Source organism: Rattus norvegicus, chromosome 3 (assembly GCF_021556685.1).
Source record: "Rattus norvegicus strain SHRSP/BbbUtx chromosome 3, alternate assembly SHRSP_T2T, whole genome shotgun sequence".
Lineage (NCBI taxonomy): Eukaryota > Metazoa > Chordata > Mammalia > Rodentia > Muridae > Rattus > Rattus norvegicus.
In genome coordinates, this window is record NC_141536.1 from 3826484 (window position 1) to 3970662 (window position 144179).

Consider the following 144179-nt stretch of genomic DNA (forward strand, 5'->3'; position numbering starts at 1 on the left):
GCCTTTGGTCCAATTCCAACTATCTTAATCCTATCTCTCACTCATCACCCCCCATGAACTCGACCCCACCTATTCTTATCCCACACTCCCTTAATTCACCCAAAAAACTGTCCTTTTTCCCCTGCCCAAGGAGATCCATGATTCCTATAGCCTATTTCTTTGTCTAACCTTTCTAGGTCTATGAAGTGTAACTTATTATTTACTTAGCAGTTAATATGCATGTATGGTTGAATACATATTATATTGTTCTTCTAGGTCTAGATTACCTGCCTCAAGATTTTTTTTCTGGTTACATACCTTTTTCCACAAATTTCATAATGCCATTGTTTATATCAGTTGAGTCAGACTTCACTATACAAATCTACCACACTTTATTAATTTTTGGTTGAGGAATATCCACATGGTTTCAAGTTTATGGATATTATGAGTAAAGCCACGATGAATATAATTTAACAGGTGTCCTTGTGGTAGAATGGAGCATCCTATGGGTATATGCCCAAGAATAGTATGGTTGGGTCTTTTAGAAGATTGATTCCTAACTTTCTGAGAAACTGCTATATTCATTTCCATTGGAGCTGTAGAAGTTTGCACTCCAACCAACAAGAAGTTTCCCCTTGCACCACATTCTCACTAGCATGAACTGTCACTTTTACTATTACTCTTAGTCATTCTGATAGTTATAGAATAGTATTTCATGGTAGTTTTCATTTCATTTCTTTGTTGGCTAAGGAGGTTGAACGTTTCTTTATGTGTTTCTCAGCAACTCAAGATTGCTTTGTTGTAAAGTCTCTTTAGATGTGCACCCCATTTTGTAATTGGAACATCTAGTTTCTTAAGTTCTTTATATATTATGAATATTAGCCCTCTGTCAGATGGGGAGTTGGTCAAAGTCTTTTCCAATTGTATAAACTTCCGTTTCCTCCTACTGACAGTGTTCGTTGCCTTACGGAAGATTTTCAGTTTCATGAGGTAACATTTTTTTCAATTATTGATCATATTGCTGGTCTTATTAGTATTCTGTTGAGGAAATTCTCTCCTGTGCTAATGCATTCAAGACTATTTCCCACTTTTTCTTCTATAAAGTTCAGTATGTTGGGTTTTATGTTGAGCTCTTTCATCAACTGGGACTTGAGTTGTGCACAGGATGATAGACACAGTTCTATTTCTTCTTCTACATGTAAAAATCCAGTTAGAACATAAATATTGTTGAAGATGCTTTCTTTTTCCACTGTGTATTTCTAGCTTCTTCATCAAAAATAATGTGTTCACAAGTATGTAGATTTATGTCTGGGTCTTAGACTGGATCTCATTGATCAAACTGTATGCTTTAATGCCCATAACCTGTGTCTTTTTAAAATTTATATTTATTTTTACACTCCATATTTTATTCAGCTCCCGATCCATCCTCTTGACTGTACCACATCCCATACCTCCTCCCTGCTCTCCCTGCCTCCAGGAAGATGTCCCCACCCCACCCATCCCACTAGATCTCTAATGTTCCTGGGTCTTCCAGTCTCTTGAGGGTTAGGTGCATCTTCTCTGATTGAACCCAGACCTGGTATTTCTGTGCTGTATATGTGTTGGGAGTCTCATATCAGCTGGTGTATGCTGCCTACTTGGTCATCCAGTGTGTGAGAGATCTCGGGGATCCAGGTTAATTGGGACAGCTGGTCTTCCTACAGGGTCACCTTCTTCCTCAACTTCTGGCTTTTCCCTAATTCAACCAGAGGGGTCAGAAGCTTCTGTTCATTGGTTGGGTACACATATCTGCATCTGACTCTTATTATTACAGCTCTGTAATAGATCTTGAAATCAGGGATTGTAATAGGGTTGGATTTTCTTTTATTGTACTGAATCATTTTAGCTATCTGGACATAATGCTTTTCCATATGAAATTACATATTGTTCTTTTAAGGTCTGTAAAGAATTATGTTGCAATTTTTATGGAGATTTCATTAAATCTGTAGATTCTTTTAAGTAGGATGGCTATTTTTGCTATATTAATCTTACTGGTAGTATAAGCCTAGGGCATCTTTCCATCTTCTAATATTTTCTTCAGTTTCTTTCTTCAAAGATTTTAAGTTTTATTATTTTTTATTATTTGTCTTAGTTAGGGTTCTATTGCTGTGAAGAGATACAGGGCCCATAGCAACTCTTTTAATGGGAAACATTTATTTAGGGCTGGCTTACAGTTCAGAAGTTTAATCCATTATCATTGAGGCTAAAAACTTGGGAGTGAGCTGGCTGGAGAGATAGCTTAGAATTCTATATCCAGATCCAAAGGCAGCAAAACATAAAAGTGACATTTGGCATGGCTTGTGCTTCTTAAACTTCAAAGCTCCTTACCCCTCTCTGCCAGAATAAAACACTTCTTGCAAAAGAGAGAGCCACACTTGCTCCAGCAAAACCAGACTTCCTCATTTTGACACTCCAGAGTAGCCTACAAGGACCGTTTTCATTCACACTCACACATTTTATTCTGTGGCCCCCATAGTCCAACTTCAAGGGTCTATCATAGTGTCTGCACTGTTCGAAAGTTCCAGGTCTCATCTGAGGCTCATGCAATCTCCTTACTGTAATCCTCTGTAAAATCTACATGAAACTGCGGATCGCTTACTTTCAACACACAGTGACACAAAATATACATTACCATTCCAAATGGGAGAAAAGGGGACATAATATGGAAATACTAGATGAAAGTAAGACTAAAACCCAGCTAGACAAACTCTAAATTCTGAACCTCCATGTTTAATTTCAAAGCATTCTTTGGATCTCCAACTCTTTTCAAATTTATTGACTACAAAACCCATCTTTCTTTTGAGCTGTGTTTATTCCCCATTAGCAGCATGCTTTGGCAAGCATACAAGACTACTTTGACATTAACAACATCTTAGAGACTCCAAGGCAATCTACGCTTCATCCTCGCAGCTTAATACAATGACCTCTATGGATCTTCGTTCAGGGTTACCTCTGCCATAACTTAGGGGTTATTTACTTGTTTAAGTCACAGAGGGAGATTCCATAACCCTATTCTTGCACATTTATCTCTAAAGTTATAAGCATATACCCAATGTTGTCAAGATTTGTTGGTTTCCAGTATTGGGACATGGATTATTGTTCAAGTACAGTTTTACCAGCCTTTTGCTTTTGATGGTTTCCTTCAATGTTTAATCTTGGCTGTACTTGAGTTGGCTCTGTAGACCAGGCTGGCCTTAAAATCACTCTGCTACCTCCTCAACTCAAGGGCTGTTATAAAATGCATGTAGCAATACAGCTATTTTAAAGTTTTTAAAAATTCTTTTTCAAAAATTGGAAGATGAACTGGGTGGCGTCTTGCCCTGAGGTTACCACACCCTTTCCATGAAATTTTTCAATTTTTCTCCTCCTTCTTCTCTTCTTCCTCTTCTTCCTCCTCCAATTCTTCCTCTTCCTCCTTCTCATTATTATTATTTACTATTATTGTTGTTGTTGATTTAGGCTTGTTTTATACAATCCAGTCATTATCCTCCTCCCAGTTCACTCTCCAATGGTTCCTCATCCAATTCCTCCTACTGTCTCCAAAAGAAGGCTTACAAACCCCTATCCACCAGAGCTTTTCTAGGGAACCTCCAGACTGATTTCCAGAGTGGGTGTACCATCTTACAATCCCACAAAAAATGGAAGAGTGTTCTACTATCTCTACATCCTTGCCAGCATCTGCCTTTAACTGAAATTTTTATCTTAAGCCATTCTAACTGGTGTTAGGTGGAATCTCAGGATTGTTCTGATTTGCATTTCCCGGATAACTTGAGATGTTGACCACTTCTTTAGGTAATTGTTTGCTATTCCATATTCCTCAGCTGAGAATTCTTTCTTTAGCTCTGTATCCCATTTTTAATAGGGTTATTTGATTTTTCTGGAGTCTAACTACTTGAGTTATTTGTATGTATTGGACATTAGTCTTCTATCAGATGTAGGATTGGTAAATATCTTCTCCCAATCTGTTGGTGGACATTTTGTCTTAAGGACAGTGTCCATTGCCTTACAGAAGCTTTGCAATTTTACGAGGTCCCATTTGTCGACTCTTGATCTTAGAACAGTCTTAAGAAATGATCTTGAAATTAGTCTGTCATTTCCTCAGAAAATTAGACAGTTCTATCTGAGGACCCAGCTATACAACTCCTTGGCGTATACCCAAAAGATGCTCCAACATATAACAAGGAAACATGCTCCACTATGCTCATATCAGCCTTATTCATAATATCCAGAAGCTGGGAAAAAACCTACATGTCACAGAACAAAGGAATGGATACAGAAACTGTGGTATATTTGGACAATGAATAATTACTCAGCTATTGAAAACAATGACTTCATGAAAGTTTTAGGAAAATGAATGGAAGTAAAAAATATGATCCTGAATGAGGTAACCCAATCAGAAAAGGACACACACGATATGTACTCACTGAGAAGTGGATATTAATTTTAAAACTTGGCATACCCAAGATGCAATTTACAGACTACATGAAGCTCAAGAAGAAAGACAAAAGTGTGGATGTTTCAGTTCTTCTTAGAAGGGGGAACAAAATAATCACAGAATAAAATACGGACACAAAGTGTGGAGCAGAGACTGAAGGGAAGGCCATCCAGAGACTGCTACACATGGTGATCCATCCTACATGCAGTCATCAAAACCTAATCACTATTGGGAATGCCAAGAGGTGCATGCTGACAGAAGCTGTCTCCAGATAGGGTCTGTCAGAGCCTGAGAAATTCAGAGGCAAATCCTTGCAGCCAAACACTGGACTGAGAATGGGGTCCCCATCGCAGGAGTTAGAGAAAGGACTGAGGTATGTGAGGGGATTTGCAACCTCATAGGAAGAATAGGATCAACCTACTAGATACCCCAAAGCTCCCAGGGACTAAACCACCAACCAAAGAATACACATGGAGTGACCCAAGTCTCCAGTCGCATATGTAACAGAGGACAGCCTTGTTGGGCAGTAATAGGAGGAGAGGTCCTTGCTCCTATGAAGGCTTGATCTTTCATTATAGTAGAATGCCTGTTTGGGGAGGTAGGAGGGAGTGGGTAGGTAGGTTGCGGGAGCACCCTCATGGAGGCAGGGGTGTGGGGATGGAATAGAGTTTTTTTGGGGAGGAGAAACCAGGAAAGGGGATAATATTTGAAATGTAGATAAAGAGAATGTCCAAGAAAAAAAAAGAAATGGTCATTCTACCAAAAGTATTCATTAGATTCAGTGTGAGGCCCCATCAAAATTCCAGTAGATCAACAGATCTTGAATGGACAAATCTCAACTTCAAATGAAAGTAAACACACACACACACACACACACACACACACACACAGAGAGAGAGAGAGAGAGAGAGAGAGAGAGAGAGAGAGAGGTAGATATCTAAAACACTGTGATATAATAAACGTATGGTATTGGCACAAAACAGACACAGTGATAAAAAGAATTGACCTGATAAGCCAGACGCAAATTTACATACCTATGGTAGATTTCATCAAATGTCTGCATGCAGGAGAATTAAAATAGGTTTATACTTACCACCCTGTATAAAACTCAACTACAAATGCAAGAAAACTACAACAATAAGCCAGATATACTCAATATGATAGGAGAGTACGTAATGAATAACCTTGAACTCACTGACAGAAGAGAATACTTTCTGAACAAGACTCTATTAGTGAAAGTGCTAACACCAAAATTTAATAAAAATGGGACCACCTTAAACCAAGAAGCTATACATGCCAAAAGACACTGTCATTAGGCAAATCAAGAGCCTACAGAATGGGAAAAGATATTTAATCAACAATACATTCTGTAGAGGACAAATATACTAAGTACATAAAAATAAAAAAATTGGTTTTCAATAAAAATATGCAAACTTTTTCATTCTCTATGAAAATCAGTATGGAGGTTCCTCAGAAAGTTGGAAATCAATTTATCTCAAGATCTAGCTATACCACACTTCAACATAAACCCAAAGCATATTTCATCATATCAGAGAGAGACTTTCCCTACTATATTTAATGCTGCTCTATTCCCAATTACCAGAAAGTGGAAATGAGCTAGATGCCTCTCTAAAGAAGAATGGATGAATAAAATTTGATAGTTTACATATTCCAATATTACACAGTTGTTAAAGAAAATGGCATCATGTAATTTGCAGGCAAATGATGGAACTGGAAAATTAACATCCCAAGTGAGGTATCCTCGACCCAGAAAGACAAGTATGTCCTATATCACCTACACATGGATATTAGCTGTTAAGCAAATTAGAACCAAGCTTTACTGAATGTATAGAATAGAAACAATTAGACTTTTAAAACATGGAATATTTCTATATGGGAAAATATGATTTATCTTTTGCAGGGCAGAGATTTTCCTACTTACTGAAAAAATTAGGTTAAATCTGGACTTTAATTAATGTTGTTTTGAAAGGGATTGATCTCTAAGAGGTAATCCAAAGCTTGATAGAAAAGAAAATATAGAATTAAACATAGGTTCTTACATTTAACCAGAAGCAGCATATCATGGAAGACATATTCCATTGAACTTCTCATACAAAATCAGATTAATATAAGCTGACTATATCACCACTTAACTGTTTTTTCTCTTGATATAATCATTATCAACACCATACTCCAGAATGTCCTTCTATATGACTGATGTGCCAGTTATGGCAGGATTACTGAATTTATGAAACTTTATAGTATTTTATTAAGTGAAGTTTCAGTTAATTACAAAAGTACAAAATTATAATTCATTTAAATTACTTTTAAGATGTGTTACCATATTCTATGACTAAGGGAGTGCTAATATTTTTATAAATTATTTTAATTTTTATATAAAAGTATGGCACACATGGAACTCTCTATGAAGACCAAAAGAGGATGCAGGGTGAGTTGAAGATAGGGTTATAAGATGTGTGAGCCACCAAAAGTCAACAATAGGAACCAAATCTAAGTCCTTTGGACAGGCAGAAAATGCCTAGACAAGATAACCTGTGGATGTTAATCTTTGGACACAAACTAGGAAAATCAAGTTTCCTGAGAATTTCAAAAGTGTATGCTGGTCTTATATTTCTTCTGTTTTTTTGTTTTGTTTTTTTTTTTACTGTGTTTTGTTTTAAAAACAAACTTCACTGACAAATTGGGTATAAGTTCAAATACTTTGAGTTATTTAGTAATAATAATTTAACTAATTTAATAGGTAATAATTTTAATTTACAAATTTATTAGATTAATCTAGGCTTTACTCTATAAAACTTACTATATATTGATAGCTGTGTGTCCTCCTCTGTATCCTTCAAAGATGTCTGGCTTCACAGAAGTGTGTGAAGGTTTCTGATTCTATGTCAGGAAAGCACAGTACAATTTAAAGTTCCTTGTGATTTTGTGTCTATTCAGTTCTAAGGTTCTCAGTGTTAAAGAAGTCTCCATGCTACCTTTTTCATAAGGAACCTTATGTTGAAAAAATAAAAATTGACAATTTTTGAAGATTCATATGCATTTCACAATATTTTAAACCAATATCTTCTTATACACATGTCTGTCTATCCATCTATCTGCCTGTCCATCTGTCCATCCATCCGTCCATCCATCCATCTCTCTCTATCTTTCTATCATTCTATCTATCTATCTATCTATCTATCTATCTATCTATCTATCCATCCATCCATGTATCTGTCTTCTATCTCATCTATATCTTATAAGTATATATACATCTATATGTATATTTATAGTTGTGAAAATGTTATTCATTACAAACACTTGTGGTTCCACCTGTGTACAAAAATTATGTTTTAAGGCCACAAGGTGAGTAAATTAAATGCACGTGTCACTTTGCCAGATGACATGTGCCTTAGAATATTCACATCACAATAGTCCTTCAGCCTGACAACTACAGAATCCTCAGACTTCAGTAGTTTTCTAGCCACTGTAGTCACCAGTTCAGTGTCTAGAGGCAGGAAGGCAAACGAAAATTTCACATTGTTTGATAAGTTCTTCATCGCAGGCTCTACTAAAAAGGTATATATTTATATATTTGATTCTCATGATAGACTTATGGTACCATGAAGTGTTCTGTCTTGATTATTCAAGATCATATGCGATAATTCAACTCATCAGTGGTTTCTTGATAGGGTAATCATTGTAGTAATATTCAGTACCAATCTTCTACAGAAACAAAGTTATCACATGGAGAGGGGTATATTTTGTGCTACACAGGAGAATAATTTCTGTAAAGTTTTAAAAAAATGTACAAGTTAGAAGTGAGGATTATTTTATGCTCAATCCAATTACTTTCCCCCCATGGCTGTAGATTTTTATTTTAAGAAACTGGTAAATCTAACCCACAATCTAACAATTCTCTGGTTTTTAAGACATCGTTATTGTTTCCGACACACATTGTGCCCTTTGGAATCTAATGCTCAGAATTTAACACTGACTCAGATGAGACATGCACAACTTTCATGACATGATCATTAACTTAAAATTTTGTTCATGAAGCTGAGGTACTACTATTTTTTAAACATATCTTTACAATACTGCTTGATGTGTGTGATGGCAACTATTGTCTGTTCTCCTTTTGATTCATGTGAGTCATAAGTCCTTTCTAAGTGAAAGCTATGACATTTCTGTACATATTCTTTGAAAGATGTAACATATATTGTGGGATGAATTATAGTCACTTGAGTGACTATATGTTATATATGTTAAATATCCAAACTGAAAGAGCAGGGCACAATAAAGAAACCACCAAAACAGAAGCCACTCCCTTATTATAGGAAACAATTTTGTTATGAATAAGAGAGAAAAATGTTCAGAGGCACATGGAAAATTTCAGAATATAGAAAACAGAAACAGGCTTGACCAAGTCTGGGAAAAGACAAAGAAGACTATCAGAAGAGAGAATGGAGATAGCTTGGTCACGGAAAAGGACTCACAAAGAGAGGAAGGGGATTATAGCACATGTTAGGAGTTAGTATAATGAAGAAGGGGATGAGGATGTTGGAAAATGTCTGTAACCTAGATGTGGGATTTTAAATTTATACCAAGTATGATTACCCCCTTCAAGAATAAAGAAGGTCAGAATGGAAATTGATATCCTAATATGAACAAGTCAATGGAGAGCCATATGTCCCTTTTGCCACAGTCAGGGGAAATGTCTACCTTTGCTAGACAAGACCAATTTCACAAATTTTTTGATGAATGCTTGTATTTTTTTTTTTAGAGTACAGATCTGAGTTTATTGCATAGCACATAAGCTTATATACAGTGTTTGAGCTAAACCCAAGCTCCTAAATCCTTGGCCAATCATATCTCACCACACAGTCATTGTGTACCCATGACAACTCTGTCTGATGAGTTAACTCAGAAAAAAGAGGGGGGAGGGGAGTATAATTACAGATGAGGATTTACATGAAGACAGGGGAAGCAGCCACCACCCTAGCCACAGTTCCTTTCGGCTGTCTCACCAGTGTGCTGGGAGCCATCTTAGATCTAATGCCGTGTAAAGCAGATCAGGATTCTTCTAGGAGTTGCAGAAGCCTGTGGTGCCTTGCTCTCCATCCCATCCTTTCCTTCACAAGGCTGACTTCCACATCTCCCACAGGGAGGCAGAGGCAGGCAGATCTCTGTGAGTTAGAAGTCAGCTTGATCTACAAAATGAGTTTCAGGACAGCCAGGCCATTAGACAGGAAAAAAGAACTGTCTCAAAGTGGGAAAAAGTACTTTTCTATCCTTAGTCACATCCCCACAAGTCTTGCCCTGGCTCACTTTGCTCCATGTGTGTCTTCATGGAAACTCCCTTGGCAACTTGCCAGGGCAATTCCTCATGGTCCATCATCTTCTTCATGGTGACTTCTTTTTCCTCTCCTTTCAGCTTTCTCTCATATCTCCCACCCCCATCTCTTTGAGATAATGCTTGTATTTTTTAATTTTTCCTTTTATTGTTCTTGTTGTTTTTTTGTTTGTAACTATCAGGAATCTTTCTTTCTTGTGTCTTGAACTGGACCAAGCCTGGCAATTGAGATAACCCGATTATTTTCAGCACATCTACTGTTGGGAGCGGCTAAAGATAGCACTGACATCTAGTGGTCGTTTGTGGTATACAACCATTAAGGCCGTGTCCCTGGCCTTCCTCTGGCATTTACAAGGCCAAGGTGATATACATGCTAATAAGGTATCTCATACTGCACCAATCCCCAGAGGATAAATTTACAGTCACTGTCTGTCTTGTATTTAAGGTGAGTGCCTTTGTTCCTCGGGGTCCCCATATCAACAATTAGGTGTTCCTCCAATAAAGGCTGCTGAGAAAAATCTGACGGTGTTGTTTGTTCCTTGCTGGTCAGGGTGGGCGCAACAATCTACAATGTTAGCTCACAAAGGTTTACTTATAGCATTTTCTCAGAGTATCATATCTGATATGTGACATAATATATATCTACATTAGGATTTATAAAAGTTTCAAAAAATCAGTTGTAAAGTAGCAATGCAATAATTTTATTGGAGGGTATCACTACAAGTTTAGGAACTGAATTAGTGTTGTAGCATTTAGAGTTTGAGAACCATTGCTCTATATCCTACCAACTACACTTCTTCAAACTATTCCCATGACACTTCTGAAAAGGGTCCCATTTCTGAAAAGATCCTACTTCTTCAATACGTTCCCAATAGTTCCCTTCATCCATGACATAGTTTCTGTTACATTTTAAAGCTGTCTATAGCTCAACAGAATCATGCTTGGAAAACTGAGTCTGCATTTTAACTCCGTTCACCCTTTGAAATACAGTATGAACATTGGTTTTTAACTTATCCACTGAACACTTGTTCTCTAGGTGGAGCTCTGCATCAGGAGAATTTTTTTTTCTCCAATATGGACACGACTAAGGAGGAAGATGTAGGAGAAGAAAATCAAACCGTGGTTTGCCAAGGTGCTGCGGTTATCTGAAGAGGCTGGAAAAGAAAGAAACGATATCTGACCTGTTCAATGACATTTTGGTGGTATCCAGTAAACTGTAAGTATACACATCATGCTTTGCTTACTATAAGAGGCTACTCAGTGGAAAGGCCTTAAGGCACAAAACTGTTTATAACTTCCTTTATTTTTGAGATTATAATTACGTTACATTCTCCTTCTTTTTCCTCGTCCATGTCCTTCCACATCCTTCCATATACCCCTCTTTGTTCTCTTTTGAAATCATGGCTTTCTGGTTTTTTTTATTACTCATTCTTACTCATTATTTTATATGTAAGCTAACATAAGATAAACATATATAATAGATATGCATGGATACATATATATGTACAGTTTCTAAGCAATTAAATATAACCTACTCAGTCAGTATAATATTGCTTGTATTTGTGTTTTCAGTAATGTGTATTTGGTATTAGATAGGCAATCTAATTGACAATCCTAGGGGAGATTTCTCTTACTCTCAAGCTTCCTTAGTGGCATATACTTCTTTGAGTAGGGTTGATGCTTACTGGACTATTCCTATATATTTCTCAGTTTGTTTTGACACATTCTTTGGACACATTTAAAAAATTAATTAATTAAGGTACTACTCTGCTGTTTGAATCTGGTGAAAGATTAGCGACAAACTTCAAAGGAGACAGTTATGCAGACATGTGCCCACATTTCTAGCATTTTTTAAAAACTAACTTAGGAGTATTACAACTGGTAATACTTTCCACCAGGAAAGAGAGCATTCTTCTTCAAAAGAAGGGAGGGCAAGGCCAGGCAGTTCCCCAGAAAGCAAGAGCGGATAACTCCCCACAAGGGAGAGGGCATGAGGACTAGCTTGACGGTTCTACTCCAAGGGAAACCCAGATAAACACTGGCAAATGCAGGATGCTGGGGTATTCTCAAGTTGTCCTCACTTCCTGTTTAGCATTCTAGGGTTTGGAAACCAGCAGGATATACAGAACCAGTACAGCACTGAACAGAATCTGATGGCAGCATGAAGAAGCCAAGAAAGGCGCTGCCTGGCAGTCCTCAGGCCTCCTTGACTCCCGCACAACAGGTTCTGTGTCCAGGTGTGCGTCCATGATCACACAGGTTATGCAGAAGGTTGCTAAGCATCAAAAGGAGAGCCATTTGCGTCACAGGACTGCAGAACAAGGTTCCCAAGAACAATATGACTAAAATACGAGGACCTGTTGTGCTCAAGCAGGTCCTAAGAGGCGGACCCCAAGGCCTGCAAGCTGTCTTGGACACCAGTGCTATCTTTGCCATTACTGCCACTGTCACCTCTAGCCAGGTTGTCCCGCTGATAGGCCTCTTCGGAACCAGGAAGTGTGCTACCCTGATTCTCCTTGGAACCAAAAACGACATATCCGCCTTTCTTCAGCTCCAGTTGCCTTCTCAGCTCATCTGCCATCTGTGAGAGATCTCGCTTCAGAGCATATGCATCTTCGCCATCTGCATAGTACTTGGGCTCCACCTCACTAACCTGGAAGTTCAGGGTGCTGGAACAGAGGTGCAAGGCTGCTCAGTTGCTCTTCCTGGCATGCAGGGAGACATACTTTGCACTGAAGTCCTCTATCATGGCCTGGGAGGCCTGGTCCATTAGCTTCTTGGCCAGGGCAAAGCTTAGGTGGCAGCGCTTCACAGCCAGTGGGGTGATGTGTCCATGAGGGACGTTATCAGGATCCTCTTTCATTTTGGCCAGAACATAACCCACAATCTTCCCAACCTCATCCTCAGCAATGTAGGAGAGCTGGGCCACGAGAGGCCATGATAGTAGTACTTCATCGGGTAGTTCTCGGGCAGGCAGAGCAGGTTGCAGTGTTGTATGTTTATCAGGTCATATGGCCGAGCCCAGCAGATGCTCATATTGGCGGCAGAAAAGCCTATCAGACTCGGGAGAATCAGAGAGGATGCCACAGAGCACAAGCGACACCAGCACCATTTGCTTTAAGACACCTGGGTTATCCAAACGGAACTCATACGAGATGAGGAAGATCTCTCACTATCTTCCATTTCGTTTCGGCGATGCTGTACAGAACTTTGTATATCTTCATGCAAGTGGGGTCCTAGTCGTGTCCGAAGTAAATGATGACCACGCAGTCCTCCTCTGAAAGGATTGGCCGGTCTACCTGCCAGCCATTGTGTAGATGCGGAAGCATGTACAACATTTTGGACGCACTTGCACAGCATGACCTCGCGAGCTACCTCTAACCTCGTGTGAGCCCACAGTGCCGGATCAATGGGCAAAGCACCAGTGTGCTTTATGTTTTCATCTGCGATGTTCAAGACTCCACAAGATCCATGGGGCAGGACAGAGGTGCATTGTCCTAGAAGAATGTGAACAAGACAAGATCTTATTTATCCTACACATTCTTCTTCCCAAAATGATCTGATTTTATCTGTGTCTTAAAAGTACACAGATCTATCTCTTCCCAATAATATTGTGTAGTATAATTAAATTTGAAAAATACTTTATATACTCCCACATTTTCTTAAAAATTAGTATTTAATTGAATGATGAAAAGTTACTCATGCAATACTCAAGTATTTGAATGTCTCTGCAGAAGAATATCACTGGTTTTTATAGTCAATTAAAAAGGACTGGTGTCATTAGACCATCAGAGTCAGGTATAATTTTCAGAGTTCAGGAAAATTTCAAATTTGCATTCTAATCTTTCATGAGAAGATGTGCTCATGGCATATTGATATTATATTGAGTGTAGTTGATGGAATCACAGGGATTGTGTAGCATGTGCCTTCTGCTCTAATCAAACATACACTAAAATTCGAATTTTTTTCCACATGAAAAGTTCATGCATACTCCATATTTGGGCTCTTTTCATTCTTCTATCCAAATTCTTAGTGTCATCACACAGTTGACTCAAATAACACAAACACAAGTTTTATGAGCATTCTAGGCTCTGTGACTTTGCTCTTTACATGGAAAAGCATTTGTCATAGACTCTGACAAAAGAGAAGATCACCTTTTGTTCTCTGAATGTTTTCTATTCCTCCGGTAAAATCTCAAAAGTTTGTTATTTAATACTTAGGGTTTCTCTCTTATCAAATATGAGAAATATTATATTTAGGGATGGTAAAGTGTCACATGACAGCACAGCAGTACAAAAATTAGGTCATTTAGAGGTGGAATCATGTAGAGACTGCCAAATATACCTATACCATAATTGATGACCACAGACGTAAGATATTTTTATGCATAATAACCTTAAAAATCTTACCATTTATCATGACTCTACTATTTTTCAATTTCACAGTTCCATGGGACAGACCATTTGGTGGTATTTCTTTCTACAAAGGTATTTTACTTTTGTTAATATTTTAATTCTTTGGTGATATAGGAATGGTAGTATGTGCTTCGATATATATATATATATATATGTATATATATATGTATATATATATATATACACATTTGATAATCTGTCTCGAAATCAGTTGTTAATTAGATGGTCAATGGAAAATGCTTTGCATTCTCCTGTCCATTCATTATTTTATTTAATTTGGTGGAAGTTCTGCATTTATTATTTCCTCTTCGTATTAGAGTAAACAGTACTCTCAAGTCTTATTTTAAGTTCCACTAAGTAGATGTCACTCTATCATACACATTCCAACCATCTGCTGCTTCCTCCTTTGAGGTCAAGCAAATTTCTATTCTTCTGTTTGTTTCAGGCACATCATTTTGAGGACTGGCTATACTACTTAGGTCAATGTGTTATTACCTGACTATATCTGTTTCTGAAACATTTTTCACTATTCACCAGTCAAATAATGAATATTGCTGAACTTATTTTCTTATATTGAAAGCTAAGATGATTCTGAAAAAATATTAGCAGGGATTAGCTTGAAATATGCTCCTAATTAATCTTGCTGTACTGTATATTTTTGTTGCATTTCACAGATCCATTCGTGAAGCCAAGAAACACAACAAAATGGAACTTCCCATGCGGATATTCACTGAGAACATTGCAGGCTGTGACACTGTATGTGAATACAAAACCAAAACTAATATTCCATGTTCATGACTAGGAGAGAGGCAGTTTGTAAAGTAATGGAAGATGGAGACATAAGAAGAGCATGGATGGGGAGAGCAGGACAGAGGGAGAGAGGACAGAGGGACAGAGAGACTGAGGGAGAGAATTTAGACAGTATTGTGTGGAACTAATTAAATTATTTTACATTAAATTATATTAAATTATATCTGTAGTCAATGCAGACATAGGACTCTCATATGTGATGTGTAGAGAGCAACATGAAACAAGACTGATTCATGTACTAGAGATCCAAAAAGAGGAAATACTTTTTGTTAAATCACTGAAAATTGAACCAAGTATTTCCAACAGCATATATTTCCAAGTGGAGTATTATTAGTACAATTAAACTGCTCCCTCCTGAATCCTTATTGCTTATATATAAACTTGTGTGTTGTTTCCTCTATTCCTTATTCATTTTAAAATATTTATGTCTAGAAAACAATTTTTATTATATAATATTATCATAAAGCATTATTGATATACCTAAGTGTTATAACCATAACACTCCATACCTAACTGTTCAATGATATATTAGCTCTTTATCTCCATTCCTAAGTGTTCAATGACATATTAGCTCTTTATCTCCATTCTGTGCTCTTTCTCTAAGTCTCTTACTATGCATCCTTATACCTTCCTCTGAATACCAGCTACAAAGTCATGGCTTTCATCCTCATGTTTATTTGAATAATCTAGTCATGAGGGTAGCTTTGCATGTGGTTCTGTTCAGAAATTACCTTTATAAATTTAACAGTGGTGTGTGTGTGTGTGTGTGTGTGTGTGTGTGTGTGTGTGTGTGTGTGTGTGTGTGTTCATCTTTGTGTATGGTGTTTAGGATAAAACTCACAACCTCACAATACTATACAGTAGTTCTATCATTGAGATAAACATAAATATCTATTGAATAATTGTCTACTTTTCTCAGGCTTATATTATTGTTCACTTCCCAGTATTGGGTTTAGTGCAGATCAAAAATTTAACTACTATGTAACATGTAGACATTTCCTACTGTAAAGCAGAATATACTGTGACTCAGGGATCACCACCTCTCTGCCTTTCATAAATGCTAATGGGTACACCTAGAGTCAGTGTTCTAACATGTCACTGTGGACACTGCACTCGACTTACAAAGGGCACTATAATGAAGATATTTTAGATCACCAAGCAATTTCTTACTCATACCAGGTCCACGTTACACAAAACAGTAACTAAAAATAGTATAAAATAGATTTTGAGTCAGTGACATAAATCAGGGAACACTCATTAGTTTGGCTGAACCATATATGTCCTCAGGACAGAGAAGAGCAGAAGAGCAGAATGTCCCATAGGGAAATGGTCTCTTGCCTCTGCTGTTTGACTTTAGCTGTGGCAAATGCTCAGCGTTGTACACTTTTGTGACTTAGATCCATTTGCTTCAACATGAACATTTTTACTAATTCTCTCCCATGACTCTAGTGCTTTAATATTTTATCCTACCATAATTATTAAAAACCTTTCATGTAGTTCAGAAGATTGGTAATAGATAATTATAACTTTTATTCATGTTATATGTTTATATCCTTTCTGTCTTTGAAGAGATATTATCAGATCATCAAAACATTCTTCTACCTTTCTTAGATATCTTCCCTTATTTTCTTTCTTCATATTCTCTAGTCAGTATTCAGAAATAATTCTTCATATATATTTTATATATATATCAATTTTTAGTAGTTTTCATTGATTTTTTTGTTTATACTTTAGCCTCTTCTTTTATCGTTTGAAAATTCTTTGAATCATCAATGTATTTCATTACACTTAAGATAAACCTGTAAAGTTTTTCTATGGATAAATTAGGAAAATGTTTTAATCCTATTTTTATATTAGGATTTTTCCGCCTAATTTTTGTTTTTTCTTTATTCTTAAGATTGAATGTAGATCTCTCAGATACTTCTTATATTTTAAAATAGATAGATGCAGATGATTTTAGAATTATCTTTATTCGATAATTTCGTGTAAGTATAGAAATGCCAAATCCCCCGCACAATCACACGATATCCCCAAACCTTTCCCTATATTCATGTTCTTTCCTTTTCTTGACTCTAATAATTACCAATGTATAAAATATTGACTTTTGGTCTTAGCATTGTATAGAAAACAACTGCACTGTCCTCATGAGTCAATGCTTATGCCATGGCTGGGGGACAGTATTTTACTACATGCCTCCATGATTTTAGTAATCTGTTTTAAAATTCATACCTTGTTACTGATAGTATCACCTCACTGTTGCACATTTAGTCTATTAATATGTAATTTCAATATTTACAGTTATTATTTCTATCTGAACATATAGGCAAATATATTTACGTTAAATTTTTTTTATTTGTCTTTGAAAAATTAAAACATTTTATTCCTCATAGAAGGAGCATGTGAACTATCCTAAGGTTGATCTTCTCTCTTAAGAATTGTTTACCTTTCTGTGGTTCATCATGAGTCAAGAAATACTTTAGCATATATAATAAAACTACCAGTTCTATTTTAGTTTTCATGCTTTACAAATGTTATTTGTAGAAATATTTTATTTAAAAAGTCTCTTTGTCTTGAAATCTGTTTTACAAACAAAATCACCATCAGAAAGAGATGTACACATCTTTGCAACCATTAATTAGACATTAATATGTTTCTAATGCTGTGAAAACAAAATGTTTACAATAATGTGAATTAAAGTCCCGTGTGAATTATTACTCTATCTCATGTGCAGAATTCTTCATAATAAAACTTTGTTATCTTAAAATTATACCAATGTTTTCAGACATTCATCAAAATATCAGAAGCTTTACTTTTCTTTAAATGTTCAATGCTTCCATGTGTGTGTGCGTCTGTCTCTATGTGTGTGTGTGTGTGTGTGTGTGTGTGTGTGTGTGTGTGTTCCTATGAGTATGTGGTTTATGAATATATGTACATATTTCAATGTGCCATATTGGTGTAAGAAGGAAACTTGCAGGTGATTATTTCCTTCTGGCATGTATGATTTCTGAGCCCTGATCTATATTTTCACCCATAGGTGATTAATTTTACATTCTGAACAAAAACTTAAATTTGTTCCTTTATTGTTACATTCCAACCACAAGATCAGAGCTGGTTTTTTTTTTCATATTCTAAGATGCTTTTGCATAATTGTTAGCCTCTGCATAAAAAGATACAAAGTCAGTTAGTGTAAGTTGTCCTTTTCATAAAATTCTACTAAGCTGACATGTAACATTGGGGTCTTGGATGAATCATCAGAAGCACTCAAACATACACACAAACACACACACACGCACACATACACACACACAGGCACACACACATGCAAACACACCACAGACACAGACACACTCACTCATATTATTTTCAAAGTAATAGATTATGCATAGCAGTTGATTAATAAAAAGTAAAAATTAAAAAGTAATGAATGAAACCTTTGTAAAAGAGATGGCTTGTGAAGTGGTTTTCTTAGGTTTGGGTTCATGGTTGTTATGGATAGGGAGAGAGCACATGTGCTGTGTTTCTCATTTAAGGGACTGAAACAGATACTTACAGATAGATACTTACAATCCTCATCAAAGATAACTGATAATATAGATACTAACTTCATAAAAATATACTTATGTACTCACTGTCTGGTTATTTATTAGATTTCCAGTACATCAGTGGTTTCTTGTCCGATTACTATGCTTTGATTTCATGCTATATTCTTGCTGCTGTCTTCCTTGGTCTCTGGAGCAGATCCTAAATGTGAGAGGCAGTAGAGAGCTAACAAGTACCTTGTTTTTTCCTGGGAGTGTTAAGAAATGGGGTCTTGTTTCTAATATATTCATTTTGGATCCCTAGATCTATCACCATAAAAGAATTCAACACTCTATATCTGTATGCCATCTAAGTATTTACAAACCCTGATATGATAAGAGTGCTCACTAATTTTAATTTTTATAAAAATAATTGTGCTGCTTCCCAACCTCATTTTCCTAGAACTGTGCATATGAAGCACATGGAAGTAAGGCTGTAATGATGGAAGTCCAGTTGGAGAGGAAGCAAACGTCTCTGCTCTCTTTTTAAGTGTCCTCCCTGACTACGTTCTGCCATAATGAAAGAGAAATCAGGATGCTGAGCTCTAGCACCCATGGCTTCTCAGTCCTTTATCATACACAACCTGTTACAGTTACGTTTGATTTTTCAGTACCCAAGAACTAAATTCTAATATAAATATGTTAGACTGAGTGTCTTCCAGACTTAGCCTATGGGAAGAAAATGAGTTCTACATTAGAGGAGTTGTTACAGATTATAAATTGTAAATAATGATTAGATCATATTAATGTTGTATTCATGAGCTTTCAGGTTATTTTATAGCATTTTTCTCTCTGTGCATTCAATACCCTCTGTATGTGACAGCAACAAACTTTGATATGGTGAATGACATAATAAGCAATGTACTACCAATGATAAGAAAGCATGTAAGTTACTTTCAATCTATTTTGAGTTAAAATTGAATTTTGCTTTTGAGATTCACATAAGTGGAAATGTGTAAATACAGATGAAATTAGATCATGATACATTTACAAATCATATTTTACAAAAGGCTCCTTTTTTATTTTATTTGTTAGGTATAAATTTCTTTCTATTTTTTTTTTATTAACTTGAGTATTTCTTATTTACATTTTGAGTGTTATTCCCTTTCCCGGTTTAAGGCCCAACATCCCCCTAACCCCTCCCTCTCCCCTTCTTTATGGGTGTTCCACTCCCCATCCTCCCCCCATTGCCACTCTCCCCGCAACAATCACGTTCACTGGGGGTTCAGTCTTAGCAAGACCCAGGGCTTCCCCTTACACTAGTGATCTTACTAGGATATTCAATGCTACCTATGAGGTCAGAGTCCAGGGTCAGTCCATGTATAGTCTTTAGGTAGTGGCTTAGTCCCTGGAAGCTCTGGTTGCTTGGCATTGTTGTTCATATGGGGTCTCGAGCCCCTTCAAGCTTTCCAGTTCTTTCTCTGATTCCTTCAACGGGGGTCCTGTTCTCAGTTCAGTGGTTTGCTGCTGGCAATCACCTATGTATATGCTGTATTCTGGCAGTGTCTCTCAGGAGAGATCTACATCCGGCTCCTGTCTGCCTGCACTTCATTGCTTCATCCATCTTATCTAATTGGGTGGCTATGTATGGGCCACATGTGGGGCAGGTTCTGAATGGGTGTTCCTTCTGTCTCTGTTTTAATCTTTGCCTCTCTATTCCCTGCCAAGGGTATTCTTGTTCCCCTTTTAAAGAAGGAGTGAAGATTTCACATTTTGATCATCCGTCTTGAGTTTCATGTGTTCTAGGCATCTAGGGTAATTCAAGCATTTGGGCTAATAGCCACTTATCAATGAGTGCATACCATGTGTGTCTTTCTGTGATTGGGTTACCTCACTCAGGATGATATTTTCCAGTTCCAACCATTTGCCTACGAATTTCATAAAGTCATTGTTTTTGATAGCTGAGTAATATTCCATTGTGTAGATGTACCACATTTTCTGTATTCATTCTTCTGTTGAAGGGCATCTGGGTTCTTTCCAGTTTCTGGCTCTTATAAATAAGGCTGATATGAACATAGTGGAGCACGTGTCTTTTTTATATGTTGGGGCATCTTTTGGGTATATGCCCAAGAAAGGTATAGCTGGATCCTCAGGCAGTTCAATGTCCAATTTTCCGAGGAACCTCCAGACTGATTTCCAGAATCATCGTACCAGTCTGCAATCCCACCAACAATGGAGGAGTGTTCCTCTTTCTCCACATCCTCGCCACCATTTGCTGTCACCTGAGTTTTTGTACTTAGCCATTCTCACTGGTGTGAGGTGAAATCTCAGGGTTGTTTTGATTTGCATTTCCCTTATGACTAAAGATGTTGAACATTTCTTTAGGTGTTTCTCAGCCATTCGTCATTCCTCAGCTGTGAATTCTTTGTTTAGCTCTGAACCCCATTTTTAATAGGGTTATTTGTCTCCCTGCGGTCTAACTTCTTGAGTTCTTTGTATATTTTGGATATAAGGCCTCTATCTGTTGTAGGATTGGTAAAGATCTTTTCCCTGTTGGTTGCCGTTTTGTCCAAACCACAGTGTCCTTTGCCTTTTAGAAGCTTTGCAGTTTTATGAGATCCCATTTGTCAATTCTTGATCTTAGAGCATAAGCCATTGGTGTTTTGTTCACGAAATTTTTTCCGGTGCTCATGTGTTTGAGATGCTGCCCTAGTATTTCTTCTTTTAGTTTGAGCGTATCTGGTTTGATGTGGAGGTCCTTGAAACACTTGGACTTAAACTTTGTACAGGGTGATAAGCATGGATCGATGTGCATTCTTCTACATGTTGACCTCCAGTTGAACCACCACCATTTGCTGAATATGCTATCTTTTTTCCATTGGATGGTTGTGTCTCCTTTGTCAAAAATCAAGTGCCCATAGGTGTGTGGGTTCATTTCTGGTTCTTCAATTCTGTTCCATTGGTCTATCTGTCTGTCTCTGTACCAATACCATCCAGTTTTTATCACTATTGCTTTGTAATACTGCTTGAGTTCATGGATAGTGATTCCCCCTGAAGTCCTTTTATTTTTGAGGATAGTTTTAGCTATTCTGGGTTTTTTGTTATTCCAGATAAATTTGCCAATTGTTCTGTCTAACTCTTCGAAGAATTGGATTGGTATTTTCATGGGGATTGCATTGAATCTGTAGATCGCTTTTGGTAAAATGGCCATTTTTTCTATATTAATCCTGCCGATCCATGAGCATGGGAGATCTTTCCATCTTCTGAGGTTTTCCTCAATTTCTTTCTTCAGAGTCTTGAAGTTCTTATTGTACAGATCTTTTACTTGCTTGGTTAAAGTCACACTGAGGTACTTTATATTATTTGAGTCTATTATGAAGAGTGTCATTTCCCTAATTTCTGTCTCGGTTTGTTTCTCTTTTGTATAGAGGAAGGCTACTGATTTATTTGAGTTAATTTTATACCCACCACTTTGCTGAGGTTGTTTATCAGCTTTAGTAGTTCTCTGGTGGATCTTTGGGATCACTTAAATATACTATCATATCATCTGCAAATAGTGATATTTTGACTTCTCCTTTTCCGATCTGTATCCCCTTGACCTCCTTTTGTTGTCTGATTGCTCTGGCTAGAACTTCAAGAACTATATTGAATAAGTAGGGAGAGAGTGGGCAGCCTTGTCTAGTCCCTGATTTCAGTGGGATTGCTTCAAGTTTCTCTCCATTTAGTTTAATGTTAGCAACTGGTTTGCTGTATATGGCTTTTACTATGTAGTTTAGGTATGGGCCTTGAATTCCTATTCTTTCCAGGACTTTTACAATGAAGGGGTGTTGAATTTTGTCAAATGCTTTCTCAGCATCTAATGAAATAATCATGGGGTTTTGTTCTTTCAGTTTGTTTATATAATGGATCACGTTGATGGTTTTCCGTATATTAAACCATCCCTGCATGCCTGGGATGAAGCCTACTTGATCATGGTGGGTGATTGTTTTGATGTGCTCTTGGATTCGGTTTGCCAGAATTTTATTGAGTATTTTTGCATCGATATTCATAAGGGAAATTGGTGTGAAGTTCTCTTTCTTTGTTGGGTCTTTGTGTGGTTTAGGTATAAGAGTAATTGTGGCTTCATAGAAGGAATTCGGTAGTGCTCCATCTGTTTCAATTTGGTGGAATAGTTTGGATAGTATTGGTATGAGGTCTTCTATGAAGGTCTGATAGAATTCTGCACTAAACCAGTCTGGACCCAGGCTCTTTTTGGTTGGAAGACCTTTAATGACTGCTTCTATTTCCTTAGGAGTTATGGGGTTGTTTAACTGGTTTATCTGTTCCTGATTTAACTTCGGTACCTGGTATCTGTCTAGTAAACTGTCCATTTCCTGCAGATTTTCAAGTTTTGTTGAATATAGGCTTTTGTAGTATGATCTGATGATTTTTTGAATTTCCTCTGAATCTGTAGTTATCTCTCCCTTTTCATTTCTGATTTTGTTAATTTGGACACACTCTCTGAGTCCTCTCGTTAGTCTGGCTAAGGGTTTATCTATCTTGTTGATTTTCTCAAAAACCAACTTTTGGTTCTGTTGATTCTTTCTATGGTCCTTTTTGTTTCTACTTGGTTGATTTCAGCTCTGAGTTTGATTATTTCCTGCCTTCTACTCCTCCTGGGTGTATTTGCTTCTTTTTGTTCTAGAGCTTTTAGGTGTGCTGTCAAGCTGCTGACATATGCTCTTTCCTGTTTCTTTCTGCAGGCCCTCAGCGCTATGAGTTTTCCTCTTAGCACAGCTTTCATTGTGTCCCATAAGTTTGGGTATGTTGTACCTTCATTTTCATTAAATTCTAAGAAGTCTTTCATGTCCTTCTTTATTTCTTCCTTGACCAGGTTATCATTGAGTAGAGCATTGTTCAATTTCCACTTGTATGTGGGCATTCTTCCCTTATTGTTATTGAAGACCAGTTTTAGGCCATGGTGATCTGATAGCACGCATGGGATTATTTCTATCTTTCTGTACCTGTTGAGGCCCGTTTTTTGACCAATTATATGGTCAGTTTTGGAGAAAGTACCATGAGGAGCTGAAAAGAAGGTATATCCTTTTGCTTTAGGATAGAATGTTCTATAAATATCTGTTAAGTCCATTTGGTTCATGACTTCTCTTAGACTGTCTACGTCTCTGTTTAATTACTGTTTCCATGATCTGTCCATTGATGAGAGTGGGGTGTTGAAATCTCCTACTATTATTGTGTGAGGTGCAATGTGTGTTTTGAGCTTTACAATGGTTTCTTTTACGTATATAGGTGCCCTTGTTTTTGGGGCATAAATATTTAGGATTGAGAGTTCATCTTGGTGGATTTTTCCTTTGATGAATATGAAGTGTCCTTCCTTATCTTTTTTGATGACTTTTAGTTGAAAATTGATTTTATTTGATATTAGAATGGCTACTCCAGCTTGCTTCTTCTGACCATTTGCTTGGAAAGTTGTTTTCCAGCCTTTCACTCTGAGGTAGTGTCTATCTTTGTCTCTGAGGTGTGTTTCCTGTAGGCAGCAGAATGCAGGGTCCTCGTTGCATATCCAGTTTGTTAATCTATGTCTTTTTATTGGGGAGTTGAGGCCATTGATGTTAAGAGATATTAAGGAATAGTGATTATTGCTTCCTGTTACATTCATATTTGGATGTGAGGTTATGTTTGTGTGCTTTCCTCTCTTTGTTTTGTTGTCAAGATGATTAGTTTCTTGCTTCTTCTAGGGTGTAGCTTGACTCCTTATGTTGGGCTTTGCCATTTATTATCCTTTGTAGTGCTGGATTTGTAGAAAGATATTGTGTAAATTTGGTTTTGCCATGGAATATCTTGGTTTCTCCATCTATGTTAATTGAGAGTTTTGTAGGATACAGTAACCTGGGCTGGCTTTTGTGTTCTCTTAGGGTCTGTATGACATCTGTCCAGTATCTTATGGCTTTCTTAGTTTCTGGCATAATGTCTGGTGTGATTCTGATAGGTCTGCCTTTATATGTTACTTGACCTTTTTCCCTTACTGCTTTTAATATTCTTTCTTTATTTTTTGCGTTTGGTGTTTTGACTATTATGTGACGGGAGTAGTTTCTTTTCTGGTCCAATCTATTTGGAGTTCTGTAGGCTTCTTATATGCTTATGGGTATCTCTTTCTTTACGTTACAGAAGTTTTCTTCTATGATTTTGTTGAAGATATTTACTGGTCCTTAGAGCTGGGAGTCTTCACTCTCTTCTATACCTATTATCCTTAGGTTTGATCTTCTCATTGAGTCCTGGATTTCCTGTATGTTTTGGACCAGTAGCTTTTTCTGCTTTACATTATCTTTGACAGTTGTGTTGATGATTTCTATGGAATCTTCTGCTCTTGAGATTCTCTCTTCTATCTCTTGTATTCTGTTGGTGAAGCTTATATCTATGGCTCCTTGTCTCTTCTTTTGGTTTTCTATATCCAGGATTATTTCCATGTGTTCTTTCTTGATTGCTTCTATTTCCATTTTTAATTCCTTCAACTGTTTGATTGTGTTTTCCTGGAATTCTTTCAGGGATTTTTGCGATTCCTCTCTGTAGGCTTCTACTTGTTTATTTATGTTTTCCTGTGTTTCTCTAAGGGAGTTTGTCACGTCTTTCTTGAAGCCCTCCAGCATCATGATCAAATATGATTTTGAAACTAGATCTTGCTTTTCTGGTGTGTTTGGATATTCCGTGTTTGCTTTGGTGGGAGAATTGGGCTCCGATGATGCCATGTAGTCTTGGTTTCTGTTGCTTGTGTTCCTGCGCTTGCCTCTCGCCATCAGATTATCTCTAGTGTTACTTGCTACTTATATCTGACAGTGGCTAGACTGTCCTATAAGCCTGTGTGTCACGGGTGCCGAAGACCTGTTTTCCTGTTTTCTTTCAGCCAGTTATGGGAACAGAGTGTTCTGCTTTCGGGCGTGTAGTTTTTCCTATCTACAGGTCTTCCTGTTTCTGTGGGCCTTTGTCCTGTGTTCATTAGTCAGGTCACTTGGAGTAGGAAATTTTTGTCTTACCTGTGGTTCCGAGGCTCAAGTTTGCTCGTGGGTTGTTGCTTATGAGCTCTCCGTGGGGTCAGCAACCAGGAAGATCTGCGCTGCCCTTTCCGGTAGCTTCCGTGCACCAGGGTTCCCGATGGCGTTTGGTGTTTTCCTCTGGAATCAGTAATGTGGGCAGAGTGTAGTCTCTTCTGGTTTCCCAGGTGTGTCTGCCTCTCTGAAGGTTTTGCTCTCCCTCCCACGGGATTTGGGTGCAGAGAACTTTTTAGCTGGTCGGTCTCTTCAGGTTCAGGTGGTGTCTCAGACGCAGGGGACCTGCTGCTGCTGTGGCCTTATCCAAGGGAACCCAGAGGCCATGTCCAGTTTCCACTTGGGCCAGGGATGTGGGCAGGTATGAGCAGTGTTGGTGGTCTCTTCCACTCTGCAGTCTCAGGAGTGCCCACCTGTCCAGGTGGTGAGGTCTCTCTCCCACGGGGTTTGGGAGCAGTGAGCTGCTGCGGGCAGGGATCCGCAGGTTTGGGAATCCCACTAAAACCAACTGGCATCTTTTTAATCAGAATTTATTGAAGACATAATAATAGTCCTTTGAGTAACAGTTTTTCTTGAATTCGTGTCTAGTTTTATGTGAAATGAAAGTCATAGCCCAATGGTTTGAGCTGTATGTGTAGTTTCACTAGATAATACATATCCACTGTAATAAACTGTGATTAATTTGTCATGTGCTCATACCTAATTTAAAGGATGCCAATGTTAGAGGGAATATTTTTCTTTCTTTCTTTTTTTTTTAATTAGACTATACTGCCTATTTGGTATGTAATTCTGTAGTCTTTCCCATTTCTTCCTGTTTTTATTTCTCTTGTGTGGATGTGTAAGTGTACATGTTCTAGTGTATTTATTTTTAACTTTTAATAAATCTTTAATGAATGAGTCTACATTTCTATGTCTTTTCTGCATACATATCTGTGTATATATTGTCTTTCTATTTTTAAATATGCATGTGTATCTCTTTGTAACTGTGTGTGTGTGTGTTTCTCTGTGTTTATGCATCCCTGTCTATCTCTTTCTGTAATTTTGTACAATGAGAATCCACATGTCAGTCTGCCTCTCTAACTTTATGCCCCTCTACCTCTGTCTGCCTCTCTCTTTCACTCTCTTTCTCTTTCTGTTTCATTATCACCTCTCCATGTATGTTTGTGTGTAAATGGGTATTTGGTGGTGTGTCTGCTTGAGTGCTTTTTGTCTGCAAGTTTAACACTGAAAAAATCTATGGGACGATGACATTGGTTTTAAATAGGAGTCTACAAGAAAATAAAATTAATAATAATTCCAGTTAGAGCCACTCCTGGAGGGTGCGCAATATTTCAACATTCTATTTAGATAATCATTTCAAATGGATCCATAACACTGTGTGCAGTAATTATGTTCTAGAACTTCTTTTCAGCATCAGGCCTATTTTCCAGGATAGACACATGTCCTTCATCTCCACAGACTGGACATCTCTGAATGAAAGCCAAGGGCTGTTTTCACTTCTAGGCACCCTCAAAGACTCTGTTTTTGACTCTTGTGTTCACTGTTCTCAAAGTTATCATATCTTTTGAATGTTAACTTTGCTAAACTCATCATAGCCACCATGAGTATATGCCTCTGTGGACATTAGGTTCTGTGCTCATGTTAAGTCGAAATTCAATATACCACACACAGTCTGCACAGATGTAAGAAATTTCATAATACTATTTGTCTTGGTTAGTGGTAATGGCTGAATGCAACTTCTTATTTTATTGTGGATCAGTAGATCAAGGTTCCCTCCAAGAGGAAAGGCAAGTACCCATAGATTTTCTCCTGAAATCAGTCCTGTTTCTCAAACCTGTGGTCAGAAGAAATACCATTAGTACTGGTTTAAATAATTTCCCTGCTAAAGAGCTAGAAATGGTAAGTAAAGGAAATTGCTAGACTCTTCAAGACTCTGATGTCAGTTTATTTGTGATGGTTGGTTCTTTTTGCCTCCCAGAACATTGAAGATTACCAACTGCGGTTCTGTACTGGCCCTGGGAAAGCTCCAAGAGTACTCCAAGGTAATAACAGGGAAATCTAAGGAGGGACGAGCTGAGTTTGGTGAATCCTCACTATTTTCATTATTTAGTCTTAAACTTGAATAAACACTAAAGCAAAATGACTTAAGTATAATTTCATTCATTTAAATCATAATTAATTAATAATATAACATTCAGAAACAATTTATTACCTCATAAGCAACAGCCTTAGAATGACAGGAATTTTTCTGTGCTTTCTGTTTCAGAAACAGAATTTTCCTGATAAGGCAAACAAAACAAAAATCTAGACATATTGTTTCTGGAGAAAACAATTTAAAAAAGTCATTTGGTGATCATTACAGAAACTCTTCCTAGCTATATATCTCAAGGGATTCCATCACTCACATGGTAGCTCACAACCATCTATAACTCCAGTTTCAGGGGTTCTAATTCCCACATCTGACCTGCCCAGACACCAAGTCTAACATGGTGATCGGGTATATATGTGAGTGAATGAGTTACACAGAGAAACAAGTTTAAATCTAAAATGTAAAATCTTCAGTTTTTTATTTATTCCAAATTATGTAGATTGTTTTGTAATGAATATTAGAAATATAGCCCTCTCTCCGAATCCATGTAAAATATTCAGTTCACATCTCCTATGACCAATAATTCTGCAACTGAATATGAAATCATATTCTCATTTCTGGAGACAATCTGACTTAATTACAGCTATACTGTTTGTTGCCTTCTTTTATTTCTCACCAGATTATTACCAAATAAATAATAGTAATAAAATTATCATTAAAGTTTGAATAAGAAATAAAATTTGAGATCACCAAGTATTCTTGCAAAGCTGATCTTTTAAAAGCTACTGAAAATTTGAAGCTCTAACCCATAAAGTTGACCTTCATACCAGTGGCATAAGTCTCTGCAGATTTAAGGGCACGCTCTCCCACTAATGCCAGATAAGAAAACTTTCTCGTACATAGGTGCCTGTGACCTCTGAACAGCCCTTGCTCTTTAGTTGGTGACTCAGTCTCTGATAGCTCCCAGGGGTCCAGGTTGATATTACTGGTCTTTCTATGATGTTTCCAATCCTTCCAGTTCTTTCAATTCTCCCAACTTTTCCATAAGGCTTGTTGACCTCAGTCCAATGGTTAGAGGTACTATCTATATCTGTTTTAGTCAGCTGCTTGCAGGGCCTCTCAGAGGACAGCCATGCTAGGCTACTGGCTGCAAGTACAACATTGCATCAGTAATAATATTTTGGATTGGTACCTAATAATGGGATGGATCCCAAGTTGAGCCTGTCACTGACTGGTCACTGCTTCAGACTCTATTCCATTTTTGTCCTGCATTTCTTTTAGACAGGAGCAACTTGAGGTTGAAAGTTTTGTAGGTGTGTTAGTGTCCCTATCCATCTACAGATGTCCTGTCTGATTTAAAAAGGTGGTCTCTTCAAATTTTACATCTGTGTGATTTTGTGTTTGGGCAAGATTTCCTACCTTGACTCTTTTTTTTTTTTAGTGTTTTTTTTTTAATTTTTTTATTAACTTGAGTATTTCTTATTTACATTTCGAATGTTATTCCCTTTCCCGGTTTCCGGGCAAACATCCCCCTAGTCCCTCCCCCTCCCCTTCTTCATGGGTGTTCCCCTCCCCACCCTCCCCCCATTGCCGCCCTCCCCCCAACAATCACGTTCACTTCTACCTTGACTCTTGGGAGCACCCCTATCCCATGACTCTGGGATATTCTAGGGGTTCCCACCAACCCCGAGAGCTGTATATTTCCATTCATTCTCTTGGGTCCCTTGTCCTCTCTCATGTTTCTCCCATACCTGATCCTGACCTGTTCTCTTCCCATTCCACTCTCACACATATCTCTCCTTCCCTCTGCCTCCCATGGTTATTTATTTCCCTTTGCTAAGTGGGATTGAAGCATCCTTACTTAGGCTTTCCTTATGGTTTAACTTTTAGTGTCATGGATATTCTGTATATTTTGTGTAGTGTCACAGATTAATGAATATATACTATTCATGTCCTTTGGAGTCTGGGTTAGCTCACCCAGAATATTTTCTAGATCCATGCAATTGCCTGCAAATTTCACGATGTCATTTGTTTTTAGTAGCTGAATAGTATTCCGTTGTGTAAATAAACCATATTTTCTGTATCCATTCTTTGGTTGAAGAACATCAGGGTTGCTTATAACAAATAAGGCTGCTATTAACATAGTGGAGCTTGCGTCTTTGTGGTACTGTGGAGCATATTTTGGCTATATGCCTAGGACCAGTATATCAGCGTCTTCAGGTACAACTATTTCCTGTTTGCTGAGGAACAGCCAGATTGATTTCCAGAGTGGTGGTAGTTTGCCATCCCACCAGCAATGGAGGAGCATTCCTGTTTCTCTACAATCTCACCAGCAAGTTCTGTAGTTCTGTTTCTCTTTTGAGAACAGTTTAAGGAGTTTTACTATTAGCTCTTATTTGAAAGTCTGGTAGAATTAGGCACTGAATTATGCATCATGCCCTAGTCTTTTTGTTACTGTTATTGTTGTTGGTTGTTTTTAATGAACTCTTCTAGTTCCTTAGGGGTTATGGGATTGATTAGTTTATCTGATCTTGATTTAACTTTGGTATGTGGTATCTGTCTAGAAAATCATTCATTTCATATAGATTTTCAAAGCTTTGTCAAGTTAGTCTTTTGTAGTAAAACCTGATGATTTTTTTTAATTTCTTCAATTTCCATTATGTCTCTCTTTTCATTTCTGATTTTGTTAATTTGCATACTTTTTCTGAGACTTTTAGTTAGTTTAGGTTTATGTGTCTTGTTGATTTTCTCAAAGAACAGGATCTTGGTTTTATGGATTCTGTTTCTAATTGATTTCAGACTTAATATTATTTCCTGTTGTCTGCTTCTCTTTAGTGTATTTTCTTATTTTTGATCTGGGTTTCTCATTGTGCTTTTAAGTTGCTAGTATAGGATATCACAATTATCTTTGTGAAGACAATTAGTGCTCATATTTTATTTTATGTATGCAGTGTGAAATATTTAAATTGCTTAATATGAAGCTAGAGGAGTGAAGTAGGATTCTTTTTTTTCTATTCTTTTTTTTTTTTTTTTGGAGCTGGGGACCGAACCCAGGGCCTTGTGCTTGCTAGGCAAGCACTCTACCACTGAGCTAAATCCCCAACCCCGGTGAAGTAGAATTCTTATGATGTAAAAATATTATAGGTATTAATACTCCAACAGGCCTGTCTTAAAAGGGTTAGAGAAGAATACAGCAAAAGTCCCCCTACACAGTGCATTCTTAGGTCTAAACAAAGTGATACACTGAAAATTTTCTCCTCATTATTTTTAGAGTTTTCAGCTTAATTTATTATAGTATCCCTGTAAGGGTTCTAATGTTCTAGTATGTACAGTCTACATTATCCTGAAAAAGGAGAAGGAGGAGGAGGGAGGGGCAGGGGGAAGGAAGGGGGAGGGGGAGGAGGAGGAGGAGGAGGAGAAAGAGGTGGAGTGGGAGGGGGAGGACAAGGAGAAGAAATGCAGCAAAGCATTCTAAATTGTATCAGAAGGGTTGCCTATATTCAGTTACAGTAGTTACAATTCATGTTTTTTTTTCTCATAAGGCATGAGTATCCGCATGACTTTAGAATGATAAATATTCAAAAGAACTTCAGTTCACGGGACTTAAGAAATTTTACAGCTTTTCCTTCCCTACCTGGGGTAATCATGAAATACCTAAATGCTGATGTACATGGGAAATTCATCTTGAAGCCCAGAAACTCAGCAAGAAACCAGCAGCAAAAGAGTGAGTCTGCCATCTTCCTTCAGGTGGCTTTTCTTAGTTCCTATTTTAATTTGTCATAAAATATCGTAGCATACTATAATTTTCTTGCTTAGGAATGGGGCACTGTAAAAACAAACAAACAAACAAACAAAACCACACTAAAGCAGTATGTTTCAGGTCCATATTAAGAGAACTCTAAATTCCGATGTAAAGACTAATCTTGGTATAGGGAGAATATTTCATTTTTCCCAGGCAGATATTTGCCATAAACTGGTATGTCAAAACGCTGTGTACACACATTTTTGTCCCATTAGAATAAGCACGTCTAAGACATGGATCATGATATGTTCCCATTAAGTGGTTTTGTGATTAGAGCACAAAATTACTCATGAACTATATTTTGACAATCTATTGCAATGAAATGTACATAGAAAAACAAGATTTATGGTATTGCAGATAATCTGTTGCAGGCTTGACTAGAAATCACCTTAGGCTTGTAGCCCAGTCTCTAATCTCATTTCAAATCATACAACAAATACCTTTTAGACTTCTATCTAGATTCGAAATGGCCCTAACAGTGATAGACTGGGGCTTTTTAATTATTTTTTCAAATGATAGAATACTATTATTATTTCTCCTTATTCTCCTTTCTTGAAAACCTCCCACTTATACCCCTGATTTCTTTTAAACTTTGCTTTTTTTATTTTTATTACTTTACTTACATTTGAAATGTCCCATTCCTGGTCCCCCTACCAAGAATACCCCACCACATCCCTCTTCCCCTTTGCCTGTAAGAGGGTGCTCCCCCACCAACCTACCTACTCCCACCTTACCCCTTTAGCACCCCGCTTCTTTGGGGCATCAAGCCTCCACAGGAACAAGAACATCCGCTCCCACTGAGGCTAGACAAGACAGCCATTACTTTACATATGTAGCAGGGACTGCAGACTGGCAATGTATGCTCTTGGGTTGTTGGCTAAGACCCTGAGAGCTCTGAGGGGTCAAGTTAATTAATATTATTGTTCTTCCTATGGGGTTGCTATCCCTCTCTCCTCCTTCATTTCTTCCCCTAACTTTTTCATTGGGGTCCCAGGACTCAGTCATGTGGTTGGCTGGAGTATCTGCATCTGTCTCAGTCAGAAGCTGGTAGACCCTCTCAGAGGACAACCCTGTCAGGTTCCTGTCTGCAAGCATATCATTTCATCATCAACACTGTCATGGTTTGGTGTCTATGGATGGGATAGATCAGATGTTGAGGCAATCTCTGGATGGCCTTTCGTTCAGTCTCTGCTCCAGTTTTTGTCCCTGCATTTTCTTTAAACATAAACAATTCCGAATCAAAAATTTTGATAGGTGTTTTGGTATACATATATATTAAAAAAACCACATACACACACACACACGCACGCACACACACTCAAACATCTTTGTCCATCTATCTAATATTACTTGTGATTTCAGCCCTCATAATTTTGCATTAGATAGCCAGGCAGGCAATATGTTTTTCAGTGAAGAAGACTATTTTATATTGTGTTATAAGACTCATTTGTTTACTTTTAATTTATTTGTTTTAAGTAACATGTTTAAAATTGTATTATAGTCCAATATTCTAAAAGAAAACTCAGAAGCGAAAAAGAAACTTAATTTCAGCTCTGAACTGACACTATAGTGTATAGTCATGTATATTTTCTCATGAGGGGGACATGCTGCTACTGAAATAAACTTAACAATCGTTCTTCAAAATGCTGAACAAGAAAAGTAAGGATGAAAAGAGCTTCACTGTGACATTTGAAAAAATAGAAAATTTTTAAATGAGAATAAAAGTAAGCGTGGCTATGAAAATGGATGTAATTATTGAAGCAACAGCCTATACATACTTCAGGGAGTTCGTTCAACCAATGTATCTAGTATTTCATGATACAGTATGGAGTTAGACATCATCATGTTGTGAGAATTCCCACTACAGAACACAAGACCATGTCTTAGAGACATCACTAAGATTAATAACAGTGTAAGGCATATGAGAAGAAGGTTACATAAGCACAACAAGATGATTAACCCATTATAATACGGACATTTTGCAATTGAAATTTGGTTTTGTAAAAGATCTTTATAAATTATATTATACCATGTAATGATCTCAACTCCTGCTCAGATATGAAGGAAAAAACTTTTAAGAAAAAAAGAACTTCTATAACATCGCAGTTGGACAGGGGCTCTGTACCCCACAGGACCAAGTATGCACCACCCCACCATTTAAAAAGGGAAGAAAACTGTTTGGAAGGGAACTCAGTTCCATTTGTCAGGATGGCATCCTGCCTGCAGCAATTGTGGTATGTCTCATATAGTGTTTCTCTGGCTATCCTAAGACAAAATCCTGCTTCTTAAATACCTGACCCCTTCACTTCTATCACCATGTGGAGCAAGAATTGTTTCTCAAATCATTGGCTTTCCAGTAGGAAGATGAGAGAGGGCTATTCAGAAACCATCTATTGGAAAAGTTGGATTTAATCCCTTAACTATTTTGGAAAATCTGATATAAAGAAACGTTGCCTGATCCTTAATGGATAATATTAGGGTGGGAAGTGTACAACAAAAGATTGAGGCACAAAACCAGCGTGAGGTCATCTGTGTCCAGGCCAGCACGTGCACTGCACCTGTGCACACCATTGGTCTGGTTCTTAAGGAACAAATAGTAGTCTGTGGTGTGTGAAGCCTGATAGGTATTTCTCTATCTTATTCTCAGGACATGCTGTACCTACTAAAAAAGAAAGGGCTCACAACCACGGGTGTCTTTTTAGAACCTCCGAGTATAACTTTGTGCCAAACAGTAAAGGACAAATTGGATTCGGAAGAGGAGGTGGATATAAACAAGCAATCAGTTAATGTAATGGCGTGGATCTTTAAGGTAGGGAATGTCTTTCCATCATCCACCTCAGGATTCCTCTGAGTCTATGAGAGTAGTTGTCTTCTTTTTGCATTCCCTTGAGTGACAGTAGATATGTATGAGAGAAATCTTATATGCTCAAAGTCTCCTCTGTTAGTGTTAATAACATGGATGATGTTTTGTTCAGAAATTGTTTAAGCAATGTGATTGTTGAACTATCAAAAGTGAACCCTCCCCTCATTTCTAGGAGACCAAATCTCAAAGCAAATGTCCCTATCCTCTGGTGTACAATTTTTCTGACTGTCTCAACCTATGCTCAGAGCCAACAGTTCAGGAGTTATTATGTATATATATAAACTGGCACTCAGAGTCACAGGATAGGTTGTTCTTTGTAACTTGACTAGCTGTGGTTTTCAGTAATGGTCTCCATCCATTTCAAAGAGAACCTTTTTTGATGGGTAAGGGTATGTTATCTGTGAGCATTAAGTTAAATATTTATAATAGAGTTCGGAGTTACACTTGTTTAGTGAAATAGGGGCAGGGCATTCTCTAAGAACTATGACCACATGTGCTTCCATGCTTCCAGTACCAGACGTGGCTTTCTGCTCCTGAGAAATCCGATAATAACTTGCTATGGTTGTCTTTATTGTGGGTATCATAATTGTATGTTTCTATCATTTAAAAATAGTATTCAAACTGTAGTATTAATCACTTATATGTGCTAGTTTGCTCAGCTGTCTGCTAGAGGCATGCTGAGCTAAGGAAAGATTTTTCTATAGTCCAAGTAAATCTGAAAATTTACTCTTTGGTCTCTAGCTTAAATAGATGAAACTTACTGAGCCCACATAGTATGGAACGTTCTAACTAGGGGAAATTTGGGGAACTGGGAAGTAAGTTGGAACTAAACTGAAATTTACACGTGAATGTACTTTGAATAATTTCCATGTTTAATTTTCTCCACAAAATATTTTTCCTCTCTTCATAAGGACTTCCTCCAAAACCTCAAGGGAAGTCTAATGGCTTCAAAACTATATGATGAGTGGATTGCTGTACCCGAAAAGGTCAATGATGAAGAGAAATTAGCTGCAGTGCAGAGGTAATCATTGGAAACTGTGAACAACCTCAACAAAATAGAAGTAACATTTGCTTACACACATTAGAAATTATATATCACAGAAACATTTACTAAGAACACTGACAGACAGCAAAAGCTTTCAATTGTTCACAAACATGGAGGACACTTTTAAAAGAGTATGAGTTACAGTGGGAATTACAGTAGCCCAGGCTTATAATCTTACTTTCATATTCCAATTAGATTTGTCTTTTTTTCTGAATTGGGTAAATATTTCAAGCAATAATTTGAGTACAAACTTTCATTTTATTTACAGTGCATCCTGCATACGATACGATTACTCCGTTCCTTTCCTTTATATTTACAAATTGAGTATACTTGTTTTAAAATAACTGTCTCTGTGTTCAGTCTTTTAGATAAAATGCCACCCTGAAAATGCAGCTCTTCTGAGGCCACTTTTTTGTACATTATATGGAATTAAAAGTAACTGTTCTGTTAATGAAATGTCTTCTTACAACCTATCTGTTGGGTTAACCCCATGTCTCTTATTTGTGCCCAGCTCCTGCAATAATGGAGTGACAAATGATATTGACAAAAGGGTAATTAGATAAGAACTTTGTGCCTAGCATTGATAAGCCTTTACAATGAGACAGGAAAACAAGATTACCCTGAGAATCTTGGTTATTTTGTTGTTGTTGTTGATGATGATGATGATGATTGTTTTGGTTTTTGTTTTGTTTCATTTTGTAAAGTAAGTACAGCTTTGAAAGGTGTTCTTCTGGAGGGAAGGAATCATTGGTGCATTCTAAGTAAAATATAAATGGGTATTTGAGCTCCGTGACTCAGTCTTTTGTCTTTGTCATTTAGAATATCCTTACACTAACCCATAGAGAACAAATGCTGTTAAATGATACAAAAAAAATCCTAGGTACTGGGTTCAGCAATCAAGACTTAATTCTGACATATTCAGTGTAGAATGTGTGAAATTCTACTTGTTTTCAAGGTGGTTTCCCCAACAAAAATGGCAATGCAATTTGGATTTTTTTTATCAGATATGCTCCTTAAGAATTCCTGATTAATGTGAGTAAAATACCATTGACCTCAGGATGCTGGTTATGATTGGTTTAGAGAAATTATTGTGTATACTTTTCTATGTTAGCCATCTTTCAAGTACTGTAATAAACTAACAAACCTTATGCAGTACAGTGATCAAATGGTTATTTTGACTCTAAGTATTTGAGTTTCTGATCCATTATTAATTGACCAATTGTCCTTGGACCTGTAAGGAACATACTGTAAAACAACTCAACTGAGAAACAATAATATTCCTCATATTGTGTAGAAGAATCAAAGATCAGGAGAAGACAGAGTTCCAAAGTACCGGCCATTGAAGATACATAATTATCCCATTTCCTCCCAGTAGATCTTATTTCAAATACCACCCAAATATAATGAATAATAAAATCAAGATGTTACCATTGCATCTGCACTGAGTCATCACTGTATTAAGATTAAGTAATTAACTAAATATGTGAAGAAATGGCACTTACACTGATATATTGATGCAGCTGTTACCATTGCACTGCACTGAGACACATGAATTTCACTGCTCAGATGGGTTTCCCTGTCTCTTACTTTTTAGACAGCCCATGTGAACTTTCAATAGGATTCAGATGCCATCTTCCCTCCTTAGCTCTGCCTTTCTATAAGCATCCTTATAATCATGCTCACACATATATTATAAAATGTAACCAAAGCTATTTCAGTGTACAGTATGTATCACATACTGGCCATCACAATGTAAAAACTGGAAATCATTCTCTTATGTAACAGTGCACTGTGATGATCACACTTGAACATCTGATCTCACAACCTTTTCAATTTCTGACAAAAGCCTGCCCCTACTTAGAACAGCTAAATTTTTCTCAGAATTTTGAATAGCATATTTTTAGCCTCCAAGACTCAGAAGTAAAATGTGATTTTGCAACCATGAAAAATGACAGAGACCCTCTGTGTCTGTCCTGTTTTTTCATAGATTTCTCTAGTAGAATTTATGATTGAAAATTCTCCAAAAGTTTTTGAGAGGCCTTGGCTGCAGTGCGGCATGGAACATCACTATACCATCCTCCTGGAGGAAAGTCCTCATGTTCCCAGAATAATGCAACAAATATTGGAAACATTAAGGAAACCGAACATGGACTCAGCAGCTGCCCCATTGGGAGGACATGCACTACTGGCTATAATACAATGCCGAACAGTCCAGCTGCTCCTCTTCCCTATGAGGGCCTTATAGGTTGTTCTACTCCCAGAACTTAAAGTTAAATCATTGAGCACTGAAAATATGATTTATAACAAACAGTAATGAAGGATTTACCATGTGAGAGAAAATTTCACCTGTGCATTATAGATATTATCCTATTGTTAGAATTTGCTTCCAAATTTTAGTACCTCTTTCCACTGGTCCTGAGTTTATGCTAGAGGTTAAACACAGAAATGAGATTAAGAAATTAAGAATATGTAAAGAAATGATACTTAAATGATATATTGATTCTTAACATTTTGTCCATGTTTATTAACTTGAGTATTTCTTATTTACATTTCTTTTTTATTTTATTAACTTGAGTGTTTCTTATTTACATTTCGGATGTTATTCCCTTTCCCGGCTTCCAGGCCAACATCCCCCTAACCCTTCCCACTCCCCTTCTATATGGGTGTCCCTCTCCCCATCCTCACCCCATTGCCGCCCTCCCCCCAACAATCATGTTCACTGGGGGTTCAGTCTTAGCAGGAACAAGGGCTTCCTCTTCCACTGGTGATCTTACTAGGATAATCATTGCTACCTATGAGGTCAGAGTCCAACGTCAGTCCATGTATAGTCTTCAGGTAGTGGCTTAGTCCCTGGAAGCTCTGGTTGCTTGGCATTGTTGTTCATATGGGGTCTCTAGCCCCTTCAAGCTCTTCCAGTTCTTTCTCTGATTCCTTCAACGGGGGTTCTATTCTCAGTTCAGTGGTTTGCTGCTGGCATTCGCCTCTGTATTTTCTGTATTCTGGCTGTGTCTCTCAGGAGAGATCTACATCCGGCTCCTGTTGGCCTGCCCTTCTTTGCTTCATTCATCTTATCTAATTGGGTGGCTGTATATATGGGCCACATGTGGGGCAGGCTCTGAATCGGTGTTCCTTCTGTCTCTGTTTTAATCTTTGCCTCCCTATTCCCTGCCAAGTGTATTCTTGTTCCCCTTTTAAAGAAGGAGTGAAGCATTCGCATTTTGGTCATCCATCTTGAGTTTCATGTGTTCTGTGTATCTAGTGTAATTCAAGCATTTGGGCTAATAGTCACTTATCAATGTGTTCATACCTTGTGTGTTTTTCTGTGATTGGGTTACCTCACTCAGGATGATATTTCCCAGTTCCTTCCATTTGCCTATGAATTTCATAAAGTCATTGTTTTTGATAGCTGAGTAATATTCCATTGTGTAGATGTACCATATTTTCTGTATCCATTCCTCTGTTGAAGGGCATCTGGGTTCTTCCAGCTCCTCGCTACTATAAATAAGGCTGCTATGAACATAGTGGAGCACGTGTCTTTGTTGTATGTTGGAGCATCTTTTTGATATATGCCTAAGAGAGGTATAGCTGAGTCCTTAGGTAGTTCAATGTCCAATTTTCTGAGGAACCTCCAGACCGATTTCCAGAATGGTTGTACCAGTCTGCAATCCCACCAACAATGGAGGAGTGTTCCTCTTTCTCCACATCCTCACCAGCATTTGCTGTCACCTGAGTTTTTGTTCTTAGCCATTCTTTCTAGTGTGAGATGGAATCTCACAGATTTATATAAGAAAGAAAATAGCAACTCAATAGCAAATTGGATCTTCTCTATGTAACAGCTCTGGCTGTCATGATCAGTGAACCAAACTGACATCAAATTTACAGAGATCCTCTTGGCTCTGCTTCCTGAGATCTAGAAATAAAGGCATGTGCCACCATCCTAGTCTCTTACAAAAATCTGTAAATGTAACATAATAAACCCATATGGTTGACATAGACACTACGATCTCAGATTTGAGCTCACAGATCAGTGGAGAAAATCAAGGAATATAACAAAAGTGCAGTTAGGCAAATTGTGTTGTGAAGTACAGATACTGCTGGTACTTTACTGTTGTCCACGGCAGTCAGAAAGTCAAACAATAGAATGAAAAGAGTGGTACTATATGACTATTTGATTCTAATACCTATAAGCATAGCTTTCAAGGCAAACACATTAACTTACTCTTTATACATGAAGAATGGGCCATATAGAACTATGTATCGAGTGCCTTATGAAGCAAGATCATTATAAATGTTATAATATTAATTAGTTATTTTCTGTGTGTTTGTGATATTGCATAAGACATGCAGGTGGCAAAAGGAAAAGGGCATGTATCCTAGGGCTAAATGAGGACTAAATGAGTTCAGTTACAGCAATGATTTCCCTTCTTTCTTAGATTCACAAAAACACAAAGGCAATGTATATACTAACCCAAGAGTAACATCTATTAATCCACGACAAGCAAAACAGAAATGTTTGTTTGGCAAATCTCTTTAGGGTCTTTTAGAAGACAAAAAGTTGCCTACTCCAAAACTTGTGAGTATCATTTTGGGTTTCTACAGCACCTTCGTTTTAAGGAATTATTTAATCAAACAGATTAATGTTTAGATAACCTATACATGAAGGTAAGATCATTGTAAAATAGAAATAATTTGCACTGAAGTTTGAGTCATGTAATTGAAAGAAATCAAAAATACAAAATAAAAAGAAATAATATTCCCACGTTTTACCCTGATTGTATCAAAGATCCTAACCCACCAGCTTCTTGGAGGAAATGGGTCTAGGGAAGTACACCGCTGATAACCCGACTGTAAAGTCCTCCAGCTTCTTTATGACTCCATATTATTCTGGAGTCGATCCCTTAACAGCATTGCCTCTGAGATTACTCAATCTTTTATAATTAATATCTATAGACTTTTACTTTACTTTATCAATGAATTAGATGTACACATTATTTTTTTGCTATATAGTAACATCTTTCATTATAGTGGACTAGATTTAAATGCTGTCTAATATGGCTTAATCTATTTTAAACTACTTACTAGACTTCTTTGGAAATATATATTTACTGTCCACATCTATTTTAGCACTATAGCTGAGCTAGGAATTTATGCTTTGTGTGAACCAATTTATCTCGTCAGACACATGAGCATTCCTGCCCATTTCTTAGGTATTTTAGAGCAGAGTTTTCTGGTAACCATGTTTTTAATCTGTAATCAATTGAAAATAGAGAAAATGTGGAATAAATGTGTGTATGGTAGTCATTTTTTACAGAATAAAATTATGGAAGAATAATTGACAAATACTTGGGTTCTTAAATGTGACAGCATCTTTAGACATAGTTAAAAATAAGAAGTCACAGAAAGGGTTGGGGATTTAGCTCAGTGGTAGAGGGCTTGCCTAGCAAGTGCAAGGCCCTGGGTTCGGTTCCCAGCTCCGGAAAAAAGAAAAAAGATAAAAAAAAAGAAGTCAGAGAAAAGGAAATTAAAGTCTTAGAAGTAGGGAAATAATATTTATAAAAATAAAAAACTTAGGATACATAATAGAGGCCAGGAGAGACAGGAAGTAAAATACTGATTTGATCTCTAGAAGGGAAATATCCCAATATTTACTTAGAATGCCATGCTTGAGAAAGATATTCATAGAAGGAAACAGAAAGTAATAAAGGACCATTCACCAAAATGCTTTGGGGAACAGGAGTCCAAACAAAACTGTGATGTTACAAATTGGGGGAAAATGGATTAGGGAAGAAAATGTATTTGGAAGCTAAAACAGAAAAAAGTTCAATGACTTCTTTATTCCTCTCAGTTATTGCTGTGCACGCAAAACTGTCCTTGCTCAGGATCACAATAAAAGATATATTTGTGCTTCAGATGTGGCTCTCTATTAATACAAGCTTATCCTTATCCCACACAGGATATGTTATCCATAATTGCAGAGAAAGGGCCAGAATCAGATCACATGTTCGAAATTCTACCTAAAGAATCACACTGGTCCCTGAGGTGTAGGCTTGACAGTGAACAACACAGTGACTGGAGTGAAGAATACATGCTTATAACAGCATCTGTCTTAAAGGTAAGGAAGGTTTTTACATCACCAACATTAACATCCCTCTAGAGATGCGTATGTCCTTTCTGTCCTTGAGATTACATGATGATGTCGGTTTCCTGGAGCTATGGACACATGACATCTTGATAAGAGGCATAACATTTAAAAGTCTGACAACCTCAAAGACTCATCACAAAGACACAGGTGAAGAGCTTCTGTTGGAAGTTAACATCCTCATATGTCAGATGGGCTTTAGTTTGGCGTTAAAAAAGTTCCTACTGATTTCACCTCTGACCATACCATGTGAAGTAATAGTGAAACAAGTTACAATAGTGGTAAAAGTGTGTTTCACAAAACACATGTTTCAATAACACTTACCAAAAAATGTCCTTCAGAAATAACAGCTCAAAATGGCTAGTCCACCACTGATCAAGAAACAGTAAACAGGCAAAGGCTGGGCAAGGTGGGAATGGGGTTCCTGCATCCGGCCAGGGGGACAGCACCGGAGGCAGCGGCTTCATCAGAGCAGATGACCCTCGGCTGCAGGCACTGGTGGAATGGATCGGTAACAGAAGACCACTTCCCTTCCTCCTCAGGGCTTCAGCTCCTTCCTGCCCCCCACCAGCAGCCCTAGTGAACACTGCCAGGCCAAGCAAGGCGGCAGGCTGACCCGGACTCCCAGCGCTCAGGAGATCAGCCCTACAAAATTTCCTGGATTTTACCGGACAGGTGAGCCTTCACCTCCCCATGACATCCTCCACGAGCCTCCTGATATCGTGTCAGATGATGAGAAAGACCATGGAAAGGAAAAAGGAAAATTTAAGAAAAAGGAGAAAAGGACTGAATGCTAAGCTGTCTTCTCGGAAGACAGCTCTGGAGATGAAGTTGAAAGTCCTTCCAAGATGAAGAGGTCCAAGGGAATCCATGTGTTCAAAAAGCCCAGCTTCTCTAAAAAGAAGGAAAAGGATTTTAAAATCAAAGAAAAGCCCAAAGAAGAAAAGCATAAAGAGGAAAAGCACAAATAGGAAAAACATAAAGAAAAGAAATGTAAAGACTTGACAGAAGCCAATGTTGTTAAAGAGTGGAAGGAAAAGAAGAAAAAGAAGAAGCCAACTCAGGAGTCAGAGGTGCCTCAGACGGACGTCCCAAGTCTCAGACTCATTTTCGGCGTTGCCTTGGCTGACGCAGTAGAGAGGACCATGATGTATGACGTCATCCGGCTGCCAGCTGTCTTCTGAGAGTGCGTGGACTACATGGAGCAGCATGGCATGAAGTGTGAAGGCATCTACCGAGGGTCAGGAGTCAAATCAAAGGTAGATTAGCAGCCTGTGACCGAGAGGAGACTCCAAACTTGGAAGAATATGAACCTAACACTGTAGCCAGCTTGCTGAAGCAGTATTTGCGAGACCTTCCAGAGAATTTGCTTACCAGAGAGCTTATGCTCCGATTTGAAGAGGCTTGTCAGCAGAGGACCACAGAGACAAAGAAAGTGCAGGAGTTCCCTAACTGCCGGAGTATAACCATCTTCTGCTTTCCTGGCTCATTGTGCACATGGACCACATCATTGCAAAGGCGATAGAAACCAAGATGAACATCCAAAACATCTCTCTAGTGCTGAGCCCAGCTGTCCAGATCAGCAATCGGGTCCTGTATGTGCTTTTCACACACGTGCAAGAGCTCTTTAGCACCGTGGTCCTGAAGCAAGTAACAAGACCTCTGCGTTGGTCCAACATGGCCACAATTCCTACACTGCCAGAAATCCAGACAGGCATCAAGGAAGAGATCAGGAGACAGGAGTTCCTTTTGAACTGTTTACATCGAGATCTGCAGCGCGGAATATAGGACTTATCTAAAGAAGAAAGATTATGGGAAGTATAGAGGATTCTGACTGCCCTCAAGAGAAAGCTGAGGGAAGCTAAAAGACAAGAGTGTGAGACCAAGATTTCCCAGGAGATAGCCAGCCTTTCGAACGAGGATGTTGCCAAAGAAGAAATGGATGAAAATGAGGAGGTCATAAATATCCTCCCTGCCCAGGAGAATGAGATCCTGACTGAGCAGGAGGAGGTCCTGGCCATGGAGCAGTTTCTGCACAGTCAGATCGCCTCGGAGAAAGAAAAGGTCCACTGTCTCTGAGCTGAGATTTCGGAGATCCAGTCACCAGCATGGCTGCAGCGAGACGGAGAAGCCCTCTTCTGACAGCGAGTGCGAAAGCAAGTATGAGGAGGAGCTGCAGATCATTCTGGAAGACTTAGAGAGGCAGAATGAAGAGTTAGAAATAAAGAACAATCAATCACTTGAACCAAGCAGTCAGTGAAGAACGGGAGGCCATCGTTGAGCTCTGAGTGCAGCTCCAGTTGTTCCAGATGCAGCGAGCCAAGTCTGAGCAACAGCTCCAGGAGGAGGAGGAGGAGCCTGAGAGGTGAGGGGGCACAGGCGACTGCCCTGTGAAGGTGTCCTTGAGGTGATAGCAGCCAAGGAGCAGGTGAAACCCTCGCCCAGCAAAGACCCGAAGGAGACGCATCTGAACTGCCCCGGCCCTGTGCATCATATTGTAACTGAGAGTCCACTGCCTGTCCTGCCCGGCAGCGTTCTGTAAAGGCTCTCAGAGACGCTCACTCTTGCACACGTCTGACTCCGTGTCAGGCTCAGGTCCTGGGAGGGTGAAGCGGTGGACACTCGGGGGTGGAGGGCTTGCAGGGAACACAGGCATTTCCAGATAGTGTCAGTTTATTTGAAAATTAATTGTCTTTGATAAAAATAAGTATTTTCACCCTTGAATGGCTTCTTTTTAAACCAAAAACCTTTTTGCTTTTGTTGTTGTTGTTGTTGTTGTTGTTGTTGTTGTTGTTGTTGTTGTTGTTGTTTAAATCACAGTAGAATCAGGATCTCTTTCTTATCAAAGGCTGGGAACCAAACCAGGTCACTTCTGCGCCTGCCTTGTGGACGCTCATGGTGTCACCAGCCCTGCAGGGTCCCTGGCCACTCTTGCTTGTGCCTTCCACACCTTTTGGTGCAGATTGTTCAATGGGGAGCTGCCTCATATTCTCTGACTGGCCAAAAAGGCTCTCGCTGGGGTTCCCTGTACCTGCCCTGTGTGTACTACTTTGCTTTTCCAGCTGGGGGTCTGTCAGTGTGAGTCAGGATAACCCAGTTTGTTTGCAGACGGAGGTTATCATGCAGCCTGCCACCAGCCTGGGCAGCGCAGGTCACCCACTCACTGCCAGGGAGCAGCAAGGGCCTCTTCTCAGAGGTGGCCCTGAGGTTGCACAGGACGCTTCTCACACCAGAGTCCTTTTCCACACTGACCTTCCAGGAAAGTCACCTTCCACAGTGACTTCAGTTGCTAGCTTGGGCTGGGATACCCACACCTCTGCCAGGAAAAGCAATGTAGATGCTCTCATGCACAACTTTCACCTGTCCATGTCATCTCAAGGGGCTGCTTAAGGACTCTGACAGAACTGAGCAGAAGGAAGGAAAGCATAACTGTAATTGACCCGACCTGGTGTTTGCCTCTAACCCAGACAACTGCTCCCAGCGGTCTGGGAGGCCTGACTCTTAGGCAACTGGATTTCACTGTCAGATCAGTGGCCCCAGGGAGGTCCCCTGTGGCTCTGAAGACAGACCCCACACTCTAAAGTGAGCAACAAACCCACAGGAGGGCTCCAGTCTACTCCTAGTTAGTATTTATTTCAGCACCTGTTTTGTGTGATTTTTCATTAGCCTCTACCTATTGCACTGTGGTGACTTGTTGGCCATTATTTGATTTTTGTATGAAAAAATAGCTTTGTTATAGAAATCAGCATACTATTTTTTTAAATCTGGAGAGAATGTGTTATGGAGACTGGAAACATGGTCAGGTGTCAAATGAAAATGTATAAATGCATTGCTGCACCTGTCAGATGTGCGACACTCATTCTATATTTGCTGGCAATATCAAAGAATTCTTTTTGTTTGTGTAAACTCTAATTTCTATCAAGGTATCATGGGTTTTTAAAATTTCATTACAAATGTCTCAGTGTTGGTTAACTAATTTTTGCCAGTACCATTATTGATTAAGGAAATAAATTCAGCAGACATTTGAGAAAAAAAAAAGAATTGGTGTTCGATGTTGGATATTGCCCTCCCTACATGGAATTGTTTTCATTCCCAATCAAAAAACTAACCCGCAATTTCACTTTATCTGAATATTCACACTGGTCCCTGAGGGATAAGATAGACACCTAACAATATATTAATTGGAATGAAGAACGAGAGCTTGCTATACCATCTCTCTTTCCTGGAACCATGGACTCATGATCTCTTGATAAGATGCATGGCAGGTAAAAGTCTGACAAAGATTAGAATGTCACAAGATTCATCCCAAAGACACAGGTGAACAGCTTCTGTTGGAAGGTAAAATAATCATATAGCAGATCGGCTTTAGTTTGGCATTACATATATTCCTATTGATTCACCTCGGGCTGTATATTGTAAAGTAATAGCAGGACAAGTAGTAATAGTGATAAAAGTGTGTTTTACAAAATTCATGTCTTAAATAATACTGACCAAAAATTATCCCTCACAAATAACAGTTCAAAATGGCTAGTCCACCACTGACCCACAATAGGCTGTCAATGTTTGATATTGCCCTCTGCCCAGTAGATAAACAATATTGTTTTCCTTGTCAATCAAAAAACAATCCAACATTTTCACTTTTGCCGGATATTGACATTCTAATTCCATGTCAAGTAGTCAAGAATTAACCTAAGCTACATTTAACCTGTCTAGCACTCTTAATTTGTCAGGGAGCTGCAGTGACTCTACAGCAAATATCCTTGTTTTATTTCTGTTTGGGCCTTGATCTGATTTCAAATCTCAGAAGACTCTGGACCTATGGCCCAGACATCAAGAGAAAACATAATGTTCTGCGATTAACTATGTTTAGTAACATTGGGCAAAGGTACCCAATGATTCCTCCTTGGCTCTTGAGCTTGCCAAGTGTGTCTGGTTAAAATTGCCAGAAACTTAGGACCACATCATGGGGAGAAAGTTAAGATCAGTGACTGAAGGTAGCCATGTGCATTCAAAGAAATTTACAGGTACAAGAGCACCTGGGATTCTTCCAATTTTATGATTTGCTACCCTTAGTACAACACGAAAGTTATTTGTGGTATTTTATGAACAAAGACAGTTTCTGTTCTTTAAACAAACTGATGCTTACAACTTAATTTATATTGTTGAATATTTACCAATTTTAAGAAAAAGATATGAAACTGAGATGTTCTCACTTGGAAAACATATAAGAAACTTCATCACTCCCATTCAGAGCCTGCCCCACATGTGGCCCATAGATATACAGCCACCCAATTAGACAAGATGGATGAAGCAAAGAAGTGCAGACCGACAGGAGCTGGATGTAGATCTCTCCTGAGAGACACAGCCAGAATAAAGCAAATACAGAGGCGAATGCCAGCAGCAAACCACTGAACTGAGAATAGGACCCCCGTTGAAGGAATCAGAGAAAGAACTGGAAGAGCTTGAAGGGGCTCGAGACCCCATATGTACAACAATGCCAAGCAACCAGAGCTTCCAGGGACTAAGCCACTACCTAAAGACTACACATGGACTGACCCTGGACTCTGACCTCATAGGTAGCAATGAATATCCTAGTAAGAGCACCAGTGGAAGGGGAAGCCCTGGGTCCTGCTAAAATTGAACGCCCAGTGAACTAGACTGTTGGGGGGAGGGCGGCAATGGGGGGAGGGTTGGGAGGGGAACACCCATAAGGAAGGGGAGGGGGGAGGGGGATGTTTGCCTGGAAACCAGGAAAGGGAATAACACTCAAAATGTATATAAGAAATACTCGGGTTGGGGATTTAGCTCAGTGGTAGAGCACTTGCCTAGCAAGCGCAAGGCCCTGGGTTCACACCCCAGCTCCGAAAAAACAGAAAAAAGAAAAAAAAGATACCCTATTGGGCTGGAGAGATGGCTCAGCAGTTAAGAGCACCCGACTGCTCTTCCAGAGGTCATGAGTTCAATTCCCAGCAACCACATGGTTGCCCACAACCGTCTGTAAAGAGATATGATGCCCTCTTCTGGTGTATCTGAAGACAGCTACAGTGTACTTATATATAATAAATAAAATAAATCTTTAAAAAAAAAGAAATACTCAAGTTAATAATAAAAAGAAAAAAGAAACTTCATCACTATTCCAGGTGGTGTGTATGTAGAGGTCTACATGTATATTACAGCTTTACTCTGTGTGTACTCTACACATTCACCAAATTATACAATTAGGATCAGGTAATTTCTGGTGCTGCCATTTTTTGACAGTTGCCTATTTCCAAGAAGAGGACTATGGTCTTTGTTTCTTTGTTTTGTTCATTTATTTTATTAGTTACTATCATCATCAATATTATAATCATTATTATTATTATTTTACATTTATTTATTTGTTAATTTTATGTCTCTTATGCTGACAACCTCCCTCCCCCCATTCTCTCCTCACAAAGTCTTTTTCCTTCTCTGAGCCAGTTTTGGAGCCCTGGTTTATCCTACTACATTGGCACCTCAACTCTGTTCAGGGTTAGACCATCTTCCTCCCTAAGGCCAGTTGAGGAGAAGTTTCAAGTCAAGAGCTTGCAGATAGCCCTGCTCCACATGTTGGGGGACACACATGGAGACTAAGCTTTACATTTGCTATAAATGTGCAGTAGGTCATGGTACAGCTTCTGTAGGCTTTTTAGATGGTAATTCAGCCTTTGGTAGCCCCTAGTGGTCCTGAGTAGTTGATTCTGTAGCTCTTCCTATGGAGTTCCTATCTCCTTTAGGGTGTGGAATCCTTCCCCCATTTCTTCCTTACAAGTCCCTGATTGATCCATAAAATCCAATGACTGACTATGGCTCTTCATATCCTATTCCAGTCAGCTGCTGGATGGAGCCTCTCAGAGGGCACTTACGATAGGTTCCTGTCTGGATATTCCATGTAGGAGCTGGTTTCCTTTAGGCAGAGAGAGCTTTGAGCTGGGAAGTGGAGTGGAGATCTATGATTGCAAGGAATGGTGTAGTCTAGAAGCCAGGAGAGGCAATTTGAACAGACAGTAGGTTTACTTCATTGCTATAGCAACTAGGACTCTGCTTCATTGATTCTAGTTTTAGGAAAGAAAAAAATAAGATGCTGCATATATAGGTTCCACTTTTGAGCCAAGATTCTGGAGCCAGGGCAGTTGGGGAATCTTTTGGGGAAGTACACTCTCAACCAATGATTCTCAGCCTCCCTAATCCTGTAACACTAATATATTGTCTCATGGCTTTGTGACTCTCAACCATTACTTCATTTTGCTTCTCTTCATAATTCAAAGTTTGCTCCTGATGTGATTATAAAGAAAAATGGATGGAATATCTGATATGGAAAATATATGTGACCCCGTAATGATTATGACCCACAAGTTGAGAATCACTGGTCTAAACTGCTAATTTTAAACAAAAAAGGTTTTCAAGTACTTTCTACAATGTACATTGACCATTTCTATTTTTGTTTTATTTTCAATAAAAAAAGGATTTTATTATTACCATCGATGGAAGCTTACTAACCTTGGATTTTTATGAAAATTGGCTTAGCATCCCAGATGAAGGAACTCTGGCTGGAAAAATTAATGCCATTCAAAGGTAATGATACAGTAAACACTTGGGGAACTGCACCAATATAGAAGCAATGCTTTTGTAAGGTACATAGGCTTGTGTTTATAGGATTATAAGCTGGAATGATGTTCTATGCCAAGAGGTTTCCTTAGGTCAGACATGTATTGTCACTTTTTAAACATTCCCATTTCTCAAGCTAGCGTGTTGAACCATGTCTGTAATCTTACCTTATAAATGTCATGATTTAGAAGACAGTCTATGTAACACCTCCTGTTCAGGTCAGTTTAGAGTATTGGTTTAGTTCCTGTGTGAGACAAATTAAAAGAAGTAAGTGTGGATAATACCTGTGGGTTACTTGCATCCTAGAATTGTTACCACGGTATTGTGAATATTTCACATGGTCAATATATGTCATTGATTAGAACAGGAATCTCTTACTGAATTCTTCTTTCTCAACTATAACTACCTAGAGAAGTCTAGATCAGGTATAGCTTTGACTTTTTTGTATCATTTTTCTGTGTGATACATAGAATGATTTCATACTTAACCAGAGCTTTGAGCTTCCATTGCAACCCAGGATCCCTGCATCTCTGTCTTGCTGTAGCGAAGCTTTTATAATTGCATTTTGTAGGGTCACTAATGCGCTTTCTGCTCCTTATGTTCTAGAGTGTCACAAGAGTGTTACATGGATTCATACTACATTAGATATTAAATGTGTCTCCACTCCATGATGGATGGAAAGATAGTTTGCTGTTTAATAACACTGGATGTTTTCATACACAGAACACACATGGTCTTCAAAAATCTTCATTCATTCTAATACCAGGGCATTGAGTAGAGTCATGAGTGTGATTTTGCTCCTTATGTTCTAGATTGTTATAAGGGTGTGTCATCGATTCATAATACATTAAATATTAAATGTGTCCCCATGGTGGCAAGAAAGATGGTTTGCTGTTTGATAACACTGAATGTTTTCACACACAGAACATACATGGTTTGCAACAATATTCACTCATTCTGTTACCAGGGATCCTGACATGTTCCTCTGGCTTCCGTAGGTAGCAGTCATACATCTACTACACTGAAATTCCTAAATAATTTGAAAAATGTTTTTTCCATGATTCTGTACAGAAAAGTGATTTGCAGAAAATATTTTATGTAATACTCTAGGTATATATTCTTACTTCTTTTGAATTCTGATTATACTATGAGTTGGTCTACAAAACATTTACCCTATTTGTTCTTTGTAGTTAGATTTCTAACTTACATTATTTTCAAGTTGGTCTAACGTAAAATTCTCCTTTTTCTTTGTTTAGCCTTTTGCAACAGATCCCAGAACCAAACTTTATACTATTAAAACATCTCATATGTGTATTAGTAATAATAAAAGATTCTTCCATGAATAATTTAGACAGTTACAGGTTGTCTCTGCGCATAGCTCTCCACATGTACTGTGGGGTCAGACTTCGAGAGATTCATTATGTAGGAGTCACGTCTTAAGAAAGGTAAGGGGATCTGAAATTTGCCTTTGGGAACAAAAGTCTAATTTTTATCATTCAGTAATTGGGAATACTTTACAAAGACGATTTCTCTAACAGGAAACCCTAGGATTGCATTCTTATGGAGTGAAGTAGAATATGTATTGATCTATTTCAGGAAGATTTGGGAAGGAAGATTTTTTAATGTAGTTTAAAGTAAGTTAATCATTTCTTTCTACTGTTCTTTCCTTCTTTCTTCTTAGATATTGATTTAGATATTGATGTTTTAGCCAACAATAATCTGTACATATAATGGCAATCCAAGAAGACTAGAGTGAAATTTTAAAAGATCCAGATTACCTAGGTTTTGTTTGTTTTTTCCATTGTAGCCCTACTTTTGGAGTATAGAACAGTTGTGTTTCACAGTGGTGAGACCATGATATTACTGAATATTCACATCATGTGAATTGCTGGTCATATTTAAGCATATTGCATATATATACATATATATATGTAGGTGTGTATACATATATGTGTGTGTGAGTGTGTGTCTGAGTGTGAGTTTGTGTGTGTACATATACGTGTAAAGTGTACTTGTATATGTGCATGTATTTGTATATGTATATGTATATACATATGTAATGATGAATAATTGGTGTATATTATTTTATATGCTTTCCATTATTTTAGCACTAACCTATTTCAGGTAGAGTTTTATGATCCTCAGGTATACTATAGCTGTTAATTTTATTATAAACACACATACATCAATATTCTTCACTAATTTATTTACTTTATATCCTGAATGCAGTCCCTGCCTCCAAGTCCCATCTTTGCAACCTGTTCTTCCCTCCATTCTTCTTTAACTCAGTAGTGTAGACCTTCCATTGACACCAACCCACTCTCATACATCAATTCACAACAGGAATAAGTGAATCACCTTCTCCTGAAGCCATACAAAGCAGCCCAGATAAAAGAAAGCAATCCAGTTGTAGACTACAGAGTCAGGGCCACTCTGCATACGAACTGGTAGGGGACCTAACTGAAGATCAAGCTGCATATCTGCTACATATATATAGGGGCCCTAGATCCTGCTGATGGAGTATATGATGGGGGAGATCCTGCAGATTCAAAGCTGAAGGATCACAATGACTAAAGGCTACAGCAAGATACCAGGATATAGAAGGAGAGGCATCTCCAGGAGATTCCAGTATTGAGAGTATAGAAAAACACAGAGAGCTTAAACCAGACTTATTTCATTATACATTTGCAAGAAAATCTGTTTGGACAAGAGGGTATAATGTGTGACCACTTATGGCACAACACATCTCACACACTGTATTTTTAATTTTTTTTAAATTTTAGTTTGATTTTTTAAATTAAATTTAAATTTTTATTTAATTTTAATTTTTGAAATTTAGTGAGGGGGGATTGTTTCCAAGGGATATATGGAAGGATTGAAAAATGAAATGAGAGTTACTTGGTAGCTTGATTAGAAATTTCAGAGAATTAATAAAGGACACATATTTTGAAAAGAAAAAAATAAAGAAAATATAAATATGACAGAAAGCAAGGTACATGTTAACTAGTAGCTCCCAGGTATTAGGTCCACTGGAAAGAAGATATCATGATGTTACTCACAATGGAGGTTGATAGCCCAAGGGATAGCTTGAATAAGATTCTTGCTCAGGACTGGACTTGGCTTGAACTAGAAACATAGCTTTTTTAGTTAATTTCTAATTACCAAGGTACTGGAAACCTAAAATCCAAGACTATATCAAACTGCATGTTTAGTCCAAATGAAACAATAAAATATATTTTTACTTTTAATAACTATTAAAGATTCTTCCTTTATGGACAGTTCTTTTCAAATATATTCTTTTGTATGGTCAGGTATGAAAACAAAGAAGCAAAACTATCCTGTACAATCTGCATATAAAATAAGACTATCCTGTGCAGGACTGCTCAAAAATAAACTTAGGTGCATGCTGAGAAGAAACATATGTGATGAATAGAGTTTGCTTAACCTAAGTCATCATCTCAGGAGAAAAGTAACTTACCAGTATTGTTCAATTTAGGAAGTGCCATAATTTTCTACAATTGCTGTGACAAAACACTGATGAAAAGCAACTAATGGAAGACAGGTTACACTCCACAATATACTTGCAGTTACCAGTTAAATACTGAGAAATGTCAAAGCCAAAAATAAAACAGGGAGGCAAGAAGTGAGGCAGAAGCCTAGTAGGAGCACTGCCTCCTGCCTTGTATCTCATATCTTTCTTTTTCTGACCAATAACTCAAGGGTGGCACCATCCTGGAGATCTGGACCCTACAAATTCCAAGGTTAATCAGGACAATATCCCTTAGGCTTCACTATACAATAGGTCCATCTGATGGAGGCATTTTCTCAATTAAGACTCCCTCTTCTCACCAACTTCTTTCAGTCACATTTCTATTGCCTTAATAAAACATCAGGATTTAAAAGACCAAGCAAAGAGTGCACATGGGGGAACCATGGCTCCAGCTGGATATGTAGCAGAGGATTGTCTTATTTGGCATCACTAGGAGGGGAGCTGCTTAGTCCTGAGGGGCTTGATGGCCTAGGGTAGGGAAATGCTAGGTTGTTGAGGCAGGAGTGTGTGGTCAAGTGAGAGAAAACTGCAATAGAGGCAGGGGAGGAGATGTAGGATTTGTGGAAGGGATCTGTGAAGGAGGATAACGTTTGAAATGTAAATGAATGAAATAAACAATAAAAAATAAAACAACATGACCAGGGAAACGTATTGAAGTAGGTGGTTATTTGGGACCTACAAATGCTGAGCGAGTATAGCACTTTGGTGTCATGACAGAGGAGCACGACTGTAGAAAACAAGAAAAAACAAACAGGAAGCTGAGACCTGATGGTTCTTATCTTGGGAAGCAAAAATGTAGCAGAGAAAGTACATTGAAAATGGGCACCTACCTTTTGTAACTACAAATTCTAAGCAGTGGCACTGTTTACCAGGCAGACCAAGGCACCAGAAAATTGTCAATGAGAGGGTATTGCGATGCCTAGAACTAGAGAGTCATCCCATTCAAAACATCACAATAAACAGCTACCCCCACCCGCACACAAAAAAATTAACACACAACAGTCATTAATTTGGTACACTCACAGTTTTTTCAGCATATCAGTTCTGAAATGTTGCTTTGGTTAAGTAGTTCTGTTCTTTGCAATATGCATGAAATTTTAACAAGTTGTGTAAAGATGCAAAAGACTTAGAGTCTCCATTTCAGAGACTTCATTTCATGGGTTCTTATCTGTAATTTTCCTCCTGGTATTTCTTTTCATTTTTAAATTTATTTTGTAAACTATGTGAAATGACAATCTTGTTTTTGCCTTGTGGTGTTATGGAAGTCTGTTATACATATCATGATTGACAACTATGGTCAAATATTTGGAAATGATGATATATTTAGTAAACACATTGACAAAAGGACTGAAGACTTAAAGACATACAAAGAATCAATCAAATATTCTGGAAAATCTCCTATTATGACAAAAGTCATAGCTGGACACAACTGGAAAACCAATGATATTGATGAAAAATTTAATATTTCATATGCTGCACTGCAAGAAGAAGGTCCTACAGGTAAGACAAGATTTATTTATTCATCAAATGAATGGAATCATTTGATCAAATCATTTCATGATGTCATAAATTTGTGTATATCAGAGAAGCTTTGGGACGCAAAATGATTATTAGAGTATGGGAAAAGTTTTTTAACATCATATATATATATGTATATATATTTATATACACACATATACATATACTCATATACTGAAATACATCTGGATTCATTCAGGTATGTATGACACATTCTTTATTTAGAGAATCCACCAATATTGTCTGCTATACTTTCCCCCCTTTCTTCCCATGGTCCTTAAGTTAGAGAATTCCTTGCATATGAAATTATTATTTTTGATAAGATCATTTAGAAACAATGATTTGATTAAAAAATTGATTAAACATTCTGCAAGATTAAGCCCTGCACCACTGTCAACATGCTTTGGTTTCCTAGCACGAAAATACTAGTGTTTGTTTAATTTCCTATGAGAAACAATATTTGTCAAAATCTTATCATTGTTAAAAATACTTGCACAGGATCCACTACAAAACCTATGAGAGGTATGATAAAGAGGTTAAACTCACGTGATTATCAGGTGGTAGCACACAAATTCAAATACATTTTTAACTGAACTAATTCTTTCTATAGAGTTAAGAAAATATACCCAAATATTACCCTTATTTTAAGTGATGTGAATCTATCATCTGAGAATATTTGTCTGATGATGACATTTTATGTTTCATTTAGCAGGACAAAACAGAGCAGCTACCACATATAAGTGGTATTGGATGAATTAAGAAGGTCTAAGGGCATCGTATTTTAATGTTCCCTTCTACCTCCCAGTTAATCATATTAGAAGAATTATTCCAAGATCCTTTGTTAGTTTTATATTTCACCGTATTAGTTACAAATAATTTTCACTCATTGTACTTATTTTATGCTGCATATTTCATATTGTTTGCTATTATAACAAATGTTATTAAATTGGGTTATTGCTTACACTCCAATGTGCCTTGTTCATGGTCCTACACAGTCTTTGGAAAAATTTTCAGTCTCTGCCTCTACAGCCCAGTTATAGTACTAGTTTTCCCACCTCAGTTACCAATGTGTGGCCAGAAGCTAATGACACTGAATAATCCCTCAGAATTCTGCATAGAATCACGTGCCATAGAAGGTTATAAATAAAATTCCATTAACAATCAAAATTAAATCATCACACATGATGAACTTAGAGGTGGATCATGGTTTTAAAATATAAAAAATGACCTGAAAAGATAATCCAGTGTCTAAAGCAATTGAGATTTAGACTTTGTAACATGAATTTGGGTCATCAAAACATACATTAAAAAGCAAACAAAACTAGGCATTGTAGCACAATCATCTCTAAACGAGAAGTTTCTACCTGAATAATCATGGCAGGCAGAGACAGTAACAGAAGCTTATTGGACAGATATCTCTGACATGTAGTTCAGTAATGATGAAAAGAGACCCCCCCCCCGAAAAAAAAGAGACAGAGAGAAAGACCAATACTAGAGGCTCCTCATATGTTAATAAGCTCAAAGCTCTAATTAAGCTCTAAATATATATCACCAGTGATGTGATCTGCACGTGCTTTACACACACACACACACACACACACACACACACACACGCATGCATTACGTACACTGATGAATGCACAGAAGCATATAGCATATTTGTTATATCTCTCTTCATCACCTGAGGCCTCAACATGAAATATTCTTTATTCATGGTTTGTCTATCTCAAAAGTGTCTGTAATACAAATTTGAGAAATGGAAATCTTAGAGAAAACCTCTAGTAAAGAAATTGATAATTTCCATATTTACTGTTCTTGGTCTTTCCTGAACTCCCATTACTATAAGTTTACAATGTTTTCATTTATTACTAGTATTTTAAATTTTTATCAAAAATTGAATTATAGCACTGTAGCCTGACTTTTCTCCCTTAAGTCCATCACAGTCACTGCACTTTCATACTCATTTAAATATTGTTTTGTACATATTTATATATATATGTTTATATCTTTACAAATATGAATATTACTTGAGATCATTTTGTTCTGTTTGTGAATATGGTTTCCATGATATACAGTGTGTATTAGACAATCCATATGCAGGTCATTTCTGGAAAAATTAATATTCTGTCAGTCATAATTAGCTGCCTGTAACTTTTGACAAGTGAAAATTTGACCATTGCTTTAACACTGCATTGACGTTGCTATTATTGTGATTTTGCACCTATTTTTATGAGAGGCAATTTCAAAACAGACTTTCAAGTATGCTGGGTCTTACAGTATTTGTAAACCCTTTTCTACAATGGTCCCTGAGCTACAGAGCATTTAGCTCTAATGTACATGTATTCACTGGTGCTGGATTTTTCATAATGCAATTATCTCTTCATTGTGTCCAAGTTTTTGTTTTTTGTAATGGTTTCCATTTTCTATACAAAGAGGCTTCTTCGATGTAGGATGATGGCCCCACTTGTTGGTACATATAAGACTAATATGTAAATGCTTTAAGAAACGTCGATAATTTATTAAATTAATGTCATCAATTTTAAAGTTTATGACCAAACTAGTTACATAAATCGGACTAGATTTCTAGCTCCAGCCATGATTTCAATCCTGGTGAGAGAAATTCTACCAATTGTTAAAGTATTTCCTGTGGCTTTCCCCCAAAATATGGATTTGTCAGGTAGCACTTGGATTTCTCTCAAGGTTGGTGGCTTGAGTGCCAGTTGCCAAATAAATCTTACAAGGAATTCAGCAATCTACCTGAATATGTCTTAGAAGCCTCTAGGTTTAAGTCAAAGTTCTAAGGTAGATAAAACAGTAGACAAGTTAACACGTTAGGCAAGCAATTGATAGTTGTACCCACCTGTAATATCTTTAAAGTACGATGATAACCAGTATGGCAAGATAGCAGAATGGGTTCAATAAGTGACACTAACAGCTCAATTCAAAACAACTGTTCTTTGATTAGACTTAAATGTATTTTCTTTACCATAGAATTGAACATGGTTCTGGGTCTTTCATTTGGTTTCTCAGAAAAAAAAAGTTATTCCTAAGTATGCTTTAAAGTTCAACATTTGGTATCTTGTTATTTCTCTTTAGGATCATCCGTGCAGGTCCTTTGACTTGTCCAAGTCACACATTTTCACTCCTCTCTGACAAGATAAATTCATTTTCCTAAAGTAATATGATATAAATGTTATATAAATATACAATTCCTTCTTTTTGATTACTTTAGTTTTCTTCTTTCCACATCTACAATTAGCCTTAATTGACAATAGTCTAAAACATCAAAAGTTGAAATTTCTAGCAATAAGAATGCTTACCATATTGAGTTAATTGAAGAATATTTAACAGTGAGTGCCTTATGTATGCAAGGATAATAATGATTCTATCACCTAGAATTTTTTATAGTGTGTGCTGCCCCTCATCAAGTTATTTATGAAATATTATGGTACCAATGGCTTCCTTTGCTGATCTTTGGTCATCCTCAATTTACGCTTGTTTCATACAGCATATGTAAACAATTAAGAGAATATTAAAACTGCATGTGACCAAGGGGACATATATTAGAAATGAAGAATTCAAAGTATGTCTTTCTGAAAATCATATGATAGTAAACATAAGTGAACCTAAATATAACATAAAAATAATCAGATATCTTGTAAATTCTTTCAAAAGTAGCAACATACAAAATTAACACACAAAGTGAGTACTCCTTCTTTGTAAAAATCACTGAATTACTAAAAAGTAAATCAATGAAAACATGTCATTAACAGTAACTTTTAAAAGTATTAAGTTTCTTGGGAAAATTCTAACCGAGAAATAAAAGGCTTTCATGATTAAAAAAACAAAGCCAAAAACAAAAGAAAAAAATGAAAAATAAATTCAACCCAAAACAAAACAAAATGTCTTATAAATTGAACAGATATCAGATAATGGAAAGATTCCCACATGTTCATGAATCAGTGAGATTTAAACAATAAAAATTCTAAATCATCCTGTAGTAACATTTTGATTCTATCCTTTGAAAGCTTGATAAAATTTATAACACTCTTGATGTTATTAGGAGAAACAATATTGTAGAAGTGATTTTTTTAAACTTCTTTCCTCCTAGTCTTCTGCCATGTTCCCTTGACTTCACCTGTAAAGCCTCACCAACATCACTTCCTAAACATTAACTGAACAAGGCAACACCAATGAACATGGAAAACTAAATGGGCCCTGAAACCTAGACAAAGAAATATAGGCAATTGCATCATAAACATGAGTAGGCGATTTTATCTAAAACAAGTGTATTTTTTGGATGCAGGAGATAGATGAAACCTGCTTTCTGACCCAAACTGATAGTCTGTATAGTATTGGTGTGAGACAGTTAATGCTTAGAGTTATTAATGAGCAGTATTTATTGGTCTTTGTTATTTTTTTGTTGACACATACTTTTCCCCCTCTTTTTTGAATGATTACAGGGTTATTTATCATTTCTGTCCTCTTGTGTATATGTACGTTATCTTCAGCCTGCTGTTTGCATTTTGTAGACCAAGATTGATGATGAGAAATGGCTTAGTGGTGCTTAAACTATGTAACGTTTCTCCTCTTTTGTTGATATGAATGATGCTTTTGCTCAGTAATAATGTCTAGGCTAGTATCTGTATTCTTTGAAAGCATGGAGAACGTTGATGCAGGCCCACTATATTTTAGAATATCCATTGAAAATTCAGGTATTAGTCTAATGTAGTTAACGTTGTGTGACTTTGTCTGTTTCATTCATAGCTTTTTGTATTTTTATTTCTATGTTCAGTTAGCCTTTGACTATTATGTGTCTACTTGATGTTTTCTATGCTTCTAGTACTTTAACACATATCTCTTTTTGATTTGGTGTGATAAATGCAAAGGATATACAAGGTTAAAGAGAGTTCAGTTTCAAAAATGATTTCCCTTCTTTCTTATATGCAGAGAAACAGAAAGGCTATATATATATATAGCTTTTTGTATTTTTATTTCTATGTTCAGTTAGCCTTTGACTATTATGTGTCTACTTGATGTTTTCCTAGAATTCTTCTTTTTTCCAGAGCTGGGGACCAAACCCAGGGCCTTGCGGTTCCTAGGCAAGCACTCTACCACTGAGCTAAATCCCCAACCCTACTTGATGTTTTCTATGCTTCTAGTACTTTAACACATATCTCTTTTTGATTTGGTGTGATAAATGCAAAGGATATACAAGGTTAAAGAGAGTTCAGTTTCAAAAATGATTTCCCTTCTTATATGCAGAAAAACAGAAAGGATATATATATATATATATATATATATATATATATATATATATATATATATACATGCCAAGCCACCAGTATATTCTGATCCAACACCACCAAGAAAGAAATGCTTATTTGGCAAAAATCTTACAAGCATTTATGTCAACAGAAAGCTGCCTGCTCCAATACGTGTGAGTATCATTTTGGTTTTCTGTAGCACCTTTGTTCTCAGTAAGCTATTTAATCAAACTGAGGAATGTTTAGATAACCAATCTATGAGAGTAAGATCATTTTAAAACACAAATAAGTTCTACCGTATTTTGAATAATGTAATTGAAAGAAAAAGAGAAGAAATACCATTCCCATGTTTTGCACTGACTGCATCAAAGATTCAAACCCACCAGCATGTTGGAGGAAATAATTCTATGGAAGTGCCCCACTAATTACCCAACTGTAAAGTCTTGCAGCTTCTTTATGACTCCACATTTCTCTGGAATCTCCCTTAATATCATTGCCCCTGAAATTACTCAATACTTAAAAATATCTGTAGGCTTTTCTTTTAAATTATCAATGAATTAGATGAGCACACTGTTTTTTATATATATTAACATCATTTCTCCTAGTGGACTATATTTAAATGCCATCTAATATGGCTTAATCTATTTTAAATGAGTTACTAAACTTCTTTGTAAACATATCTTTAGTATCCAACATCTCTTTTAGCACTATAGCTGTGATAGGAATTTATGCTGTTTGTGAACAAATCTATCCGGTCAGACACATGAGCATTACTGCCAATTTCTTAGGGATTTTAGAGCAGAATTTTCTGGTAACCTTGTTTGTATTCGTGTAATCAAATTAAAGTGGTGTAAACCTATGCATGGTAGTCATGTTTACAGAGTAAATTATGGAAGAATGATAGAAATATGCTTGGGTTTTTGTGAAAGCATCTGTAGACATAGTTGAAAATAAGAAGTCACAGAATAAGGATATAAAAGTCTCAGAAATATGGTGAAAAAATATTTCTTCAAAACACAAAAGTTAGGATTCATAATACAGGCCAGGACAAACAGTAAGTAAAATAGTGAGTTTATCTCTGGAAGGGAAATGTCCCAATATTTACTTAAGATGCCAGGCTTGAGAAAGATATTGATAGAAGGAAACACAAAGTAGTAGAGGACCATTCACCAAAAAGCTTTGGGGAACAGAAGTTCAACAAAACCATGATGTTACAAATTGGGGAAAAAATGGATTAGGGAAGAAAATGTATTTGGAAGCTAAAACAGAAAAAAGTTCAATGACTACTTTATTCCTCTCAGTTATAGCTGTGCAGCCAAAACTATCCTTGCTCAGGTTCACAATAAAAGACATATTTGTGCTTCAGGTGTGAATCTCTAATACTACATCCTTATCCCACACAGGACATATTATCCATAATTGCAGGGAAAGGACGAGAATCTGATCACATATTTGAAATTCTACGTGAAAATTCACACTGGGGCCTCAGAGAGAGGATTGACAGTGAACAACTCATTGAAAGGATTAAAGAATGCGTGCTTGTAATAGCATCTGTCTTGAAGGTAAGGAAGGTTTTCATGTCACCAACATTAATCATCCCTCTAGAGATGCATATGTGCTTTCTGTCCTTAAGATTACATGATGATGACTGTTTCCTAGAACTATGGACACGTGACCTCTTGATAAGAGGCATGGCAGGTAAAAGTCTGACAAACCCAAAGATTCATCATAAAGACACAGGTGAAGAGCTTCTGTTGGAAGTTAACATCCTCATATATGAGATGGACTTTAGTTGGGCATTACAAATATTCCCACTGATTTCACCTCTGAACATACCCTGTGAATTAATAGCTGAACAAGTTATAATGGTGGTAAAATGTGCTTTATCAAATGAATGTATTAAATAATACTTACCAAAAAAAATCCTTCACAAATAAAAGTTCAAATTGACAAGTCCAACACTCACCTACAATAGGCTATCCATGTTGAATATTACCCTCTGTCTTGTATATACAAGAAATCGTTTTCCTTCTCAATCAAAAAATGATCCAGCACTCTCACTTTCACCAGATATTGCCATTCTAATTCCATGTCAAATATTCAAGTATTAGCCTAACCTACTTTTAACTTGTCTAACACACTAACACTCCTAACTTGCCAGGGAGCTGCAGTGACTCTAGAGCAAATATCATTGTTTTATTTTTACTTGGGCCATGATCTGATTTCACCTTTCAGAAGTCTGTGCAGCTATGGCCCAGACATAAATAGTAAAAATAATGCTCTGGGATTAACTATGCTTACTAACATTAGGCAAAGGTACTGAATGATCCTTCCTTGGCCTTTGAGCTTGCCACGTGTGTCTGATTCTCATTGCCAGAAACTTAAGACCTTACTGAAGTTAGCCATGTGTATTCAAAGCAATTTACATGTACAAGGGCACCTATGATTCTTCCATTTTATGGCTTGCTATCCTTAGTACAACATCAAAGTTCATTGTTGCATTTCATGCAACAGACAGTTTCTGTTCGTCAAACAATCTGATGCTTACAACTAAATTTAAATAGTTGAATATTTACAAATTTTAAGAAAAAGACATGAAACTGTGAGATCTTCTCACATGGAAAATAAGTAAACTTCACCACTATTCCTGCTGGGTCTGTAAGCAAGGTCTGCGTGTATACAACAGGTTTATGCTGTGTGAGCCTAAAGTACAGATTCAACAATTATACAGTCAGGATGAGTTAATTTTGGGTGCTGTCATTTTTTGATAGTTGCCTATTCCAAGAAGAGGACTTTGGTTTTGGTTTGATTGTTTTGGTGGATTTTTAAACCATCACCATCATCCTCGTCATCATTTTACATTTTTTTTTGTTTGTTCATTTTATGTCTTGTATGCTGCCCCCTACCTATTCTGCCCTCACAGACTCTCTCTTTCCCTGAGCTTAATTGGGACCCTTGGGTTGTCCTCCTACCCAGGCACATCAACTCTCTTCAGGTTTAGCACATCTTCTTCCCCTAAGGCCAGGTGGGAACAGGTTTTCACAGTCAACAGCTTACAGGTAGCCCCTGTTTCCACATGTTGGGGGACCCACAAGGAGACTAAGCTTTACATTTGCTAGAAATTGTGCTGTAAGTCATGCTGCAGCTTCTGCAGGATTTTTAGATGTTAATTCAGCCTTTGATAGCTCCCAGTGGTGCTGCTTAGTTGATTCTGTAGCTCTTCCTGTGGAGTTCCTATCTCCTCCAGGTCATGGAATCTTTCCCCCATTTCTTCCATACAAGTCCTTGATTGATCCATAAGATCCAATGATTGGCTGTGGCTCTACATAGCCTATTTCAGTCAGCTGCTGGGTGGAGCCTCTCAGAGGGCAGTTATGATAGTTTCCTGTCTGGATATTCCACATAGCATCTGGCGTTTTTCAAGGCAGAGGGAGCTTTGGGCTGCGAAGTGGAGTGCAGATCTATGATTGCAAGTCATAGTGTGGACTAGAAGTCAGGAGAGGCAATTTGAACGGACCATAGGTTTATTTCATTGCTATAGCAACTAGGACACTGCTTCATTGATTCTAGTCTTAGGGAAGAAAACACACAAGATCCTGCATATAGGTTCCACATTTGATCCAAGATTCTGGGGAGATAGAAGTTTGGGAGTCTTTTATGTTATATGCTTTCAACCAATGATTCTCAGCCATCCTAATACTGTAACACTAATATATTTCCTTATGGTTTGGTGATTACTAACCATTACATCATTTTGCTGCTTTCTCACAATTAAAATTTTGCTATTTGTAAGAATTGTAAAGAAAAGTGGAGAGAATATCTGACATGGAAGATATATGATATGTGAACCCCTAATGGATTATGACTCCCAAGTTGAGAATCACTGGTCTAAACTGCTAATTTTAAACAAAAATGCTTTTCATGTTCTTTCTAAAATGTACATTGACCATTACTTTTTTATTTTAATTTAAAAAAAGGACTTCATTGCAAACATTGAAGGAAGTTTACTTATTTCTGACTTATAAGAGAATTGGCTTAGCGTCCCAGATGAAGGAACTCTGATTGGAAAAATTAATGCCATCCAAAGGTAATGATACAAAAAGCACTTGCGGAACTGTACCACCTGTAGAAGCAGTGTTTTTGTAAGATACATAGGCTTGTGTTTAGAGTATTATAAGCTGGGGTGATGTCCCATGCCAAGAGGTTTCCTTAGCACAGACATGTCTTGTCACTTTTTAGACATGTTCATTTCTCAAACTAGAGTGTTGAACCATGTCTGTAATCACACCTGGGTGTCTTCTTCTTTATAACTGTCACAGTTTAGAAGACAGCCTATGCAACACCTTGTGTGCAGGTCAGCCTAGAGTATTGGTTTAGTTCCTGTGTGAAACAAATTAAAAGAAAGAGGTGTGTATAACACCTGTGGATTATTTGCATCCTTGTATTATTACCGTGTTACTGTGAGTATACCACATGCTAAATATATGTCATTGATTAGAACATGAAGCTATTATGAATATTTCTTTCTCAAATATAACTACCTCAAACAGTCTAGGTCAGGTATAGCTTTGACTTCTTTGAATCTTTTTTCTGTGCAATACTCCAGAGAATGATTTTGTGTGTAACAGGAGCATTGAGCTCCACTTGCTACCCAGGTGCCATGCATCTCTGTCTTGCTGTAGCGAAGCTTTTATAATCGCATTGTGTAGGGTCACTAGAGTACTTTCTGCTCCTTATGTTCTAGAGTGTCACAAGAATGTTACATGGATTTATACTACATTAGGTATTAAATGTGTCTCCACTCCATGGTGCTTGGGAAGATGGATTGATGTTTAATAACACTAGATGTTTTCATACACAGAACACATAGTCTGCAACAATCTCATTCATTCTAATACCAATATCCCAACAGCTTCCTCTGGCTTCTGTAGGTAGCAGTCAAATTTCTATTACATAGAAAATCATTCATACTTTTAAAATGTTCCCATGATTTTATACAGTAAAGTGATTCGCAGAAAATATTTTTTGTAGTACTCTAGCTGTACTTCTTTTGAATTCTGTTTATACTATGAGTTGGTCTACAAAACATTTGCCCTGTTTTCTTCATAGTTAGTTTTGTAACTAGCATTATTTTTCAGACGGTCTAAAAAAAAATTGTCCCCTTTCTTTGTTTAGACTTCTACTGAAGATTCCTCAGGCAAACTTTATCCTTCTAAAGCATCTCATTTGGTAATAGTAATAATAAGAAACTCATCCATGAATAATTTAGACACTAACAGGTTATCTATCCGGATAGCTCCTTATGTTTTGTGGGATCAGACTACAAAGGACGCATTGTTTGGAAGTGATGTATCAAGAAAGGTAAGGGGATCTGACTTTTGCCTTTGGGAACAAAATTCTCATTGTAATGCAGGAAGTAGGAAAACTTTGGAAAGATCATTTCTGTAAAAGGAAACCCTAGGATTCCATTCTTCTGGAGTGGAGTGGAGTGGAATATATATCGATCTGTTTCAGGAAAATTAGGGGGGGAAAGATGGTTAATGTAGTTTAAAATAAGTGAATCATTTCAGTCTTTCTTTTGTTCTTTCTTCATAGATATTGATTTTGGCCAACAGTATGCTTCACATATAATGGTAGTCAAAGAAGACTAGAGTGAAGTTTAAAAAAATCCTGATTATCCAGGTTTTGCTTGTTTTTTTTTTTTATTCCAGCCCTATTTTTGGAGTATATAATACTTGTATTTTACAGTAATTAGACTATTATATTATTAAATATTCATATCAAGTGAATTAATGGTCATATAAAAGTACATTTCATATATATATATATTTCATATGTGTGTGTGCGTATTTGTGTGTGTGTGTGTGTATGTATGTGACAAAGTGGTGTATATTATTTTGTATACTTTCAATTACTTTACCACTAATGTATTCAGGTGCAGCTTTAAGTTCCTCAGGTCTCAAACCAGATACACTCAAACTAATAGAAGAAAAAGTGAGGAAGCATCTCGAATCCATGGGCACTGGAGAAAATTTCCTGAACAAAACACCAATGGCTTATGTTCTAAGACCCAGAATCGACAAATGGGATCTCATAAAACTGCAAAGCGTCTGTAAGGCAAAGGACACTGTGGTTAGGACAAAACGGCAACCAACAGATTGGGAAAAGATCTTTACCAATCCTACAACAGATAGAGGCCTTATATCCAAAATATACAAAGAACTCAAGAAGTTAGACCCCAGGGAGACAAATAACCCTATTAAAAGATGGGGTTGAGAGCTAAACAAAGAATTCACAGATGAGGAATGCCGAATGGCTGAGAAACACCTAAAGAAATGTTCAACATTTTTAGTCATAAGGGAAATGCAAATCAAAACAACCTTGAGATTTCACCTCACACCAGTGAGAATGGCTAAGATCAAAAACTCAGATGACAGCAAATGCTGGCGAGGATGTGAAGAAAGAGGAACACTCCTACATTGTTGGTGGGATTGCAGACTGGTACAACCATTCTGGAAATCAGTCTGGAGGTTCCTCAGAATATTGGACATGGACCTACCTAAAGACCCAGCTATACCTCTCTTGGGCATATACCCAAAAGATGCCCCAACATATAAAAAAAGACACGTGCTCCACTATGTTCATAGCAGCCTTATTTATAATAGCCAGAAACTGGAAAGAACCCAGATGCCCTTCAACAAAGGAATGGACACAGAAGTTGTGGTACATCCATACAATGGAATATTACTCAGCTATCAAAAGCAATGACTTTATGAAATTCATAGGCAAATGGAGGGAACTGGAAAATATCTTCCTGTGTGAGGTAACCCAATCACACAAAAACACACATGGTATGCACTGATGGATAAGTGGCTATTAGCCCAAATGCTTGAATTACACTAGATGCACAGAACACGTGAAACTCAAGACGGATGATCAAAATGTGAAATCTTCACTCCTTCTTTAAAAGGGGAACAAGAATACCCTTGGGAGGGAATACGGAGGCAAAGTTTAGAACAGAGGCAGAAAGTACATCCATTCAGAGCCTGCCCCACATGTGGCCCATACATATACAGCCACCCAATTAGAGAAGATGGATGGAGCAAAGAAGTGCAGGCTTACAAGAACCAGACGTAGATCTCTCCTGAGAGACACAGCCAGAATACAGCAAATACATAGGCGAATTCCAGCAGCAAACCACTGAACTGAGAAGGGGACTCCCAATGAAGGAATCAGAGAAAGGACTGGAAGAGCTTGAAGGGGCTCGAGACCCCATATGAACAACAATGCCAACCAACCACAGCTTCCAGGGATTAAGCCAGTACCCAAAGACTATACATGGATTGACCCTGGGCTCCAACCGCACTGGTAGGAATGAATAGCCTAGTAAGAGCACCAGTGGAAGGGGAAGCCCTTGGTCCTGCTAAGACTGACCCCCCAGTGAACGTGACTGTTGGGGGGAGGACCGTAATGGAGGGAGGATGGGGGAAGGGAACACCTATATAGAAGGGGAGGGGGAGGGGACAGGGGGATTTTGGCCTGGAAACCGGGAAAGGGAATAACTATCGATTAAGCTGCACATCTGCTACATATATGTTGGGGGCCTAGATCATGCTGCTGGAGCATATGAAGGGGGAGGTCCTGCAGATTCAAAGGTGAAGGATCACAATGATTTAAAGGCTACAGCAAGATACCAGGATATAGAAGGAGAGGCATGTATGGGAGGCTCCGGTATTGATGGTGTAGCAAAATCCAGACGGCTTGAAGCAGACTAATGATTTATTTCAATGTACATTTGCAAGTAAACCTGTTTGGACAAAAGGGTATAATTTGTGACATAGTATAGTGACATAGTGAGCACACCACATCACACAGACTGCATTTTTTAAAAGGATTTTAATTTTTTGTTTGATTTTTAATTTACCTTTAAAACTTTATTTAATTTCAATTTTTGAAGTTTTGCGAGGGGGGATTCTTATCAAGAGATAATTGGAAGGATTGAAAAATAAAATGAGAGTTACTTGTGAGAATGATGATAAATTTAAAGAGATTCAAAAACAGACATATATTTTGAAAAGGATAAAAAGCAACAAAAAAGTAAAAAATGAAAGAAAGCAGGGTACATTTTAACTAGTAGTTTCCAGTCATTAAGTCCATAGGAAGGATGAATTAGTGATGTCACACACATGAATAATATTCTTACCCAGGACTCAACTTGGCATGGACTAGAAACCTACCTTTTATAGGTAACTTCTTATTACCAAGCTCCTGGAAACCTAAAATCCAAGCCTGTATCAGAGCGCATGTCCAAATGAAGCAACAAAATTCATTTTTCACTCTTAATAACTATTAGTGATTCTTCTGTTATGGGCAGTTCTTTTCAAATATATTCTTTTGTATGGTCAAGCATGAAAACAAGCAAAACTATTCTGTGCAATCTGCATATAAAATATGACTATCTTGTGCAGGACTGCTCAAACATAAACTTAGCTGCATGCTGGTAAGAAATATGTGATGAGTAGAGTTGACTTAACCTAAGCCATCATCTCAGAAGAATAGTAACTTATCAGTGTTGCTCACTTTAGGAAGTGTTATAATTTCCTATGATTGCTCTGACAAAACACTGATAAAAAGCAACTTATGGAAGACAGGTTACACTCCATGATATACTTGGAGTTACCAGTTAACTCCTGAGAAATATCAGGGCCTAAACTGAAGCAGGGCAGGAACCTGGATTCAAGAACTGAAGTACAAGCTGAGTAGGAGTTCTGCCTCTTGCCTTGTACCTCATACCTTTCATTTTCTGACTAATAGCTCAAGGGTGGCAACATCCTAGAGATCTGGGCCCTACAAATTCCAAGATTAATCAGGACAATATCCCTTAGACTTCTCTATACATTAGGTCAATCTGATGGAGGCATTTTCTCCATTAAACTCCCTTTTCTCACCAACTTCTTTTCTCAGACACATTTGTTTTGCCTTAATAAAACACCAGGATCTAAAACACTAAACAATGATTGCACATGGGAGAACCCATGGCTCCAGCTGAATATGTAGCAGAGGATGGCCTTATTTGGCGTCACTAGGAGGGAAGCTGCTTAGTCCTAAGGAAGCTTGATGACCCAGGGTTAGGAAATGCTAGGGTGTTGAGGCCAGAGTGTATAGGTGAGGGAGGGAGCATGTAATAGAGGCAGGGGGAGGAGATACAGGGTTTGTGGAGGTGAACGGTGAAGGGGGATAATGTTTGAAATATAAATAAATAAAATAGTCAATAAAAAAATAAAACAATATTACCAGGGAAACTTGTTCAAGTAAGTAGTTCTTTGGGTGTTAGAAATGCTGAGAGAGTATAGCACTTCAATGTCATGACAGAGGAACATGTCTGCAGAAAGGAAAAAAAAAACAAACCTGATGAAACCTGATGTCTCTTGTCTTGGGAAGCAAAAATGTAGCAGAGAAAGTACATTGAAAATGGGCACCTGTATTTTGTAATTCCAAATTATAGGCAATGGCATACTTCTATCAGGAGGGCCAAGGGACTTAAGCCACCAGAAAGTTGTCACAAAGAGGGTATTGCCATGCATGGAACTAGAATGGCATCCCATTCAAAACATCCCAACAGAAACCCCCAATCCTTCTACCCCCTAAAAATGTCAACGAATGACATTCATTAATTAGATTAACTCACACTGTTTGGCAGCACATCAGGTTTGAAATGTTGCTTTGGTTTAGTAGTTCTTCTATTCTTTGCAGTATGCCTTAAATTTTGACAAGTTTTGGTAAAATGCAGAGAACTTAGAGTCTCCATTTCAGAAACTTCATATCATGCATTCCTATCTATGGCAACTGTTATTTTCCTCATAGTTTTGGATATCATTTTTAAATTTCAATTTTGTAAACCATGTGAAATGACAATCTTGTTTTGCCTTGTGTTGTTACAGATGTCCTTTATACAAATCATGATCGACAACTATCATCAAATATTTGGAAATGATAATATATTTTTTTTGGTTCTTTTTTTCGGAGCTGGGGACCGAACCCAGGGCCTTGCGCTTCCTAGGCAAGTGCTCTATCCCCAACCCCGATAATATATTTTATAAATGTATCGACAGAAGATCTGAGGATTTAAAGACTTGTGCAGATTCAATAAATTCTTCTGGCAAATCACCTATTATGAAAGAATTCCTAGCTGGCCACAACAAGAAAACATGCGATAATGGTGAAAAATTTAAAATTTCATCCATTCCTCTGCAGGAGGAAGGTCCTACAGGTGAGCCAAGATTTATTTAGTCATCAAATGAGTGGAAGGATGACATCATTCACTTATTTCATAAATTTGTAAATATGAGAGTAGTTTTGGCCACAAAATGATATTAGAGTATGGAAAAACTTTTTAACCAACACTAATTAAATTATACTAAAATTTATGCATATGTATATACAAACATATATATATGTATATATAATTTATATGTATACACACAGACACACACACAAATACTTAGGTACTATATATACCACATGTAAGTATGACAGACTCTATTCAGCCTATGTAAGAATCCCACAATATTGCCATTCTTCCTATGGTCTTTAAGTCATAGAGGATTCAGCATATAAAATTATTATTTTTGATAAGATCATTTAGAAACAATGTTTTAATTTATACCTCCATTAGAGATTCTGCATGTTTAAGTCCTGTACCACTGTCAACATGCTTTTTTATTTTAATGCAAAAATAATAAAGTTTCTTTAATTTCCTACAAGAGACAATCTTGCCAAATGCTTAGCATTGGCATAAATATTGAAATTGCAATGGATCCACTACAAAACCTACGTGAAGAAAGATAAAGAGGCTAAAACGCACCTGATTAATAAGGTCGTACCACTCAAATTCCTATACATTGATAACGCAAGTAATTATTTGTATAGAGTTAAGAAAATATACCGAAATATTGCTCTTATCTGAAGTGAAGTGAATCTATCATCTGAGAATGTTTGTCTAACAATGACATTTTATGATTCATTTAACAGGACAGGACAGAACAACTACCACATAAAAGTGGTAGAAGATGACTGAAGACATTATAAGGTCATTCTATTTTAATGTTCCCTTCTACCTTCCACTTAATCATAGCAGAACAATTATTACAACATCCTGCTTCAGCATTCATATGCTATCATAATAAATGTTATAATAAATAAAAGTGTTATTGCTTACACTCCAATGTGCCTTGTTCATGATTCTCCATAGTCTTTGGAAAGTGACATTTTTCTGTCTCTGCCTCTACAGCCCAGTTATACTACTTGCTTTCCCACCTCAGTTTCTAAAGTGCAGCCAAAACTAATGACATTAAATAATCCCTCAGAATTGTGCCCAGAATTCTGTGCCATACAAAGTTCTAAATAAAATTCCATTACCAATCAAACTTAATCATCACACATGATGAAGTTAGAGATGGATCACGGTTGTTAGATTATACAAAAAGACCTGAAAAGATCAGTGCTTAAGCAACTGAGATACAGGCTTTGTGACATGAATTTTGGTCATCGAAACATACTTTAGAACACAAACAAAACTGAGTATTGTTCCACAAGCAACTCTAGACCAGAAGCTTCTACCTGGATGGAGGTGGGACTTGGAGACAGTAGTTAACAGAAGCTTATTGGCCAGATATTCCTGACATGTTGTTCAGCAATGATCAAAAGAGACCTTATGCCAAAAAAAAAAAAAAAAAAAAAAAACTGAGAAAGACCAATACTGGATGCTCTTTTCAAATGTAAATAAACATGCTTTAGACATACACATGCACTCATACACACATATATTCATCCTTATACATTACATACACTCAGAAATATACAGAAGCGTACAGTATATTTGTTTTATCTCTCTGCATAACCTGAGACCTCAGCATGAAATATTCTTTATTCATTGTCTATGTGGAAATGGTCTGTAATACAATTTTGAGATATGGAAATATTAGAGAAAACCTCCAGCAATATAATTGATAATTTCCATATTTACTCTTTCTTGGTCCCTCCTGACCTCCAAATTATAATAAGTTCAAAATGTTTTCATTTATTACTATTATTATTTTAAATTTAAAAAATTTTTTATTAGATATATTTCTTTACTTACATATCAAAGGTTATTCCCCCTCCTGGTTTCCTGTCCATAAGCCCCCATTTCCTCCCCTTCCCCCCACACAGGTATTCCACCTATGCATTATTAAAAATTGAATTATAGCACTATAGGCTGACTTTTCTCCCTTCGGTCACTGCAATCTCGACCTCATCAATATTGTTTCATATATGTGTTTATTTATGTATATTTGTATCCTAAAAATATGGATACAACTTGAGTCCATTTTCTTGTGTTTGTGATTTAGTTTCCATGGTGTACAGTGTGTATTAGACAATCCCTATGCAGGTCATTTCTGTAAAAATTAACCTTCTGATGGTCATCTTTAGATTCCTATAACTTTTGACACATGAATTTTTTCCAGTTTTACTAGTGCATTGATATTGCTAACATTGTGTTTTTGTACTCATTTTTATCACAGGAAATTTGAAAACAGACTTTCAAGTATGGTGGCTCTTAAAGTCTTTGTAATCCTTCTTCTACAATGTTCCCTGAGCTATAGAGATTTTCACTATAATGTACATGTACTCACAGGTGCTGGGTTTTACACAAAGCACTTTGTGTCCAGTTTTTCTTTTCTGTAATGGTCTCCATTTTCTGTACAAAGAGGCTTCTTTCATGAGGGATGATGGCCCCGTGTATTGGTAGATATAATACGAATATTTAGAATCCTGTAAGAAGCGTGGCTGATTTAGTAAATTAATGTGATAAATTTTAAGGTTTATGACATCACTAGTTCCATAAATCTGACTAGATTTCTTGCACCAGCCATGATTTCATTCATTTTGAGAGAAATTCTTCCAACTGTTAAAGTATTTCATGTGACTTTTTCAAATATATAGATGCTTTAGGTAGCACTTGGATTTCTGTCAAAGTTGACGGCTTAAGTGCCTGTTCCTAAATAAATCTTACAGGGATGTCTCAGCAATCAACTGATTGTAGATGGATATGTCTTAGAAGGCTCTATCTATACGTCAATGTTCTAAGGTAGATAAAATAGTAGGCAGGTTGACATGTTGGGGAAGCAAATGATAGGTTTTCTCACCTGCAACAACTATGAAATATGACAATAACCACTATGGCCAAGATATCAGAATAGGTGCAATAAGTGACACTAACAGCTCAGTTGTAAACAACTGCCCTTTGATTACACTTAAGTAAATTTTTTTTACCATAGAATTGAACATAGTTCTGGGTCTTCATTTGGTCTCTCAGAAACCTAAGGACCATTTTAAAATTCAACATATTATGTCTTATTATTTCTCTTTAGGTTTATCAGTGCAAGTCCTTTGACTTGTCCAAGTCATACATTTTCACTCCTCTCTGACAAGGTAAATTCATTGTCATAGTATGATATAGACAGGGACAATTTTCTCGAACAGAACTGCAGTTTCTAAGCGAATTCTCTTTGTTCCAAGTGGGACACACTTGTAGCAGGCATAGTTCTCAAGATATAGGCAGGGAAAATTTTTGCGAATGGAGTTGCAGTTTCTAAGCAAATTCTCTTCGTTCCAAGCGGGACTCACTTGTAGCAGGCATAGTTTTCAAGATATAAACAAAGCAAACGTTTGGCAAATGGAATCGCATTTTTTGGTGAATTCTCTTCATTGCAAGCAGGACTCACTTGTGGCAGGCGTAGTTTTAAAGATATAGGCAGGGCAAGATTTGGCAAATGGACCTCCAGTTTCTAAGCAAATTTTCATCTCTCCAAGTGGGCCATACTTGTAGCAAGCGTAGTTTTCAATATATAGGCAGGGAAAGTTTTCGTGAATGGAGCTGCAGTATCTAAGTGAATTCTCTTCGTCCCAAGCGGGACCCACTTGTAGCTAGTATAGTTTTCAAGAAATAGGCAGGGAAAGTTTTTGTGAATGGAGCTGCAGTTTCTAAGTGAATTCTCTCATTCCAAGCGGGACTCACTTGTAGAAAGCATAGTTTTCATGATATAGGCAGGGCAAGTTTTCAGGAATGGAGCTGCAGTTTCTAAGCGAATTCTCTTCCTTACAAGTGGGACTTACTTGTAGCAGGAGTACTTTTCAAGATATAGGCTGGGCAAGTTTTCGAGAATGGAGCTGCAGGTTCTAAGCGAATTCTCTTCGTTCCAAGAGGGACTCACTTGTAGCAAGCATAGTTTTTAAGATATAGGCAGGGAAAATTTTTGCGAATGGAGTTGCAGTTTCTAAGCAAATTCTCTTTGTTCCAAGCGGGACTCACTTGTAGCAGGCATTGTTTTCAAGATATAAACAAAGCAAGGGTTTGGCGAATGGAATCACAGTTTCTTGGTGAATTCTCTTTGTTCCACGATGGAACCAATTTTAGCAGGCGTAGTTTACAAGATACAGGCAGGGCAAGTGTACTCGAATGGACCTGCAGTTTCTAAGTGAATTACACTCTTCCAAGCTGGACTCACTTGTAGCAGGTGTAGTTTTCCAGATATAGGCATGGCAAGTGTTCGAGAATGGAGCTGCAGTTTCTAAGTGAATTCTCTTCTTTCCATGCAGGACTCTCTTGTAGCAGGCAGAGTTTTCAAGAAGTATGCAGTGCAAGTTTTCGCAAATGGATCTGTAGTTTCTAATCTAATTCTCTTTGATCCCAGCCGAACTCGCTTTTAGCAAGCATAATTTTCAAGACAAAGGCAGGGAAAATTTTTGCGAATGGACCTGCAATTTCTAAGCGAATTCTCTTCAGTCCAAGCGAGACCCACTTGTACCAAGCGTAGTTTTCAACATATAGGCAGGGAAAGTTTTTGCGAATAGAGCTGCAGTTTCTAAGTGCATTCTCTTCATTCAAAGCAGGACTCACTTGTACCTCGTGTAGTTTTCAAGACAAAGGCAGGGAAAATTTTTGTGAATGGAAATGCAGTTTCTAAGCGAACTCTCTTCGTTCCAAGAGGGACTCACCTTTATCAGGCGTAGATTTCAAGATACAGACAAAGCAAGCGTTTGGCGCACGTAATCACAGTTTCTTGGCGAATTTTCTTTCTTCCAAATGGGAATCCCTTGTAGTAGGCATAGTTTTCAAGATATAGGCAGGGCAAGTTTTCGTGAATGGACCTGCAGTTTCTAAGCGAATTCTCTTCATTCCACGTGGGACTCACTTATAGCAAGCGGAGTTTTCAAGATACAGTGAGGAAAATTTTTTCATGAATGGAGCTGCAGTTTCTAAGCGAATTCTCTTCGTTCCAAGTGGGACTCACTTGTAGCAGGCATAGTCTTCAACTTATAGACAAAGCAAGCGTTTGGCGAACATAATCACAGTTTCTTGGCGAATTTTCTTCGTTCCAAGTGGGAATCACTTGTAGCAGGCATAGTTTTCAAGATATAGGCAGAGCAAGTTTTCTGAATGGAGCTGCAATTTCTAAGTGAATTCTGTTCTTTCCAAGTGGGACTAACTTGTATCAGGCATAGTTTTCAAGATACAGACAAAGCAAGCGTTTGGCGAATGGAATCACAGTTTCTTGGCGAATTTTTTTCATTCCAAGTGGGACTCACTTGTAACAAGCATACTTTTCAAGGTATAGGCAGGGAAAATTTTTGAGAATGGAGCTGCAGTTTCTAAACGAATTCTCTTCATTCCACGAGGGACTCACTTGTAGCAAGTGGAGTTATCAAGATATAGGGAGGGAAAATATTCACAAATGGAGCTGCAGTTTCTAAGCGAATTGTCTTCATTCCAAAGGGGAATCACTTGTAGCAGGCATAGCTCTCCAGATATAGGCAGGGAAACTTTGCGAGAATGGAGCTGCAGTTTCTAAGCGAATTCTGTTCGTTCCAAGTTGGAATCACTTGTAGCAGGCATAGTTTTCAAGATATAAACAAAGCAAGTTTATGACAAATGGAATTGCAGTTTCTCGGAGAATTCTCTTCATTCCACGTGGGAATTACTTGTAGCAGGCATAGTTTTCAAGATATAGGCAGGAAAAGTTTTCTCGAATGGAGCTGCAGTTTCTAAGCGAATTCTCTTCGTTCCAAGCATGACTCCCTTGTAGCAGACGAAGTTCTCAAGACAAAAGCAGGGAAAATTTTGTGAATGGAGATGCAGTTTTTAAGCGAAATCTCTTCGTTCCAAGTGGGATTCACTTGTTGCAGGTGTAGAATTCAAGATACAGTCAGGGCAAGTTTTCTCGAATGGAGCTGCTGTTTCTAAGCGAATTCTCTTTCTTCCAAGCTGTACACACTTGTAGCAGGCAGAGTATTCCAAATATAGGTATGGCAAGTTTTAAGAAGGGAGCTGCAGTTTCCAAGCGAATTCTCTTCTTTCCAAGTGGAAATCTCTTGTAGCAGGCACCTCAAGAAGAGGGCAGGGCAAGTTTTTGCGAAAGGATCTGCAGTTTCTAATCTAAATCCTTTGATCCAAGTGGAACTCACCTGTAGCAATCAACTTTTCAAGATATAAGCAGGGAAATTTTTCGCGAATGGAACTGCAGTTTCTAAGTGAATTCTGTATTTTCCCAGCGGGACTCATTATTAGCAGGTGATGTTTTAAAGATATAGGCTGGGCAATTTATCGTGAATGGAGCTGCAGTTTCGAAGCAAATTCTCTTTGTTCCAAGCAGGACTCATTTGTAGCAGGCGTATTTTTCAAGATATAAGCAAGTGAATTGCTGTTACTTGGCGAATAAGCTTAGTTTTATGTGGTTCTAGACCATAAAAGCAAACTTTTCTATATAGACAAGACGTGCGTTTCCCAGTCTGAATCGCACATTCTTTGGCGAATTCTGTTCGTTCCAAGCGAGAAAAGCTTGTAGAAAGCTGACGTTGAAGAGAAACACACAACTAGTGTTTCACAAAGTGAATTGCTGTTACTTAGTGAATAAGCTTAGTTTTAAGTGGTTCTAGGCATTCTTTGGAGAATTCTGTTTGTTCCAAATAGGAAAAGCTTGTATGAAGTTTACGTTGAAGATAAAAACACAGCTAGTGTTTCGCGAAGTGAATTGCTGTTACTTGGCGAATAAGCTTAGTTTTAAGTGGTTCTAGACGTTAAAAAGCACACTTTTCTATATAGACTAAATATGTGTTTCCCAGTCTGAATCGCACATTCTTTGGCGAATTCTGTTCGTTCTAAACAGGAAAATCTTGTAGCAAGTTGTCTTTGAAGATAAACAGCTAGTGTTTCACAAAGTGAATTGCTGTTTCTTGGCGAATAAGCTTAGTTTTAAGTAGTTCTAGATGGTAAAAAGCACACTTTTCTATAAAGACAAAATATGTGTTTCCCAGTCTGAATTGCATATAATTGGCGAATTCTGTTCGTTCTAAACAGGAAAAGCCTGTAGGAAGTTGAGTTTGAAGATAAACACACAGCAAGTGTTTCGCAAAGTGAATTGCTGTTACTTGGTGAATAAGCTTAGGTTTAAGTGGTTCTAGGCAGTAAAAAGCATCCATTTCTACATAGACAAAACGTGAGTTTCCCAGTCTGAATCGCACATTCTTTGGAGAATTCTGTTGGTTCCAAGCGGGAAAAGCTTGTAGAAAGTTGACTTTGAAGAAAAACATACAACTAGTGTTTCACAAAGTGAATTGCCGTTACTTGGCGAATAAGCTTAGTTTTAAGTGGTTCTAGACAGTAAAAAGCATCCGTTTCTACATAGACAAAACGTGAGTTTCCCAGTCTGAATCGCACATTCTTTGGCGCGTTATGTTCGTTCCAAGCGGGAAAAGCTTGTATGAAGTTTACTTTGAAGATAAACAAACAGCTAGTGTTTGGCAAAGTGAATTGTTACTTGGCGAATAAGCTTAGTTTTAAGTGGTTCTACACGGTAAAAAGCACACTCTTCTATATAGACAAAATATGTGTATCCCAGTGTGAATCGCACATTCTTTGGCGAATTCTGTTCGTTCTAAACGGGAAAAATTTGTAGGAAGTTGACTTTGAAGATAAACACACAGCTAGTGTTTTGCAAAGTGAATTGCTGTTACTTGGTGAATAAACTTAGTTTTATGTGGTTCTAGACCATAAAAGGCACACTTTTCTATATAGACAAGACGTGATTTCCCAGTCTGAATCGCACATTCTTTGGCGAATTCTGTTTGTTCCAAGCAAGAAAAGTTTGTAGACAGTTGACTTTGAAGAGAAACACACAACTAGTGTTTCACAAAGTGAATTGCTGTTACTTGGCGAGTAAGCTTAGTTTTAAGTGGTTCTACAGGGTAAAAAGCATCCGTTTCTACATAGACAAAACGTGCATTTCCCAGTCTGAATCGCACATTCTTTGGCAAATTCTGTTCCTTGCAAGCGGGAAAAGCTTGTAGGAAGTTGTCATTGAAAATAAACACACAGCTAGTGTTTCGCAAAGTGAATTGCTGTTACTTGGTGTATAAGCTTAGTTTTAATGGTTGTAGATGGTAAAAGGCATAATTTTCAATATAGACAAAATATGCGTTTTCCAGTCCCAATTGCACATTCTTTGGCGAATTCTGTTCTTTCTAGCGGGAAAAGCTTATAGGAAGTTGACTTTGAAGATAAACACACAGTGTTTTGCAAAGTGAATTGATGTTACTTGGCCAATAAGCTTCGTTTTAATTGGTTCTAGACTGTAAAAAGCATAATTTCTGTATAGACAAAACGTGCATTTCCCAGTCTCAATCGCACATTCTTTGGTGAATTCAGAACCTTCCAAGTGGGAAAAGCATTTCTGAACTTTACTTTGAAGATAAACAGATACTGTTTCACAAAGTGAATTGCTGTTACTTGGCGAATACGCTTAGTTTTAAGTGGTTCTAGTAAAAAGCATCTGTTTCTACAGAGACAAAACGTGCGTTTCCTGGTCTGAATCGCACATTTTTTTGAGAGTTATGTTCGTTCCAAGCAGGAAAAGCTGGTATAAGTTTACTTTGAAGATGAACACACAGCTAGTGTTTCGCAAAGTGAGTTGCTGTTACTTGGCGAATCATCTTAGTTTTAAGTGGTTCTACACGGTAAAAAGCACACTTTTCTATATAGACAAAATATGTGTTTCCCAGTCTGAATAGGCACATTCTTTGACGAATTCTGTTCGTTCCGCGCGGGAAAAGCTTGTATGAAGTTTACTTTGAAGATAAACAGACAGCTAGCATTTCGCAAAGTGAATTGCTGTTACTTGGCGAATAATCTTAGTTTTAAGGGGTTCAACACGGTAAAAAGCATATTATATTTCTATGTCGACAATATGTGCGTTTACCTGTCTCAATGTTACATTTTGGCAAATTCTGTTTGTTCCAAGAGGGAAAAGCTTGTAGGAAGTTGTTGTTGAAGATAAACACACAGCTAGGGTTTGGCAAAGTGAATTGCTGGTACTTGGCGAATAAGCTTACTTTTAAGTGGTTCTAGACAGTAAAAAGCATACTTTCCGATATAGACAAAATATGGGTTTTCCAGTCTGAATTGCACATTCTTGGCGAATTCGGTTCATTCTAGCGGGAAAAGCTTATAGGAAGTTGACTTTGAAGATAAACACACAGCTAGTGTTTCGCAACGTGAATTGATGTTACTTGGCAAATAAGCTTAGTTTTAAGTGGTTCTACACGGTAAAAAGCATACTTTTCTATAGACAAAATAAGTGTTTTCCAGTCTGAATTGCACATTCTTTGGCGATTTCTGTTCATTCTAAACGGGAAAAGCTTGTATGAAGTTTACTTTGAAGATAAACACACAGCTAGTGTTTCGCAACGTGAATTGATGTTACTTGGCGAATAAGCTTAGTTTTAGGTGTTACTACATGGTAAAAAGCATACTATTCTATATAGATAAAACATGCGTTTTCCTGTCTCAATTCACATTCTTTGGCGAATTCTGTTTGTTCCAAGCGGGAAAAGCTTGTAGGAAGTTGACTTTGAAGATAAACACACAGCTAGTGTTTCGCAAATTGAATTTTTGTTACTTGGCAAATAAGCTTAGTTTTAAGGGGTTCTAGACCGTAAAAAAGCATACTTGTCTATATAGACGAAACATACCTTTCCCCATCTGAATCATGCATTCTTTGGCAAAATCTGTTCTTTCCAAGCTGTGTGTTTCTCTTCAAAGTAATCTTCCTACTAGCTTTTGCATCTTGGAATGAACAGAATTTGCCAAAGAATGTGCTATTCAGACTGGAAATCGCAGGTTTTGTCTATATAGAAAAGTATGCTTTTTACCGTCACGAACCACTTAAGACTAAGCTTATTCGCCAAATAACAGCAATTCCCTTTGGGAAACACAAGCTGTGTGTTTCTCTTCAAAGCCAATTTCCTACAAGCTATTCCCACTTTGAACGAACACAATTCACCAAAGAATTTGGGATTCAGACTTGGAAACACAGGTTTCACAGGTTTTGTCTATATAATAAAGTATGCTTTTAACCATCTAGAACCACTTAAAACTAAGCTTATTCACCATGTAACAACAATTCACTTTGCGAAAAACTAGCTGTGTGTTTATCTTGAAATCAACGTCCTACTAGCTTTGCCTGCTTAGAACAAACAGAATCGCCAAAGAATGTGCGATTCAGACGGGGAAAATGCATGTTCTGTTTATATAGAAAAGTATACTTTTGACTGTATAGAACCACTTAAAAGTAAGAAGCAATTCACTTTTCAAAGCACTAGCTGTGTGCTTATCTTCAACGTCAACTTCCTACAAGCTTTTCTCCCTTGGAACAAATGGAATTCGCCAAAGAATGTGCGACTCAGACTGGGTAACGTAGGCTTTGTCTATATAAAAAAGTATGCTTTACTATCTAGAACCACTTAAAACTAACCTTATTCTTCAAGTAACTTCAATTCTCTTTGCGAGTCACTAGCTGTGTCTTTATCTTCAAAGTCAACTTCAAACAAGCTTTTCCCGCTTGGAACGAACAGAATTCGCCAAAGGATGTGCCATTCAGACTGGGTAATTCACGTTTTGTCTATATAGAAAAAGCATGCTTTTTACCGTCTAGAACATATTAAAACTAAGCTTATTCACCAAGTAACAGCAATTCACTTTGCCATTCACTAGCTGTGTGTTTATATTCAAGGTCAATTTCCTACAAGCTTTTACCACTTGGAATGAACCGAATTCGCCAAAGAATGTACGATTCAGAATGGGAAATGTAGGTTTTGTCTCCATAGACAACTATGCATTTTACCGTCTACAACCACTTAAAATTAAGCTTATTGGTCAAGTAACAGCAATTCACTTTGCAAAACACTAGCTGTGTGTTTAACTTCAAAGACAACTTCCTACAAGCTTTGCCCGCTTGGAACGAACATAATTCGCCAAAGAATGGGTGATTCAGACTGGAAAAAGCACGTTTTGTCTATATAGAAAAGTATGCTTTTTATGGTCTTGAACCACTTAAAACTAAGCTTATTCGCCAAGTAACAGCAATTCACTTTGCGAAACACTAGCTGTGTGTTTATCTTCAATGAAAACTTCCAAGCTATTCCCGCTTGGGACGAACAGAATTTGTCAAAGAATATGTGATGCACACTGCGAAACGCACGCTTTGTCTATACAGAAAAGTATGCTTTTTACCGTCTAGAGCCACTTAAAATTAAGCCTATTGGCCAAGTAACATCAACTCATTTTGCAAAACACTAGCTGTGTGTTTATCTTCAAACTCAACTTCCTACAAGCTTTTCCCGCATAGAACGAACATAACTCGCCAAAGAATGTGCTATTCTGACTGGGAAACGCACGTTTTGATTATATAGAAAAGTAAGCTTTTTATCGTGGAGAATCTCTTAGAAGTAAGCTTATTCGCCTAGTAACAACAATTCACTTTGGGAAACAGTAGCTGTGTGGTTATCTTCAAAGTCAACTTCCTACAAGCTTTTCCCGCTTGGAAGGCATAGAATCCGCCAAAGACTGTGCAATTCAGACTGGAAAACGCACATCTTGTCTATATAGAAAAGTATGCGTTTTACGGTGGAAAAGTAACCTTACTCGCCAAGTAACAGCAGGTCACTTTGCGAAACACTACTTGTGTGTTTATCTTCAAAGTAAACTTCATACAAGCTTATCTCGCTTGGAACGAACATAATTAGCCAAAGTATGTGCGATTCAGACTGGGAAACGCACGTTTTGTCTATGTAAAAACGGATGCTTTTTACTGTCTAGAACAACTAAGCTTATTTCCCCAAGTAACAGCAGTTCACTTTGCGAAACACTAGCTGTGTGTTTATCTGAAAGTCAACTTCCTACAAGCTTTTCTCGTTTAGAAACAACAGAATTCGCCAAAGAATGTGCGATTCAGACTGGGAAACACACATTTGGTCTATATAGAAAAGTTTGCTTTTTACGGTGTAGAACTACTTAAAACTAAGCTTATTCACCATATAACAGCAATTCACGTTGGGAAACACTAGTTGTGTGTTGATCGTCAAAGTCAACTTTCTACAAGCTTTTCTCGCTTGGAAGGAATAGAGTTCGCCAAAGAAAGTGCAACTCAGACTGGGAAACGCACATCTTGCCTATCTAGACAAGTATGCAATTTACCGTGTAGTTTATGGTAAGTCTATTTACAGTATTTACAGTAAGTCTAGAACCACAGTAAGCCAAGTAACAGCAATTCACTTTGAGAAACACTAGCTGTGTGTTAATCTTCAAAGACAACTTCCTACAAGCTATTCCCACTTCGAACTTACTGAATTTGCCATAGAATGTGAGATTCAGACTCGGAAACGCACGTTTTGTCTATATATAACAGTATGCAATTTACCGTATAGAACCACTTAAAACTAAGCTTACTCGCTAAGTAACATCAATTCACTTTGCGAAGCATTAGCTGTGTGTTTATCTTCAACCTCAACTTCCTACAAGCTTTTCTCGCGTGGAACGAACATAACTCGCGAGAGAATGTGCGATTCATACTGGGAAACGGTTTTGTCTATGTAGAATCGGATGCTTTTTACTGTCTAGAACCACTTAAAACTAAGCTTATTTGCCAAGGAAAAGCAATTCACTTTGTGAAACACTAGCTATGTGTTTATCATCAAAGACAACTTCCTACAAGCTTTTCTCGCTTGGAAGGAACCGATTTCGCCAAAGAATGTGCAATTCAGACTGGGAAACGCACATCTTGTCTATATAGAAAAGTATGCGTTTTACCGTGTAGAATCACATAAAACTAACCTTATTCGCCAAGTAACAGCAGTTCACTTTGCGAAACACTATTTGTGTGTTTATCTTCAAAGTAAACTTCATACAAGCTTATCTCGCTTGGAACGAACATAATTAGCCAAAGTATGTGCGATTCAGACTGGGAAACGCACGTTTTGTCTATGTAAAAACGGATGCTTTTTACTGTCTAGAACCATTTATAACTAAGCTTATTTCCCCAAGTAACAGCAGTTCACTTTGCGAAACACTAGCTGTGTGTTTATCGTCAAAGTCAACTTCCTACAAGCTTTTCTCGTTTAGAAACAACAGAATTCGCCAAAGAATGTGCGATTCAGACTGGGAAACACATATTTTGTCTATACAGAAATGTATGCTTTTTACTATCTAGAACGAGTTAAAACTAAGCTTCTTTGCCAAGTAACAGCAATTCACTTTGTGAAACACTAGCTGTGTGTTTTTCTTCAAACTCATCTTCCTACAAGCTTTTCTCACTTGGAACAAACTACATTCGCCAAAGAATGTGAGATTCAGACTGGGAAACGCACGTTTCATCTATATAGAAAAGTATGCTTTTACCGTCTAGAACCAACTAAAACTAAGCTTATTTCCCCAAATAACAGCAATTCACTTTGTGAAACACTAGCGGTGTGATTATCTTCAAACTCATCTTCCTACAAGCTTTTCCCATTTCGAACGAACGGAATTCACCAAAGAATGTGAGATTCAGACTGGGAAACGCACGTTTTGACTATATAGAAAAGTATGCTCTTCACAATGCAGAACCTCTTAAAAGTAAGCTTATACGGTCAGTAACATCAATTCACTTTGCGAAACACTAGCTGTGTGGTTATCTTCAAACTCAACTTCCTACAAGCTTTTCCCGCTAGGAACGAACAGAATTTGTCAAAGAGTGTGCGATTCAGACTGGGAAACACACATTTGGTCTATATAGAAAAGCTTTCTTTTTACGGTGTAGGACTACTTAAAACTAAGCTTATTCGCCAAATAACAGCAATTCACTTTGCGAAACAATAGCTGTATGTTTATCTTCAAAGTAAACTTCATACAAGCTTTTCCCACGATGAACGTACATAACTCGAGAAAGAATGCGATTCACAGTGGGAAACGAACAGAATTTGCCAAAGAATGTTCGATTCAGACTGGGAAACACACATTTGGTCTATATAGAAAAGTTTGCTTTTTACGGTGTAGAACTACTTAAAACTAAGCTTATTCGCCATATAACAGCAATTCACGTTGGGAAACACTAGTTGTGTGTTGATCGTCAAAGTCAACTTTCTACAAGCTTTTCTCGCTTGGAAGGAATAGAGTTCGCCAAAGAAAGTGCAATTCAGACTGGGAAACGCACATCTTGCCTATCTAGAAAAGTATGCAATTTACCGTGTAGTTTACGGTAAGTCTATTTACGGTATTTACAGTAAGTCTAGAACCACTTATAAGTAAGCCAAGTAACAGCAATTCACTTTGAGAGACACTAGCTGTGTGTATATCTTCAAAGACAACTTCTTACAAGCAATTCCCACTTCGAACTTACTGAATTTGCCATAGAATGTGAGATTCAGACTCGGAAACGCACGTTTTGTCTATATATAAAAGTATGCAATTTACCGTATAGAACCACTTAAAACTAAGCTTACTCGCTAAGTAACATCAATTCACTTTGCGAAGCATTAGCTGTGTGTTTATCTTCAACCTCAACTTCCTACAAGCTTTTCTCGTGTGGAACGAACATAACTCGTGAGAGAATGTGCGATTCATACTGGGAAACGGAAGTTTTGTCTATGTAGAATCGGATGCTTTTTACTGTCTAGAACCACTTAAAACTAAGCTTATTCGCCAAGAAACAGCAATTCACTTTGTGAAACACTAGCTATGTGTTTATCTTCAAAGACAACTTCCTACAAGCTTTTCTCGCTTGGAAGGAACCGATTTCGCCAAAGAATGTGCAATTCAGACTGGGAAACGCACATCTTGTCTATATAGAAAAGTATGCGTTTTACCGTGTAGAATCACATAAAACTAACCTTATTCGCCAAGTAACAGCAGTTCACTTTGCAAAACACTACTTGTCTGTTTATCTTCAAAGTAAACTTCATACAAGCTTATCTCGCTTGGAACGAACATAACTAGCCAAAGTATGTGCAATTCAGACTGGAAAGCGCACGTTTTGTCTATATAGAAAAGTATGCTTTTTACCGTGTAGAACCACTTAAAACTAAGCTTATTCGCTAAGTAACATCAATTCACTTTGCAAAACACCAGCTGTGCGTTTATCTTCAAACTCATCTTCCTATAAGCTTTTCCCACTTGGAACTAATATAACTCGCCAAAGAATATGCGAATCAGACTGGTAAACGCAAGTTTTGTCTATGAAGAAACGGATGCTTTTTACTGTCTAGAACCATTTATAACTAAGCTTATTTCCCCAAGTAACAGCAGTTCACTTTGCGGAACACTAGCTGTGTGTTTATCTTCAAAGTCAACTTCCTACAAGCTTTTCTCGTTTAGAAACAACAGAATTCGCCAAAGAATGTGCGATTCAGACTGGGAAACACATATTTTGTCTATACAGAAATGTATGCTTTTTACCATCTAGAACGAGTTAAAACTAAGCTTCTTTGCCAAGTAACAGCAATTCACTTTGTGAAACACTAGCTGTGTGTTTTTCTTCAAACTCATCTTCCTACAAGCTTTTCTCACTTGGAACAAACTACATTCGCCAAAGAATGTGAGATTCAGACTGGGAAACGCACGTTTCATCTATATAGAAAAGTATGCTTTTACCGTCTAGAACCAACTAAAACTAAGCTTATTTCCCCAAATAACAGCAATTCACTTTGTGAAACACTAGCGGTGTGATTATCTTCAAACTCATCTTCCTACAAGCTTTTCCCATTTCGAACGAACGGAATTCACCAAAGCATGTGAGATTCAGACTGGGAAACGCACGTTTTGACTATATAGAAAAGTATGCTCTTCACAATGCAGAACCTCTTAAAAGTAAGCTTATACGCTCAGTAACATCAATTCACTTTGCAAAACACTAGCTGTGTGGTTATCTTCAAACTCAACTTCCTACCAGCTTTTCCCGCTAGGAACGAACAGAATTTGTCAAAGAGTGTGCGATTCAGACTGGGAAACACACATTTGGTCTATATAGAAAAGCTTTCTTTTTACGGTGTAGAACTACTTAAAACTAAGCTTATTCGCCAAATAACAGCAATTCACTTTGCGAAACAATAGCTGTATGTTTATCTTCAAAGTAAACTTCATACAAGCTTTTCCCACGATGAACGTATATAACTCGAGAAAGAATGCGATTCACACTGGGAAATGCAGTGTTCTATGTAGAAAAGGATGCTTTTACTGTCTAAAACCACTTAATACTAAACTTATTCGCCAAGTAACAGCAATTCACTCTTTGAAACACTAGATGTGCGTTTAACTTCAAAGTCAACTTTCTACAAGCTTTTCTCGCTTGGAAGGAACAGAATTCGCCAACGAATGTGCAATACAGACTGGGAAACGCACATCGTTTCTATATAGAAAAGTATGCCTTTTACGGTGTAGAACCACTTAAAACTAACCTTATTCATCAAGTAACAGCAATACACTTTGCGAAACACCAGTTGTGTGTTTATCTTCAAACTCAACTTCCTACAAGTTTTTTCCGTTTTGAACGAATATGACTCGCCAAAGAATGTGCTATTCAGACTGGGAAACGCACGTTTTGACTATATAGAAAAGTATGCTCTTTACCATGCAGAACCTCTTAAAAGTAAGCTTATACGCCTAGTAACATCAATTCACTTTGCGAAACACTAGCTGTGTGGTTATCTTCAACCTCAACTTCCTACAAGCTTTTCCCGCTAAGAACGAACAGAATTTGCCAAAGAATGTTCGATTCAGACTGGGAAACACACATTTGGTCTATATAGAAAAGTTTGCTTTTTACGGTGTAGAACTACTTAAAACTAAGCTTATTCGCCATATAACAGCAATTCACGTTGGGAAACACTAGTTGTGTGTTGATCGTCAAAGTCAACTTTCTACAAGCTTTTCTCGCTTGGAAGGAATAGAGTTCGCCAAAGAAAGTGCAATTCAGACTGGGAAACGCACATCTTGCCTATCTAGAAAAGTATGCAATTTACCGTGTAGTTTACGGTAAGTCTATTTACGGTATTTATAGTAAGTCTAGAACCACTTATAAGTAAGCCAAGTAACAGCAATTCACTTTGAGAGACACTAGCTGTGTGTATATCTTCAAAGACAACTTCTTACAAGCAATTCCCACTTCGAACTTACTGAATTTGCCATAGAATGTGAGATTCAGACTCGGAAACGCACGTTTTGTCTATATATAAAAGTATGCAATTTACCGTATAGAACCACTTAAAACTAAGCTTACTCGCTAAGTAACATCAATTCACTTTGCGAAGCATTAGCTGTGTGTTTATCTTCAACCTCAACTTCCTACAAGCTTTTCTCGTGTGGAACGAACATAACTCGTGAGAGAATGTGCGATTCATACTGGGAAACGGAAGTTTTGTCTATGTAGAATCGGATGCTTTTTACTGTCTAGAACCACTTAAAACTAAGCTTATTCGCCAAGAAACAGCAATTCACTTTGTGAAACACTAGCTATGTGTTTATCTTCAAAGACAACTTCCTACAAGCTTTTCTCGCTTGGAAGGAACCGATTTCGCCAAAGAATGTGCAATTCAGACTGGGAAACGCACATCTTGTCTATATAGAAAAGTATGCGTTTTACCGTGTAGAATCACATAAAACTAACCTTATTCGCCAAGTAACAGCAGTTCACTTTGCAAAACACTACTTGTCTGTTTATCTTCAAAGTAAACTTCATACAAGCTTATCTCGCTTGGAACGAACATAACTAGCCAAAGTATGTGCAATTCAGACTGGAAAGCGCACGTTTTGTCTATATAGAAAAGTATGCTTTTTACCGTGTAGAACCACTTAAAACTAAGCTTATTCGCTAAGTAACATCAATTCACTTTGCAAAACACCAGCTGTGCGTTTATCTTCAAACTCATCTTCCTATAAGCTTTTCCCACTTGGAACTAATATAACTCGCCAAAGAATATGCGAATCAGACTGGTAAACGCAAGTTTTGTCTATGAAGAAACGGATGCTTTTTACTGTCTAGAACCATTTATAACTAAGCTTATTTCCCCAAGTAACAGCAGTTCACTTTGCGGAACACTAGCTGTGTGTTTATCTTCAAAGTCAACTTCCTACAAGCTTTTCTCGTTTAGAAACAACAGAATTCGCCAAAGAATGTGCGATTCAGACTGGGAAACACATATTTTGTCTATACAGAAATGTATGCTTTTTACCATCTAGAACGAGTTAAAACTAAGCTTCTTTGCCAAGTAACAGCAATTCACTTTGTGAAACACTAGCTGTGTGTTTTTCTTCAAACTCATCTTCCTACAAGCTTTTCTCACTTGGAACAAACTACATTCGCCAAAGAATGTGAGATTCAGACTGGGAAACGCACGTTTCATCTATATAGAAAAGTATGCTTTTACCGTCTAGAACCAACTAAAACTAAGCTTATTTCCCCAAATAACAGCAATTCACTTTGTGAAACACTAGCGGTGTGATTATCTTCAAACTCATCTTCCTACAAGCTTTTCCCATTTCGAACGAACGGAATTCACCAAAGCATGTGAGATTCAGACTGGGAAACGCACGTTTTGACTATATAGAAAAGTATGCTCTTCACAATGCAGAACCTCTTAAAAGTAAGCTTATACGCTCAGTAACATCAATTCACTTTGCAAAACACTAGCTGTGTGGTTATCTTCAAACTCAACTTCCTACCAGCTTTTCCCGCTAGGAACGAACAGAATTTGTCAAAGAGTGTGCGATTCAGACTGGGAAACACACATTTGGTCTATATAGAAAAGCTTTCTTTTTACGGTGTAGAACTACTTAAAACTAAGCTTATTCGCCAAATAACAGCAATTCACTTTGCGAAACAATAGCTGTATGTTTATCTTCAAAGTAAACTTCATACAAGCTTTTCCCACGATGAACGTATATAACTCGAGAAAGAATGCGATTCACACTGGGAAATGCAGTGTTCTATGTAGAAAAGGATGCTTTTACTGTCTAAAACCACTTAATACTAAACTTATTCGCCAAGTAACAGCAATTCACTCTTTGAAACACTAGATGTGCGTTTAACTTCAAAGTCAACTTTCTACAAGCTTTTCTCGCTTGGAAGGAACAGAATTCGCCAACGAATGTGCAATACAGACTGGGAAACGCACATCGTTTCTATATAGAAAAGTATGCCTTTTACGGTGTAGAACCACTTAAAACTAACCTTATTCATCAAGTAACAGCAATACACTTTGCGAAACACCAGTTGTGTGTTTATCTTCAAACTCAACTTCCTACAAGTTTTTTCCGTTTTGAACGAATATGACTCGCCAAAGAATGTGCTATTCAGACTGGGAAACGCACGTTTTGACTATATAGAAAAGTATGCTCTTTACCATGCAGAACCTCTTAAAAGTAAGCTTATACGCCTAGTAACATCAATTCACTTTGCGAAACACTAGCTGTGTGGTTATCTTCAACCTCAACTTCCTACAAGCTTTTCCCGCTAAGAACGAACAGAATTTGCCAAAGAATGTTCGATTCAGACTGGGAAACACACATTTGGTCTATATAGAAAAGTTTGCTTTTTACGGTGTAGAACTACTTAAAACTAAGCTTATTCGCCATATAACAGCAATTCACGTTGGGAAACACTAGTTGTGTGTTGATCGTCAAAGTCAACTTTCTACAAGCTTTTCTCGCTTGGAAGGAATAGAGTTCGCCAAAGAAAGTGCAATTCAGACTGGGAAACGCACATCTTGCCTATCTAGAAAAGTATGCAATTTACCGTGTAGTTTACGGTAAGTCTATTTACGGTATTTATAGTAAGTCTAGAACCACTTATAAGTAAGCCAAGTAACAGCAATTCACTTTGAGAGACACTAGCTGTGTGTATATCTTCAAAGACAACTTCTTACAAGCAATTCCCACTTCGAACTTACTGAATTTGCCATAGAATGTGAGATTCAGACTCGGAAACGCACGTTTTGTCTATATATAAAAGTATGCAATTTACCGTATAGAACCACTTAAAACTAAGCTTACTCGCTAAGTAACATCAATTCACTTTGCGAAGCATTAGCTGTGTGTTTATCTTCAACCTCAACTTCCTACAAGCTTTTCTCGTGTGGAACGAACATAACTCGTGAGAGAATGTGCGATTCATACTGGGAAACGGAAGTTTTGTCTATGTAGAATCGGATGCTTTTTACTGTCTAGAACCACTTAAAACTAAGCTTATTCGCCAAGAAACAGCAATTCACTTTGTGAAACACTAGCTATGTGTTTATCTTCAAAGACAACTTCCTACAAGCTTTTCTCGCTTGGAAGGAACCGATTTCGCCAAAGAATGTGCAATTCAGACTGGGAAACGCACATCTTGTCTATATAGAAAAGTATGCGTTTTACCGTGTAGAATCACATAAAACTAACCTTATTCGCCAAGTAACAGCAGTTCACTTTGCAAAACACTACTTGTCTGTTTATCTTCAAAGTAAACTTCATACAAGCTTATCTCGCTTGGAACGAACATAACTAGCCAAAGTATGTGCAATTCAGACTGGAAAGCGCACGTTTTGTCTATATAGAAAAGTATGCTTTTTACCGTGTAGAACCACTTAAAACTAAGCTTATTCGCTAAGTAACATCAATTCACTTTGCAAAACACCAGCTGTGCGTTTATCTTCAAACTCATCTTCCTATAAGCTTTTCCCACTTGGAACTAATATAACTCGCCAAAGAATATGCGAATCAGACTGGTAAACGCAAGTTTTGTCTATGAAGAAACGGATGCTTTTTACTGTCTAGAACCATTTATAACTAAGCTTATTTCCCCAAGTAACAGCAGTTCACTTTGCGGAACACTAGCTGTGTGTTTATCTTCAAAGTCAACTTCCTACAAGCTTTTCTCGTTTAGAAACAACAGAATTCGCCAAAGAATGTGCGATTCAGACTGGGAAACACATATTTTGTCTATACAGAAATGTATGCTTTTTACCATCTAGAACGAGTTAAAACTAAGCTTCTTTGCCAAGTAACAGCAATTCACTTTGTGAAACACTAGCTGTGTGTTTTTCTTCAAACTCATCTTCCTACAAGCTTTTCTCACTTGGAACAAACTACATTCGCCAAAGAATGTGAGATTCAGACTGGGAAACGCACGTTTCATCTATATAGAAAAGTATGCTTTTACCGTCTAGAACCAACTAAAACTAAGCTTATTTCCCCAAATAACAGCAATTCACTTTGTGAAACACTAGCGGTGTGATTATCTTCAAACTCATCTTCCTACAAGCTTTTCCCATTTCGAACGAACGGAATTCACCAAAGAATGTGAGATTCAGACTGGGAAACGCACGTTTTGACTATATAGAAAAGTATGCTCTTCACAATGCAGAACCTCTTAAAAGTAAGCTTATACGGTCAGTAACATCAATTCACTTTGCGAAACACTAGCTGTGTGGTTATCTTCAAACTCAACTTCCTACAAGCTTTTCCCGCTAGGAACGAACAGAATTTGTCAAAGAGTGTGCGATTCAGACTGGGAAACACACATTTGGTCTATATAGAAAAGCTTTCTTTTTACGGTGTAGGACTACTTAAAACTAAGCTTATTCGCCAAATAACAGCAATTCACTTTGCGAAACAATAGCTGTATGTTTATCTTCAAAGTAAACTTCATACAAGCTTTTCCCACGATGAACGTACATAACTCGAGAAAGAATGCGATTCACAGTGGGAAACGAACAGAATTTGCCAAAGAATGTTCGATTCAGACTGGGAAACACACATTTGGTCTATATAGAAAAGTTTGCTTTTTACGGTGTAGAACTACTTAAAACTAAGCTTATTCGCCATATAACAGCAATTCACGTTGGGAAACACTAGTTGTGTGTTGATCGTCAAAGTCAACTTTCTACAAGCTTTTCTCGCTTGGAAGGAATAGAGTTCGCCAAAGAAAGTGCAATTCAGACTGGGAAACGCACATCTTGCCTATCTAGAAAAGTATGCAATTTACCGTGTAGTTTACGGTAAGTCTATTTACGGTATTTACAGTAAGTCTAGAACCACTTATAAGTAAGCCAAGTAACAGCAATTCACTTTGAGAGACACTAGCTGTGTGTATATCTTCAAAGACAACTTCTTACAAGCAATTCCCACTTCGAACTTACTGAATTTGCCATAGAATGTGAGATTCAGACTCGGAAACGCACGTTTTGTCTATATATAAAAGTATGCAATTTACCGTATAGAACCACTTAAAACTAAGCTTACTCGCTAAGTAACATCAATTCACTTTGCGAAGCATTAGCTGTGTGTTTATCTTCAACCTCAACTTCCTACAAGCTTTTCTCGTGTGGAACGAACATAACTCGTGAGAGAATGTGCGATTCATACTGGGAAACGGAAGTTTTGTCTATGTAGAATCGGATGCTTTTTACTGTCTAGAACCACTTAAAACTAAGCTTATTCGCCAAGAAACAGCAATTCACTTTGTGAAACACTAGCTATGTGTTTATCTTCAAAGACAACTTCCTACAAGCTTTTCTCGCTTGGAAGGAACCGATTTCGCCAAAGAATGTGCAATTCAGACTGGGAAACGCACATCTTGTCTATATAGAAAAGTATGCGTTTTACCGTGTAGAATCACATAAAACTAACCTTATTCGCCAAGTAACAGCAGTTCACTTTGCAAAACACTACTTGTCTGTTTATCTTCAAAGTAAACTTCATACAAGCTTATCTCGCTTGGAACGAACATAACTAGCCAAAGTATGTGCAATTCAGACTGGAAAGCGCACGTTTTGTCTATATAGAAAAGTATGCTTTTTACCGTGTAGAACCACTTAAAACTAAGCTTATTCGCTAAGTAACATCAATTCACTTTGCAAAACACCAGCTGTGCGTTTATCTTCAAACTCATCTTCCTATAAGCTTTTCCCACTTGGAACTAATATAACTCGCCAAAGAATATGCGAATCAGACTGGTAAACGCAAGTTTTGTCTATGAAGAAACGGATGCTTTTTACTGTCTAGAACCATTTATAACTAAGCTTATTTCCCCAAGTAACAGCAGTTCACTTTGCGGAACACTAGCTGTGTGTTTATCTTCAAAGTCAACTTCCTACAAGCTTTTCTCGTTTAGAAACAACAGAATTCGCCAAAGAATGTGCGATTCAGACTGGGAAACACATATTTTGTCTATACAGAAATGTATGCTTTTTACCATCTAGAACGAGTTAAAACTAAGCTTCTTTGCCAAGTAACAGCAATTCACTTTGTGAAACACTAGCTGTGTGTTTTTCTTCAAACTCATCTTCCTACAAGCTTTTCTCACTTGGAACAAACTACATTCGCCAAAGAATGTGAGATTCAGACTGGGAAACGCACGTTTCATCTATATAGAAAAGTATGCTTTTACCGTCTAGAACCAACTAAAACTAAGCTTATTTCCCCAAATAACAGCAATTCACTTTGTGAAACACTAGCGGTGTGATTATCTTCAAACTCATCTTCCTACAAGCTTTTCCCATTTCGAACGAACGGAATTCACCAAAGCATGTGAGATTCAGACTGGGAAACGCACGTTTTGACTATATAGAAAAGTATGCTCTTCACAATGCAGAACCTCTTAAAAGTAAGCTTATACGCTCAGTAACATCAATTCACTTTGCGAAACACTAGCTGTGTGGTTATCTTCAAACTCAACTTCCTACCAGCTTTTCCCGCTAGGAACGAACAGAATTTGTCAAAGAGTGTGCGATTCAGACTGGGAAACACACATTTGGTCTATATAGAAAAGCTTTCTTTTTACGGTGTAGAACTACTTAAAACTAAGCTTATTCGCCAAATAACAGCAATTCACTTTGCGAAACAATAGCTGTATGTTTATCTTCAAAGTAAACTTCATACAAGCTTTTCCCACGATGAACGTATATAACTCGAGAAAGAATGCGATTCACACTGGGAAATGCAGTGTTCTATGTAGAAAAGGATGCTTTTACTGTCTAAAACCACTTAATACTAAACTTATTCGCCAAGTAACAGCAATTCACTCTTTGAAACACTAGATGTGCGTTTAACTTCAAAGTCAACTTTCTACAAGCTTTTCTCGCTTGGAAGGAACAGAATTCGCCAACGAATGTGCAATACAGACTGGGAAACGCACATCGTTTCTATATAGAAAAGTATGCCTTTTACGGTGTAGAACCACTTAAAACTAACCTTATTCATCAAGTAACAGCAATACACTTTGCGAAACACCAGTTGTGTGTTTATCTTCAAACTCAACTTCCTACAAGTTTTTTCCGTTTTGAACGAATATGACTCGCCAAAGAATGTGCTATTCAGACTGGGAAACGCACGTTTTGACTATATAGAAAAGTATGCTCTTTACCATGCAGAACCTCTTAAAAGTAAGCTTATACGCCTAGTAACATCAATTCACTTTGCGAAACACTAGCTGTGTGGTTATCTTCAACCTCAACTTCCTACAAGCTTTTCCCGCTAAGAACGAACAGAATTTGCCAAAGAATGTTCGATTCAGACTGGGAAACACACATTTGGTCTATATAGAAAAGTTTGCTTTTTACGGTGTAGAACTACTTAAAACTAAGCTTATTCGCCATATAACAGCAATTCACGTTGGGAAACACTAGTTGTGTGTTGATCGTCAAAGTCAACTTTCTACAAGCTTTTCTCGCTTGGAAGGAATAGAGTTCGCCAAAGAAAGTGCAATTCAGACTGGGAAACGCACATCTTGCCTATCTAGAAAAGTATGCAATTTACCGTGTAGTTTACGGTAAGTCTATTTACGGTATTTACAGTAAGTCTAGAACCACTTATAAGTAAGCCAAGTAACAGCAATTCACTTTGAGAGACACTAGCTGTGTGTATATCTTCAAAGACAACTTCTTACAAGCAATTCCCACTTCGAACTTACTGAATTTGCCATAGAATGTGAGATTCAGACTCGGAAACGCACGTTTTGTCTATATATAAAAGTATGCAATTTACCGTATAGAACCACTTAAAACTAAGCTTACTCGCTAAGTAACATCAATTCACTTTGCGAAGCATTAGCTGTGTGTTTATCTTCAACCTCAACTTCCTACAAGCTTTTCTCGTGTGGAACGAACATAACTCGTGAGAGAATGTGCGATTCATACTGGGAAACGGAAGTTTTGTCTATGTAGAATCGGATGCTTTTTACTGTCTAGAACCACTTAAAACTAAGCTTATTCGCCAAGAAACAGCAATTCACTTTGTGAAACACTAGCTATGTGTTTATCTTCAAAGACAACTTCCTACAAGCTTTTCTCGCTTGGAAGGAACCGATTTCGCCAAAGAATGTGCAATTCAGACTGGGAAACGCACATCTTGTCTATATAGAAAAGTATGCGTTTTACCGTGTAGAATCACATAAAACTAACCTTATTCGCCAAGTAACAGCAGTTCACTTTGCAAAACACTACTTGTCTGTTTATCTTCAAAGTAAACTTCATACAAGCTTATCTCGCTTGGAACGAACATAACTAGCCAAAGTATGTGCAATTCAGACTGGAAAGCGCACGTTTTGTCTATATAGAAAAGTATGCTTTTTACCGTGTAGAACCACTTAAAACTAAGCTTATTCGCTAAGTAACATCAATTCACTTTGCAAAACACCAGCTGTGCGTTTATCTTCAAACTCATCTTCCTATAAGCTTTTCCCACTTGGAACTAATATAACTCGCCAAAGAATATGCGAATCAGACTGGTAAACGCAAGTTTTGTCTATGAAGAAACGGATGCTTTTTACTGTCTAGAACCATTTATAACTAAGCTTATTTCCCCAAGTAACAGCAGTTCACTTTGCGGAACACTAGCTGTGTGTTTATCTTCAAAGTCAACTTCCTACAAGCTTTTCTCGTTTAGAAACAACAGAATTCGCCAAAGAATGTGCGATTCAGACTGGGAAACACATATTTTGTCTATACAGAAATGTATGCTTTTTACCATCTAGAACGAGTTAAAACTAAGCTTCTTTGCCAAGTAACAGCAATTCACTTTGTGAAACACTAGCTGTGTGTTTTTCTTCAAACTCATCTTCCTACAAGCTTTTCTCACTTGGAACAAACTACATTCGCCAAAGAATGTGAGATTCAGACTGGGAAACGCACGTTTCATCTATATAGAAAAGTATGCTTTTACCGTCTAGAACCAACTAAAACTAAGCTTATTTCCCCAAATAACAGCAATTCACTTTGTGAAACACTAGCGGTGTGATTATCTTCAAACTCATCTTCCTACAAGCTTTTCCCATTTCGAACGAACGGAATTCACCAAAGCATGTGAGATTCAGACTGGGAAACGCACGTTTTGACTATATAGAAAAGTATGCTCTTCACAATGCAGAACCTCTTAAAAGTAAGCTTATACGCTCAGTAACATCAATTCACTTTGCAAAACACTAGCTGTGTGGTTATCTTCAAACTCAACTTCCTACCAGCTTTTCCCGCTAGGAACGAACAGAATTTGTCAAAGAGTGTGCGATTCAGACTGGGAAACACACATTTGGTCTATATAGAAAAGCTTTCTTTTTACGGTGTAGAACTACTTAAAACTAAGCTTATTCGCCAAATAACAGCAATTCACTTTGCGAAACAATAGCTGTATGTTTATCTTCAAAGTAAACTTCATACAAGCTTTTCCCACGATGAACGTATATAACTCGAGAAAGAATGCGATTCACACTGGGAAATGCAGTGTTCTATGTAGAAAAGGATGCTTTTACTGTCTAAAACCACTTAATACTAAACTTATTCGCCAAGTAACAGCAATTCACTCTTTGAAACACTAGATGTGCGTTTAACTTCAAAGTCAACTTTCTACAAGCTTTTCTCGCTTGGAAGGAACAGAATTCGCCAACGAATGTGCAATACAGACTGGGAAACGCACATCGTTTCTATATAGAAAAGTATGCCTTTTACGGTGTAGAACCACTTAAAACTAACCTTATTCATCAAGTAACAGCAATACACTTTGCGAAACACCAGTTGTGTGTTTATCTTCAAACTCAACTTCCTACAAGTTTTTTCCGTTTTGAACGAATATGACTCGCCAAAGAATGTGCTATTCAGACTGGGAAACGCACGTTTTGACTATATAGAAAAGTATGCTCTTTACCATGCAGAACCTCTTAAAAGTAAGCTTATACGCCTAGTAACATCAATTCACTTTGCGAAACACTAGCTGTGTGGTTATCTTCAACCTCAACTTCCTACAAGCTTTTCCCGCTAAGAACGAACAGAATTTGCCAAAGAATGTTCGATTCAGACTGGGAAACACACATTTGGTCTATATAGAAAAGTTTGCTTTTTACGGTGTAGAACTACTTAAAACTAAGCTTATTCGCCATATAACAGCAATTCACGTTGGGAAACACTAGTTGTGTGTTGATCGTCAAAGTCAACTTTCTACAAGCTTTTCTCGCTTGGAAGGAATAGAGTTCGCCAAAGAAAGTGCAATTCAGACTGGGAAACGCACATCTTGCCTATCTAGAAAAGTATGCAATTTACCGTGTAGTTTACGGTAAGTCTATTTACGGTATTTACAGTAAGTCTAGAACCACTTATAAGTAAGCCAAGTAACAGCAATTCACTTTGAGAGACACTAGCTGTGTGTATATCTTCAAAGACAACTTCTTACAAGCAATTCCCACTTCGAACTTACTGAATTTGCCATAGAATGTGAGATTCAGACTCGGAAACGCACGTTTTGTCTATATATAAAAGTATGCAATTTACCGTATAGAACCACTTAAAACTAAGCTTACTCGCTAAGTAACATCAATTCACTTTGCGAAGCATTAGCTGTGTGTTTATCTTCAACCTCAACTTCCTACAAGCTTTTCTCGTGTGGAACGAACATAACTCGTGAGAGAATGTGCGATTCATACTGGGAAACGGAAGTTTTGTCTATGTAGAATCGGATGCTTTTTACTGTCTAGAACCACTTAAAACTAAGCTTATTCGCCAAGAAACAGCAATTCACTTTGTGAAACACTAGCTATGTGTTTATCTTCAAAGACAACTTCCTACAAGCTTTTCTCGCTTGGAAGGAACCGATTTCGCCAAAGAATGTGCAATTCAGACTGGGAAACGCACATCTTGTCTATATAGAAAAGTATGCGTTTTACCGTGTAGAATCACATAAAACTAACCTTATTCGCCAAGTAACAGCAGTTCACTTTGCAAAACACTACTTGTCTGTTTATCTTCAAAGTAAACTTCATACAAGCTTATCTCGCTTGGAACGAACATAACTAGCCAAAGTATGTGCAATTCAGACTGGAAAGCGCACGTTTTGTCTATATAGAAAAGTATGCTTTTTACCGTGTAGAACCACTTAAAACTAAGCTTATTCGCTAAGTAACATCAATTCACTTTGCAAAACACCAGCTGTGCGTTTATCTTCAAACTCATCTTCCTATAAGCTTTTCCCACTTGGAACTAATATAACTCGCCAAAGAATATGCGAATCAGACTGGTAAACGCAAGTTTTGTCTATGAAGAAACGGATGCTTTTTACTGTCTAGAACCATTTATAACTAAGCTTATTTCCCCAAGTAACAGCAGTTCACTTTGCGGAACACTAGCTGTGTGTTTATCTTCAAAGTCAACTTCCTACAAGCTTTTCTCGTTTAGAAACAACAGAATTCGCCAAAGAATGTGCGATTCAGACTGGGAAACACATATTTTGTCTATACAGAAATGTATGCTTTTTACCATCTAGAACGAGTTAAAACTAAGCTTCTTTGCCAAGTAACAGCAATTCACTTTGTGAAACACTAGCTGTGTGTTTTTCTTCAAACTCATCTTCCTACAAGCTTTTCTCACTTGGAACAAACTACATTCGCCAAAGAATGTGAGATTCAGACTGGGAAACGCACGTTTCATCTATATAGAAAAGTATGCTTTTACCGTCTAGAACCAACTAAAACTAAGCTTATTTCCCCAAATAACAGCAATTCACTTTGTGAAACACTAGCGGTGTGATTATCTTCAAACTCATCTTCCTACAAGCTTTTCCCATTTCGAACGAACGGAATTCACCAAAGCATGTGAGATTCAGACTGGGAAACGCACGTTTTGACTATATAGAAAAGTATGCTCTTCACAATGCAGAACCTCTTAAAAGTAAGCTTATACGCTCAGTAACATCAATTCACTTTGCAAAACACTAGCTGTGTGGTTATCTTCAAACTCAACTTCCTACCAGCTTTTCCCGCTAGGAACGAACAGAATTTGTCAAAGAGTGTGCGATTCAGACTGGGAAACACACATTTGGTCTATATAGAAAAGCTTTCTTTTTACGGTGTAGAACTACTTAAAACTAAGCTTATTCGCCAAATAACAGCAATTCACTTTGCGAAACAATAGCTGTATGTTTATCTTCAAAGTAAACTTCATACAAGCTTTTCCCACGATGAACGTATATAACTCGAGAAAGAATGCGATTCACACTGGGAAATGCAGTGTTCTATGTAGAAAAGGATGCTTTTACTGTCTAAAACCACTTAATACTAAACTTATTCGCCAAGTAACAGCAATTCACTCTTTGAAACACTAGATGTGCGTTTAACTTCAAAGTCAACTTTCTACAAGCTTTTCTCGCTTGGAAGGAACAGAATTCGCCAACGAATGTGCAATACAGACTGGGAAACGCACATCGTTTCTATATAGAAAAGTATGCCTTTTACGGTGTAGAACCACTTAAAACTAACCTTATTCATCAAGTAACAGCAATACACTTTGCGAAACACCAGTTGTGTGTTTATCTTCAAACTCAACTTCCTACAAGTTTTTTCCGTTTTGAACGAATATGACTCGCCAAAGAATGTGCTATTCAGACTGGGAAACGCACGTTTTGACTATATAGAAAAGTATGCTCTTTACCATGCAGAACCTCTTAAAAGTAAGCTTATACGCCTAGTAACATCAATTCACTTTGCGAAACACTAGCTGTGTGGTTATCTTCAACCTCAACTTCCTACAAGCTTTTCCCGCTAAGAACGAACAGAATTTGCCAAAGAATGTTCGATTCAGACTGGGAAACACACATTTGGTCTATATAGAAAAGTTTGCTTTTTACGGTGTAGAACTACTTAAAACTAAGCTTATTCGCCATATAACAGCAATTCACGTTGGGAAACACTAGTTGTGTGTTGATCGTCAAAGTCAACTTTCTACAAGCTTTTCTCGCTTGGAAGGAATAGAGTTCGCCAAAGAAAGTGCAATTCAGACTGGGAAACGCACATCTTGCCTATCTAGAAAAGTATGCAATTTACCGTGTAGTTTACGGTAAGTCTATTTACGGTATTTATAGTAAGTCTAGAACCACTTATAAGTAAGCCAAGTAACAGCAATTCACTTTGAGAGACACTAGCTGTGTGTATATCTTCAAAGACAACTTCTTACAAGCAATTCCCACTTCGAACTTACTGAATTTGCCATAGAATGTGAGATTCAGACTCGGAAACGCACGTTTTGTCTATATATAAAAGTATGCAATTTACCGTATAGAACCACTTAAAACTAAGCTTACTCGCTAAGTAACATCAATTCACTTTGCGAAGCATTAGCTGTGTGTTTATCTTCAACCTCAACTTCCTACAAGCTTTTCTCGTGTGGAACGAACATAACTCGTGAGAGAATGTGCGATTCATACTGGGAAACGGAAGTTTTGTCTATGTAGAATCGGATGCTTTTTACTGTCTAGAACCACTTAAAACTAAGCTTATTCGCCAAGAAACAGCAATTCACTTTGTGAAACACTAGCTATGTGTTTATCTTCAAAGACAACTTCCTACAAGCTTTTCTCGCTTGGAAGGAACCGATTTCGCCAAAGAATGTGCAATTCAGACTGGGAAACGCACATCTTGTCTATATAGAAAAGTATGCGTTTTACCGTGTAGAATCACATAAAACTAACCTTATTCGCCAAGTAACAGCAGTTCACTTTGCAAAACACTACTTGTCTGTTTATCTTCAAAGTAAACTTCATACAAGCTTATCTCGCTTGGAACGAACATAACTAGCCAAAGTATGTGCAATTCAGACTGGAAAGCGCACGTTTTGTCTATATAGAAAAGTATGCTTTTTACCGTGTAGAACCACTTAAAACTAAGCTTATTCGCTAAGTAACATCAATTCACTTTGCAAAACACCAGCTGTGCGTTTATCTTCAAACTCATCTTCCTATAAGCTTTTCCCACTTGGAACTAATATAACTCGCCAAAGAATATGCGAATCAGACTGGTAAACGCAAGTTTTGTCTATGAAGAAACGGATGCTTTTTACTGTCTAGAACCATTTATAACTAAGCTTATTTCCCCAAGTAACAGCAGTTCACTTTGCGGAACACTAGCTGTGTGTTTATCTTCAAAGTCAACTTCCTACAAGCTTTTCTCGTTTAGAAACAACAGAATTCGCCAAAGAATGTGCGATTCAGACTGGGAAACACATATTTTGTCTATACAGAAATGTATGCTTTTTACCATCTAGAACGAGTTAAAACTAAGCTTCTTTGCCAAGTAACAGCAATTCACTTTGTGAAACACTAGCTGTGTGTTTTTCTTCAAACTCATCTTCCTACAAGCTTTTCTCACTTGGAACAAACTACATTCGCCAAAGAATGTGAGATTCAGACTGGGAAACGCACGTTTCATCTATATAGAAAAGTATGCTTTTACCGTCTAGAACCAACTAAAACTAAGCTTATTTCCCCAAATAACAGCAATTCACTTTGTGAAACACTAGCGGTGTGATTATCTTCAAACTCATCTTCCTACAAGCTTTTCCCATTTCGAACGAACGGAATTCACCAAAGAATGTGAGATTCAGACTGGGAAACGCACGTTTTGACTATATAGAAAAGTATGCTCTTCACAATGCAGAACCTCTTAAAAGTAAGCTTATACGGTCAGTAACATCAATTCACTTTGCGAAACACTAGCTGTGTGGTTATCTTCAAACTCAACTTCCTACAAGCTTTTCCCGCTAGGAACGAACAGAATTTGTCAAAGAGTGTGCGATTCAGACTGGGAAACACACATTTGGTGTATATAGAAAAGCTTTCTTTTTACGGTGTAGGACTACTTAAAACTAAGCTTATTCGCCAAATAACAGCAATTCACTTTGCGAAACAATAGCTGTATGTTTATCTTCAAAGTAAACTTCATACAAGCTTTTCCCACGATGAACGTACATAACTCGAGAAAGAATGCGATTCACAGTGGGAAACGAACAGAATTTGCCAAAGAATGTTCGATTCAGACTGGGAAACACACATTTGGTCTATATAGAAAAGTTTGCTTTTTACGGTGTAGAACTACTTAAAACTAAGCTTATTCGCCATATAACAGCAATTCACGTTGGGAAACACTAGTTGTGTGTTGATCGTCAAAGTCAACTTTCTACAAGCTTTTCTCGCTTGGAAGGAATAGAGTTCGCCAAAGAAAGTGCAATTCAGACTGGGAAACGCACATCTTGCCTATCTAGAAAAGTATGCAATTTACCGTGTAGTTTACGGTAAGTCTATTTACGGTATTTACAGTAAGTCTAGAACCACTTATAAGTAAGCCAAGTAACAGCAATTCACTTTGAGAGACACTAGCTGTGTGTATATCTTCAAAGACAACTTCTTACAAGCAATTCCCACTTCGAACTTACTGAATTTGCCATAGAATGTGAGATTCAGACTCGGAAACGCACGTTTTGTCTATATATAAAAGTATGCAATTTACCGTATAGAACCACTTAAAACTAAGCTTACTCGCTAAGTAACATCAATTCACTTTGCGAAGCATTAGCTGTGTGTTTATCTTCAACCTCAACTTCCTACAAGCTTTTCTCGTGTGGAACGAACATAACTCGTGAGAGAATGTGCGATTCATACTGGGAAACGGAAGTTTTGTCTATGTAGAATCGGATGCTTTTTACTGTCTAGAACCACTTAAAACTAAGCTTATTCGCCAAGAAACAGCAATTCACTTTGTGAAACACTAGCTATGTGTTTATCTTCAAAGACAACTTCCTACAAGCTTTTCTCGCTTGGAAGGAACCGATTTCGCCAAAGAATGTGCAATTCAGACTGGGAAACGCACATCTTGTCTATATAGAAAAGTATGCGTTTTACCGTGTAGAATCACATAAAACTAACCTTATTCGCCAAGTAACAGCAGTTCACTTTGCAAAACACTACTTGTCTGTTTATCTTCAAAGTAAACTTCATACAAGCTTATCTCGCTTGGAACGAACATAACTAGCCAAAGTATGTGCAATTCAGACTGGAAAGCGCACGTTTTGTCTATATAGAAAAGTATGCTTTTTACCGTGTAGAACCACTTAAAACTAAGCTTATTCGCTAAGTAACATCAATTCACTTTGCAAAACACCAGCTGTGCGTTTATCTTCAAACTCATCTTCCTATAAGCTTTTCCCACTTGGAACTAATATAACTCGCCAAAGAATATGCGAATCAGACTGGTAAACGCAAGTTTTGTCTATGAAGAAACGGATGCTTTTTACTGTCTAGAACCATTTATAACTAAGCTTATTTCCCCAAGTAACAGCAGTTCACTTTGCGGAACACTAGCTGTGTGTTTATCTTCAAAGTCAACTTCCTACAAGCTTTTCTCGTTTAGAAACAACAGAATTCGCCAAAGAATGTGCGATTCAGACTGGGAAACACATATTTTGTCTATACAGAAATGTATGCTTTTTACCATCTAGAACGAGTTAAAACTAAGCTTCTTTGCCAAGTAACAGCAATTCACTTTGTGAAACACTAGCTGTGTGTTTTTCTTCAAACTCATCTTCCTACAAGCTTTTCTCACTTGGAACAAACTACATTCGCCAAAGAATGTGAGATTCAGACTGGGAAACGCACGTTTCATCTATATAGAAAAGTATGCTTTTACCGTCTAGAACCAACTAAAACTAAGCTTATTTCCCCAAATAACAGCAATTCACTTTGTGAAACACTAGCGGTGTGATTATCTTCAAACTCATCTTCCTACAAGCTTTTCCCATTTCGAACGAACGGAATTCACCAAAGCATGTGAGATTCAGACTGGGAAACGCACGTTTTGACTATATAGAAAAGTATGCTCTTCACAATGCAGAACCTCTTAAAAGTAAGCTTATACGCTCAGTAACATCAATTCACTTTGCAAAACACTAGCTGTGTGGTTATCTTCAAACTCAACTTCCTACCAGCTTTTCCCGCTAGGAACGAACAGAATTTGTCAAAGAGTGTGCGATTCAGACTGGGAAACACACATTTGGTCTATATAGAAAAGCTTTCTTTTTACGGTGTAGAACTACTTAAAACTAAGCTTATTCGCCAAATAACAGCAATTCACTTTGCGAAACAATAGCTGTATGTTTATCTTCAAAGTAAACTTCATACAAGCTTTTCCCACGATGAACGTATATAACTCGAGAAAGAATGCGATTCACACTGGGAAATGCAGTGTTCTATGTAGAAAAGGATGCTTTTACTGTCTAAAACCACTTAATACTAAACTTATTCGCCAAGTAACAGCAATTCACTCTTTGAAACACTAGATGTGCGTTTAACTTCAAAGTCAACTTTCTACAAGCTTTTCTCGCTTGGAAGGAACAGAATTCGCCAACGAATGTGCAATACAGACTGGGAAACGCACATCGTTTCTATATAGAAAAGTATGCCTTTTACGGTGTAGAACCACTTAAAACTAACCTTATTCATCAAGTAACAGCAATACACTTTGCGAAACACCAGTTGTGTGTTTATCTTCAAACTCAACTTCCTACAAGTTTTTTCCGTTTTGAACGAATATGACTCGCCAAAGAATGTGCTATTCAGACTGGGAAACGCACGTTTTGACTATATAGAAAAGTATGCTCTTTACCATGCAGAACCTCTTAAAAGTAAGCTTATACGCCTAGTAACATCAATTCACTTTGCGAAACACTAGCTGTGTGGTTATCTTCAACCTCAACTTCCTACAAGCTTTTCCCGCTAAGAACGAACAGAATTTGCCAAAGAATGTTCGATTCAGACTGGGAAACACACATTTGGTCTATATAGAAAAGTTTGCTTTTTACGGTGTAGAACTACTTAAAACTAAGCTTATTCGCCATATAACAGCAATTCACGTTGGGAAACACTAGTTGTGTGTTGATCGTCAAAGTCAACTTTCTACAAGCTTTTCTCGCTTGGAAGGAATAGAGTTCGCCAAAGAAAGTGCAATTCAGACTGGGAAACGCACATCTTGCCTATCTAGAAAAGTATGCAATTTACCGTGTAGTTTACGGTAAGTCTATTTACGGTATTTATAGTAAGTCTAGAACCACTTATAAGTAAGCCAAGTAACAGCAATTCACTTTGAGAGACACTAGCTGTGTGTATATCTTCAAAGACAACTTCTTACAAGCAATTCCCACTTCGAACTTACTGAATTTGCCATAGAATGTGAGATTCAGACTCGGAAACGCACGTTTTGTCTATATATAAAAGTATGCAATTTACCGTATAGAACCACTTAAAACTAAGCTTACTCGCTAAGTAACATCAATTCACTTTGCGAAGCATTAGCTGTGTGTTTATCTTCAACCTCAACTTCCTACAAGCTTTTCTCGTGTGGAACGAACATAACTCGTGAGAGAATGTGCGATTCATACTGGGAAACGGAAGTTTTGTCTATGTAGAATCGGATGCTTTTTACTGTCTAGAACCACTTAAAACTAAGCTTATTCGCCAAGAAACAGCAATTCACTTTGTGAAACACTAGCTATGTGTTTATCTTCAAAGACAACTTCCTACAAGCTTTTCTCGCTTGGAAGGAACCGATTTCGCCAAAGAATGTGCAATTCAGACTGGGAAACGCACATCTTGTCTATATAGAAAAGTATGCGTTTTACCGTGTAGAATCACATAAAACTAACCTTATTCGCCAAGTAACAGCAGTTCACTTTGCAAAACACTACTTGTCTGTTTATCTTCAAAGTAAACTTCATACAAGCTTATCTCGCTTGGAACGAACATAACTAGCCAAAGTATGTGCAATTCAGACTGGAAAGCGCACGTTTTGTCTATATAGAAAAGTATGCTTTTTACCGTGTAGAACCACTTAAAACTAAGCTTATTCGCTAAGTAACATCAATTCACTTTGCAAAACACCAGCTGTGCGTTTATCTTCAAACTCATCTTCCTATAAGCTTTTCCCACTTGGAACTAATATAACTCGCCAAAGAATATGCGAATCAGACTGGTAAACGCAAGTTTTGTCTATGAAGAAACGGATGCTTTTTACTGTCTAGAACCATTTATAACTAAGCTTATTTCCCCAAGTAACAGCAGTTCACTTTGCGGAACACTAGCTGTGTGTTTATCTTCAAAGTCAACTTCCTACAAGCTTTTCTCGTTTAGAAACAACAGAATTCGCCAAAGAATGTGCGATTCAGACTGGGAAACACATATTTTGTCTATACAGAAATGTATGCTTTTTACCATCTAGAACGAGTTAAAACTAAGCTTCTTTGCCAAGTAACAGCAATTCACTTTGTGAAACACTAGCTGTGTGTTTTTCTTCAAACTCATCTTCCTACAAGCTTTTCTCACTTGGAACAAACTACATTCGCCAAAGAATGTGAGATTCAGACTGGGAAACGCACGTTTCATCTATATAGAAAAGTATGCTTTTACCGTCTAGAACCAACTAAAACTAAGCTTATTTCCCCAAATAACAGCAATTCACTTTGTGAAACACTAGCGGTGTGATTATCTTCAAACTCATCTTCCTACAAGCTTTTCCCATTTCGAACGAACGGAATTCACCAAAGCATGTGAGATTCAGACTGGGAAACGCACGTTTTGACTATATAGAAAAGTATGCTCTTCACAATGCAGAACCTCTTAAAAGTAAGCTTATACGCTCAGTAACATCAATTCACTTTGCGAAACACTAGCTGTGTGGTTATCTTCAAACTCAACTTCCTACCAGCTTTTCCCGCTAGGAACGAACAGAATTTGTCAAAGAGTGTGCGATTCAGACTGGGAAACACACATTTGGTCTATATAGAAAAGCTTTCTTTTTACGGTGTAGAACTACTTAAAACTAAGCTTATTCGCCAAATAACAGCAATTCACTTTGCGAAACAATAGCTGTATGTTTATCTTCAAAGTAAACTTCATACAAGCTTTTCCCACGATGAACGTATATAACTCGAGAAAGAATGCGATTCACACTGGGAAATGCAGTGTTCTATGTAGAAAAGGATGCTTTTACTGTCTAAAACCACTTAATACTAAACTTATTCGCCAAGTAACAGCAATTCACTCTTTGAAACACTAGATGTGCGTTTAACTTCAAAGTCAACTTTCTACAAGCTTTTCTCGCTTGGAAGGAACAGAATTCGCCAACGAATGTGCAATACAGACTGGGAAACGCACATCGTTTCTATATAGAAAAGTATGCCTTTTACGGTGTAGAACCACTTAAAACTAACCTTATTCATCAAGTAACAGCAATACACTTTGCGAAACACCAGTTGTGTGTTTATCTTCAAACTCAACTTCCTACAAGTTTTTTCCGTTTTGAACGAATATGACTCGCCAAAGAATGTGCTATTCAGACTGGGAAACGCACGTTTTGACTATATAGAAAAGTATGCTCTTTACCATGCAGAACCTCTTAAAAGTAAGCTTATACGCCTAGTAACATCAATTCACTTTGCGAAACACTAGCTGTGTGGTTATCTTCAACCTCAACTTCCTACAAGCTTTTCCCGCTAAGAACGAACAGAATTTGCCAAAGAATGTTCGATTCAGACTGGGAAACACACATTTGGTCTATATAGAAAAGTTTGCTTTTTACGGTGTAGAACTACTTAAAACTAAGCTTATTCGCCATATAACAGCAATTCACGTTGGGAAACACTAGTTGTGTGTTGATCGTCAAAGTCAACTTTCTACAAGCTTTTCTCGCTTGGAAGGAATAGAGTTCGCCAAAGAAAGTGCAATTCAGACTGGGAAACGCACATCTTGCCTATCTAGAAAAGTATGCAATTTACCGTGTAGTTTACGGTAAGTCTATTTACGGTATTTACAGTAAGTCTAGAACCACTTATAAGTAAGCCAAGTAACAGCAATTCACTTTGAGAGACACTAGCTGTGTGTATATCTTCAAAGACAACTTCTTACAAGCAATTCCCACTTCGAACTTACTGAATTTGCCATAGAATGTGAGATTCAGACTCGGAAACGCACGTTTTGTCTATATATAAAAGTATGCAATTTACCGTATAGAACCACTTAAAACTAAGCTTACTCGCTAAGTAACATCAATTCACTTTGCGAAGCATTAGCTGTGTGTTTATCTTCAACCTCAACTTCCTACAAGCTTTTCTCGTGTGGAACGAACATAACTCGTGAGAGAATGTGCGATTCATACTGGGAAACGGAAGTTTTGTCTATGTAGAATCGGATGCTTTTTACTGTCTAGAACCACTTAAAACTAAGCTTATTCGCCAAGAAACAGCAATTCACTTTGTGAAACACTAGCTATGTGTTTATCTTCAAAGACAACTTCCTACAAGCTTTTCTCGCTTGGAAGGAACCGATTTCGCCAAAGAATGTGCAATTCAGACTGGGAAACGCACATCTTGTCTATATAGAAAAGTATGCGTTTTACCGTGTAGAATCACATAAAACTAACCTTATTCGCCAAGTAACAGCAGTTCACTTTGCGAAACACTACTTGTCTGTTTATCTTCAAAGTAAACTTCATACAAGCTTATCTCGCTTGGAACGAACATAACTAGCCAAAGTATGTGCAATTCAGACTGGAAAGCGCACGTTTTGTCTATATAGAAAAGTATGCTTTTTACCGTGTAGAACCACTTAAAACTAAGCTTATTCGCTAAGTAACATCAATTCACTTTGCAAAACACCAGCTGTGCGTTTATCTTCAAACTCATCTTCCTATAAGCTTTTCCCACTTGGAACTAATATAACTCGCCAAAGAATATGCGAATCAGACTGGTAAACGCAAGTTTTGTCTATGAAGAAACGGATGCTTTTTACTGTCTAGAACCATTTATAACTAAGCTTATTTCCCCAAGTAACAGCAGTTCACTTTGCGGAACACTAGCTGTGTGTTTATCTTCAAAGTCAACTTCCTACAAGCTTTTCTCGTTTAGAAACAACAGAATTCGCCAAAGAATGTGCGATTCAGACTGGGAAACACATATTTTGTCTATACAGAAATGTATGCTTTTTACCATCTAGAACGAGTTAAAACTAAGCTTCTTTGCCAAGTAACAGCAATTCACTTTGTGAAACACTAGCTGTGTGTTTTTCTTCAAACTCATCTTCCTACAAGCTTTTCTCACTTGGAACAAACTACATTCGCCAAAGAATGTGAGATTCAGACTGGGAAACGCACGTTTCATCTATATAGAAAAGTATGCTTTTACCGTCTAGAACCAACTAAAACTAAGCTTATTTCCCCAAATAACAGCAATTCACTTTGTGAAACACTAGCGGTGTGATTATCTTCAAACTCATCTTCCTACAAGCTTTTCCCATTTCGAACGAACGGAATTCACCAAAGCATGTGAGATTCAGACTGGGAAACGCACGTTTTGACTATATAGAAAAGTATGCTCTTCACAATGCAGAACCTCTTAAAAGTAAGCTTATACGCTCAGTAACATCAATTCACTTTGCGAAACACTAGCTGTGTGGTTATCTTCAAACTCAACTTCCTACCAGCTTTTCCCGCTAGGAACGAACAGAATTTGTCAAAGAGTGTGCGATTCAGACTGGGAAACACACATTTGGTCTATATAGAAAAGCTTTCTTTTTACGGTGTAGAACTACTTAAAACTAAGCTTATTCGCCAAATAACAGCAATTCACTTTGCGAAACAATAGCTGTATGTTTATCTTCAAAGTAAACTTCATACAAGCTTTTCCCACGATGAACGTATATAACTCGAGAAAGAATGCGATTCACACTGGGAAATGCAGTGTTCTATGTAGAAAAGGATGCTTTTACTGTCTAAAACCACTTAATACTAAACTTATTCGCCAAGTAACAGCAATTCACTCTTTGAAACACTAGATGTGCGTTTAACTTCAAAGTCAACTTTCTACAAGCTTTTCTCGCTTGGAAGGAACAGAATTCGCCAACGAATGTGCAATACAGACTGGGAAACGCACATCGTTTCTATATAGAAAAGTATGCCTTTTACGGTGTAGAACCACTTAAAACTAACCTTATTCATCAAGTAACAGCAATACACTTTGCGAAACACCAGTTGTGTGTTTATCTTCAAACTCAACTTCCTACAAGTTTTTTCCGTTTTGAACGAATATGACTCGCCAAAGAATGTGCTATTCAGACTGGGAAACGCACGTTTTGACTATATAGAAAAGTATGCTCTTTACCATGCAGAACCTCTTAAAAGTAAGCTTATACGCCTAGTAACATCAATTCACTTTGCGAAACACTAGCTGTGTGGTTATCTTCAACCTCAACTTCCTACAAGCTTTTCCCGCTAAGAACGAACAGAATTTGCCAAAGAATGTTCGATTCAGACTGGGAAACACACATTTGGTCTATATAGAAAAGTTTGCTTTTTACGGTGTAGAACTACTTAAAACTAAGCTTATTCGCCATATAACAGCAATTCACGTTGGGAAACACTAGTTGTGTGTTGATCGTCAAAGTCAACTTTCTACAAGCTTTTCTCGCTTGGAAGGAATAGAGTTCGCCAAAGAAAGTGCAATTCAGACTGGGAAACGCACATCTTGCCTATCTAGAAAAGTATGCAATTTACCGTGTAGTTTACGGTAAGTCTATTTACGGTATTTACAGTAAGTCTAGAACCACTTATAAGTAAGCCAAGTAACAGCAATTCACTTTGAGAGACACTAGCTGTGTGTATATCTTCAAAGACAACTTCTTACAAGCAATTCCCACTTCGAACTTACTGAATTTGCCATAGAATGTGAGATTCAGACTCGGAAACGCACGTTTTGTCTATATATAAAAGTATGCAATTTACCGTATAGAACCACTTAAAACTAAGCTTACTCGCTAAGTAACATCAATTCACTTTGCGAAGCATTAGCTGTGTGTTTATCTTCAACCTCAACTTCCTACAAGCTTTTCTCGTGTGGAACGAACATAACTCGTGAGAGAATGTGCGATTCATACTGGGAAACGGAAGTTTTGTCTATGTAGAATCGGATGCTTTTTACTGTCTAGAACCACTTAAAACTAAGCTTATTCGCCAAGAAACAGCAATTCACTTTGTGAAACACTAGCTATGTGTTTATCTTCAAAGACAACTTCCTACAAGCTTTTCTCGCTTGGAAGGAACCGATTTCGCCAAAGAATGTGCAATTCAGACTGGGAAACGCACATCTTGTCTATATAGAAAAGTATGCGTTTTACCGTGTAGAATCACATAAAACTAACCTTATTCGCCAAGTAACAGCAGTTCACTTTGCGAAACACTACTTGTCTGTTTATCTTCAAAGTAAACTTCATACAAGCTTATCTCGCTTGGAACGAACATAACTAGCCAAAGTATGTGCAATTCAGACTGGAAAGCGCACGTTTTGTCTATATAGAAAAGTATGCTTTTTACCGTGTAGAACCACTTAAAACTAAGCTTATTCGCTAAGTAACATCAATTCACTTTGCAAAACACCAGCTGTGCGTTTATCTTCAAACTCATCTTCCTATAAGCTTTTCCCACTTGGAACTAATATAACTCGCCAAAGAATATGCGAATCAGACTGGTAAACGCAAGTTTTGTCTATGAAGAAACGGATGCTTTTTACTGTCTAGAACCATTTATAACTAAGCTTATTTCCCCAAGTAACAGCAGTTCACTTTGCGGAACACTAGCTGTGTGTTTATCTTCAAAGTCAACTTCCTACAAGCTTTTCTCGTTTAGAAACAACAGAATTCGCCAAAGAATGTGCGATTCAGACTGGGAAACACATATTTTGTCTATACAGAAATGTATGCTTTTTACCATCTAGAACGAGTTAAAACTAAGCTTCTTTGCCAAGTAACAGCAATTCACTTTGTGAAACACTAGCTGTGTGTTTTTCTTCAAACTCATCTTCCTACAAGCTTTTCTCACTTGGAACAAACTACATTCGCCAAAGAATGTGAGATTCAGACTGGGAAACGCACGTTTCATCTATATAGAAAAGTATGCTTTTACCGTCTAGAACCAACTAAAACTAAGCTTATTTCCCCAAATAACAGCAATTCACTTTGTGAAACACTAGCGGTGTGATTATCTTCAAACTCATCTTCCTACAAGCTTTTCCCATTTCGAACGAACGGAATTCACCAAAGCATGTGAGATTCAGACTGGGAAACGCACGTTTTGACTATATAGAAAAGTATGCTCTTCACAATGCAGAACCTCTTAAAAGTAAGCTTATACGCTCAGTAACATCAATTCACTTTGCGAAACACTAGCTGTGTGGTTATCTTCAAACTCAACTTCCTACCAGCTTTTCCCGCTAGGAACGAACAGAATTTGTCAAAGAATGTGCGATTCAGACTGGGAAACACACATTTGGTCTATATAGAAAAGCTTTCTTTTTACGGTGTAGAACTACTTAAAACTAAGCTTATTCGCCAAATAACAGCAATTCACTTTGCGAAACAATAGCTGTATGTTTATCTTCAAAGTAAACTTCATACAAGCTTTTCCCACGATGAACGTACATAACTCGAGAAAGAATGCGATTCACACTGGGAAATGCAGTGTTCTATGTAGAAAAGGATGCTTTTACTGTCTAAAACCACTTAATACTAAACTTATTCGCCAAGTAACAGCAATTCACTCTTTGAAACACTAGATGTGCGTTTAACTTCAAAGTCAACTTTCTACAAGCTTTTCTCGCTTGGAAGGAACAGAATTCGCCAACGAATGTGCAATACAGACTGGGAAACGCACATCGTTTCTATATAGAAAAGTATGCCTTTTACGGTGTAGAACCACTTAAAACTAACCTTATTCATCAAGTAACAGCAATACACTTTGCGAAACACCAGTTGTGTGTTTATCTTCAAACTCAACTTCCTACAAGTTTTTTCCGTTTTGAACGAATATGACTCGCCAAAGAATGTGCTATTCAGACTGGGAAACGCACGTTTTGACTATATAGAAAAGTATGCTCTTTACCATGCAGAACCTCTTAAAAGTAAGCTTATACGCCTAGTAACATCAATTCACTTTGCGAAACACTAGCTGTGTGGTTATCTTCAACCTCAACTTCCTACAAGCTTTTCCCGCTAAGAACGAACAGAATTTGCCAAAGAATGTTCGATTCAGACTGGGAAACACACATTTGGTCTATATAGAAAAGTTTGCTTTTTACGGTGTAGAACTACTTAAAACTAAGCTTATTCGCCATATAACAGCAATTCACGTTGGGAAACACTAGTTGTGTGTTGATCGTCAAAGTCAACTTTCTACAAGCTTTTCTCGCTTGGAAGGAATAGAGTTCGCCAAAGAAAGTGCAATTCAGACTGGGAAACGCACATCTTGCCTATCTAGAAAAGTATGCAATTTACCGTGTAGTTTACGGTAAGTCTATTTACGGTATTTATAGTAAGTCTAGAACCACTTATAAGTAAGCCAAGTAACAGCAATTCACTTTGAGAGACACTAGCTGTGTGTATATCTTCAAAGACAACTTCTTACAAGCAATTCCCACTTCGAACTTACTGAATTTGCCATAGAATGTGAGATTCAGACTCGGAAACGCACGTTTTGTCTATATATAAAAGTATGCAATTTACCGTATAGAACCACTTAAAACTAAGCTTACTCGCTAAGTAACATCAATTCACTTTGCGAAGCATTAGCTGTGTGTTTATCTTCAACCTCAACTTCCTACAAGCTTTTCTCGTGTGGAACGAACATAACTCGTGAGAGAATGTGCGATTCATACTGGGAAACGGAAGTTTTGTCTATGTAGAATCGGATGCTTTTTACTGTCTAGAACCACTTAAAACTAAGCTTATTCGCCAAGAAACAGCAATTCACTTTGTGAAACACTAGCTATGTGTTTATCTTCAAAGACAACTTCCTACAAGCTTTTCTCGCTTGGAAGGAACCGATTTCGCCAAAGAATGTGCAATTCAGACTGGGAAACGCACATCTTGTCTATATAGAAAAGTATGCGTTTTACCGTGTAGAATCACATAAAACTAACCTTATTCGCCAAGTAACAGCAGTTCACTTTGCGAAACACTACTTGTCTGTTTATCTTCAAAGTAAACTTCATACAAGCTTATCTCGCTTGGAACGAACATAACTAGCCAAAGTATGTGCAATTCAGACTGGAAAGCGCACGTTTTGTCTATATAGAAAAGTATGCTTTTTACCGTGTAGAACCACTTAAAACTAAGCTTATTCGCTAAGTAACATCAATTCACTTTGCAAAACACCAGCTGTGCGTTTATCTTCAAACTCATCTTCCTATAAGCTTTTCCCACTTGGAACTAATATAACTCGCCAAAGAATATGCGAATCAGACTGGTAAACGCAAGTTTTGTCTATGAAGAAACGGATGCTTTTTACTGTCTAGAACCATTTATAACTAAGCTTATTTCCCCAAGTAACAGCAGTTCACTTTGCGGAACACTAGCTGTGTGTTTATCTTCAAAGTCAACTTCCTACAAGCTTTTCTCGTTTAGAAACAACAGAATTCGCCAAAGAATGTGCGATTCAGACTGGGAAACACATATTTTGTCTATACAGAAATGTATGCTTTTTACCATCTAGAACGAGTTAAAACTAAGCTTCTTTGCCAAGTAACAGCAATTCACTTTGTGAAACACTAGCTGTGTGTTTTTCTTCAAACTCATCTTCCTACAAGCTTTTCTCACTTGGAACAAACTACATTCGCCAAAGAATGTGAGATTCAGACTGGGAAACGCACGTTTCATCTATATAGAAAAGTATGCTTTTACCGTCTAGAACCAACTAAAACTAAGCTTATTTCCCCAAATAACAGCAATTCACTTTGTGAAACACTAGCGGTGTGATTATCTTCAAACTCATCTTCCTACAAGCTTTTCCCATTTCGAACGAACGGAATTCACCAAAGCATGTGAGATTCAGACTGGGAAACGCACGTTTTGACTATATAGAAAAGTATGCTCTTCACAATGCAGAACCTCTTAAAAGTAAGCTTATACGCTCAGTAACATCAATTCACTTTGCGAAACACTAGCTGTGTGGTTATCTTCAAACTCAACTTCCTACCAGCTTTTCCCGCTAGGAACGAACAGAATTTGTCAAAGAGTGTGCGATTCAGACTGGGAAACACACATTTGGTCTATATAGAAAAGCTTTCTTTTTACGGTGTAGAACTACTTAAAACTAAGCTTATTCGCCAAATAACAGCAATTCACTTTGCGAAACAATAGCTGTATGTTTATCTTCAAAGTAAACTTCATACAAGCTTTTCCCACGATGAACGTATATAACTCGAGAAAGAATGCGATTCACACTGGGAAATGCAGTGTTCTATGTAGAAAAGGATGCTTTTACTGTCTAAAACCACTTAATACTAAACTTATTCGCCAAGTAACAGCAATTCACTCTTTGAAACACTAGATGTGCGTTTAACTTCAAAGTCAACTTTCTACAAGCTTTTCTCGCTTGGAAGGAACAGAATTCGCCAACGAATGTGCAATACAGACTGGGAAACGCACATCGTTTCTATATAGAAAAGTATGCCTTTTACGGTGTAGAACCACTTAAAACTAACCTTATTCATCAAGTAACAGCAATACACTTTGCGAAACACCAGTTGTGTGTTTATCTTCAAACTCAACTTCCTACAAGTTTTTTCCGTTTTGAACGAATATGACTCGCCAAAGAATGTGCTATTCAGACTGGGAAACGCACGTTTTGACTATATAGAAAAGTATGCTCTTTACCATGCAGAACCTCTTAAAAGTAAGCTTATACGCCTAGTAACATCAATTCACTTTGCGAAACACTAGCTGTGTGGTTATCTTCAACCTCAACTTCCTACAAGCTTTTCCCGCTAAGAACGAACAGAATTTGCCAAAGAATGTTCGATTCAGACTGGGAAACACACATTTGGTCTATATAGAAAAGTTTGCTTTTTACGGTGTAGAACTACTTAAAACTAAGCTTATTCGCCATATAACAGCAATTCACGTTGGGAAACACTAGTTGTGTGTTGATCGTCAAAGTCAACTTTCTACAAGCTTTTCTCGCTTGGAAGGAATAGAGTTCGCCAAAGAAAGTGCAATTCAGACTGGGAAACGCACATCTTGCCTATCTAGAAAAGTATGCAATTTACCGTGTAGTTTACGGTAAGTCTATTTACGGTATTTACAGTAAGTCTAGAACCACTTATAAGTAAGCCAAGTAACAGCAATTCACTTTGAGAGACACTAGCTGTGTGTATATCTTCAAAGACAACTTCTTACAAGCAATTCCCACTTCGAACTTACTGAATTTGCCATAGAATGTGAGATTCAGACTCGGAAACGCACGTTTTGTCTATATATAAAAGTATGCAATTTACCGTATAGAACCACTTAAAACTAAGCTTACTCGCTAAGTAACATCAATTCACTTTGCGAAGCATTAGCTGTGTGTTTATCTTCAACCTCAACTTCCTACAAGCTTTTCTCGTGTGGAACGAACATAACTCGTGAGAGAATGTGCGATTCATACTGGGAAACGGAAGTTTTGTCTATGTAGAATCGGATGCTTTTTACTGTCTAGAACCACTTAAAACTAAGCTTATTCGCCAAGAAACAGCAATTCACTTTGTGAAACACTAGCTATGTGTTTATCTTCAAAGACAACTTCCTACAAGCTTTTCTCGCTTGGAAGGAACCGATTTCGCCAAAGAATGTGCAATTCAGACTGGGAAACGCACATCTTGTCTATATAGAAAAGTATGCGTTTTACCGTGTAGAATCACATAAAACTAACCTTATTCGCCAAGTAACAGCAGTTCACTTTGCGAAACACTACTTGTCTGTTTATCTTCAAAGTAAACTTCATACAAGCTTATCTCGCTTGGAACGAACATAACTAGCCAAAGTATGTGCAATTCAGACTGGAAAGCGCACGTTTTGTCTATATAGAAAAGTATGCTTTTTACCGTGTAGAACCACTTAAAACTAAGCTTATTCGCTAAGTAACATCAATTCACTTTGCAAAACACCAGCTGTGCGTTTATCTTCAAACTCATCTTCCTATAAGCTTTTCCCACTTGGAACTAATATAACTCGCCAAAGAATATGCGAATCAGACTGGTAAACGCAAGTTTTGTCTATGAAGAAACGGATGCTTTTTACTGTCTAGAACCATTTATAACTAAGCTTATTTCCCCAAGTAACAGCAGTTCACTTTGCGGAACACTAGCTGTGTGTTTATCTTCAAAGTCAACTTCCTACAAGCTTTTCTCGTTTAGAAACAACAGAATTCGCCAAAGAATGTGCGATTCAGACTGGGAAACACATATTTTGTCTATACAGAAATGTATGCTTTTTACCATCTAGAACGAGTTAAAACTAAGCTTCTTTGCCAAGTAACAGCAATTCACTTTGTGAAACACTAGCTGTGTGTTTTTCTTCAAACTCATCTTCCTACAAGCTTTTCTCACTTGGAACAAACTACATTCGCCAAAGAATGTGAGATTCAGACTGGGAAACGCACGTTTCATCTATATAGAAAAGTATGCTTTTACCGTCTAGAACCAACTAAAACTAAGCTTATTTCCCCAAATAACAGCAATTCACTTTGTGAAACACTAGCGGTGTGATTATCTTCAAACTCATCTTCCTACAAGCTTTTCCCATTTCGAACGAACGGAATTCACCAAAGCATGTGAGATTCAGACTGGGAAACGCACGTTTTGACTATATAGAAAAGTATGCTCTTCACAATGCAGAACCTCTTAAAAGTAAGCTTATACGCTCAGTAACATCAATTCACTTTGCGAAACACTAGCTGTGTGGTTATCTTCAAACTCAACTTCCTACCAGCTTTTCCCGCTAGGAACGAACAGAATTTGTCAAAGAATGTGCGATTCAGACTGGGAAACACACATTTGGTCTATATAGAAAAGCTTTCTTTTTACGGTGTAGAACTACTTAAAACTAAGCTTATTCGCCAAATAACAGCAATTCACTTTGCGAAACAATAGCTGTATGTTTATCTTCAAAGTAAACTTCATACAAGCTTTTCCCACGATGAACGTACATAACTCGAGAAAGAATGCGATTCACACTGGGAAATGCAGTGTTCTATGTAGAAAAGGATGCTTTTACTGTCTAAAACCACTTAATACTAAACTTATTCGCCAAGTAACAGCAATTCACTCTTTGAAACACTAGATGTGCGTTTAACTTCAAAGTCAACTTTCTACAAGCTTTTCTCGCTTGGAAGGAACAGAATTCGCCAACGAATGTGCAATACAGACTGGGAAACGCACATCGTTTCTATATAGAAAAGTATGCCTTTTACGGTGTAGAACCACTTAAAACTAACCTTATTCATCAAGTAACAGCAATACACTTTGCGAAACACCAGTTGTGTGTTTATCTTCAAACTCAACTTCCTACAAGTTTTTTCCGTTTTGAACGAATATGACTCGCCAAAGAATGTGCTATTCAGACTGGGAAACGCACGTTTTGACTATATAGAAAAGTATGCTCTTTACCATGCAGAACCTCTTAAAAGTAAGCTTATACGCCTAGTAACATCAATTCACTTTGCGAAACACTAGCTGTGTGGTTATCTTCAACCTCAACTTCCTACAAGCTTTTCCCGCTAAGAACGAACAGAATTTGCCAAAGAATGTTCGATTCAGACTGGGAAACACACATTTGGTCTATATAGAAAAGTTTGCTTTTTACGGTGTAGAACTACTTAAAACTAAGCTTATTCGCCATATAACAGCAATTCACGTTGGGAAACACTAGTTGTGTGTTGATCGTCAAAGTCAACTTTCTACAAGCTTTTCTCGCTTGGAAGGAATAGAGTTCGCCAAAGAAAGTGCAATTCAGACTGGGAAACGCACATCTTGCCTATCTAGAAAAGTATGCAATTTACCGTGTAGTTTACGGTAAGTCTATTTACGGTATTTACAGTAAGTCTAGAACCACTTATAAGTAAGCCAAGTAACAGCAATTCACTTTGAGAGACACTAGCTGTGTGTATATCTTCAAAGACAACTTCTTACAAGCAATTCCCACTTCGAACTTACTGAATTTGCCATAGAATGTGAGATTCAGACTCGGAAACGCACGTTTTGTCTATATATAAAAGTATGCAATTTACCGTATAGAACCACTTAAAACTAAGCTTACTCGCTAAGTAACATCAATTCACTTTGCGAAGCATTAGCTGTGTGTTTATCTTCAACCTCAACTTCCTACAAGCTTTTCTCGTGTGGAACGAACATAACTCGTGAGAGAATGTGCGATTCATACTGGGAAACGGAAGTTTTGTCTATGTAGAATCGGATGCTTTTTACTGTCTAGAACCACTTAAAACTAAGCTTATTCGCCAAGAAACAGCAATTCACTTTGTGAAACACTAGCTATGTGTTTATCTTCAAAGACAACTTCCTACAAGCTTTTCTCGCTTGGAAGGAACCGATTTCGCCAAAGAATGTGCAATTCAGACTGGGAAACGCACATCTTGTCTATATAGAAAAGTATGCGTTTTACCGTGTAGAATCACATAAAACTAACCTTATTCGCCAAGTAACAGCAGTTCACTTTGCGAAACACTACTTGTCTGTTTATCTTCAAAGTAAACTTCATACAAGCTTATCTCGCTTGGAACGAACATAACTAGCCAAAGTATGTGCAATTCAGACTGGAAAGCGCACGTTTTGTCTATATAGAAAAGTATGCTTTTTACCGTGTAGAACCACTTAAAACTAAGCTTATTCGCTAAGTAACATCAATTCACTTTGCAAAACACCAGCTGTGCGTTTATCTTCAAACTCATCTTCCTATAAGCTTTTCCCACTTGGAACTAATATAACTCGCCAAAGAATGTGCGAATCAGACTGGTAAACGCAAGTTTTGTCTATGAAGAAACGGATGCTTTTTACTGTCTAGAACCATTTATAACTAAGCTTATTTCCCCAAGTAACAGCAGTTCACTTTGCGGAACACTAGCTGTGTGTTTATCTTCAAAGTCAACTTCCTACAAGCTTTTCTCGTTTAGAAACAACAGAATTCGCCAAAGAATGTGCGATTCAGACTGGGAAACACATATTTTGTCTATACAGAAATGTATGCTTTTTACCATCTAGAACGAGTTAAAACTAAGCTTCTTTGCCAAGTAACAGCAATTCACTTTGTGAAACACTAGCTGTGTGTTTTTCTTCAAACTCATCTTCCTACAAGCTTTTCTCACTTGGAACAAACTACATTCGCCAAAGAATGTGAGATTCAGACTGGGAAACGCACGTTTCATCTATATAGAAAAGTATGCTTTTACCGTCTAGAACCAACTAAAACTAAGCTTATTTCCCCAAATAACAGCAATTCACTTTGTGAAACACTAGCGGTGTGATTATCTTCAAACTCATCTTCCTACAAGCTTTTCCCATTTCGAACGAACGGAATTCACCAAAGCATGTGAGATTCAGACTGGGAAACGCACGTTTTGACTATATAGAAAAGTATGCTCTTCACAATGCAGAACCTCTTAAAAGTAAGCTTATACGCTCAGTAACATCAATTCACTTTGCGAAACACTAGCTGTGTGGTTATCTTCAAACTCAACTTCCTACCAGCTTTTCCCGCTAGGAACGAACAGAATTTGTCAAAGAGTGTGCGATTCAGACTGGGAAACACACATTTGGTCTATATAGAAAAGCTTTCTTTTTACGGTGTAGAACTACTTAAAACTAAGCTTATTCGCCAAATAACAGCAATTCACTTTGCGAAACAATAGCTGTATGTTTATCTTCAAAGTAAACTTCATACAAGCTTTTCCCACGATGAACGTATATAACTCGAGAAAGAATGCGATTCACACTGGGAAATGCAGTGTTCTATGTAGAAAAGGATGCTTTTACTGTCTAAAACCACTTAATACTAAACTTATTCGCCAAGTAACAGCAATTCACTCTTTGAAACACTAGATGTGCGTTTAACTTCAAAGTCAACTTTCTACAAGCTTTTCTCGCTTGGAAGGAACAGAATTCGCCAACGAATGTGCAATACAGACTGGGAAACGCACATCGTTTCTATATAGAAAAGTATGCCTTTTACGGTGTAGAACCACTTAAAACTAACCTTATTCATCAAGTAACAGCAATACACTTTGCGAAACACCAGTTGTGTGTTTATCTTCAAACTCAACTTCCTACAAGTTTTTTCCGTTTTGAACGAATATGACTCGCCAAAGAATGTGCTATTCAGACTGGGAAACGCACGTTTTGACTATATAGAAAAGTATGCTCTTTACCATGCAGAACCTCTTAAAAGTAAGCTTATACGCCTAGTAACATCAATTCACTTTGCGAAACACTAGCTGTGTGGTTATCTTCAACCTCAACTTCCTACAAGCTTTTCCCGCTAAGAACGAACAGAATTTGCCAAAGAATGTTCGATTCAGACTGGGAAACACACATTTGGTCTATATAGAAAAGTTTGCTTTTTACGGTGTAGAACTACTTAAAACTAAGCTTATTCGCCATATAACAGCAATTCACGTTGGGAAACACTAGTTGTGTGTTGATCGTCAAAGTCAACTTTCTACAAGCTTTTCTCGCTTGGAAGGAATAGAGTTCGCCAAAGAAAGTGCAATTCAGACTGGGAAACGCACATCTTGCCTATCTAGAAAAGTATGCAATTTACCGTGTAGTTTACGGTAAGTCTATTTACGGTATTTACAGTAAGTCTAGAACCACTTATAAGTAAGCCAAGTAACAGCAATTCACTTTGAGAGACACTAGCTGTGTGTATATCTTCAAAGACAACTTCTTACAAGCAATTCCCACTTCGAACTTACTGAATTTGCCATAGAATGTGAGATTCAGACTCGGAAACGCACGTTTTGTCTATATATAAAAGTATGCAATTTACCGTATAGAACCACTTAAAACTAAGCTTACTCGCTAAGTAACATCAATTCACTTTGCGAAGCATTAGCTGTGTGTTTATCTTCAACCTCAACTTCCTACAAGCTTTTCTCGTGTGGAACGAACATAACTCGTGAGAGAATGTGCGATTCATACTGGGAAACGGAAGTTTTGTCTATGTAGAATCGGATGCTTTTTACTGTCTAGAACCACTTAAAACTAAGCTTATTCGCCAAGAAACAGCAATTCACTTTGTGAAACACTAGCTATGTGTTTATCTTCAAAGACAACTTCCTACAAGCTTTTCTCGCTTGGAAGGAACCGATTTCGCCAAAGAATGTGCAATTCAGACTGGGAAACGCACATCTTGTCTATATAGAAAAGTATGCGTTTTACCGTGTAGAATCACATAAAACTAACCTTATTCGCCAAGTAACAGCAGTTCACTTTGCGAAACACTACTTGTCTGTTTATCTTCAAAGTAAACTTCATACAAGCTTATCTCGCTTGGAACGAACATAACTAGCCAAAGTATGTGCAATTCAGACTGGAAAGCGCACGTTTTGTCTATATAGAAAAGTATGCTTTTTACCGTGTAGAACCACTTAAAACTAAGCTTATTCGCTAAGTAACATCAATTCACTTTGCAAAACACCAGCTGTGCGTTTATCTTCAAACTCATCTTCCTATAAGCTTTTCCCACTTGGAACTAATATAACTCGCCAAAGAATGTGCGAATCAGACTGGTAAACGCAAGTTTTGTCTATGAAGAAACGGATGCTTTTTACTGTCTAGAACCATTTATAACTAAGCTTATTTCCCCAAGTAACAGCAGTTCACTTTGCGGAACACTAGCTGTGTGTTTATCTTCAAAGTCAACTTCCTACAAGCTTTTCTCGTTTAGAAACAACAGAATTCGCCAAAGAATGTGCGATTCAGACTGGGAAACACATATTTTGTCTATACAGAAATGTATGCTTTTTACCATCTAGAACGAGTTAAAACTAAGCTTCTTTGCCAAGTAACAGCAATTCACTTTGTGAAACACTAGCTGTGTGTTTTTCTTCAAACTCATCTTCCTACAAGCTTTTCTCACTTGGAACAAACTACATTCGCCAAAGAATGTGAGATTCAGACTGGGAAACGCACGTTTCATCTATATAGAAAAGTATGCTTTTACCGTCTAGAACCAACTAAAACTAAGCTTATTTCCCCAAATAACAGCAATTCACTTTGTGAAACACTAGCGGTGTGATTATCTTCAAACTCATCTTCCTACAAGCTTTTCCCATTTCGAACGAACGGAATTCACCAAAGCATGTGAGATTCAGACTGGGAAACGCACGTTTTGACTATATAGAAAAGTATGCTCTTCACAATGCAGAACCTCTTAAAAGTAAGCTTATACGCTCAGTAACATCAATTCACTTTGCGAAACACTAGCTGTGTGGTTATCTTCAAACTCAACTTCCTACCAGCTTTTCCCGCTAGGAACGAACAGAATTTGTCAAAGAGTGTGCGATTCAGACTGGGAAACACACATTTGGTCTATATAGAAAAGCTTTCTTTTTACGGTGTAGAACTACTTAAAACTAAGCTTATTCGCCAAATAACAGCAATTCACTTTGCGAAACAATAGCTGTATGTTTATCTTCAAAGTAAACTTCATACAAGCTTTTCCCACGATGAACGTATATAACTCGAGAAAGAATGCGATTCACACTGGGAAATGCAGTGTTCTATGTAGAAAAGGATGCTTTTACTGTCTAAAACCACTTAATACTAAACTTATTCGCCAAGTAACAGCAATTCACTCTTTGAAACACTAGATGTGCGTTTAACTTCAAAGTCAACTTTCTACAAGCTTTTCTCGCTTGGAAGGAACAGAATTCGCCAACGAATGTGCAATACAGACTGGGAAACGCACATCGTTTCTATATAGAAAAGTATGCCTTTTACGGTGTAGAACCACTTAAAACTAACCTTATTCATCAAGTAACAGCAATACACTTTGCGAAACACCAGTTGTGTGTTTATCTTCAAACTCAACTTCCTACAAGTTTTTTCCGTTTTGAACGAATATGACTCGCCAAAGAATGTGCTATTCAGACTGGGAAACGCACGTTTTGACTATATAGAAAAGTATGCTCTTTACCATGCAGAACCTCTTAAAAGTAAGCTTATACGCCTAGTAACATCAATTCACTTTGCGAAACACTAGCTGTGTGGTTATCTTCAACCTCAACTTCCTACAAGCTTTTCCCGCTAAGAACGAACAGAATTTGCCAAAGAATGTTCGATTCAGACTGGGAAACACACATTTGGTCTATATAGAAAAGTTTGCTTTTTACGGTGTAGAACTACTTAAAACTAAGCTTATTCGCCATATAACAGCAATTCACGTTGGGAAACACTAGTTGTGTGTTGATCGTCAAAGTCAACTTTCTACAAGCTTTTCTCGCTTGGAAGGAATAGAGTTCGCCAAAGAAAGTGCAATTCAGACTGGGAAACGCACATCTTGCCTATCTAGAAAAGTATGCAATTTACCGTGTAGTTTACGGTAAGTCTATTTACGGTATTTACAGTAAGTCTAGAACCACTTATAAGTAAGCCAAGTAACAGCAATTCACTTTGAGAGACACTAGCTGTGTGTATATCTTCAAAGACAACTTCTTACAAGCAATTCCCACTTCGAACTTACTGAATTTGCCATAGAATGTGAGATTCAGACTCGGAAACGCACGTTTTGTCTATATATAAAAGTATGCAATTTACCGTATAGAACCACTTAAAACTAAGCTTACTCGCTAAGTAACATCAATTCACTTTGCGAAGCATTAGCTGTGTGTTTATCTTCAACCTCAACTTCCTACAAGCTTTTCTCGTGTGGAACGAACATAACTCGTGAGAGAATGTGCGATTCATACTGGGAAACGGAAGTTTTGTCTATGTAGAATCGGATGCTTTTTACTGTCTAGAACCACTTAAAACTAAGCTTATTCGCCAAGAAACAGCAATTCACTTTGTGAAACACTAGCTATGTGTTTATCTTCAAAGACAACTTCCTACAAGCTTTTCTCGCTTGGAAGGAACCGATTTCGCCAAAGAATGTGCAATTCAGACTGGGAAACGCACATCTTGTCTATATAGAAAAGTATGCGTTTTACCGTGTAGAATCACATAAAACTAACCTTATTCGCCAAGTAACAGCAGTTCACTTTGCGAAACACTACTTGTCTGTTTATCTTCAAAGTAAACTTCATACAAGCTTATCTCGCTTGGAACGAACATAACTAGCCAAAGTATGTGCAATTCAGACTGGAAAGCGCACGTTTTGTCTATATAGAAAAGTATGCTTTTTACCGTGTAGAACCACTTAAAACTAAGCTTATTCGCTAAGTAACATCAATTCACTTTGCAAAACACCAGCTGTGCGTTTATCTTCAAACTCATCTTCCTATAAGCTTTTCCCACTTGGAACTAATATAACTCGCCAAAGAATATGCGAATCAGACTGGTAAACGCAAGTTTTGTCTATGAAGAAACGGATGCTTTTTACTGTCTAGAACCATTTATAACTAAGCTTATTTCCCCAAGTAACAGCAGTTCACTTTGCGGAACACTAGCTGTGTGTTTATCTTCAAAGTCAACTTCCTACAAGCTTTTCTCGTTTAGAAACAACAGAATTCGCCAAAGAATGTGCGATTCAGACTGGGAAACACATATTTTGTCTATACAGAAATGTATGCTTTTTACCATCTAGAACGAGTTAAAACTAAGCTTCTTTGCCAAGTAACAGCAATTCACTTTGTGAAACACTAGCTGTGTGTTTTTCTTCAAACTCATCTTCCTACAAGCTTTTCTCACTTGGAACAAACTACATTCGCCAAAGAATGTGAGATTCAGACTGGGAAACGCACGTTTCATCTATATAGAAAAGTATGCTTTTACCGTCTAGAACCAACTAAAACTAAGCTTATTTCCCCAAATAACAGCAATTCACTTTGTGAAACACTAGCGGTGTGATTATCTTCAAACTCATCTTCCTACAAGCTTTTCCCATTTCGAACGAACGGAATTCACCAAAGCATGTGAGATTCAGACTGGGAAACGCACGTTTTGACTATATAGAAAAGTATGCTCTTCACAATGCAGAACCTCTTAAAAGTAAGCTTATACGCTCAGTAACATCAATTCACTTTGCGAAACACTAGCTGTGTGGTTATCTTCAAACTCAACTTCCTACCAGCTTTTCCCGCTAGGAACGAACAGAATTTGTCAAAGAATGTGCGATTCAGACTGGGAAACACACATTTGGTCTATATAGAAAAGCTTTCTTTTTACGGTGTAGAACTACTTAAAACTAAGCTTATTCGCCAAATAACAGCAATTCACTTTGCGAAACAATAGCTGTATGTTTATCTTCAAAGTAAACTTCATACAAGCTTTTCCCACGATGAACGTACATAACTCGAGAAAGAATGCGATTCACACTGGGAAATGCAGTGTTCTATGTAGAAAAGGATGCTTTTACTGTCTAAAACCACTTAATACTAAACTTATTCGCCAAGTAACAGCAATTCACTCTTTGAAACACTAGATGTGCGTTTAACTTCAAAGTCAACTTTCTACAAGCTTTTCTCGCTTGGAAGGAACAGAATTCGCCAACGAATGTGCAATACAGACTGGGAAACGCACATCGTTTCTATATAGAAAAGTATGCCTTTTACGGTGTAGAACCACTTAAAACTAACCTTATTCATCAAGTAACAGCAATACACTTTGCGAAACACCAGTTGTGTGTTTATCTTCAAACTCAACTTCCTACAAGTTTTTTCCGTTTTGAACGAATATGACTCGCCAAAGAATGTGCTATTCAGACTGGGAAACGCACGTTTTGACTATATAGAAAAGTATGCTCTTTACCATGCAGAACCTCTTAAAAGTAAGCTTATACGCCTAGTAACATCAATTCACTTTGCGAAACACTAGCTGTGTGGTTATCTTCAACCTCAACTTCCTACAAGCTTTTCCCGCTAAGAACGAACAGAATTTGCCAAAGAATGTTCGATTCAGACTGGGAAACACACATTTGGTCTATATAGAAAAGTTTGCTTTTTACGGTGTAGAACTACTTAAAACTAAGCTTATTCGCCATATAACAGCAATTCACGTTGGGAAACACTAGTTGTGTGTTGATCGTCAAAGTCAACTTTCTACAAGCTTTTCTCGCTTGGAAGGAATAGAGTTCGCCAAAGAAAGTGCAATTCAGACTGGGAAACGCACATCTTGCCTATCTAGAAAAGTATGCAATTTACCGTGTAGTTTACGGTAAGTCTATTTACGGTATTTACAGTAAGTCTAGAACCACTTATAAGTAAGCCAAGTAACAGCAATTCACTTTGAGAGACACTAGCTGTGTGTATATCTTCAAAGACAACTTCTTACAAGCAATTCCCACTTCGAACTTACTGAATTTGCCATAGAATGTGAGATTCAGACTCGGAAACGCACGTTTTGTCTATATATAAAAGTATGCAATTTACCGTATAGAACCACTTAAAACTAAGCTTACTCGCTAAGTAACATCAATTCACTTTGCGAAGCATTAGCTGTGTGTTTATCTTCAACCTCAACTTCCTACAAGCTTTTCTCGTGTGGAACGAACATAACTCGTGAGAGAATGTGCGATTCATACTGGGAAACGGAAGTTTTGTCTATGTAGAATCGGATGCTTTTTACTGTCTAGAACCACTTAAAACTAAGCTTATTCGCCAAGAAACAGCAATTCACTTTGTGAAACACTAGCTATGTGTTTATCTTCAAAGACAACTTCCTACAAGCTTTTCTCGCTTGGAAGGAACCGATTTCGCCAAAGAATGTGCAATTCAGACTGGGAAACGCACATCTTGTCTATATAGAAAAGTATGCGTTTTACCGTGTAGAATCACATAAAACTAACCTTATTCGCCAAGTAACAGCAGTTCACTTTGCGAAACACTACTTGTCTGTTTATCTTCAAAGTAAACTTCATACAAGCTTATCTCGCTTGGAACGAACATAACTAGCCAAAGTATGTGCAATTCAGACTGGAAAGCGCACGTTTTGTCTATATAGAAAAGTATGCTTTTTACCGTGTAGAACCACTTAAAACTAAGCTTATTCGCTAAGTAACATCAATTCACTTTGCAAAACACCAGCTGTGCGTTTATCTTCAAACTCATCTTCCTATAAGCTTTTCCCACTTGGAACTAATATAACTCGCCAAAGAATGTGCGAATCAGACTGGTAAACGCAAGTTTTGTCTATGAAGAAACGGATGCTTTTTACTGTCTAGAACCATTTATAACTAAGCTTATTTCCCCAAGTAACAGCAGTTCACTTTGCGGAACACTAGCTGTGTGTTTATCTTCAAAGTCAACTTCCTACAAGCTTTTCTCGTTTAGAAACAACAGAATTCGCCAAAGAATGTGCGATTCAGACTGGGAAACACATATTTTGTCTATACAGAAATGTATGCTTTTTACCATCTAGAACGAGTTAAAACTAAGCTTCTTTGCCAAGTAACAGCAATTCACTTTGTGAAACACTAGCTGTGTGTTTTTCTTCAAACTCATCTTCCTACAAGCTTTTCTCACTTGGAACAAACTACATTCGCCAAAGAATGTGAGATTCAGACTGGGAAACGCACGTTTCATCTATATAGAAAAGTATGCTTTTACCGTCTAGAACCAACTAAAACTAAGCTTATTTCCCCAAATAACAGCAATTCACTTTGTGAAACACTAGCGGTGTGATTATCTTCAAACTCATCTTCCTACAAGCTTTTCCCATTTCGAACGAACGGAATTCACCAAAGCATGTGAGATTCAGACTGGGAAACGCACGTTTTGACTATATAGAAAAGTATGCTCTTCACAATGCAGAACCTCTTAAAAGTAAGCTTATACGCTCAGTAACATCAATTCACTTTGCGAAACACTAGCTGTGTGGTTATCTTCAAACTCAACTTCCTACCAGCTTTTCCCGCTAGGAACGAACAGAATTTGTCAAAGAGTGTGCGATTCAGACTGGGAAACACACATTTGGTCTATATAGAAAAGCTTTCTTTTTACGGTGTAGAACTACTTAAAACTAAGCTTATTCGCCAAATAACAGCAATTCACTTTGCGAAACAATAGCTGTATGTTTATCTTCAAAGTAAACTTCATACAAGCTTTTCCCACGATGAACGTACATAACTCGAGAAAGAATGCGATTCACACTGGGAAATGCAGTGTTCTATGTAGAAAAGGATGCTTTTACTGTCTAAAACCACTTAATACTAAACTTATTCGCCAAGTAACAGCAATTCACTCTTTGAAACACTAGATGTGCGTTTAACTTCAAAGTCAACTTTCTACAAGCTTTTCTCGCTTGGAAGGAACAGAATTCGCCAACGAATGTGCAATACAGACTGGGAAACGCACATCGTTTCTATATAGAAAAGTATGCCTTTTACGGTGTAGAACCACTTAAAACTAACCTTATTCATCAAGTAACAGCAATACACTTTGCGAAACACCAGTTGTGTGTTTATCTTCAAACTCAACTTCCTACAAGTTTTTTCCGTTTTGAACGAATATGACTCGCCAAAGAATGTGCTATTCAGACTGGGAAACGCACGTTTTGACTATATAGAAAAGTATGCTCTTTACCATGCAGAACCTCTTAAAAGTAAGCTTATACGCCTAGTAACATCAATTCACTTTGCGAAACACTAGCTGTGTGGTTATCTTCAACCTCAACTTCCTACAAGCTTTTCCCGCTAAGAACGAACAGAATTTGCCAAAGAATGTTCGATTCAGACTGGGAAACACACATTTGGTCTATATAGAAAAGTTTGCTTTTTACGGTGTAGAACTACTTAAAACTAAGCTTATTCGCCATATAACAGCAATTCACGTTGGGAAACACTAGTTGTGTGTTGATCGTCAAAGTCAACTTTCTACAAGCTTTTCTCGCTTGGAAGGAATAGAGTTCGCCAAAGAAAGTGCAATTCAGACTGGGAAACGCACATCTTGCCTATCTAGAAAAGTATGCAATTTACCGTGTAGTTTACGGTAAGTCTATTTACGGTATTTACAGTAAGTCTAGAACCACTTATAAGTAAGCCAAGTAACAGCAATTCACTTTGAGAGACACTAGCTGTGTGTATATCTTCAAAGACAACTTCTTACAAGCAATTCCCACTTCGAACTTACTGAATTTGCCATAGAATGTGAGATTCAGACTCGGAAACGCACGTTTTGTCTATATATAAAAGTATGCAATTTACCGTATAGAACCACTTAAAACTAAGCTTACTCGCTAAGTAACATCAATTCACTTTGCGAAGCATTAGCTGTGTGTTTATCTTCAACCTCAACTTCCTACAAGCTTTTCTCCTGTGGAACGAACATAACTCGTGAGAGAATGTGCGATTCATACTGGGAAACGGAAGTTTTGTCTATGTAGAATCGGATGCTTTTTACTGTCTAGAACCACTTAAAACTAAGCTTATTCGCCAAGAAACAGCAATTCACTTTGTGAAACACTAGCTATGTGTTTATCTTCAAAGACAACTTCCTACAAGCTTTTCTCGCTTGGAAGGAACCGATTTCGCCAAAGAATGTGCAATTCAGACTGGGAAACGCACATCTTGTCTATATAGAAAAGTATGCGTTTTACCGTGTAGAATCACATAAAACTAACCTTATTCGCCAAGTAACAGCAGTTCACTTTGCGAAACACTACTTGTCTGTTTATCTTCAAAGTAAACTTCATACAAGCTTATCTCGCTTGGAACGAACATAACTAGCCAAAGTATGTGCAATTCAGACTGGAAAGCGCACGTTTTGTCTATATAGAAAAGTATGCTTTTTACCGTGTAGAACCACTTAAAACTAAGCTTATTCGCTAAGTAACATCAATTCACTTTGCAAAACACCAGCTGTGCGTTTATCTTCAAACTCATCTTCCTATAAGCTTTTCCCACTTGGAACTAATATAACTCGCCAAAGAATGTGCGAATCAGACTGGTAAACGCAAGTTTTGTCTATGAAGAAACGGATGCTTTTTACTGTCTAGAACCATTTATAACTAAGCTTATTTCCCCAAGTAACAGCAGTTCACTTTGCGGAACACTAGCTGTGTGTTTATCTTCAAAGTCAACTTCCTACAAGCTTTTCTCGTTTAGAAACAACAGAATTCCCAAAGAATGTGCGATTCAGACTGGGAAACACATATTTTGTCTATACAGAAATGTATGCTTTTTACCATCTAGAACGAGTTAAAACTAAGCTTCTTTGCCAAGTAACAGCAATTCACTTTGTGAAACACTAGCTGTGTGTTTTTCTTCAAACTCATCTTCCTACAAGCTTTTCTCACTTGGAACAAACTACATTCGCCAAAGAATGTGAGATTCAGACTGGGAAACGCACGTTTCATCTATATAGAAAAGTATGCTTTTACCGTCTAGAACCAACTAAAACTAAGCTTATTTCCCCAAATAACAGCAATTCACTTTGTGAAACACTAGCGGTGTGATTATCTTCAAACTCATCTTCCTACAAGCTTTTCCCATTTCGAACGAACGGAATTCACCAAAGCATGTGAGATTCAGACTGGGAAACGCACGTTTTGACTATATAGAAAAGTATGCTCTTCACAATGCAGAACCTCTTAAAAGTAAGCTTATACGCTCAGTAACATCAATTCACTTTGCGAAACACTAGCTGTGTGGTTATCTTCAAACTCAACTTCCTACCAGCTTTTCCCGCTAGGAACGAACAGAATTTGTCAAAGAGTGTGCGATTCAGACTGGGAAACACACATTTGGTCTATATAGAAAAGCTTTCTTTTTACGGTGTAGAACTACTTAAAACTAAGCTTATTCGCCAAATAACAGCAATTCACTTTGCGAAACAATAGCTGTATGTTTATCTTCAAAGTAAACTTCATACAAGCTTTTCCCACGATGAACGTACATAACTCGAGAAAGAATGCGATTCACACTGGGAAATGCAGTGTTCTATGTAGAAAAGGATGCTTTTACTGTCTAAAACCACTTAATACTAAACTTATTCGCCAAGTAACAGCAATTCACTCTTTGAAACACTAGATGTGCGTTTAACTTCAAAGTCAACTTTCTACAAGCTTTTCTCGCTTGGAAGGAACAGAATTCGCCAACGAATGTGCAATACAGACTGGGAAACGCACATCGTTTCTATATAGAAAAGTATGCCTTTTACGGTGTAGAACCACTTAAAACTAACCTTATTCATCAAGTAACAGCAATACACTTTGCGAAACACCAGTTGTGTGTTTATCTTCAAACTCAACTTCCTACAAGTTTTTTCCGTTTTGAACGAATATGACTCGCCAAAGAATGTGCTATTCAGACTGGGAAACGCACGTTTTGACTATATAGAAAAGTATGCTCTTTACCATGCAGAACCTCTTAAAAGTAAGCTTATACGCCTAGTAACATCAATTCACTTTGCGAAACACTAGCTGTGTGGTTATCTTCAACCTCAACTTCCTACAAGCTTTTCCCGCTAAGAACGAACAGAATTTGCCAAAGAATGTTCGATTCAGACTGGGAAACACACATTTGGTCTATATAGAAAAGTTTGCTTTTTACGGTGTAGAACTACTTAAAACTAAGCTTATTCGCCATATAACAGCAATTCACGTTGGGAAACACTAGTTGTGTGTTGATCGTCAAAGTCAACTTTCTACAAGCTTTTCTCGCTTGGAAGGAATAGAGTTCGCCAAAGAAAGTGCAATTCAGACTGGGAAACGCACATCTTGCCTATCTAGAAAAGTATGCAATTTACCGTGTAGTTTACGGTAAGTCTATTTACGGTATTTACAGTAAGTCTAGAACCACTTATAAGTAAGCCAAGTAACAGCAATTCACTTTGAGAGACACTAGCTGTGTGTATATCTTCAAAGACAACTTCTTACAAGCAATTCCCACTTCGAACTTACTGAATTTGCCATAGAATGTGAGATTCAGACTCGGAAACGCACGTTTTGTCTATATATAAAAGTATGCAATTTACCGTATAGAACCACTTAAAACTAAGCTTACTCGCTAAGTAACATCAATTCACTTTGCGAAGCATTAGCTGTGTGTTTATCTTCAACCTCAACTTCCTACAAGCTTTTCTCGTGTGGAACGAACATAACTCGTGAGAGAATGTGCGATTCATACTGGGAAACGGAAGTTTTGTCTATGTAGAATCGGATGCTTTTTACTGTCTAGAACCACTTAAAACTAAGCTTATTCGCCAAGAAACAGCAATTCACTTTGTGAAACACTAGCTATGTGTTTATCTTCAAAGACAACTTCCTACAAGCTTTTCTCGCTTGGAAGGAACCGATTTCGCCAAAGAATGTGCAATTCAGACTGGGAAACGCACATCTTGTCTATATAGAAAAGTATGCGTTTTACCGTGTAGAATCACATAAAACTAACCTTATTCGCCAAGTAACAGCAGTTCACTTTGCGAAACACTACTTGTCTGTTTATCTTCAAAGTAAACTTCATACAAGCTTATCTCGCTTGGAACGAACATAACTAGCCAAAGTATGTGCAATTCAGACTGGAAAGCGCACGTTTTGTCTATATAGAAAAGTATGCTTTTTACCGTGTAGAACCACTTAAAACTAAGCTTATTCGCTAAGTAACATCAATTCACTTTGCAAAACACCAGCTGTGCGTTTATCTTCAAACTCATCTTCCTATAAGCTTTTCCCACTTGGAACTAATATAACTCGCCAAAGAATGTGCGAATCAGACTGGTAAACGCAAGTTTTGTCTATGAAGAAACGGATGCTTTTTACTGTCTAGAACCATTTATAACTAAGCTTATTTCCCCAAGTAACAGCAGTTCACTTTGCGGAACACTAGCTGTGTGTTTATCTTCAAAGTCAACTTCCTACAAGCTTTTCTCGTTTAGAAACAACAGAATTCGCCAAAGAATGTGCGATTCAGACTGGGAAACACATATTTTGTCTATACAGAAATGTATGCTTTTTACCATCTAGAACGAGTTAAAACTAAGCTTCTTTGCCAAGTAACAGCAATTCACTTTGTGAAACACTAGCTGTGTGTTTTTCTTCAAACTCATCTTCCTACAAGCTTTTCTCACTTGGAACAAACTACATTCGCCAAAGAATGTGAGATTCAGACTGGGAAACGCACGTTTCATCTATATAGAAAAGTATGCTTTTACCGTCTAGAACCAACTAAAACTAAGCTTATTTCCCCAAATAACAGCAATTCACTTTGTGAAACACTAGCGGTGTGATTATCTTCAAACTCATCTTCCTACAAGCTTTTCCCATTTCGAACGAACGGAATTCACCAAAGCATGTGAGATTCAGACTGGGAAACGCACGTTTTGACTATATAGAAAAGTATGCTCTTCACAATGCAGAACCTCTTAAAAGTAAGCTTATACGCTCAGTAACATCAATTCACTTTGCGAAACACTAGCTGTGTGGTTATCTTCAAACTCAACTTCCTACCAGCTTTTCCCGCTAGGAACGAACAGAATTTGTCAAAGAGTGTGCGATTCAGACTGGGAAACACACATTTGGTCTATATAGAAAAGCTTTCTTTTTACGGTGTAGAACTACTTAAAACTAAGCTTATTCGCCAAATAACAGCAATTCACTTTGCGAAACAATAGCTGTATGTTTATCTTCAAAGTAAACTTCATACAAGCTTTTCCCACGATGAACGTACATAACTCGAGAAAGAATGCGATTCACACTGGGAAATGCAGTGTTCTATGTAGAAAAGGATGCTTTTACTGTCTAAAACCACTTAATACTAAACTTATTCGCCAAGTAACAGCAATTCACTCTTTGAAACACTAGATGTGCGTTTAACTTCAAAGTCAACTTTCTACAAGCTTTTCTCGCTTGGAAGGAACAGAATTCGCCAACGAATGTGCAATACAGACTGGGAAACGCACATCGTTTCTATATAGAAAAGTATGCCTTTTACGGTGTAGAACCACTTAAAACTAACCTTATTCATCAAGTAACAGCAATACACTTTGCGAAACACCAGTTGTGTGTTTATCTTCAAACTCAACTTCCTACAAGTTTTTTCCGTTTTGAACGAATATGACTCGCCAAAGAATGTGCTATTCAGACTGGGAAACGCACGTTTTGACTATATAGAAAAGTATGCTCTTTACCATGCAGAACCTCTTAAAAGTAAGCTTATACGCCTAGTAACATCAATTCACTTTGCGAAACACTAGCTGTGTGGTTATCTTCAACCTCAACTTCCTACAAGCTTTTCCCGCTAAGAACGAACAGAATTTGCCAAAGAATGTTCGATTCAGACTGGGAAACACACATTTGGTCTATATAGAAAAGTTTGCTTTTTACGGTGTAGAACTACTTAAAACTAAGCTTATTCGCCATATAACAGCAATTCACGTTGGGAAACACTAGTTGTGTGTTGATCGTCAAAGTCAACTTTCTACAAGCTTTTCTCGCTTGGAAGGAATAGAGTTCGCCAAAGAAAGTGCAATTCAGACTGGGAAACGCACATCTTGCCTATCTAGAAAAGTATGCAATTTACCGTGTAGTTTACGGTAAGTCTATTTACGGTATTTACAGTAAGTCTAGAACCACTTATAAGTAAGCCAAGTAACAGCAATTCACTTTGAGAGACACTAGCTGTGTGTATATCTTCAAAGACAACTTCTTACAAGCAATTCCCACTTCGAACTTACTGAATTTGCCATAGAATGTGAGATTCAGACTCGGAAACGCACGTTTTGTCTATATATAAAAGTATGCAATTTACCGTATAGAACCACTTAAAACTAAGCTTACTCGCTAAGTAACATCAATTCACTTTGCGAAGCATTAGCTGTGTGTTTATCTTCAACCTCAACTTCCTACAAGCTTTTCTCCTGTGGAACGAACATAACTCGTGAGAGAATGTGCGATTCATACTGGGAAACGGAAGTTTTGTCTATGTAGAATCGGATGCTTTTTACTGTCTAGAACCACTTAAAACTAAGCTTATTCGCCAAGAAACAGCAATTCACTTTGTGAAACACTAGCTATGTGTTTATCTTCAAAGACAACTTCCTACAAGCTTTTCTCGCTTGGAAGGAACCGATTTCGCCAAAGAATGTGCAATTCAGACTGGGAAACGCACATCTTGTCTATATAGAAAAGTATGCGTTTTACCGTGTAGAATCACATAAAACTAACCTTATTCGCCAAGTAACAGCAGTTCACTTTGCGAAACACTACTTGTCTGTTTATCTTCAAAGTAAACTTCATACAAGCTTATCTCGCTTGGAACGAACATAACTAGCCAAAGTATGTGCAATTCAGACTGGAAAGCGCACGTTTTGTCTATATAGAAAAGTATGCTTTTTACCGTGTAGAACCACTTAAAACTAAGCTTATTCGCTAAGTAACATCAATTCACTTTGCAAAACACCAGCTGTGCGTTTATCTTCAAACTCATCTTCCTATAAGCTTTTCCCACTTGGAACTAATATAACTCGCCAAAGAATGTGCGAATCAGACTGGTAAACGCAAGTTTTGTCTATGAAGAAACGGATGCTTTTTACTGTCTAGAACCATTTATAACTAAGCTTATTTCCCCAAGTAACAGCAGTTCACTTTGCGGAACACTAGCTGTGTGTTTATCTTCAAAGTCAACTTCCTACAAGCTTTTCTCGTTTAGAAACAACAGAATTCGCCAAAGAATGTGCGATTCAGACTGGGAAACACATATTTTGTCTATACAGAAATGTATGCTTTTTACCATCTAGAACGAGTTAAAACTAAGCTTCTTTGCCAAGTAACAGCAATTCACTTTGTGAAACACTAGCTGTGTGTTTTTCTTCAAACTCATCTTCCTACAAGCTTTTCTCACTTGGAACAAACTACATTCGCCAAAGAATGTGAGATTCAGACTGGGAAACGCACGTTTCATCTATATAGAAAAGTATGCTTTTACCGTCTAGAACCAACTAAAACTAAGCTTATTTCCCCAAATAACAGCAATTCACTTTGTGAAACACTAGCGGTGTGATTATCTTCAAACTCATCTTCCTACAAGCTTTTCCCATTTCGAACGAACGGAATTCACCAAAGCATGTGAGATTCAGACTGGGAAACGCACGTTTTGACTATATAGAAAAGTATGCTCTTCACAATGCAGAACCTCTTAAAAGTAAGCTTATACGCTCAGTAACATCAATTCACTTTGCGAAACACTAGCTGTGTGGTTATCTTCAAACTCAACTTCCTACCAGCTTTTCCCGCTAGGAACGAACAGAATTTGTCAAAGAGTGTGCGATTCAGACTGGGAAACACACATTTGGTCTATATAGAAAAGCTTTCTTTTTACGGTGTAGAACTACTTAAAACTAAGCTTATTCGCCAAATAACAGCAATTCACTTTGCGAAACAATAGCTGTATGTTTATCTTCAAAGTAAACTTCATACAAGCTTTTCCCACGATGAACGTACATAACTCGAGAAAGAATGCGATTCACACTGGGAAATGCAGTGTTCTATGTAGAAAAGGATGCTTTTACTGTCTAAAACCACTTAATACTAAACTTATTCGCCAAGTAACAGCAATTCACTCTTTGAAACACTAGATGTGCGTTTAACTTCAAAGTCAACTTTCTACAAGCTTTTCTCGCTTGGAAGGAACAGAATTCGCCAACGAATGTGCAATACAGACTGGGAAACGCACATCGTTTCTATATAGAAAAGTATGCCTTTTACGGTGTAGAACCACTTAAAACTAACCTTATTCATCAAGTAACAGCAATACACTTTGCGAAACACCAGTTGTGTGTTTATCTTCAAACTCAACTTCCTACAAGTTTTTTCCGTTTTGAACGAATATGACTCGCCAAAGAATGTGCTATTCAGACTGGGAAACGCACGTTTTGACTATATAGAAAAGTATGCTCTTTACCATGCAGAACCTCTTAAAAGTAAGCTTATACGCCTAGTAACATCAATTCACTTTGCGAAACACTAGCTGTGTGGTTATCTTCAACCTCAACTTCCTACAAGCTTTTCCCGCTAAGAACGAACAGAATTTGCCAAAGAATGTTCGATTCAGACTGGGAAACACACATTTGGTCTATATAGAAAAGTTTGCTTTTTACGGTGTAGAACTACTTAAAACTAAGCTTATTCGCCATATAACAGCAATTCACGTTGGGAAACACTAGTTGTGTGTTGATCGTCAAAGTCAACTTTCTACAAGCTTTTCTCGCTTGGAAGGAATAGAGTTCGCCAAAGAAAGTGCAATTCAGACTGGGAAACGCACATCTTGCCTATCTAGAAAAGTATGCAATTTACCGTGTAGTTTACGGTAAGTCTATTTACGGTATTTACAGTAAGTCTAGAACCACTTATAAGTAAGCCAAGTAACAGCAATTCACTTTGAGAGACACTAGCTGTGTGTATATCTTCAAAGACAACTTCTTACAAGCAATTCCCACTTCGAACTTACTGAATTTGCCATAGAATGTGAGATTCAGACTCGGAAACGCACGTTTTGTCTATATATAAAAGTATGCAATTTACCGTATAGAACCACTTAAAACTAAGCTTACTCGCTAAGTAACATCAATTCACTTTGCGAAGCATTAGCTGTGTGTTTATCTTCAACCTCAACTTCCTACAAGCTTTTCTCGTGTGGAACGAACATAACTCGTGAGAGAATGTGCGATTCATACTGGGAAACGGAAGTTTTGTCTATGTAGAATCGGATGCTTTTTACTGTCTAGAACCACTTAAAACTAAGCTTATTCGCCAAGAAACAGCAATTCACTTTGTGAAACACTAGCTATGTGTTTATCTTCAAAGACAACTTCCTACAAGCTTTTCTCGCTTGGAAGGAACCGATTTCGCCAAAGAATGTGCAATTCAGACTGGGAAACGCACATCTTGTCTATATAGAAAAGTATGCGTTTTACCGTGTAGAATCACATAAAACTAACCTTATTCGCCAAGTAACAGCAGTTCACTTTGCGAAACACTACTTGTCTGTTTATCTTCAAAGTAAACTTCATACAAGCTTATCTCGCTTGGAACGAACATAACTAGCCAAAGTATGTGCAATTCAGACTGGAAAGCGCACGTTTTGTCTATATAGAAAAGTATGCTTTTTACCGTGTAGAACCACTTAAAACTAAGCTTATTCGCTAAGTAACATCAATTCACTTTGCAAAACACCAGCTGTGCGTTTATCTTCAAACTCATCTTCCTATAAGCTTTTCCCACTTGGAACTAATATAACTCGCCAAAGAATGTGCGAATCAGACTGGTAAACGCAAGTTTTGTCTATGAAGAAACGGATGCTTTTTACTGTCTAGAACCATTTATAACTAAGCTTATTTCCCCAAGTAACAGCAGTTCACTTTGCGGAACACTAGCTGTGTGTTTATCTTCAAAGTCAACTTCCTACAAGCTTTTCTCGTTTAGAAACAACAGAATTCGCCAAAGAATGTGCGATTCAGACTGGGAAACACATATTTTGTCTATACAGAAATGTATGCTTTTTACCATCTAGAACGAGTTAAAACTAAGCTTCTTTGCCAAGTAACAGCAATTCACTTTGTGAAACACTAGCTGTGTGTTTTTCTTCAAACTCATCTTCCTACAAGCTTTTCTCACTTGGAACAAACTACATTCGCCAAAGAATGTGAGATTCAGACTGGGAAACGCACGTTTCATCTATATAGAAAAGTATGCTTTTACCGTCTAGAACCAACTAAAACTAAGCTTATTTCCCCAAATAACAGCAATTCACTTTGTGAAACACTAGCGGTGTGATTATCTTCAAACTCATCTTCCTACAAGCTTTTCCCATTTCGAACGAACGGAATTCACCAAAGCATGTGAGATTCAGACTGGGAAACGCACGTTTTGACTATATAGAAAAGTATGCTCTTCACAATGCAGAACCTCTTAAAAGTAAGCTTATACGCTCAGTAACATCAATTCACTTTGCGAAACACTAGCTGTGTGGTTATCTTCAAACTCAACTTCCTACCAGCTTTTCCCGCTAGGAACGAACAGAATTTGTCAAAGAATGTGCGATTCAGACTGGGAAACACACATTTGGTCTATATAGAAAAGCTTTCTTTTTACGGTGTAGAACTACTTAAAACTAAGCTTATTCGCCAAATAACAGCAATTCACTTTGCGAAACAATAGCTGTATGTTTATCTTCAAAGTAAACTTCATACAAGCTTTTCCCACGATGAACGTACATAACTCGAGAAAGAATGCGATTCACACTGGGAAATGCAGTGTTCTATGTAGAAAAGGATGCTTTTACTGTCTAAAACCACTTAATACTAAACTTATTCGCCAAGTAACAGCAATTCACTCTTTGAAACACTAGATGTGCGTTTAACTTCAAAGTCAACTTTCTACAAGCTTTTCTCGCTTGGAAGGAACAGAATTCGCCAACGAATGTGCAATACAGACTGGGAAACGCACATCGTTTCTATATAGAAAAGTATGCCTTTTACGGTGTAGAACCACTTAAAACTAACCTTATTCATCAAGTAACAGCAATACACTTTGCGAAACACCAGTTGTGTGTTTATCTTCAAACTCAACTTCCTACAAGTTTTTTCCGTTTTGAACGAATATGACTCGCCAAAGAATGTGCTATTCAGACTGGGAAACGCACGTTTTGACTATATAGAAAAGTATGCTCTTTACCATGCAGAACCTCTTAAAAGTAAGCTTATACGCCTAGTAACATCAATTCACTTTGCGAAACACTAGCTGTGTGGTTATCTTCAACCTCAACTTCCTACAAGCTTTTCCCGCTAAGAACGAACAGAATTTGCCAAAGAATGTTCGATTCAGACTGGGAAACACACATTTGGTCTATATAGAAAAGTTTGCTTTTTACGGTGTAGAACTACTTAAAACTAAGCTTATTCGCCATATAACAGCAATTCACGTTGGGAAACACTAGTTGTGTGTTGATCGTCAAAGTCAACTTTCTACAAGCTTTTCTCGCTTGGAAGGAATAGAGTTCGCCAAAGAAAGTGCAATTCAGACTGGGAAACGCACATCTTGCCTATCTAGAAAAGTATGCAATTTACCGTGTAGTTTACGGTAAGTCTATTTACGGTATTTACAGTAAGTCTAGAACCACTTATAAGTAAGCCAAGTAACAGCAATTCACTTTGAGAGACACTAGCTGTGTGTATATCTTCAAAGACAACTTCTTACAAGCAATTCCCACTTCGAACTTACTGAATTTGCCATAGAATGTGAGATTCAGACTCGGAAACGCACGTTTTGTCTATATATAAAAGTATGCAATTTACCGTATAGAACCACTTAAAACTAAGCTTACTCGCTAAGTAACATCAATTCACTTTGCGAAGCATTAGCTGTGTGTTTATCTTCAACCTCAACTTCCTACAAGCTTTTCTCGTGTGGAACGAACATAACTCGTGAGAGAATGTGCGATTCATACTGGGAAACGGAAGTTTTGTCTATGTAGAATCGGATGCTTTTTACTGTCTAGAACCACTTAAAACTAAGCTTATTCGCCAAGAAACAGCAATTCACTTTGTGAAACACTAGCTATGTGTTTATCTTCAAAGACAACTTCCTACAAGCTTTTCTCGCTTGGAAGGAACCGATTTCGCCAAAGAATGTGCAATTCAGACTGGGAAACGCACATCTTGTCTATATAGAAAAGTATGCGTTTTACCGTGTAGAATCACATAAAACTAACCTTATTCGCCAAGTAACAGCAGTTCACTTTGCGAAACACTACTTGTCTGTTTATCTTCAAAGTAAACTTCATACAAGCTTATCTCGCTTGGAACGAACATAACTAGCCAAAGTATGTGCAATTCAGACTGGAAAGCGCACGTTTTGTCTATATAGAAAAGTATGCTTTTTACCGTGTAGAACCACTTAAAACTAAGCTTATTCGCTAAGTAACATCAATTCACTTTGCAAAACACCAGCTGTGCGTTTATCTTCAAACTCATCTTCCTATAAGCTTTTCCCACTTGGAACTAATATAACTCGCCAAAGAATGTGCGAATCAGACTGGTAAACGCAAGTTTTGTCTATGAAGAAACGGATGCTTTTTACTGTCTAGAACCATTTATAACTAAGCTTATTTCCCCAAGTAACAGCAGTTCACTTTGCGGAACACTAGCTGTGTGTTTATCTTCAAAGTCAACTTCCTACAAGCTTTTCTCGTTTAGAAACAACAGAATTCGCCAAAGAATGTGCGATTCAGACTGGGAAACACATATTTTGTCTATACAGAAATGTATGCTTTTTACCATCTAGAACGAGTTAAAACTAAGCTTCTTTGCCAAGTAACAGCAATTCACTTTGTGAAACACTAGCTGTGTGTTTTTCTTCAAACTCATCTTCCTACAAGCTTTTCTCACTTGGAACAAACTACATTCGCCAAAGAATGTGAGATTCAGACTGGGAAACGCACGTTTCATCTATATAGAAAAGTATGCTTTTACCGTCTAGAACCAACTAAAACTAAGCTTATTTCCCCAAATAACAGCAATTCACTTTGTGAAACACTAGCGGTGTGATTATCTTCAAACTCATCTTCCTACAAGCTTTTCCCATTTCGAACGAACGGAATTCACCAAAGCATGTGAGATTCAGACTGGGAAACGCACGTTTTGACTATATAGAAAAGTATGCTCTTCACAATGCAGAACCTCTTAAAAGTAAGCTTATACGCTCAGTAACATCAATTCACTTTGCGAAACACTAGCTGTGTGGTTATCTTCAAACTCAACTTCCTACCAGCTTTTCCCGCTAGGAACGAACAGAATTTGTCAAAGAATGTGCGATTCAGACTGGGAAACACACATTTGGTCTATATAGAAAAGCTTTCTTTTTACGGTGTAGAACTACTTAAAACTAAGCTTATTCGCCAAATAACAGCAATTCACTTTGCGAAACAATAGCTGTATGTTTATCTTCAAAGTAAACTTCATACAAGCTTTTCCCACGATGAACGTACATAACTCGAGAAAGAATGCGATTCACACTGGGAAATGCAGTGTTCTATGTAGAAAAGGATGCTTTTACTGTCTAAAACCACTTAATACTAAACTTATTCGCCAAGTAACAGCAATTCACTCTTTGAAACACTAGATGTGCGTTTAACTTCAAAGTCAACTTTCTACAAGCTTTTCTCGCTTGGAAGGAACAGAATTCGCCAACGAATGTGCAATACAGACTGGGAAACGCACATCGTTTCTATATAGAAAAGTATGCCTTTTACGGTGTAGAACCACTTAAAACTAACCTTATTCATCAAGTAACAGCAATACACTTTGCGAAACACCAGTTGTGTGTTTATCTTCAAACTCAACTTCCTACAAGTTTTTTCCGTTTTGAACGAATATGACTCGCCAAAGAATGTGCTATTCAGACTGGGAAACGCACGTTTTGACTATATAGAAAAGTATGCTCTTTACCATGCAGAACCTCTTAAAAGTAAGCTTATACGCCTAGTAACATCAATTCACTTTGCGAAACACTAGCTGTGTGGTTATCTTCAACCTCAACTTCCTACAAGCTTTTCCCGCTAAGAACGAACAGAATTTGCCAAAGAATGTTCGATTCAGACTGGGAAACACACATTTGGTCTATATAGAAAAGTTTGCTTTTTACGGTGTAGAACTACTTAAAACTAAGCTTATTCGCCATATAACAGCAATTCACGTTGGGAAACACTAGTTGTGTGTTGATCGTCAAAGTCAACTTTCTACAAGCTTTTCTCGCTTGGAAGGAATAGAGTTCGCCAAAGAAAGTGCAATTCAGACTGGGAAACGCACATCTTGCCTATCTAGAAAAGTATGCAATTTACCGTGTAGTTTACGGTAAGTCTATTTACGGTATTTACAGTAAGTCTAGAACCACTTATAAGTAAGCCAAGTAACAGCAATTCACTTTGAGAGACACTAGCTGTGTGTATATCTTCAAAGACAACTTCTTACAAGCAATTCCCACTTCGAACTTACTGAATTTGCCATAGAATGTGAGATTCAGACTCGGAAACGCACGTTTTGTCTATATATAAAAGTAT

The 144179-nt window shown here is 37.5% G+C and overlaps 4 pseudogenes across 1 annotated transcript; 2 read left to right on the forward strand and 2 right to left on the reverse strand.

The window, feature by feature from the left end:
* Positions 1–12183: 12183 nt before the first annotated feature.
* Positions 12184–12842, reverse strand: Naa11-ps3 (N(alpha)-acetyltransferase 11, NatA catalytic subunit, pseudogene 3; annotated as a pseudogene).
* A 110-nt stretch (positions 12843–12952) lies between these two features.
* Positions 12953–13144, reverse strand: Txnl4a-ps7 (thioredoxin-like 4A, pseudogene 7; annotated as a pseudogene).
* A 48-nt stretch (positions 13145–13192) lies between these two features.
* Ralbp1-ps3 (ralA binding protein 1, pseudogene 3) lies at positions 13193–44177 on the forward strand (annotated as a pseudogene).
* Positions 44178–45601: 1424 nt separating this feature from the next.
* On the forward strand, positions 45602–69895 carry LOC134478867 (uncharacterized; annotated as a pseudogene). The gene is made up of 11 exons (XR_015683454.1): positions 45602–45747; positions 49007–49120; positions 50410–50598; positions 53969–54203; positions 59172–59192; positions 59552–59661; positions 60892–61050; positions 63466–63575; positions 64664–64849; positions 69430–69499; positions 69591–69895. The product of XR_015683454.1 is annotated as an uncharacterized LOC134478867, transcript variant X2 (transcript).
* Positions 69896–144179: the final 74284 nt, after the last annotated feature.